This window comes from Salvelinus namaycush, chromosome 41 (genome assembly GCF_016432855.1).
Source record: "Salvelinus namaycush isolate Seneca chromosome 41, SaNama_1.0, whole genome shotgun sequence".
Classification (NCBI taxonomy): domain Eukaryota; kingdom Metazoa; phylum Chordata; class Actinopteri; order Salmoniformes; family Salmonidae; genus Salvelinus; species Salvelinus namaycush.
Window position 1 is genome coordinate 12,445,385 of NC_052347.1, and position 144,179 is coordinate 12,589,563.

The 144,179-nt window shown below is 42.6% G+C and overlaps 5 protein-coding genes and 1 long non-coding RNA gene across 10 annotated transcripts in view; 1 reads left to right on the top strand and 5 right to left on the bottom strand.

Moving 5' to 3' along the window:
• Positions 1–10,978: 10,978 nt before the first annotated feature.
• LOC120034054 (transmembrane protein 104-like) lies at positions 10,979–82,404 on the bottom strand. 2 transcript variants are annotated; one of them, XM_038980467.1, is made up of 10 exons: positions 82,272–82,404; positions 80,441–80,513; positions 73,088–73,209; positions 72,309–72,390; positions 71,013–71,100; positions 69,335–69,421; positions 63,650–63,749; positions 60,952–61,048; positions 28,776–28,869; positions 10,979–14,562 (listed from the first exon to the last, which is right to left on the bottom strand). In XM_038980467.1, exons 2-10 carry the CDS (start codon positions 80,483–80,485, stop codon positions 13,799–13,801), a joined length of 1,479 nt encoding a protein of 492 aa, XP_038836395.1. In that variant the 5' UTR covers positions 80,486–80,513; positions 82,272–82,404; the 3' UTR covers positions 10,979–13,798. The 2 variants fall into 2 exon arrangements, with proteins under 2 accessions (XP_038836395.1, XP_038836394.1); XM_038980466.1 differs by lacking the exon at positions 82,272–82,404 and adding an exon at positions 81,085–81,263.
• An 11,108-nt stretch (positions 82,405–93,512) lies between these two features.
• LOC120034468 (5-hydroxytryptamine receptor 3A-like) lies at positions 93,513–97,251 on the bottom strand. The gene is made up of 5 exons (XM_038981042.1): positions 96,904–97,251; positions 96,614–96,777; positions 96,201–96,411; positions 94,263–94,421; positions 93,513–94,118 (listed from the first exon to the last, which is right to left on the bottom strand). The coding sequence occupies exons 1-5, from the start codon at positions 96,914–96,916 to the stop codon at positions 93,838–93,840; spliced, it is 828 nt and encodes a 275-aa protein (XP_038836970.1). The 5' UTR covers positions 96,917–97,251; the 3' UTR covers positions 93,513–93,837.
• Positions 97,252–100,207: 2,956 nt separating this feature from the next.
• Positions 100,208–106,328, bottom strand: LOC120034578. Of its 2 annotated transcripts, none has more exons than XR_005474046.1 (5): positions 106,251–106,328; positions 105,918–106,031; positions 103,046–103,090; positions 102,829–102,938; positions 100,208–102,503 (listed from the first exon to the last, which is right to left on the bottom strand). It is a non-coding gene; the product is annotated as an uncharacterized LOC120034578 (long non-coding RNA). The 2 variants fall into 2 exon arrangements; XR_005474047.1 differs by having other exon boundaries at positions 105,918–106,034; positions 106,251–106,304.
• A 1,452-nt stretch (positions 106,329–107,780) lies between these two features.
• LOC120034512 (tRNA-splicing endonuclease subunit Sen54-like) lies at positions 107,781–114,170 on the bottom strand. 3 transcript variants are annotated; one of them, XR_005474043.1, is made up of 12 exons: positions 113,895–114,170; positions 113,373–113,531; positions 113,095–113,158; positions 112,847–112,930; positions 112,539–112,637; positions 112,402–112,454; positions 112,168–112,269; positions 111,413–112,038; positions 111,156–111,216; positions 109,900–110,013; positions 109,329–109,717; positions 107,781–107,820 (listed from the first exon to the last, which is right to left on the bottom strand). XR_005474043.1 is itself a non-coding variant. In XM_038981102.1 (11 exons), exons 1-11 carry the CDS (start codon positions 113,948–113,950, stop codon positions 109,567–109,569), a joined length of 1,569 nt encoding a protein of 522 aa, XP_038837030.1. In that variant the 5' UTR covers positions 113,951–114,170; the 3' UTR covers positions 108,238–109,566. The 3 variants fall into 3 exon arrangements, 2 of the variants coding, with proteins under 2 accessions (XP_038837030.1, XP_038837031.1); XM_038981102.1 differs by lacking the exon at positions 107,781–107,820 and having other exon boundaries at positions 108,238–109,717; XM_038981103.1 differs by lacking the exons at positions 107,781–107,820; positions 113,895–114,170 and having other exon boundaries at positions 108,238–109,717; positions 113,310–113,408.
• A 10,097-nt stretch (positions 114,171–124,267) lies between these two features.
• Positions 124,268–130,085, bottom strand: LOC120034375 (forkhead box protein J1-A-like). Its single transcript, XM_038980905.1, has 3 exons — positions 129,936–130,085; positions 128,491–129,136; positions 124,268–127,544 (listed from the first exon to the last, which is right to left on the bottom strand). Exons 2-3 carry the CDS (start codon positions 129,079–129,081, stop codon positions 126,681–126,683), a joined length of 1,455 nt encoding a protein of 484 aa, XP_038836833.1. The 5' UTR covers positions 129,082–129,136; positions 129,936–130,085; the 3' UTR covers positions 124,268–126,680.
• A 6,646-nt stretch (positions 130,086–136,731) lies between these two features.
• The window catches only part of LOC120034265 (UBA-like domain-containing protein 2), a 16,359-nt gene continuing 8,911 nt past the window's right edge, over positions 136,732–144,179 (top strand). The window contains exon 1 of the mRNA XM_038980774.1: positions 136,732–137,056. Coding sequence (XP_038836702.1) covers positions 136,937–137,056 — 120 coding nt within the window. The 5' untranslated portion in view covers positions 136,732–136,936. The remainder of the gene's footprint in view (positions 137,057–144,179) is intronic.

The following is a 144,179-nucleotide window of genomic DNA, read 5'->3' on the forward strand; positions in this document are numbered from 1 at the left end:
GGGGACAGGGAGGGGGACAGAGACAGGGACAGAGATAGTATGAGGACAAAGACACTGACAGGAGAGGTGACAGTGACCAAAGCTGCTGCCTGGCTGCCGCGTGTCTCTCTCAAGTTCCTCTGCGGCTGTTTCGGCATCATCACTCTACGGGGCTTAAGGTGCCATCAGCGGCAGACATTTTACATTCCGCCGGCGTATCCTAATGAGAGGCGTGGAGCTGACTGTCTGACACTGTCGGACCGCATCAATCCAAACTGTGTCTCTTAATCCTCTCCTGCCAGGCGCACGCTAGCCTGCCTCCTTCCTCCTGCCGACGGTCAGAGCCCTTGGGGAAGGGGGAGGGATTGTAGACGGGTGGGTACACACACTCACACTTACTCAATCACATCCACACACTCACATACTTACACAATCACACAAACACACAGAGTTTAAACTCTCACCGTTTTTGTCAGACGAGCTAGCTAGCCCAGGGGAAGTCCATGGACTGCTTCCTGTCTGAGAACCTTTGGACTGCTAGTCTCAGATCACTCATTCATGCCAATTACCCACCCAATACACACACAGATGTAGCATGCCTGTCATATTAGCACCCATGACCTTCTCCATTAGAGGTCGACCGATTATGATTTTCAACGCCGATACCGATTAATCGGCCGATTTAAAAAATATATATTTGTAATAATGACAATTACAACAATACTGAATGAACACTTATTTTAACTTAATATAATACATCAATAAAATCAATTTAGCCTCAAATAAATAATGAAACATGTTCAATTTGGTTTAAATAATGCAAAAACTAAGTGTTGGAGAAGAAAGCAAAAGTGCAATATATGCCAAAGCTAACGTTTAAGTTCCTTGCTCAGAACATATGAAAGTTGGTGGTTCCTTTTAAAATGAGTCTTCAATATTCCCAGGTAAGAAGTTTTAGGTTGTAGTTATTATAGGAATTATAGGACTATTTCTCTCTATACCATTTGTATTTCATTAACCTTTGACTATTGGATGTTCTTATAGGCACTTTACTATTGCCAGTGTAACAGTATAGCTTCCATCCCTCTCCTCGCTCCTACCTGGGCTCGAACCAGGAACACAACAACAACAGCCACCCTCGAAGCAGCATTACCCATGCAGAGCAAGGGGAATAACTACTCCAAGTCTCAGAGCGAGTGACGTTTGAAACGCTATTAGCGCGCACCCCGCTAACTAGCTAACCATTTCACATCGGTCACACCAGCCTAATCTCGGGAGTTGATAGGCTTGAAGCACAGCGAGGAGCTTCTGGCAAACGCAGGAAAGTGCTGTTTGAATGAATGCTTATGAGCCTGCTGCTGCCTTATGAGCCTGCTGCTCAGTCAGACTGCTCTATCAAATCATAGACTTAGTTATAACATAATAACACACAGAAATACAAGCCGTAGGTCATTAATATGGTCGAATCCGGAAACTATCATCTCGAAAACAAGACGTTTATTCTTTCAGTGAAATACGGAACCGTTCCGTATTTTATCTAACGGGTGGCATCCATAAGTCTAAATATTCCTGTTACACTGCACAACCTTCAATGTTATGTCATAATTACGTAAAATTCTGGCAAATTAGGCGGCCCAAACTGTTGCATATACACTGACTCTGCGTGCAATGAACGCAAGAGAAGTGACATAATTTCACCTGGTTAATATTGCCTTCTAACCTGGATTTCTTTTAGCTAAATATGCAGGTTTAAAAATATATACTTCTGTGTATTGATTTTAAGAAATGCATTGATGTTTATGGTTAGGTACAGTCGATCAACGATTGTGTTTTTTTTGCAAATGCGCTTTTGTTAAATCATCCCCCGTTTGGCGAAGTTGGCTGTCTTTGTTAGGAAGAAATAGTCTTAACAGTTCGCAACGAGTCATGTTAGCAGGCAATATTAACTAAATATGCAGGTTTAAAAATATATACTTGTGTATAGATTTTAAGAAAGGCATTGATGTTTATGGTTAGGTACACATTGGAGCAACGACAGTCCTTTTTCGCGAATACGCACCACATTGATTATATGCAACGCAGAACACACTAGATAAACTAGTAATATCATCAACCATGTGTAGTTAACTAGTGATTATGATTGATTGATTGTTTTTTATAAGATAAGTTTAATGCTAGCTAGCAACTTACCTTGGCTTCTTACTGCATTCGCGTAACAGGCAGGCTCCTCGTGGAGTGCAATGTAATCAGGTGGTTAGAGCGTTGGACTAGTTAACTGTAAGGTTGCAAGATTGAATCCCCGAGCTGACAAGGTAAAAATCTGTCATTCTGCCCCTAAACGAGGCAGTTAACCCACTGTTCCTAGGCCGTCATTGAAAATAAGAGTTTGTTCTTAACTGACTTGCCTAGTTAAATAAAGGATAAATAAAGGTGGAAAAAAAAAACGGCCAAATCGGTGTCCAAAAATACCGATTTCCGATTGTTATGAAAACTTGAAATCGGCCCTAATTAATCGGCCATTCCGATTAATCGGTCGACCTCTATTCTCCATATCTGGGGAATGTGATCACATAGACTCAGTGCTGTCCAGAAGTTGAGCGATGGCCCATTTAAATGTTCAGGCCCAGTGTGAAATATCCCTATACCTTCCCCCATACTGATTACCTACATGGGAAAGGTAGCTTATAAATAATGAGCGAGCAGGGTATTGAGAGAATGCATGATTAGCAACTGCCACTGTCATCCTCAAAGAGACTGTGTAGTACTGTGGTAATTAACACTATTAACCTTGCCACGGGTTTTCCTACAGGTGTGTCAGAGGCAGTGAATGTTTCAGTCCCTGTGCTGCACTGCTGTTGAGCCAAAACGTGTATAGGGACTGTAACTGACATGACATGTGAGAAACATAAGAAACCAGGCTCTGGACCTATGCTGCAATGTGTCCTAGTGTGTGTGTGGGGGGGGGGGGGGGGGGGGGACGACTGCTGCACTCTGCCCCATCTGCTATGCAGCACACATTGCGGCGGTGCGATGGTGGCGGCTCCCCAGGCCAGTGATGGATGACGAGGCAGGGCTCGAACAGCTCTGGGCACTGATAGAGAGAGAGAGAGAGCCTTATCGCCCAGATCAAATTCACACACCTCCACCCCCTCTTACCAGCACCCACCTCCTCCTCCTTCTCCCCTCCTATCATCTAAAATCTATTATCAGTTTTTTTGGAGAGGGAGAGGACCGCACTCCCTGTAAGGAGCCAGTCGATTGGTCAAATGTCTAAACCAAAACCACAGCAGTTTGTGGTCAGCAATGGCTTAAGAGTGAGGGAATAGGGGTTTAAGATAAACCTTTATTCTAAAGAAAATATTGATGCAATCAGACAGTAACTAAGACTCCCATATAAATCATCTTGACTAAGCATTACGTTGTCACATGGGCTCGCCAAGATAAACCGATTGAAAAACATTTTAAAATCATCAAAAACAGACATTGGGGTAAATCAGGGACATGAGAGAATTATATTGAAATAATATGGGTTTGCCAGCGTCTGCGGATTGATAACTAACTGTTTGCACAGTCCCAAGGACACTCCTGAAACAGCAGCCAGCCAGCGAGACAACCCCGTCCATGGTGTTTGCTCACTCACTGTGATCCTCAGTGAGAAACCCTTGTGAATCCTGGGTAAATACGGCAGATTGAGAGCCCGGTCCGGTCTGAGGCTGGGCCGCCATGCTGTCAACATGGAGCTATGCAAACACGCAACAAGACAGAGAGTAAGGCTCCGTGTAGCAGGCCTACAGTATGAGTGCATGTCTGCATCCTGACTGGGATCTTTCCTAGTGCTACCCCACCTAAACAGTGACCTCCAGGTGACTGATAGCTAACCAGACAGATCATCTTCTACTAGGACACCCCTGAGTGGACACTGTCAGTGTTGTACTGTAGGGGCGGAGAAAGGGTAAGAGGTGTGTATGGACTGGAGAAACCCATGTCATGTCACAGGCGATTTCATGCCATTGAGAGTGTGTTAACCAGACAGCTGTCAAGTCCTCCCCCAGTAGACAGCAGTGAGATAGGAGACAGCAGATAGGATTAACCTGTTCTAGCCACCTGTGTCCTGAATCCTGAACGGGTGTAATGGTACATAAAGATACCATTATGTGGTCTGTCTGTCACTTATACAGAACACGCTTTCTACTATCACCTTTCCCAAACATCAGATATTCCTCTACATGTATATGCAGTATTCCAGGCATGGATTTAACATCAATTTGAAACTCTCTACAGCCCAGCATGAGATAAGCTTTTGAGAAACCAGTGCAGACCGAATGAATATTGAGTATTGGGACAGTAGGCTGATAAAGTTGATTGATGATGAACAGCTGAAGGGTAAGGCAGATCACACAGACTCCTTAACATCCCTAAAACGTAAACAATATAGACTTAAGTCAATTGTATTTGTGTTCCACTGTGAGTCCTGTAATGGTCATAAATCAACCACTGAAATGTTTTCCAGACAGTGGCTCCTCCAGAATATTCAACCAGTGCTGGCTTCCTACCTATCGATGGAGAGAGAAAAAGGGAGAGCAATTTAAAAACAATTTAAGACAGGTAGCTGGAGAGGAGGGGTAATTTAGTTGGAACCTATTATCCCTACTATCGATGCCTGTCTATTCCCTTCCCGATGCTAACCAATAAGACGCTAAGAGCTTTTCACCACGCAGGGCTTGGCCATCGTCCCTAAAACACTTCTTCCAGTGTGACTTGAATCTCTCCCACAGACTTCCATTAAACCCACCGACTGCTAAGGTGGCTCAAATACATTATATATACTGCATGCCATGAAAAATATATTACTCTACTAATGAATATCCACTTTAGCAATAATAAGTGGATCTTCTAGCCTCCAGCACCCTCTTGATAGAATAAGCAGATCTTCTAGCCTCCAGCACCCTCTTGATAGAATAAGCGGATCTTCTAGCCTCCAGCACCGTCGTTAGAATAAGCAGATCTTCTAGCCTCCAGCACCCTCGTTAGAATAAGCAGATCTTCTAGCCTCCAGCACCCTCTTGATAGAATAAGCAGATCTTCTAGCCTCCAGCACCCTCGTTAGAATAAGCAGATCTTCTAGCCTCCAGCACCCTCGTTAGAATAAGCAGATCTTCTAGCCTCCAGCACCCTCGTTAGAATAAGCAGATCTTCTAGCCTCCAGCACCCTCGTTAGAATAAGCAGATCTTCTAGCCTCCAGCACCCTCGTTAGAATAAGCGGATATTCTAGCCTCCAGCACCCTCTTGGTAGAATAAGCGGATCTTCTAGCCTCCAGCACCTTCTTGGTAGAATAAGCAGATATTCTAGCCTCCAGCACCCTCGTTAGAACAAGGGGATCTTCTAGCCTCCAGCACCCTCATTAGAATAAGCGGATCTTCTAGCCTCCAGCACCCTCTTGTTAGAACAAGGGGATCTTCTAGCCTCCAGCACCCTCATTAGAATAAGCGGATCTTCTAGCCTCCAGCACCCTCTTGTTAGAATAAGGGGATCTTCTAGCCTCCAGCACCCTCATTAGAATAAGCGGATCTTCTAGCCTCCAGCACCCTCTTGTTAGAATAAGGGGATCTTCTAGCCTCCAGCACCCTCATTAGAATAAGCGGATCTTCTAGCCTCCAGCACCCTCTTGTTAGAATAAGGGGAACTTCTATCCAACTGCTACTACTGCTTTCTCTTTAATGACTTCCTCTGCTATGTCGGTTTGGGCACCTCTCCTAATACAACACCTAGAATAATCCTCTCTAGCCTGGCATTGCCAGGTTGATCACATCCTCTCTTCCCCCATGGTGTGGAGGAGAAAGAACGAAGGAGAGTTGAGGGAGGACAGAAGGTGTCCACTGATAAGGAGCAGGTGGTACCCTCCTCTGTGACTCAGGGCTGCAGCAGTTCCAGTAGCAGAGAGCCCTGCCTCATGCTTCCCTGTGCTACCTACCTGGCACCCAGAATCATGCACCTGCCTGCTGCTCTCTATCAACGCTGGTTAAGACAGCAGATACATGATCAATAAGCTCCTCTCCCACACCAATAACACCATGATCAAAGACTACAGCACAAAAGGAAGTTCAGTGATGAAGATTGTGTTGTGGGTGAAAACACGGTGGAATCAGTGCACAGCAAAGGGTACTGTATGGTCAGCACAGCGGAATAGACATGGTCAATCAGCATGGATCAGGGGATCAGTTTGAGCCAGCCAGTTGAACAATCACTAATGCAGACCACATAATGAGTAGTGGCAAATACAGACAACTCTTCTGTTGGCCTATTGCATGTGTCTGAGGATGAGTCATTATATTGTTAACTGAGCCAGCCAAGGTATTGGGAACGGTCTACTTTCTAACTAACCACATGTCACTGGCCCTGTGCTGGGGGAGTACTGATGAGGCCAACCAGGTCAGAGAAAAATCCTAATTTGATCCAATTAAAGCAGTGCAGTCAATTTCAGTAACACCCCATACCCTCTTCCTTCCCCTCTTCCCCTCTCCATCCAAACATGGTATAAATCATGAAGACATTAAATAAGCTGTGAATAAATTAAGCCAAGCAAAGTTTTAATTTCCAATTACAGCTCTACCCGCAAACACACACCCACACACAGGGCCTTCAGAAAGAATTCACACCCCGTGACTTTTCCACATTTTGTTGTGTTACAAAGTGGGATTAAAATGGATTTAATTGTATTTTTTTTCAATGATCTACACAAAATACTCTGTAATGTCAAAGTGGAAGAAAAATTCTTACATTTGTAAAAAATAAAATATATATATGAAAAATAAAAGACAAATATATCTTCATTAGATAAGAATTCAGCCCCCTGAGTCAATACATGCTACAATCAACTTTGGCAGCGATTACAGCGTTGAGTCTTTCTGGGTAAGTCTTTAAGAGTTTTCCACACCTGGATTGTGTTCTTTTCAAAATGTCAAATTAGTTGTTGATCATTGCTAGACAACCATTGCTAGACAAACATTCACTGTCTTCTTGGTAAGCAACTCCAGTGTAGATTTGGCCTTGTGTTTTAGGTTATTCTCCTGCTGAAAGGTGAATTAATCTCCCAGTGTCTGGTGGAAAGCAGACTGAACCAGGTTTTCCCTCTAGGATTTTACAAGCATACCCACATTATGCAGCCACCACTATGCTTGAAAATATGGAGAGTGGTACTCAGTAACATTTTGTATTGGATTTGCCCCAAACATAAAGCTTTATATTCAGGACAAAAACGTAATTGCTTTGCCACATTTTTTGCAGTATTACTTTTGTGCCTTGTTTTGGAATATTTGTATTCGGTACAGGCTTCCTTCTTTTCACTCTGTCAATTAGCTTAGTATTGCAGAGTAACTACAATGTTGTTGATCCATCCTCATTTTTCTCCTATCACAGCCATTAAACTGTTTTAAAGTCACCATTGGCCTTATGGTGAAATCTCTGAGCGTTTTTTGCGTTAAGAAGGACATCTGTATCTTTGTAGTGACTGGGTGTATTGAGACACCATCCAAAGTGTAATTAATAACTTCACTACGCTCAAAGGTATAATTAATGTCTGCTGTTTTAATGTGAGGCATTGGAAAAGCTCCACGGTCTTTGTGGTTGAATCCGTGTTTGAAATTCACCGCTCGACTGAGGGACCTTACAGACAATTGCGCGTGGGATACAGAGATGAGGTAGACATTCAAAAATCATATTAAACACTACTAAACACAATTTTTGCAACTAATGTGACTTGTTAAGCAATATTTCCTCCTGAACTTATTTAGGCTTGCCATAACAAAGGGGTTGAATACTGACTCAAAACATTTGAGCTTTCATTTATAAAAATTAACATAATTCAATTTTTACATTATGGGGTATTGTGTGTAGACCAGAGACAAAACATCTCAATTTAATCCATTTTAAATTCAGGTTGTAACACAACAATATGTGGAAGTCGTCAAGGGGTGTGAATACTTTCTGAAGGTATTGTACATAAAAGGCCAGAGGGTGAATTAAATGACTGTGTCGCAGCCCTGTCAAGATTGAAATTCAGCAGTAAGGTTTATTATGACCATAAAAAGAGGGATCTGTTGTCACTGACAAAAGACTATGGAGGATCTTCACGCAGGACAGGGAGTGGAAAACATGAAGTGATGCCAGGAGACCACACACACACCCTCCAATGACACTTTCTTCCCAAACTCCGCCACATGATGCCAGGAGACCACACACACACCCTTCAATGACACTTTCTTCCCAAACTCCGCCACATGATGCCAGGAGACCACACACACACCCTTCAATGACACTTTCTTCCCAAACTCCGCCACATGATGCCAGGAGACCACACACACCCTTCAATGACACTTTCTTCCCAAACTCCGCCACATGATGCCAGGAGACCACACACACACCCTTCAATGACACTTTCTTCCCAAACTCCGCCACATGATGCCAGGAGACCACACACACACCCTTCAATGACACTTTCTTCCCAAACTCCGCCACATGATGCCAGGAGACCACACACACCCTTCAATGACACTTTCTTCCCAAACTCCGCCACATGATGACAGGAGACCACACACACCCTTCAATGACACTTTCTTCCCAAACTCCGCCACATGATGCCAGGAGACCACACACACACCCTCCAATGACACTTTCTTCCCAAACTCCGCCACATGATGACAGGAGACCACACACACCCTCCAATGACACTTTCTTCCCAAACTCCGCCACATGATGACAGGAGATAGATGACAGCGATAAAAATGACACAAGTTACAGCAAATTAACATTTAACTAGTGATTCATGCATTCTAAACAGTCATCTGAATATGAAAAAGTAAACGGATAAAGTGCTTAATAGCATTGTGAGGGATAGTTTGACAGTTGCATTTTGTCAAAACCAGGCCTTTCAAATTGGAAATGTTTCAAACCCTCATCATCAAAGGGTTTCTAACGGAACATTATTGGTCTTTTGAAACAGGGAGTAAAATGTAAGTACAAGTGAATGTTAAATGAGAACAGAACTTCACCAAAGAGTTCATTTCAAACATCTGTTCTTTAATTAAGGTTCAAAAGGTCCAGACAAACAAAATGCTTTAATTTCCTTTTCGAAACAGAAACATAGGAATCATACAATTGAAAACATTTAGACTGAATTGATTGAATTCACATACAGACAAAATCATTGAAAACCATTATGAAAACCACTGAAAAAAGAACAATGGTTGAACTTGTGCAACACAGTGAATTAAAGGTACTACGTGTAACAACTCAACAACGAACCGTCTCTTGTCAAATTGACTGGGGCCAGCAAATCTCTTGTTGTCAAATTGACTGGGGCCAGCAAATCTCTTGTCAAATGGAATGGGGCCAGCAAATCTCATTGTCAAATTGACTGGCGCCAGGAAATCTCGTTGTCAAATTGACTGGAGCCAGCAAATCTCGTTGTCAAATTGACTGGTCTGTGGTCGAATTGACAAGAGATTTGCTAGCCTCAGTCAATTAGACAGTGCTGAGCAATTAACCAACATTTCAGTTCAGTATTTAAACAACTTATTGACCGACCTTGGTTCAATTATTTTAATTCCATTTAGTTTTTTCTGTGAGCTCAATGGGCATTTTCTTACAGCGATTTCTCAATTTCAGATCAAGCCCAAACTGTGCAATGTACAGTAGTAGGGAGTTGTAGTTTCCAACAGGCCAATATTCTACATAGTTTAGCGCAGAAAACATGGTAATTAACTACAATGACCATAATCCATTGCATGCCTACTTGTCCAGTCTGTGTGGGGCATACACAGAGAGGGAGAGAAGAGAAGAGACAGAAAAACACGTGATAGAGAGCAGTTGCGTGAGGTATCTCTACCTGAAAATACATGATCTAAGTGAAGCTGCTACTCTCTGTTACTATCTATGCATAGTCACTTTAATAACTCTACCTACATGTATATATTACCTCAATTACCTCGACTAGCTGGTGCCCCCGCACATTGACTCTGTACCGGTACCCCCTGTATATAGCCTCTCTATTGTTGTTTTACTGCTGCTCTTTAATTATTTGTTACTTTTATTTATACATTTTTTAGGTATTTTTCTTAAAACTGCATTGTTGGTTTAAAGGCTTGTAAGTAAGCATTTCACTGTAAGGTCTACACCGGTTGTATTTGGCACGTGACAAAATTTGTATTGGTATCAGCAATCATAAAATGTATTTAACTAGGCAAGTCAGTTAACAAATTATTATTTACAATGACAGCCTACCCCGGCCAAACCCTAATGACGCTGGGCCAATTGTGCACCGCCCTATGGGACTCCCAATCACAGCCGGTTGTGATACAGCCTGAAATCGAACTAGGGTCTGTAATGACGCCTCTAGCACTGAGATGCAGTGCCTTAGACCGCTGCGCCACTCGGGAGCCCTAAAAGTACCTTATTTACTTTGAAGGATCACTAACAATAGTGATTTTGTCAGACAGCAGCTCTATATAGATGAGATGACTTGGAATGAAATAAAGTCATCAAATAGAGCTAATGTAATATACACGACTGAAATATTTTATTAAAGTAATGTGAATAAATGATGGTTAAAAGATTATATGTAGTAAGGGGCAGTCTACCATCATGGGACTTTTATTCATTGTTTTATTCTGTGTTACAGCATTCAACCCACATAATGCATAGTGCATTTGTTTTAAACATTTGCAAAACCTAACCAACCTCAAAAAGCCTAAAAAACACTCAGAACTAATTTGACAAGAGCCAGTCCATCTTTTGTTGGCCAATAAGAAGGTTGCACCATTAGAATGCTACTTTTGTGTGGGCCCAATAAAAACATTTTGGAAAAAATATTGTGAAAAACTATCATTCCACTATTAAATGTTGATATATTAAGGAAATGTTCTGAAATTACAATGTTAATATTACATATCTCTTTAATAATCACAGAACTGTCTCAAAGTCACAAAGACGAGGCGAACCCACACTTTAGAAGACAGGGATATCCCAGTTTATTTTGAGGAGATATTGGTTGTCAGTTAGGATCTGCATGTAAGCCAATTAAATTATCTGACAGGCTGCTTAAAACAAAGACGTGGCAGGAAAAACAACAGTCAACAAATTAATTGAAACAATAACTCGGGGAAAAAGGCACATTTCACAACTCTAAATAAGAGTCAGACATACACATTTCAAATCTTTTCAAAGTGACACATACACTGACACACACAGACAAACACTCTCAGAAACAGTTCATGTTCACTTGAAATCTTACTTCCCCAACCCAGTTCAAAGCATATTTCACATTTGTATTGAAAAGAAGATTAGGAAAAATAAGAAGAGGAGTAACTATCCATAACAATCTGGAGGCTTAAAGGAACAACTGACCACTGGCTACAGAATTTTGGAAGGAGCTGCATGCAGAAATGTAATGTTTACAATAATTACCAGAAGGAACCCAATATTGAAGAGAAGCAGTGTTACAGAAATAGTCAGCACTCTTTTTCTGTCCTAACACACACAATACCAACAACATGCAGAGGTCTCTCATTCAATAGTCCTCAACAATACTGTACTGCCATCAATATGCTACAATGCATGACTATTAGTCTAATGCATTTTAAATAGTGTCAAGCTGTATATATTGATGGGTTAAGAATACCATTGAAGACTGTTGGATAAATACCATAGTCATCAACCCTTACAAACATCTTCATGATAAACCATTTGCAAAAGTCTACGTAAAACACACAAAAGGTAAAACCAAAGGCAATTATGTGCAAACTTGTGCAATGTTGCAGGTGCAAACCATGAATGGTAATAAGTATTTCCCTTTTTGACCAAGAGTGTGCTCATGACAGGCAGCTAACGATACCCTTTAGCTATTACTTTAGCACTTACTACTAAAGGAAAACCACTATTCTGAATGTGACCGCGTAATATGGAACCCTACACCACAAAACATGCTTTACATTCCCCAACAACAGTACTGTTTCACAAAAGTATGACTCCTGTAGTTGGGCTCCAAACTTGATGACTATAATGGGACATAATATATATTCTATAGAGCAGATATATATAGTTATATAGAACCAGAGGACATGACAAGGAGACAGAAGCGTATAATGTGGACATTAGCATGAGCAGAGCTCGGGGCGAAGAGGCTGTTCCCACATGTCTGGAAGTAACATCTAATTAGTCGATCAAACTGAGCTACCAGGAAACTGTAATAAAACCTCAAGTAAAGAGCTGACAACAAAATCAGCCAGCTGAGAACTTCTCGTTACGAGCGAGCACGAGACAGATGGTTAAAATCACATCAAACTTTATTTGCCATATGCGCAGAATACAACAAGTGTAGACTTTACCGTGAAATGCTTCCTTACAAGACCTTAACCAACAGTGCAGTTCATGGTATGAGCAAACCAGTGATTGCAAAAAGAGATATACTGGGACTACTGTAGAGGAGTCTTTGTGGGCACAGTAGGCACCGTACCAGTTGGCTCCTGGTGATGTAGCCAACATAAACCTTCCTGTGTCCATTGATAACTTTCTGGGGTCAAAGTTCAACAGAGAGCAGGTGGGTGCTGACATGGAGCTGATGAAGGGCTGATGATTTGGTGGTGAACAGTAAAACATGAGGGTGGTATGTGTACAGAGTTTGAACTCAAGATCGGTCTCCTGATGACCAGAGACGGAGCTCTTCCATCAGGCCCATCAGTCAGGGATCTGTCATGGACAAAGGTTCATTGTTCACAGGGACGACAAGGAGAACTGAGGCAGAGCCACCAGTGAGGAATGTAGAAATGCCAGCCATAATAAACTGATTATCGCAGATTAATTTAGCTTGCCTTTTTCACCATCCCAAATTCATTTTAAAGCCGCATTAAAGTCTCTCTGCATTGCCATTAGCAACAGGAGCGTTGAGTTAGTCGTCAGGTTCTATTTTTCCTCCACTGAGCTCTCTCCATAGTTTCAGCATATTCTGTCTTTAGCCACAACACTGTTTCTGAAGGTCCAGAGGAACACTGACACCTCCCTGCTCTATCCTTCCTTCAGTTATTTTGGATTTAAAATGAGGCATTTGGAAACAAGTTGACCAGCTCTTTGTATATGCTTAAAAACAGTGCTGTTGTGTAGTGCAATGCCTTGCTAATACAGTCTTTGATTGTTCAGCTTGTATCTTTCTACAGAGGGACACTGGAACAGAGTGAACAGGGTCCTCTTCCTTGCGTTCCTACATACGGTAGCAGCTTTCATACAATCACTAGATATTTGGTCCCTTTCAACAAATGGTATAGATTACTCTTAAAAGGGGTGATCTGCAGTTGATATAATTAATACATGTATGTGCCCATTGATTCTTGAAGAATATAACTCATCAGCTTAGTTCAACTCTCACAACTGATCAGTACCTATAATATAAGCTTGTTTTACTCCAATGTTGTAAACAAATTAAATGTAAATAAACACTATATAGCCTCAAAACATGGTTAAAATGATAATTGTGATATCATGGAAGGCTAGTCCTTGCATGCATAGCTCGGTCTATGAATTTGATAATGGTTACATTTCTCCAGTCCCATCCTCAAGCTTTTTACTGAAACAGGGGTGGGGAGGACACTTTATAATTGTTTCAACTGCTGATTACCACTGTAATTAAAAGGGTTCCCCATGCTACAAGAGCAGCATAAAAAGGCACACCGTCCGACCTGTACCAAGTTCTGGAAGGCCTCAGGTAGAGAGAATAAGAAATACAAGACACCCACACAGAGAAACCGGTCTTTCACAGTCAGTCAGTGTCCTCATTTCTTGGTGTCCTCCAGGATGATGTTGGCTGTGACAAACATGAGGCAGAAGGTAGCCCACACCACTACGAACCACACCCAGAAGGTGTGGCGGAACGGGGACTGGTGCTTGTTGACCTCGTCCGTGCCCAGCATAGGCACCAGGTGGCGCCGGCCATAGTACACCAGCAGGGCGGGGATGACGTACTGGATGCCCGTGCCAGCGTAGGCGCCCGTGATGCCCACCAGGGACTCCAGGTTGTGGGTGCAGAAGGCCACGATGATGGGCGGCACCAGGGTGATGAGGGGGAAGACGATGCGGTCAACCACCCAGGGGTAGGTGCCCCCGTCACGGTGGAAGAGGGTCTTCCAGTTGTTGCGCAGCGTGACTGCGATGATGGGGAAGTTGGTGCTGATGGTGAAGACGGGGAAGAGGCCCAGGAAGTAGCGCAAAGCGGGGATGTCCAGCACGTCACAGTTGTCAGTGAAGTTGAGGGTGTACATGTCGTGCAGCAGGGAGCTGTCGAAGCAGAAGATGGCTGTGAAGGAGAGCAGGCCGTAGAAGCCAAGGATGAGGACATAGTCACACACCACCAGGGTACCCACACGCCTCTTATCAGAGATGGGCGTCACCAGGGAGGGCAGGGAGTGCTGGCACATGAAGGAGTAGACACACACTCCAAACAGGTTTGGCACCCCAGAGATCTGGGCCATACGGGGGTGGCCTTCGCCCCGGCCTTTACCAATACGGATCAGAGCCAGGATAATCATCATGGTGAACGCTGAAAGACACACAGAAAAACAGCGGGTACTGGAGTTAAGTGATGTGACAACACCAAAACAAACAAGTAGTGTGTGTGTACGACATTTCAAAAGGTAACAACAGCTCCCACAGAGGGACTGTTATAGCCTCATGCAGTTTAAATCAAGGCTCCCTTGAGGCTATCTACTAGGAGAGTTGAAAGGGCAGCTTTTACGATAAAATAAAGCTCAAATTTCCTTTAATTTTACAATTTAGACCAAATCAAACCCATATTTTACTTAGTTGTATGCAAACTAAAACACAAAAATTCTCAGAGTAAAGCATCATATTTAATGTAAAAAGTGAATTAAATTGTAAGCTAAATATTGGCCAAATCTATGATACACCTACATCATCTCATGACAACTGTAATAGGATTAGCCGAGTAAAGAACTGACATGACGAGGCATTTAAGGATACAGATAATAAATATACATTTTTATGACATTCGACTTCGAGTCACCGGGTTCACATTATTGCATATTTCTGATGCCAAATTGTGATCCGGTGCATGCCAACTAGGCAAAGCTACACACTGCTTAATCCCTGAATGCTTTTGATGGGTCCAGATATTGCAACATCCCAGAGGTCAGATTAGGGCCAAACCTCTGGAATGATCCCTTTATGTAGCCCTCCCCTAATCCACCCCTACCTTTCATTATAGCACCACTGTTTTAAAAAATACCCTTTAAAGGGCAAGCCTTCTACCATTGCTAATCTGAAAGCGATTAATGTTGACAAGGCAAGATCGTTTAGGCCCTAATGGGCTGTGGGAAAAGTGCTGAGCTGGCCAGGACGGACACATAAGTCAGCTTCCTCCTCTGTCCTCCATGCTGCTAATGCCCGAGCATGGCCATCCAGGTAGAAACACAAGCCAGCATCAGTCAGCTGACTGCAGAAACAATATGCAGTCCATCTAGTTATGAACTAAACTCCCCCCATCAAAGGGCAGGAGGCTTTATGCCTCATGAGGATAATACTGAAACCACTTAGTAAGATATTGCCTTCCAGTTGCCTGATCCAGAAACTATCCCGCAGGCAAAGACTACAGCCTATAGGAATGCTATGCTATGGATTATATACAGTATGTGAAGGCTCTCTGACGCTCAGTTCATCCAACCCAAAGTCAGCAGAGGTTGGAGGCTGGGTGGTACAAAAGGCATCAGCGTCTCCACCTCATACTGTTTGTGCAAAGGCCATCCCCAAATTGATTGGTGCGACTGCCTCTCTGGCTGTTGAACTGGGCGTTACTAAATGAGAGCTTTAAGCATGGATGCCAGTCTTGTTAAAGGCTCAGAGTCCTGCCTGCCCCCCCTCACCCCATCTCCTCACCTTCCCAAACAGGCCATTAAACCGGGAATCAGTCACAGACGCACTCCATGGCCCACTCCTCAGCTTTCATCACACTCACACGGGGTGACGTTCAGAACACACATTGCTTCACTACTCACCCCACTACAACGCACCACTAGTATCCCACTTCAAAACACACCCACACAGCCCTGTGTAGCTATGCAGGTTAGAGTAGAGCCAAAGCTCTCTTGTACTTGCCGGCAATATCTCAGCATCCATCTGGGCCCAATTGCTAGGAGAGGCAACCCATCAGTGTCAGGGGGGAGGATGGATTGGCTCTTTAGATAGGGCCTGAGTGAGGGGCCAGCGGATTACCAATTCATCTGCAGCTACTGGGGCGGTGGGAGGGGGTATAGGGAGGAGACGGGGGAGAGGGGTGCGACCGGCAGCCTCATCCTCCTCCAAGGTCTCTCACTAGCATCAGGTGAGGTCGGGACAGGAGTGTAGTCCTCTGCTCCAATCCTCCACTGTTTTAGTTTTTTATACTCTTCAGGGCACAGGTGATTATTCCAGAGCTAGCAAGGGGGGGAAGGGGCTGGGAACGTGGAGTTTTAATCTGCCCCTATTAATCAGGTACTGTGTGCTTCTGCCGTGGCACTTTAATGTATGTCAGGGGGATGAAATGAGTCATTCCAATTACAAGGACAAAATGTTCCGAGGAGGGGATGGGGGAAAAATGACCAATGACAGAGGTAGTAGGATAGCTAACAAGTAGTGGGATTTGGCATGGGTCCTGAATTTCAGGGGTTCTACCCCTGCAACATCGAGAGCATCCTGACCGGTTGCATCACTGCCTGGTACGGCAATTTCTCGGCCTCCGACCGCAAGGCACTTCAGAGGGTAGTGCGTACGGCCCAGTACATCACTGGGGCAAAGTTGCCTTGCCATCTAGGACCTCTACACCAGGCGGTGTCAGAGGAAGGCCCTAAAAATGTTCAAAGACCCCAGCCACCTCAGTCATAGACTGTTCTCTCTACTACCGCATGGCAAGCGGCACCGGAGTGCCAAGCCCTGGACAAAAAGGCTTCTCAACAGTTTTTACCCCCAAGCCATAAGACTCCTGAACAGGTAACCAAATGGTTACCCGGACTATTTGCATGGTGTGCCCCCTCCAACCCCTCTTGTACTCTGCTGCTACTCTCTGTTTATCGTATATGCATAGTCACTTTAACTATACATTCATGTACATACTACCTCAATTGGCCCGACCAACCAGTGCTCCCGCACATTGGCTAACCGGGCTATCTGCATTATGTCCCACCACCCGCCAACCCCTCTTTTTACGCTACTGCTACTCTCTGTTCATCATATATGCATAGTCACTTTAACCATACCTACATGTACATACTACCTCAATAAGCCTGACTAACCGGTGTCTGTAAATAGCCTTGCTACTCTTATTTTCAAATGTCTTTTTACTGTTGTTTTATTTCTTTACTCATCTCTACACACACACAAAAACTTTTTTTTCGCACTATTGGTTAGAGCCTGTAAAAGTAACCATTTCACTGTAAGGTCTACACCTGTTGTATTCGGCACACGTGACAAATAAACTTTGATTTGATTATGCCTTTGGAGAGAACAGGCAGAAATAAGACAAGAGTTGTTAACAGGCAAATATTTTAATTTGAATGACTAATGTGATTACTTACTCATCTTAAAATAGGACAGGATCCTCTTAAAAACAAGAATTTCCCTTGTGAGGACTTAGTTTGGGGTGGACACTGAGATAAAGATGCCCAGCAGTGGCCAAAGCCCCAGACCTGTTGAGGATTAAAGCTCAGATAGTCAAGATTTAATGGATACTACATCCAGTGTCAACATTGGCTCCAGACAGGAGAAGCAGCCAGAGCAGAATCCTGTTTTAACATTGTCTATATAGAGAATGGGACAGTGGGCAGTGGACCAGCACTCAAGGACATCGGCAAATAAGAGCAAATAACACCTTCACAACAAGTATAATCCCCAAAGACATCACGTCAAAGCATATGGAAAAACTATGCAGATGAGGTCAACACTCAATGTGCTAACATGGGCCACATTGGGACACAGCTCTGAGAATACAGTATGTATTGTAGTGACTTTGTATTTGTATCTTCATTTGACTGGACATGAGAGACTGTCAGTGGGGATAGTTATCAGCTGTCCCTCTCACTTCAGGCATCGAACACAATGTGCTGTATGACAGTCTGCCTGCTGTACTCTCCCTCTCTCTCCCCGAGAAGTAATGTACATCCGCTGTGTGTGAAACAGCCATCAAAAGGAGCCGTCCCGCTGGTCATAACAGAGGACGGACAGCGGGAGACGCTTCTCCTCTATTCCCTGACATTAACGGTAACAGGCTATCAAGGAAGGAACATGGGCGGAGGGCGTTTAATTAAGAGTCTTATAGGACGGGACGCCACGCACACCTAGTGTACAGATGCTTAACCTTCACCAGAGCAACACGTCTTTTCTCTGCCAGCAAGGCTGAAATGTGAGTTTGAGGTGCAACAAGCACAGTGATTCATCACACTCCCCTCCTATCCCCTCGGTGAGGCCCATGGAAGCCTGGAGGAAAATGGCACTGGTATTTATGTTACAGTCTTCTTCATCTTGATATACCTGCCTCTGATGCCGCAGCCCAGTGTGCTCCTCTCGGCAGGGTTTGAACTGTAAAACCCATGGTGACACGGTCAGTGACTGGCTCCTTTATGAGGGAAGGGCCACGCTTTAAAAAGCTGATAGAGAACTTTGCTCTTTTCCCACCGTACGGCGGCACAGGCTAAGGTTGGGACAAGGAGGCTCGGCATCGCGCCTCAAATTGATAGTGAATGGCAAAAAGGCATAGCGGCTCCGCGGGTATCAACACAGGTTGATCAGACAGTGTGAAGGGCAGGGAGAGTTTGGGGGAAAGATCTTTTTTTAACCATGACTTTCAGGTCAGGATGCATCACATGGTATTAGAGTGGAATGATATTGGCAGCAATCTTTGACACGGCTCCATTTTGAGCAGGTATACTGGAGCGGCTGAATGGAACCCACCCAAATAACTGGTGCTACCTTCTGGGTTATAGATCGGGAAGCCATAGCCAGGTCACAACTTAAATAATTACTTTGGCAGCTGCTTGACAAACACACATCTGTGATAGAGAACAAGTGAGGTTCAAAGGTAAACAACGATCTGTAAAAAAGCAGTCGACCCTTCTACTGTAGTTCTGTCCCCTAAAGTTGGAGTGACAGAGAATTTCTCTCCTATGGCAGAGAAGTTGGAGTGACAGAGAATCTCTCTCCTATGGCAGAGAAGTTGGGAGTGACAGAGAATCTCTCTCCTATGGCAGAGAAGTTGGAGTGACAGAGAATTTCTCTATGGCTCTGATCCCAACTATCATGCTTTAGTGCTCATTAAAGACAAGGCCTCATTTGTCTTACTTAAGGCACTGAACTAACTCCTCTTATCTTTGAAAGAGATTGATAGTCGATCAGATGAACGAACTGGACACTAAGTAGAACAAAGTACTTCTTGATAATGTACTCATTCATCATTTCTTTGCAACTGGATCATGCTACACGAGATAGGGCAACCATGTGTGGGTTTTATAGTACTTGGTGCAGCCTTAGCTATGAATCTCACCGTTTTATCTGTCTAACGGCGAAGAATAAGAGGAAATCTTTGATCACTAGGAGGGCTTTAGAGGCACGGGGACAGTGTGTCTGGAGAGATAATCCAACACAGTTAGTCAGATTACAAGCCATTGGTAATAGCATAGAGCCAGTATTAAATAAGTCATTGCACCATAAATTCACAGCAAATTAAATATTTTTCAACCGCCGTAATGATAAAAAAATAAAAATACTAATGGTACATTTTACATTCCTTCTTGCGGCTATATTGCTCTCCTCTCTCTAAAAGGGCAGTGTCCTTGACTTCCTGATGGAGTCTACTCTGAAGCACTCATTTCATCCTCCTGGTAATCCTCAATCAACAATGGACACTCCTTCTTGCCTCTCCATCGATGGACACAGTTGAAAAACTAATTAATTCAGATGGGATGAGCCATTTTCTTTGCAGAGATATCTCTGATGATATGGTGATTACCTGGACTTTTACATTAACACTCTCTGCTCTACACGCCTGTCTGCGGGTTGCACTCGTCACACGGCATAGGGGAGGGACTGAGTGCATTGTGTAGGTGTCAAACAGTCACATATCACATTCACATAACTGCTACCGGTGATTTACAGCACTTCAATGGGGATGGCAATGACCTTGTGGGGAATGCTTCAACTTAAACGCCCCCCAGAGGAGGCACTGCTACCACTGGAGTTGTATCTCCAGTGGTAGCAAACAAAGCGTTTGAGGTTAAGCCAAGGTTGTCCAGCACTCTCAACCCCCCAAGGAGCTGTAGAATACAGTATCTGTGGAAGAGGGTCTCCTCTACAGCCGCTGCCCTGGGACGGGTTTCCTTGACTTCATTAAGGAGCACAAAATGACTTCAGGTGAGGAGCTTTGAAGCACACCACTGTTCTGATTTTGTGAGTAGTACACCCCCTGTACCAATGCTTTTGCGCTTGATGTGGGAAGAAGAGTCTATAATAACAGTTGACAGGTCAAGGGCTTTTCATGTGCTTTCATCTTTCTGACATTAAAAGACATATGGGATATTATTCTAGCAAAGGCTTTGACAGTAGATAGGAACATTACTCTCTACTGGTATACAAACTGGCCTCTTGCTACTTCCATTCCCTAATAGATTAAAATCCAAGTCCAACTCCAGCAGCCCTGCTTTGCAGCAATCATCCAATCATTAATTAAAAGGGCAATTCCACCACTTTTCAACCTCACATTCATTACCTCCAGCACCAAACCAGTGTTTACATAATTTGTGAAAACATTGCTTCTATGATCTGTGGTTAAAACAATAAGAAATGACATTCTCTCATCACAGGGTAGGATTAAATGTAAAAAACAAGTGTCTAGCCAGAGGGAGGGTCTTTTCTTGCTCCCCACATCACCACGAATCTCATAATGTTTAAAACATTTTTACGTTCTTTATTTCTATAAAACATTGAAATGCACAGTTTTCACATATGTAAACACTCGTATTGTGCTGGAGATAATGAAAATTAGTTTGAAAAGTGGTGGAGTTGCCCTTTAAACGAGGTGCTCCATGATGAGACCACTTGGTTGAGTCTTAGTAGTAATGAGCAGCTCTGGCAGTTTGCCCAATTTCTAGGTTTGCAGAATCTTTTACTTCAGATGTTGGTGATACCCTATAATGGCATAGTCTTAGTTATCAGAAGCAGGGGGACAGAAATGCCATGGCGTGTGTGATAGCTGGTGATAATGGCCTACTAGCCTGGCTACTTTGAGACAAGCCCTGCGATCAGGGTGTGCAGTACCGCAGCAGGGCTGCCATTTAGCACCCCATACAGCAGCTCCACAGGGTAGAGCAGAGTTCAACTCCATGACATTATCTACAGTGTTCAAGAAAACATCAATTAGTCCAATCACTCAGCCTTGCCGCTGCAAATTGCACATTAGGCCAAAGATAAGAAACAAAATGCACCTACCTTCTTTACCATAAGGCTGAGCTAAGCCACGCTCCAAACGCTGGGATCTCGAAAACACATCTGCTTGAGGTCAGTTTTTTTTTTTTCCCTTCAACTTCTCAAACGCAAACGTTTAAAACCAAAAACCTCTTCTGTGCTACTGCTGACATTTTTTTTAAATTGTATAACAAACTAATAGAAGTCAAATGTTTATGTAAATTCAGTGGGAGGTTGCACCAGGTTAGCTAAAACACACATCCAACAGTAATTAAACATTCAGTGAGTGCAGAATATAAATGTATTTTTTCTTCTGACCATTTCAAATAATTTATTGAGCATAGAAAGCTTGGTTCATGATGCAATGGACGTACAAGGCAGACAAGATATGAATAAAGCAAATGCTCATCTGCTTCTGTCTTCAATATCAAATCCTGTTCAGGTCTGACTTTTTTCAAATGAGACAAAGATAAAATGTTCAAAGCAAGTTGTGCATTTGACCTCTAGTATTCCTGCCGATCAATGACGAAACCCTGAGAAAGAGCGTACAACACCAGACTGCGGTAAAAAGTACATTCTATAAGCACTGTGTCTTACATTCTCATTCCTCCCTCACAGACAAGGAAATGGAGGCGACAATGACAACACAGTGAGGTGAGCGGGGGACGGAAGTCAACAGTCATGATTAAGGGCTTAGTTACCAGGGTATTGAGCTCCAACTGACCCCGGGCAACACCACTGCAGAAAACCTCCCGGGTGGCGCAGTGGTCTAGGGCACTGCATCGCAGTGCTAGCTGCGCCACCAGAGTCTCTGGGTTCGCGCCCAGGCTCTGTCGCAGCCGGCCGCAACCGGGAGGTCCGTGGGGCGACGCACAATTGGCATAGCGTCGTCCGGGTTAGGGAGGGTTTGGCCGGTAGGGATATCCTTGTCTCAGTATGTAAAAATGTAATAAAATGTATGCACTCTACTGTAAGTCGCTCTGGATAAGAGCGTCTGCTAAATGACTAAAATGTAAATGTAAAACATCCTACCAAGTTTTCCCCTATTCACCTCCTAGAAATTGTTCACTATCAAAACAAAGTTCTCATTACAAAATGAAACACCAAACACCAATGCTAAACAGGATCAAGGAGAGGTGCCCAAAAACAAATGGGGAAAAAAGCTGCCCACATGTATTTCTCTATATATCAAAACTCAACAGAGATGTGAGTAAAGCGGACCTAGGATCTGAGCTCTGTTGATGTTTTGTTTCTGAAAGAGAAGTGTCAAACTAAAATTTCTACACCTGCATTGCTTGCTGTTTGGGGTTTAATGGCTGGGTTTCTGTACAGCACTTTGTGACATCGGCTGATGTCAAAAGGGCTTTATAAATACATTTCATTGAAGACATATTTTCTATCTGAACAACTCCGTGGTCAGTGTTGACTAAAAGTAATGTCCGTTGTGACAAGAAAAGGAATGATGCATTCCAATCTGGAGTTTTCCTTTAATGCAATTTTCAGGACTTCTGAACTGTGCTGATGTTGGAAAGTTCATTAACGCCCAGCCATACTTCAACATTCCCCGTGAGATGCACTCTACATTAGCCTCTCTGGGCAAACTCTTAGGTTCCGCTCAATCAGCCACTAGTAGAGTTCCCTCCCTGACCTTAAAAAACAAATACTACCCTCTCTCTCTGCTTGAAATGGCAATAGGTAGCTGTAACGCTCCCTGGTTACTCCCTAAACCAAGACAGTGGGATGGACTGGATAGGGATCCACAGATCCCTGTGGGCTGGGGCCTGTGGTTTCAGCTATTCATTTCTCCAGAGAGAGTAACAGCCCTAGGTCATTTCACAGCCTCTTTTCCTATTGAGCCGGAGGTTACACAAAGCTGTCTGGGGTGGTGGTGTAGTTCACCATGTCTAGAAAAACAAATGTGATAGTGGGAGGACAGTGTTCTCAGAATGCATGATTTCTCCATTCCCAGCATACAGTAGGATCTATATGCCATGGCTGTAAGGGTAATAAATATCGCCTCAGAGGCTCTTCACCTATCCATCCATCCCTGTGGAGACAGAAGCGGGGTGATTAATACTCGTTTACCGAGCTGGGTGCCTTTCCGTCCATTCCTCTCCACTCAATATCAATTAAAGTGCCGGCTCTTAACCCTTCTCCCGGTCTGCTGTCGAGTGCAGATAATGATCCCCTCTTCCTCTTCACAGTGTGCTGCTAGAGAGGATGGGGACAAGGTAACAAGGCAGCAAGCTTTATCTATTCACATAACTCACCCAATGGAGATGGGTTTCAACAAACGAGCGTGAGCACCTACGGGAGTTCATAGAGACTGGGTGCAGTATGTGAGCGATATAGTCATTCAACTAAGAGCCTATGAGGTCATCAGGCAAAAGAACTGTGACATTAAAAGATGGGTCGGTGAACCGAGTATAGAGTAGGAGGAATAATAAACAGGAACACAAATGGGTCTGGAAACAGGGCTACACAAATAGTTTCTAATGGCTCCAGCGAAGTGGGACCATGGACGGAACAGCTACAAGCAGAGTGATGGGATCACTACCGGGACAGGAGATGGAGTTACAAGAGGGCTACGCATATGGACTACTATGTCCACTATGTAAGTCATGTCCTCAGTGGGGGAAGACAAAAAGTGTGTAGTGAGCTTGGTTGGACAGGGGGGCTCAGCTGAGTGACACTGACAAGGCCACAGGGCTTCAACACATTCCCCACACTGCTCTGCACCCCTCATCCACCACCATCATCACCCTGCACTCCCCCATAGGGCATCATGGGTGAGTGGAGAGGCAGGTAGGGGAGCCTGGCCACCTGGCCCCTTGTCTAGGGTGAGTAATGAGTATGAAAGAGAAGGGCCATGAGAAAAGAATAGAGATGGAAGTGGCTGAACGGGGGACATAACTACGCAGGTATCAATATCTGGTATCTTAGAAGACAAGAAAGGATCTGATAGTGGTGGAAAGTCATTAAATCCGGCAAATGCAGGCTAATGTAAAAGTGAAGAAAAAGGTGACTAACATGCACTGTCAGTTTTGTAAGACAGTTTGCTATAATGCAGTTATATTTGAAGGATAACTGCATACTGGTTGGCACTAGAAAAAAAGGAAAAACTCAGTAGTACTAATTGCTTATTAAAATATATGAGTTGTCAATAGGTGAGAATCCTGTGAAAAATGTGAATAATGTGGTTCGATGTTGTGATATGGTTTCAGAGTGACAAGAACATTAATATAATGGCTGTCTAAAAACGTATCATACTGTACTACATCAGTGTCATTATCGAAATCATTTGACTGAAAACAAAAAACCCTGGAGGACTTGTTACGAGTTTCAAACATATCTTAAGACAATCTCAGTCTCCTCATAAGCCGTCTCATAAAAAAAGAAATATTCTTACACTTGAGGGTTTTGTTTTGTTAGTGACACGTCATTAACATGAATGAGGATCTGTTGTTCATGCTTATAAGGGGGCTTTAAGGTGCAGAGAAGGAATCATAGAATGATTCGAAGATACCTGAAGGTGTAAAACCATGGGCCTAATCCAGAGACGTATTCACAGTGCATACTAATGACATTCTTAAAACAATCATGAATCCCATCATCGTGACAGAAATAAGAGGTTTACTATTAGTTTCATTATATCGTTGGTATTAAATTCCTCCCTTGAGACCAAAGCTTTGCTAAGTCACAACCTTCGCAAAGACATAAGCTATGCTACAGTACACGCGTATACCTCCCGGGTGGCGCAGTGGTCTAGGGCACTGCATCGCAGTGCTAGCTGCGCCACCAGAGTCTCTGGGTTCGCGCCCAGGCTGGGCTGGGTTCGCGCCCAGGCTCTGTCGCAGCCGGCCGCAACCGGGAGGTCCGTGGGGCGACGCACAATTGGCATAGCGTCGTCCGGGTTAGGGAGGGTTTGGCCGGTAGGGATATCCTTGTCTCAGTATGTAAAAATGTAATGAAATGTAAAAATGTAATAAAATGTATGCACTCTACTGTAAGTCGCTCTGGATAAGAGCGTCTGCTAAATGACTAAAATGTAAATGTAAATGTATGCATTCAGGTCCAACAACGTGTCCAATTCAGCAGCTTCAGTGGGTGAAAAGAGTGGAGCTAAATCAGAGTGAGGAGAGGAGTCAGAGGACACGTGATAAATGGATAACAGGTTAAATGAATCACTCCCGAGTCCCATTTTCTTGCTGCAGGGCAACGATAAAGTACAGTATCTTTAACAGGACAGACAATCAATGCCTTGAGAGCATAACACATCCTCTTTAACCACAAGGCCCTCGAAATGACCACATACATAATCAAAATCGCTTTTAAATGGGAAACGTTTGAGGAATTGGAAAACATAGGTTACCTCGGAAACATTGAACTGGTGCCAGAGGCTGTAACTTTGAGAGAAGGACAGCTAAAGATTGTATAAATGACCCAATAACAGTCATGAAGAAAAAGACCCAGAATACATTCTGGCTGACGATGCATTGGCTTGGTAATCAATTATTTGCCTTGAAGTGGTACCCTTTGTGCTGAACCCACTCGCTCTCTAAGTTTATGGCCAGAGCACCATGCCATAGAAAACTAATATATACACTGAACAAAAATGTATACGTAAAGTGCTGGTCCCATGTTTCAAGAGCAGAAATAAAAGATCCCAAAAATGTCCCATATGCACAAATAGCGTATTTCGGTAAAATGTTGTGTACAAATTTGTTTACATCCCTGGGGACAATAAAAGGACACTAAAATGTGCAGTTTTGTCACGGATGTTTTCTCACAATGCCACAGATGTCGCAAGTTGAGGGAGCATGAATTGGCATGCTGACTACAGTAAATCCTCCAGATCTGTTGCCAGAATAATTTTATGTTAATTTCTCTACCATAAGCCGTCAGTGTAGAGAATTTGACAGTACATCCAACTGGCCTGTAACCATGCTAGCCCAGGACGTCCACATCTGGCTTCTTCGTCTGAGACCGGATGAAACCCGATTTTAACTGTACCGGGCATTGTGAACAGAGTGCCCCATGGTGGCGGTGGGGTTATGGTAGGAGCAGGCATAAGCTACAGACAACAAACACAATCACATTTTGAATGCACTGAGATACCGTGACGAGATCCTGATGCCCATTGTCATGCCATTCATCTGCCGCCATCACCTCATGTTTCAGCATAATGCACAGCCCCATGTCGCAAGGATTTTTACACAATTCCTGGAAGCTGAAAATGTCCCAGTTCTCCATGGCCTGCATACTCACCAGACATGACTCCCATTGAACATGTTTGGGATGCTCTGGATACGACCTGTACGACAGCATGTTCCAGTTCCCGCCAATATCCAGCAACTTCACACAGCGGAAAAACATTCCACAGGCAAGAATCAACAAGAAATGTCGCGCTGCATGAGGCAAATGGTGGTCACACCAGATACTGACTGGTTTTCTGACAACTCCCCTACCTTTAAAAAAAGAAAAGAAAAGGTATCTGTGACCAACAAATGCACAGCTGTAGTCCGTGTCATGTGAAGTCCATAGATTAGGGCCTAATGAATTGATTCAATTGACTGATTTCCTTAAACTGTAACTAAGTGAAATCTTTGAAATTGTTGCATGATGTGTTTATATTTTTGTTCAGTGTATTTATGCGTTACCGAATGGAGTAACATTTTTCCATTTGCCGGATTCTTTTTTTTATTGCGCATCCAATTACTCTTGAGACCTTTGTCAGGGAGCTCTCTCTTTCAGGGTTGGATAGGCTGGTATAGCCAGACAAACAAGACCTAACGGTTTAGCAGAAAATCTAGTACAGACAGATGCTGTTTCTGTGTCAGAATGAGACTAGAGAAACTGTAGACAGGGTGGAGAGGTCAGACAGGCTATGCTGCCCCTGTCCTGATAACAGCACCACATAAATTGCCAGAAAACTCAACACGAATTTCAGAGCAAAATCAGTTGAATACGTCTTTAGACAGCCACTTGCCTTTCATGATTTAAAAAATAAATAAAAGCAGTACTTAAATTGATCAATTAGGTTAGGTCTCCAAAGTTAATTCCTCTGAGATTAGCTAAACATTAGAAACTTACCTAAACTAAAAAAAATAGAAAATTGTTGAAACTAGAGATTTAGGACTCAAGCATGCTGTCTAGCCTATTCATTTTTCTTCAGCCGTCTTTTCCTCCTAAACCTCGGCCCATAATGTTTTTCTTATAGGATTTAAAATGGTCTCCAACCCTGTGTTTGATGGCTGCATAAACCCCTCAGCTTTCAGTGCCCTATGCTTTGAAGGCAGGCCATCTATCCCCATGCTCCGTGGCACCGGTGCAGTAAGGAAACAAAGAGCTGCCACTGCGGCCATTTTGAATCATTAGCTGGTGCTGTAGAGAGGCCTGCAGAGGTGACACAGCCAATCAATCACAGGTAGAGCCAGGGGAGGGCGGGGATATAAAAGGGAGTGGGAGGGGTGTAGCCAGAATCCCAGGGTGCTTTGTAGATAGCCAGATAATGGACAGTGTGTGTTATTTATGTGCACGCAACTGTGTGTGTGTGTGTGTGTGTGTGTATGTGTGCATGCGCGCCTGTGTGTATTTGTGTGTGTCTGCCCTGTGTGTTGTTGTGGGTGCCAGCAGTATGCCCACACGGGGGTGGCGGCAGAGCCATGATTCAGTAGTGTTGTGATTTTAACAGCAGGTCCAGGACGGGCGGTTTATTTTCGTCCGTCGCCCTGTGAGTGACGGTCCAATCAGGCCTGGGACGGGCTGTCAGGCCTGTCAGGCTGAGGGATGAGAGGAGATGGGAATCAGGACACGGAACGGGACTGCCGTATGATCGACAGACCCAGGCACAGGAGCCACGGAGAGGAGAGGGGAGAGGAATGAAAGAGGGAGAGGAAGAGGAGGACTGCTCCCACCAAGGTTCAGACCGTCAGCCAGGTGGAATAAAGTGTTTTTTTCCCTAAACATTTGCAACAGTGACAAAGAGCAATCTGGGAGAAGGCGTGAGACCGTGACCCAGGGATAATGGAGTGTGATATTTAATGGAAGGAAAGACACACCCTCCATTATCCAGACAAACTTGGAAGAGATAAAGCACATTAAAGCACTTCCTAAATAAATACCCATGACAGATTTACCGTTACGATAAAGTTCCTGGGAATTTCACAGCTTGAATTGCTCTACCTACAAAATAAATTGAGATCCACATTTAATGTGATTATTTGAAGATGTGTGCCTCGAGTCTGTCCAGAGCAACCTTTATCAGCCTATGGTGTTTGTATTCCTTAAGGTAAGATAGGTTACTCTTACCGATCCAGCGCATGAGTGAGGTGAGGATCTGGAGGTATTTAGTCTTCTGAGCATCGAAGAAGACGAAAGGGCCCAACATCACAGTGAAGATGCTCTGTAGAGAGGGAGACATCATCTTAAAACACATTGGAAATCACTTTATACAACATATTTCACAAACCAGTGTGTGTTTGGGTTGTGTTTATACTTCCACAGCATGGGTAATAAATGACAAATGGTACAATTGGATTTTTCCAAGATGAAAATAGAGATAAAACTCTGTCTCATGAGAACATGAGGCTATTTATTCCCTCATCACCCAACATACACCAAGATGCCAAACCCCAAAATAAAACATTTAAGTTGAAATTCTTTGAAGCCATCATAGTACCGATTGCCTCATAACAAAGATGGGTCTTATCGAGAGTTGCAATCATCAGTGGCATCAGCCCCCTCTCTCTCTCCCCCATCTATCCCATTCTCTCTGACAATCCCATGTCTGATAGCGGTTGAGTGACGTGTGATCTCAAGGCCAGTCACTTCAGTGGCATGTCATCTGAAGAGGAGCCTGCAGGGTAGAACTCACACAGTCAGACACAATAATCTCTAACAGGGCCTGGGGGTGAGAGCTCAATCAGGAGACCAAAGTGGGGACAGAAAGACAGAAAGATACAGATGGAGAAATGTTCCACTCAGAAAACTGATCTGCTCCAGTCACTCTCCATCTCCAGGACCTCTGACCCCTCCCATGAACCTCCCTAACTCCACCCAGAGCTCTCCCCTTCCCTCTGTGCTGTATTTACAGGGTGGGCCCATGGGTTGTGAGGGCAGGACACAGAGGTCAGTGTTGGTGACATAAGTGTGAGACAGGACAGAGAATGTACACAGCCTCTACCTGCACAAGGAGGCCATCCACTGGGGACAGGGAAGGGTACAGTGCTGGCTGAATGCTAGAGTGAGACCAGAGTGAGACCAGCCGACAGGGAAGGGTGGGACCAGATTCATTTAAGACTTTATTATTTCCAGAATTATGGAGGAGAATTGTGAATCCCACGTGTCAGGAGATGAAAGTGCTAAATAGTACTTAATACGAGCTACGGGTGACTGCTACAAATCAGTGCAGAATTCCAGAAAATGTACTACATCTTGGAGCGACGGACATACATTTGCAATACTCATTCATGTGTAATGGAGGAGGCATTATGGAAAGTGTGGACTGTCCTAAAGAAGGTTGAGAGACAGTGAGAAATATTTCAGCGCTGAATGGTCAGTGGTGTCTGGGTCTGTCTCTGTACCTGTGGTATGAGACAGTCTAACGTGTCATACTTCATCCTCCAGCCAGACAACAGTCCATCACAGGCCTGATGATACCTCCCATCCATCTGCCACCAAGTGATGGACTGCTACCACTCCTGGCCTGAGAAGACATGGTATATGCCATCTCAGAGGTGGGGGATATGTGCTTGTCAAGAATAGGGCAGCAAGTGGCCTAGTGGTTAGAGCGTTGGACTAGTAACCGAAAGGTTGCAAGATCGAATCCCTGAGCTGACGAGGTAAAAACCTGCCGTTCTGCCCCTGGACAAGGCAGTTTACCCACTGTTCCTAGGCCGTCATTGAAAATAAGAATTTGTTCTCAACTGACTTGCCTAGTTAAATAAAGGTTAAATAAAATAAAAAAGGGCCCTCAAGGCTTTACATTGGAGAGAGAGCGAGAGAGAGAGTCTACTGGGCCGGACGAAGACCCATATAAACAGAGATTCTCCATGAACGTGAAGAGCATGTTAGAACGGGACCTTTTCACTGCCATAGCTGGAGGCAACATATGGTCTCTACAGAAGAAGAGATAGTTCTGTGGATGAGACTCTGGTGTTAAGGTAGTAGTGCGCATGTGGCTGGAGGGGAGAGCTGAGTAGGTCTGCTATGAAAGAAAAATGTTTTTAAAGCAAACAAAAAAGACAATAGGAGATGATGCAAACGTCTATCTCATGAAAGAGAAAAGAAACAAAGTTATCATTTTAAAACTTATCTTGTTTATAAAAAAATAAAATAAAAGAGTGGGGTGGCTGATGAATTTCACCCTTCTTGTGCAGTCAGCACCACACATGAATCAAGACCCCTCCTCTAACCAATTACAACCTCCCACCACAGCCAGACAATAAGGCCTCAGGACACTGGACTGCACTTTACCACAGCACAACAGCCAGAGGAAGCAACACAAAACAAATGAAATGGATAAAGAATACGAACAGCAAAAACAGCTCTGTGCTGTATCTTGATAAGGCTTTGTCGGTGAAGGCCAGCAGTGACTTACAGAACGTTGGAGAGAGCCTTTCATCTCTGACAGAGAGAGCAGAGATGGAAGAAACCATTTTGCCAACAAGGTTTTGTTATGGTAATGACAAATGGGATGGGGAATGGGATGGCATCACACTGGCAAGCAATGCCAAGGCCAGGACCGGAAGGGAAGGCTGGCAGAGGGGCCAGGGCTGGAGGCAAGAGAGGCATGGCTTGTGTACAGTATGGGGAGGAAAGGAACAGAGAGAGTGTGGGCGAGGGGAGAGGGCATCAGGTGCCATGTGCTGTAGGGTGACTCAGACCCAGTGTTGGCAGGGCCTTAGGAGCAGGAGGGCACGGTGGGGGGGGGGGGGGGGGGGCGCAGAGAGAGAGAGACGGAGGAACAGACAGAGCGACAAGAGGCACTGCTGCAGGGATAACACTTACCTAGTCACTCTCCATAGAACTACACACTCTGCACCATCTTACTATAGGATGGAAAAGGAGCCTAGAGACAGGGACAAGGAGGTGAAAAGGCCAAAAGAAAGCTCATTAAAATAAACGATGCAAATTCAGAGCCGTAGATGGACGTTTTTAGAGCTATAGGAAATGGAGAGGGGCATCTGGAGGTAGTCTGCATGTGGTCAGTGAGTCATGCCGCCATAGCTGACTGCACTGGCAGGTCAACACACAAATCTCCTCTCCTGTCCTCAACAATGAACTTCACTGAGTCAATAAACCAGGCTTTAGATTGACAGATGATACGTATACCGACTGCCAGCATAACACCATTTTGTGATGGTTGGTGGTGTAGCTAGTACACTCACACCTTTGAAAATTGTTGTGACAGGATATATTAACATGGCCTAGGGATAATATCAGTCTTCACTAATCAAAGGCTATTTCATTCATGGCTTCTGACTGAGACTTGAGGACAACATCACTAATAAAGCGGTTGGGACTGTGATTCAATTCAAGTCCATTTTGGGCCAGCTATTATCATCCTCAGAACCAATGACAGTGAAAACATGTCCTTTCAAATCCCTAGCCCTCAGCGCCATCTGTGTTCAGTGATCTTTCATTTGAAAGGCGGTTCTGCTATTAATAAGGTTTGGTGTAGACGGAGTCAGTGCCCACGAGCCAGCCAAGCACTCAGGTGGACTTATTTAGGACTGTCAAGGAGACACAGGAAGCAAAGCACTCTCTGCCAAGTACGCAAAGGGGAGAAACATAGACAATATAGGTAGAGTTCCATGTCTTAGGACGATTGACTGGCACTTGGTTTCGATGCATTTAATTCTACGTTCAAGATGCTCTACTGATTTGTTCATCTCACTTTTCCCAGCGCAGCTCTGAAATAGATTTTTGTCTATGCATGTTCTTTCCTGACCCAGAGTGCTTACGTTTCAAACTTATGCAATAAAAGTATCCATAATGAGAACAAACCCTGTCAAGGAGAAAACATTATTTTCCTTCCCTCTCTCTCTTCGCGGTGTGCTGATGATTTTGTTCCAGCAGAGTGACACCCTCAATCATGACTAGGAGTGTTTCATTTTTGACGACAATGACATTCTTAAACATCAGCCATTTCTTGCCTCAATATCAGACAACGGTGAGCAACACCAAACCTGCCACAATCACACACTTGAGTGAAATGCAATAAACAATAAGTCAGAGATGAAAACTGCAAAAGTGACCAGGCTGACGACAGATACAAACACTGATTTATTCTATTACCCCGGCTGAAAGGGTACACACGCTCTCCACAGACCATTAGAGCACTTCTGGAAGCAAGAGACAAGCAAACAGACCCCTAGGGACAATATCCTATCTGATAACGACAGGAGAACATGTAGTAGTTCTGTTTTTGCCATAATAATTAGTCAACATGCAGTTTGTTGCCAGGTGAACACACAAAATTGTGTTTTAACCACAATTCTGGCACTACACACAGACCCTTAATTTAGATTGTGACCAATGTTCCTGCACGCAGCTCCCCAGGACTGCCGCCTGCACAGAGACGCACAAAGTCGAACTTCACTCATCTTTACTAGTTTGTTTGCCCCAAACGTGTACATTTCTGGCCATCTTTAAAAAGCGAGTCAGGTAAAGAGCTGTTTATGTCTTGAAGGGGCAGTGTTGTATTTTAAGACAGGCTTGTACAAGCTAAGAAGCCAATAGTGAGGGTAGCATAAAGCTTAATATGATTATTAGTTATAATAATGTATGGGGATAATAATAAATTATATTTTGTAAAGTGGTTTCTTGCATTAAGCACAACAGAACAACATTTCCAGTTACCTCCTTGTCTGAAGGACAAGTAGCTAAACAGGTTAATGTCAGGTCCTGCATGTTTTCAAAAGCCTGGAATGTAGACTTACAATGAACACCGCATTGGCTGCTACTGTAGCCTGTATCATAGAACAGCTTTCAATAGCTATTTCCATGTTAAAATGTTATGGGATGCATTTCTCCATTGTTTTTGATGGTAGGCCACTCTTGTAGGGCCTGCATTATGATCAAATAGCCACAGTAGTCTACTTGGCCACTGTTAAAACTTAAAAAGCGGGTACAGCCAGTGTTCACAGTAAAAGCGCTGGAAGTTGCACAGAATTTCTACAAGGTTCAAGTTTGTGCTCAGCAGACCGAAAACTTGCTCAGTGCCCAAAAAAATGATGGAACATTGATGGTGACCCAGAAAAAGAGAACGCTCAAAGGACACCATCCGTTTCTCATCGTGTCCCAACGTCAGGACCAGAGGGCCTGGAGATCTCCTGCCGCCTCCTCTCTCATTCTCCATCTCTCTTTTCTATCTCTCCCTCTGTTCCTCTTCACACAGTAGGTACCTCCAGCAGGCCATCCCACTCCAGACACCCATGTGGCTACAGTAATGAGCTCCCCAGCCGAGCAGGCCACCTCCTGTGCATGGTGGGGAGGTGAGCTCATTCACTGGAGTGCTGGGAATGACTCACCCACCTGTCAGTTCAATCACCATGGGACTAGAGTCACCAAAGTGCTGGAGAAGAAGACTTTCCGGGTTTGGTGCTTTTGTTGAAAGTGCAACAGTATGGCTCCTAGCGCCCTCTCAGTTTGGTTATAGAAAGGAAGATGGTGTGTGATCATGAAATATACTAGTAGTGTTGTGGGAACTACAAATTCATTGATATCAATCAAACTTAAAAACCCAAATCATTGGGTTGTTTAATCTGCCGCTGTCCATAATCTCTCCAAAGATCATGGTGGAAAAAGTGGCTGACAATCAATGTCAACAAGTAATCACTATTTTATGTGAAAGATTTGTGTGTGAGGGAGTCATGTGTATGCAACAGCCTTTGATTAGCTTTGGCTTGCGTCATTTTTGAGTCAATCCGTTGGCCTGGTTAATCACTGCATATGTGAGTATTTCACGTGGGCACTTCAGCCATTACAGTTGGCCCACATAACACATCTCTGATCCATGCACCCATTTGAATAATTAATCACCATATTGGTTACCTCATTCTGGAGGGGTCAGCCAGATACTACCACCACACAGCTGTCTTGGTGCTCTAGGATAGGTTGGTTACTGGGATTGGATTCATATCATAGAGTACTGCATCACTTGACTGCTACAAAGCTGTTTGGAATCTTGCTTTTATAATGCTTAGTGTTCTGGCAATTGTGATATTGCTGGTGTTTGGGTGGAGGCGGAGGGGGTTAATGGATGAAAACCCGGAAGCCAGAGACCACTCATGGTGAATTCTCTGCGGTCGTGGTCATGAGAATGCCATGTGGTCATGCAGCCTGGAACACTGTAATCCACCCACCATCAAAACAGCAGAACAAGGATTACTATTCCCAATCCCCACAGTCCCAAGATCCCCAGCCATTTGTTTGAGATGTTAATCTTCATTCCGGACAGATTTCACAAACCTACATGGGTGGGCGGGAGGGAGATAGGATTCCATTATGGCTCATTTCTGACTAATGAGGATAAACGATAAAATACATTAAATAACCACTCAACTGAGGTCACCGGTTTCCTTTCAACTTCCTTCGAAAGAAAAGGGAAAACAAGAGAGGTTGGGTGGATGCGGTTCTACTGATTTATACAGGCACAGTGGAGCGAGGTACCATCTTTTACAATGTGTTTGTTGTGTTTCATTTATGGAAGACTGCTTGACAAGATATCGGCATCTCGCATGGAAAAATCAGCATGTGCACAAGCGGATAGGCTAACAAGATGGACGACTGCTACGAACCAAACATTCACATATTTGAATAAAAACGCCAGGTCCATTGATTTGCCTTCAACCAAATTCAACCCTACTCATTGTTAAATATTCAGACTCCTTTCATTCTCAGAACCATCACTAACTCTACTCTAAAACAAAGGCTTGTTCTGGTGGTGTTTCCTGTGATTCAGAGAGGGAAAGGGTTTGTCCGTTCGGAGTGACTGTATGACTAGAACCATTATTCAGAGGCCAGCGAGAGCAGGTCTGTGGTTGCGGCCCTGCAGTGACTGATGGGTGCGAGCTGGGAGACTGGGTCACCGTGTGATGAACACTGAAGCGACAGTGTCTCTCCCAGCTGGCCACTGGCACTCAGTGGAGGGACGTTATACAGCAACAGGAGGAGTGTGAAGGTATGGTGGCGAACACAGAAACTATGATCCACTACTGACAGCATGGGCCCACTGATATCAGAGATCTAAGTGGGCTCTGCCAAGGCTGTTCATCACTGGGCTGTTGCTTTCACTCATACTCATAAGTGACACTGATGATGAGCCTCAATAGGATGTATTGAGAATGTGAGAACAAAAAAAATAGGGTTATTCCAACTCTGAGCATGCGCTGACGAACTGGCAAGTGTCTTTTTCAACCTCTCCCTGTCAGAGTCTGTAATACCAACATGTTTCAAGCAGACCACCATAGTCCCTGTGCCCAAGAACACTAAGGTAACCTGCCTAAATGACTACTGACCCATAGCCCTCACATCTGTAGCCATGAAATGCTTTGAAAGGCTGGTCATGGCTCACATCAACACCATTATCCCAGAAACCCTAGACCCACTCCAATTTGCATACCGCACCAACAGATCCACAGATGATGCCATCTCTATTGCACTCCACACTGCCCTTTCCTACCTGGACAAAAGGAACACCTATGTGAGAATGCTATTCATTCACTACAGCTCAGCGTTCAACACCATAGTGTCCTCAAAGCTCATCACTAAGCTAAGGACCCTGGGACTAAACATCTCCCTATGCAACTGGATCCTGGACTTCCTGACGGGCCACCCCCAGGTGGTAAGGGTGGGTAACAACACATCCGCCACACTGATCCTCAACACGTGGCCCCCTCAGGGGTGCGTGTTCAGTCCCCTCCAGTGCTCCCTGTTCACTCATGACTGCAGGGCCAGGCACGACTCCAACAACATCATTAAGTTTGCTGATGACAACAGCGGTAGGCCTGATCACCAACAACAATGAGACGGCCTATAGGGAGGAGGTCAGAGACCTGACCGTGTGGTGCAAGGACAACAACCTCTCCCTCAACGTGATCCACAAGGCACTACAGAGGGTAGTGGGGGCCAAGCTTCCTGCCATCCAGGACCTCTATACCAGGCGGTGTCAGAGGAAGGCCCTAAGAATTGTCAAAGACTCCAGCCACCCTAGTCATAAACTGCTCTCTCTGCTACCGCACGCGGTACCGGAGCGCCAAGTCTAGGTCCAAGAGGTTCCTAAACAGCTTCCACCCCAAGCCATAAGACTCCTGAACATCTAATCAAATGGCTACCCAGACTATTTGCATTAAGATAAGATCAAAAGTGCATCTATCGATCGTCTGCGGTGCGGATGAGACAAAATCAGCAGTTCCTCACATTAGTGCTCAATGACATTAGCTGAGAGGAATGGAGAACAGAGGAATTCGATACAGCCAGACATGGGAAGGGCCTGAGCACAAAACAGGCCAAAAACATGGGTCAAAAGTGGACAATGGTTTGGCTGTTACAATGAGGGTTTTGGTGAATAGCCTATACATTGTATACAGTTGAAGTCGGAAGTTTACATACACTTAGGTTGGAGTCATTAAAACTCGTTTTTTAACCACTCCACAAATTTCTGGTTAACAAACTATAGTTTTGGCAAGTCGAATAGGACATCTACTTTGTGCATGACACAAGTCATTTTTCCAACAATTGTTTACAGACAGATTATTTCACTGTATCACAATTCCAGTGGGTCAGAAGTTAGCATACACTAAGCTGACTGTGCCTTTAAACAGCTTGGAAAATTCCAGAAAATTATGTCATGGCTTTAGAAGCTTCTGATAGGCTAATTGACATCATTTGAGTCAATTGGAGGTGTACCTGTGGATGTATATCAAGGCCTACCTTCAAACTCAGTGCCTCTTTGCTTGACATCATGGGAAAAATCTAAAGAAATCAGTCAAAACCTTTTGTAGACCTCCACAAGTCTAGTTCATCCTTGGGAGCAATTACCAAACGCCTGCAGGTACCACATTCATCTGTACAAACAATAGTATGCAAGTATAAACACCATGGCACCACGTAGCCGTCATACCGCTCAGGAAGGAGATGCGTTCTGTCTCCTAGAGATGAACATACGTTGGTGCGAAAAGTGAAAATGAATCCCAGAACAACAGCAAAGGACCTTGTGAAGATGCTGGAGGAAACAGGTACAAAAGTATCTATATCCACAGTAAAACGAGTCCTATATCAACATAACCTGAAAGGCTGCTCAGCAAGGAAGAAGCCACTGCTCCAAAACCGTCATAAAAAAGACAGATTACGGTTTGGGGACACATGGGGACAAAGATCGTACTTTTTGGAGAAATGTCCTCTTGTCTGATGAAACAAAAATATAACTGTTTGGCCAGAATGACCATCGTTATGTTTGGAGGAAAAAGGGGGAGCCTTGCAAGCCCAAGAACACCATCCCAATCGTGAAGCACGGGAGTGGCAGCATCATGTTGTGGGGGTGCTTTGCTGCAGGAGGGACTGGTGCACTTCACAAAATAGATGGCATCATGAGGAGGTAAAATTAGGTGGTTATATTGAAGCAACATCTCAAGACATCAGTCAGGAAGTTAAAGCTTGGTCGCAAATGAGTCTTCCAAATGGACAATGACCCCAAGCATACTTCCAAAGTTGTGGCAAAATGGCTTAAGGACAACAAAGTCAAGGTATTGGAGTGGCCATCACAAAGCCCCGACCTCAATCCTATAGAAAATTTGTGGGCAGAACTGAAAAAGCATGTGCGAGCAAGGAGGCCTACATACCTGACTCAGTTACACCAGCTCTGTCAGGAGGAATGCGCCAAAATTCACCCAACTTATTGTGGCAAGCTTGTGGGAGGCTACCTGAAATGTTTGATCCAAGTTAAACAATTTAAAGGCAATGCTACCAAATACTAATTGAGTGTATGTAAACTTCTGACCCACTGGGAATGTGATGAAATAAATAAAAGCTGAAATAAATCATTCTCTCTACTATTATTCTGACATTTCACATTCTTAAAATAAAGTGGTGATCCTAACTGACCTAAAACAGGGAATGTAGTTGGCTAAGGTGTAAGTGTGTAAACTTCCGACTTCAACAGGGGAATTTTTACCGGGATTAAATGTCAGGAATTGTGAAAAACTGAGTTGAAATGTAGTTGGCTAAGGTGTAAGTGTGTAAACTTCCGACTTCAACTGTACATACAATAGGCTATAAAAGCCCATGAGGTACAAACACAAACTGATGGTGATAACAAGTCAATTGATTCATTGAACATGGTGAGAGCAAGGGGAACAAGGAGAGAAATGAGAGGAGAAAGCAGAAGAGAGTGAGATTAAAAGGAGGGGCAACACATATGAGAAGGAAAGAAGAAGGAACTGCCTATGGGGCAGTAGCACCGTGTACTCTCAAACGTTCTGGCGCTTTGCGTCTGTCAGGATGAAAGAGAGACTACCTCCGGCATCATTAATCACCAAAATGCATTACTATCAAGCAGCCATAATTAAAAAACTAAATTAATTATCAATAAATTGATGCTTAAATAGAAAAGATTGCCTTGCTGAATTTCCTAAACAACCAACACCCAGCCCTTGCTCTAATGAAAAAAATGAAAGCAATTAAGGAACAAGGCTATATTTTTGCCTCAGTCAAATTATTGAGACAAATTGAATTAACTGATTTAGGGATACAAACATTAGGCCTCTCCATTATAATCTGTGTGCAGAGGAACACTACAGACTGTCACAAAAGTGTCTCAAGCTCATCCATGATCACATATTCAACAAGGGTAGTAGGGTAATAACACAGTGTAGGAGGATTGGGATGTTTCTACTGCATGGATCAAGGGGGCTCAATTCAGTGCTAAGAGGCATATATCATAAACACCATTCAGTATTTGCAGCAAGGAGGAATGTTTGAATTAAAATGTATCAAGTTTAAAAAATTCACACCATGAACATTATTTTTTCTTCTAATTAGAAAATGACAGTGCAAACCTGCATTCTTGACGAACAAAACGTAACTGAATATCTACAACATAAAAAAACAACAGAGTTTGATTCAGATAGGCCTAAAGTTTTAAAATCAGAAGAACGCTTCCCATTGGTGTCACCGTAAAACTGGACACAGACGATCTTCAAAACTGAAACGAAGGGCTCAGACACGTCTATAGCTTTTGCTGGCCGAGAGTGTTTAGCACCTCTGAACTTAATTTGCGAACTGAGTGCGCACCTATTTTTAGGAACGACCGCAATTAGTCGACTAGTCGATTGTTTGGTCGTTAAGCTGTTGGTCAACCGAGATTGACCAACAGCAATCAAAATATATATATATATATATATATATATATATATATATATATATATATATATATATATATATATATATATATATATATATATATATATATACACACACAGTGGGGAGAACAAGTATTTGATACACTGCCGATTTTGCAGGTTTTCCTACTTACAAAGCATGTAGAGGTCTGTCATTTTTATCATAGGTACACTTCAACTGTGAGAGACGGAATCTAAAAAAAATCCAGAAAATCACATTGTATGATTTTTAAGTAATTAATTTGCATTTTATTGCATGACATAAGTATTTGATCACCTACCAACCAGTAAGAATTCCGGCTCTCACAGACCTGTTAGTTTTTCTTTAAGAAAACCCTCCTGTTCTCCACTCATTACCTGTATTAACTGCACCTGTTTGAACTCGTTACCTGTATAAAAGACACCTGTCCACACACTCAATCAAACAGACTCCAACCTCTCCACAATGGCCAAGACCAGAGAGCTGTGTAAGGACATCAGGGATAAAATTGTAGACCTGCACAAGGCTGGGATGGGCTACAGGACAATAGGCAAGCAACTTGGTGAGAAGGCAACAACTGTTGGCGCAATTATTAGAAAATGGAAGAAGTTGAAGATGACGGTCAATCACCCTCGGTCTGGGGCTCCATGCAAGACCTCACCTCATGGGGCATCAATGATCATGAGGAAGGTGAGGGATCAGCCCAGAACTACATGGCAGGACCTGGTCAATGACCTGAAGAGAGCCGGGACCACAGTCTCAAAGAAAACCATTAGTAACACACTACGCCGTCATGGATTAAAATCCTGCAGCACATGCAAGGTCCCCCTGCTCAAGCCAGCGCATGTCCAGGCCCGTCTGAAGTTTGCCAATGACCATCTGGATGATCCAGAGGAGGAATGGGAGAAGGTCATGTGGTCTGATGAGACAAAAATAGAGCTTTTTGGTCTAAACTCCACTCCCTGTGTTTGGAGGAAGAAGAAGGATGAGTACAACCCCAAGAACACCATCCCAACCGTGAAGCATGGAGGTGGAAACATCATTCTTTGGGGATGCTTTTCTGCAAAGGGGACAGGACGACTGCACCGTATTGAGGGGAGGATGGATGGGGCCATGTATCGCGAGATCTTGGCCAACAACCTCCTTCCCTCAGTAAGAGCATTGAAGATGGGTCGTGGCTGGGTCTTCCAGCATGACAACGACCCGAAACACACAGCCAGGGCAACTAAGGAGTGGCTCCGTAAGAAGCATCTCAAGGTCCTGGAGTGGCCTAGCCAGTCTCCAGACCGGAACCCAATAGAAAATCTTTGGAGGGAGCTGAAAGTCCGTATTGCCCAGCGACAGCCCCAAAACCTGAAGGATCTGGAGAAGGTCTGTATGGAGGAGTGGGCCAAAATGCTGCAGTGTGTGCAAACCTGGTCAAGAACTACAGGAAACGTATGATCTCTGTAATTGCAAACAAAGGTTTCTGTACCAAATATTAAGTTCTGCTTTTCTAATGTATCAAATACTTATGTCATGCAATAAAATGCAAATGAGTTACTTAAAAATCATACAATGTGATTTTCTGGATTTTTGTTTTAGATTCCGTCTCTCACAGTTGAAGTGTACCTATGATAGAAATGACAGACCTCTACATGCTTTGTAAGTAGGAAAACCTGCAAAATCGGCAGTGTATCAAATACTTGTTCTCCCCATTGTATGTATGTATATATATATATATATATATATATATATGTGCGCCCATCTCAGTGAACTAATCGATTGTGGAGGCCTAGACTAAAAGCCACTGTATGCTTGATTCAAAATTTGGTTGGAGGCTCCATATGGAGTGTGTGAAGCAATTGCGGAACCTCCAGAGGCATACAGAGGCCAAATCAAACTCTGTACCTCTTCACCATGCGCCTCCCAAATTGTTTAACAATGCAGAGGGCTCTGTACAGCTCCGCATTGACATGATTGGTTGATGGTAGGTGGGGGCGGTACATCCTGTATAAAAACAAACTCACTTCCTTGACAACAGCTCTGCACTGCTCTGCGAAGGGCGAGAAGTATGAATGCCCTGACTTCAGCTGAGACCATATCACCATACATTGCTGATGCTGATGCTGATGCTGATACAATGCTGACGACTGATTGACCATGTGCCCAGATGCACAATGCACTTCCCTCTCCAGAATGCGCTCTCTCCTGACAATTTGTGCACATTAATTGATTCATTACTTTGTGTGAATTGTTTACGTTTGATTGCTAGTGTATGTCAATTCCCCATTACATATGGTGCATTCAGAAAGTATTCAGACCCCCTAGACTTTTTCCACTTTGTTACGTTACAGCCTAATTCTAAAGTGGTTAAAATAGTTTTTCCCCCCTCATCAATCTACACACAATACCCCATAATGAAAAAGCAAAAATCGTTTTTTAAATATTTTTGGCAAATGTATTAAAAATAAAAACCTGAAATATTACATTTACATAAGTATTTCAGACCCTTTACTCAGTACTTTGTTGAAGCACCTTTGGCAGCAATTACAGCCGAGGCTTCTTGGGTATGACGCTTAGCACACCTGCATTTGGGAAGTTTCTCCCATTCCTCTCTGCAGTTCCTCTCAAGCTCTGTCAGGTCGGATGGGGATCGTCGCTGCACAGCTATTTTCAGTCTCTCCAGAAATGTTAGATCGGGTTCAAGTCTGGGCTCTGGCTGGGCCACTCCAGGACATTCAGAGACTTGTCCCGAAGCCACTCCTGCATTGTCTTGGCTGTATGCTTTGGGTCATTGTCCTGTTGGAAGGTGAACCTTCTCCCCAGTGAGGTCCTTAGTGCTCTTGAGAAGGTTTTCATTAAAGGATCTCTCTGTACTTTGCTTCGTTCATCTTTCCCTTAATCCTGACTAGTCCCCCAGTCCCTGCCACTGAAAAACATCCCCACAGCATGATGCTGCCACCACCATGCTTCACCGTAGGGATGGTGCAAGGTTTCTTCCAGACGTGAAGCTTGGCATTCAGGCCAAAGAGTTCAATCTTGGTTTCATCAGACCAGAGAATCTTGTTTCTCATGGTCAGAGTCCTTTATGTGCCTTTTGGCAAACTCCAAGCGGGCTGTGCCTTTTACTGAGGAGTGGCTTCCGTCAGGCCACTATCATAAAGGCCTGATTGGTGAAGTGCTGCAGAGATGTATTGCCTTCTGGAAGGTTCTCCCATCTCCACAGAGGGACTCTGAAGCTCTGTCAGAGTGACCATCGGGTTCTTGGTCACCTCCCTGACCAAAGCCCTTCTCCCCTGACTGCTCAGTTTGGCCAGTCAGACAGATCTAGGAAGAGTCTCAGTGGTACCAAACTTCTTCCATTAATGATGGAGGACACTGTGTTCTTGGGGACCTTCAATGTTGCAGAAATGTTTTGGTACCCTTCCCCAGATCTGAGCCTCGACAGAATCCTGTCTCGGAGCTCTACGGCCAATTCCGTCAACCGCATAGCTTAGTTTTTGCTTTGCCACGCACTGTCAACTGTGGGACCTTGTATAGGCAGGTGTGTGCCTTTCCAAATCATGTCCAATCAATTTAATTTACTACAGAATAAGGCTGTGACGTAACAAAATGTGGAAAAAGAGAAGGGGTCTGAATAGTTTCTGAATGCACTGTATATCACCAGTAGTAGATTTAAGGTAAATTCCTATAATTTTTAAATCTACAATGTTTGTTACTTTGGGTACGGTCATTTAATTTAATGCATTCAATATTATTCCAGTCTTCCTGTTCTCATTGTCGAAGTGGACACATTGTTTGCAGAGAACCTATGCTACTCTTGGTTTGTTTAATTCCATTTACGAGTTCTGTCAATTTTGTTGGAAGCGCTCCTGTCAATGTTGAGTAAGGATGCGCACGCATAGAAGTAGGCTTATAGGCTACCTGGCCGGCGCACAAATGTAGGCATATAAATATGCCCATATGGGGATCTGATAGTATTTCTGATTGGCTTAACCACACCACCACTAATGAATGACCTGTGGAGCTTCTCAAAGTGATGTTGTTTTCTTCACCTCAAACAGCAAGCAAACAAAGTCTGTTTTTACATCCATTGATAATTACAATAATTCCTCAATGCATTTGAAAAATCTTTCCAGCTCTCTCCCTTTCGATAACCACTCAGCGTGAAAGGGAAAAATATCATGCCCTGATCCAGTGGAAAAGTCATAAAACAGGCTTCTTATCAGTGCTGGACTTAGGTTCCGGTACTCATTTTAGTTGGTACGGTTTATATTTAGGTGCAGGAGCTCCACAATCATTTTGAGCTAATATTCTATAAGAGGAACAGCTCTCAGCTCCAGTGAGCTCCAGCCCAAGTCAAGCACTGCTTCTTTGCCTACAGCTGTGTCTGTACAGAGCTCACTGGTGCAGGAAACTGAGGGCCCAGAATATTTTATACAATGTTGCAAGTTCACTAGCGCAAGCTTTGGGCCAGACCCAAGTTAATAGTTGATACCATGTTTAAAATTTGTTGCAGACAGGCCATGTGTAGCCAATGTGATTTAAAGGATATATATATCTCTTTTTAATCTGGATATTTCTACCTGCAGGCTGCAATGTTTTTGTGACTTTATATAGGTAATTTTTACATAGTTAGAAATGGCAATAGAAGTAACTTTTTTAGGTTTGTATCATTTTCATTTAGATAGAATTTTGAAAAACCACATGACAATGATTGAGATACGTTGAAGACGTTATTATAAATAGAATCGCATGAAAAAATGTAGGCAGGCCGACGTCTACAGCGTGTGGTCCCTAAAACACGATCTGCAGACGAACGCTAGATCCACATTCGGTGCGATGCGTGTGAGCCCCAACTCCTGCAGTCTTCAGAAGAACACATTCCTAGAACTGCATCGAACAACTTGTTTTGATCCCCCCCCCAAAAAAGCAATTCTGCTGTACAAACACAAAATACATAAATTACTTGAAGGGATGTTAGGCCTGGGCTCATTCATTATTTTCCCCTCTGTGAGTGTAGGAGAAACACACAGAGACAGAGGCTTTATTGGGTATAAAGGAGAGCTCATATCTTGTGGTAGCAGCAGCCTTGCCATCCCCCTGTGTGACGAACAGCCATAGACTCATCAATGTCAGATCACCTCTGCATCAACTGTGGATGCATCACCGGCCCTGCAGGCCCCGAGGTCACTATCAGGCAAGTGTAAACTGAACACTTCCAAAATAAACAGGGATATAAAACCACCAGAGATGAATACATAACACGGTCTCTCTCCGTGGACATGGCTTGTGTGTGAAAGTCCACCTATAGAGGAGGCTTCAGGAAGTCAGTGAGCCAGGCTGAGACTATGGACGGGTTGGAAACCTGTCAGATAGAATGGGACAGGATCTTTATACAGAGGTGTGTGGACCCAAGTAGCTTGACATACAGGGTTCCCACTGGACCTCCACGTGTTACAGCTGTCCCACAAACACTCAATGACGCACCCAGTACAAACGGACTCTACCCAGAAGTGAGCTTACCTCAATAACTGTCTAAAATATGACCTTACAATGCTAAATTAGAAAATTGCAACTTTGACAAGGCTACAAGGAACACATTTTGTCTTGATTCCATTAGCTTCACACTCACCAAGGTCAAGCTGATGTCCAGATGTATGAGCCTAATGGTTAGCTCATGGCTAGCATCACTGTGAGATGTGTGAACAGAATAAAAACTACCTCAACACTCATCTTTCTCCTACACAGCCCGCTCTCGGAGGAAGTGAGATATACTCAACACAGACACTTTTACTGTTAATTAAGTAGATGACCCAGGAGACAACCATCTAGTCTCTACGCAATTAAAGATGACTGTAATGAGAGAAAGGATGACAGCAGCCAGAGGATGGGATGGGACATGGAGGAGGGGGAGGTAAGTGTAGGTGATGGGGGGGTAAGTGTAGATGGGATATTTTGCCACCTGCCTGTGACTATTTAACACATCAGAATTGCTCAACACTACAGTAATGCAGTTGTGCCCAATTCCTCTTCAATCTGTCTCAGTAGGAGATGACAGAACACTAATGAAGGAAGTTGAAGCAGACGTCAGTAAAATCAAAGAAATTTGACCCGTGGTATTTCAAATGTACACACCGCTGTAGGGCTAGCCCACATGAAGACTAAAGCACGCATATAGATGCATCTTTATTTATTTCACTGCAGTACTAATAAATCACACTGGCTGGGCTTGGCATGGCCAACTAGTATTTGTCAGGCCAAGACTTTCACAATCCGCCAGCATTCCTAGGTCAGCATACGGTCTCGGGACAGTCTGACAGAGAATCCATGTGTAGGCCTAAACTTTTTCAAAGGCAATCGCTCAACTATTAAGAACCATTTACAGCATGATTAAGCAAGTGATTGCAGTGTTCCACTTGTGTGAGTCTATTTGAGACTAAATGGTGATGACCACAGAGGTCTCAAATGTATGCCCTCACATACTGCTGCTTTGTTTGAATAACGATGTCACATGAGGGTTTCCATTAGGAAATGGTTGTGCCGGACATTTGACCGGCAACATTTTAAATTTACCGGACCCATATGCATTGGGTGCGTAACCTGATTAGGGCATCTACACACCGTGCTCAGAGTGACCGAAATCGCATTCAGAAGAACATGCATGTCGAGGATGCAATGATATGTGGTCCTTCTTACAGACTTCTGATGTGCACTTTGAACATGTTAGAATAACTATAAGAAGGCCTTACCAAGAAAAACTTCCAAAGGGACTAACTTGAGGTAAAATTAAGTTATATGCTGGAAGTTTCTACCAAAAGATTCAGAGTACAGCAATGGGAGCTGACTTCGCTCCTAACTATGCAAATGTATTCATGGGACACTGGGAGGAGACCTTCATTTATGATGTCCAGAAAAACCCATATTTCCAGAATATCACCCTTTGGAAAAGATACATAGACGACATCCTACTGGTATGGAACGGTACTGAAGGTCTCCTTCTCAGAGTTCATTTCTTATAATTTATCTGACCCAAATCTCAAATTCACAACAGAGAGAAGAAGAGAAGAAAACAGACTTGGAGTCTACTATCTTCTGCAAGCCGCACAGTAGGAATACACTTTTACACACAGACAGTAACCACCCCGTACACCATAAGCGGAACCTATCGGTAGCTCAATTCCTAAGACTCCGAAGTAACTGTAGCAGACATAGATTCAACCTACGTTACAGGACTGTTTTGCTAGCACAGACTGGAATATGTTCCCGGGACTCATCCATTGGCATTAAGGAGTATACCACCTCAGTCATCGGCTTCATCAATAAGTGCATCGACGACGTCGTCCCTACAGTGACAGTGCATACATATCTCAACCAGAAGCCATGGATTACAGGCAACATCCGCATCAAGCTAAAGGCTAAAGCTGCCGCTTTCAAGGAGCGGAACACTAATCCGGACACTTATAAGATATCCCGCTATGCCCTCAGACAAACCATCAAACAAGCCAATAGGTCAACATTTACAAAGCCGCAGGTCCAGATGGATTACCAGGACGTATACTCAAAGCATGCGCGGACCAACTGGCAAGTGTCTTCACTGACATATTCAACCTCTCCCTGACTGAGTCTGTAATACCAACATGCTTCAAGCAGACCACCATAGTCCCTGTGCCCAAGGAAGAGAAGGTAACCTGCCTAAATGATTACCGACCCGTAGCACTTACGTCGGTAGCCATGAAGTGCTTTGAAAGGCTGGTCATGGCTCACATCAACAACATCCTCCCGGATACCCTAGACCCACTGCAACTGGATCCTGGACTTCCTGACGGGCCGCCCCCAGGTGGTAAGGGTAGGCAACAACACGTCTGCCACGCTGATCCTCAACACTGGGGCCCCTCAGGGGTATGTTCTTAGTCCCCTCCTGTACTACCTTTTCACCCACGACTGCGTGGCCAAACGACTCCAACACTATCATTAAGTTTGCTGACGACACAGCAGTGGTAGCCCTGATCACCGACAACGATGAGACAGCCTAGAGGGAAGAGGTCAGAGAACTGGCAGTGTGGTGCCAGGACAACAACATCTCCCTCAATGTGAGCAAGACAAAGGAGCTGATCGTGGACTACAGGAAAAGGCGGGCCGAACAGGCCCCTATTAACATCAACGGAACTGTAGTGGAGCGGGTCAAGAGTTAGATCGTTGGTGATGTGGACGCCAAGGAACTTATCATGGTCCAAACACACCAAGACAGTCGTGAAGAGGGCACAACAAAACCTTTTCCCCCTCAGGAGACTGAAAAGATTTGGCATGGGTCCCCAGATCCTCAAAAAGTTCTACAGCTGCACCATTGAGAGCATCCTGACCAGTTCAATCACTGCCTGGTATGGCAATCTGACCGTAAGGCGCTACAGAGGGTAGTGCGTACGGCCCAGTACATCACTGAGGCCAAGCTGCCTGCCATCCAGGGCCTATATAATAGGCGGTGTCCGAGGAAAGCCCATAAAAAAATTGTCAGAGACCCAGTCACCCAAATCATAGACTGTTTTCTCTGCTACCGCACAGCAAGCGGTACAGGAACACCAAGTCTAGGACCAAAAGGCTCCTTTACAGCTTCTACCCCCAAGCCATAAGACTGCTGAACAATTAATCGATACCGGTACTCATTGTATATAGCCTCGTTACTGTCACGTTATTGTGTAACTTTCTATTTATTTTTTATAAACTTTTTTAAAACTTTTGTTTATTTGGTAAATATTTTCTTAACTCTTAAACTGCACTATTGGTTAAGGGTTTGTAAGTAAGCATTTCACGGTAAGGTCTACACTTGTATTCAGCGCATATGACAAATAAAGTTTGATTTGATAGATATGAGTTAGTAACTTCAGTGATATCACCAAGCCATTACTGAAACAGAAAGAGACTGAAGCAATGAGGAGAGGAAATGATGAGGATGATCAACTCTATACTGTACAGATAAGACTGGATTACTCCCTTTATCCTAGCTTCAAAACCCCTCTGATGTTCAGAGTTTCAAGCCTTTGAAGTCTATCAGAGAATGTTGTGGCATACAACAATCACTGAGCAGACATAACATCAGCGTAAACAAATACTGAACTTGGGTGTGACCTGTAAAGGTCATTCTTAGTTCAACAGAGCAATCGAGGGGCTGATATAAAGCTCTGCCTTTACACTGGATCTCAAAATGCACTTCTCTCTGGAGAGATGAGAGGATACCAAGGATAAGACATGAGCTAAACTCTTAGCCAACATTTAAAACTATTCCCTAATTTATCATTCACAACTTCCCAGAAATATGGGTTTAGCTTAACCAGACCTCCCGAAAAACTGTTGTGGACACATTTGTGCCAGCTGCCTCTATTTGGGTAGCCAGAGTAAATTGGGAACAATAATCAGTTGTGAAAGTAAAGAATGATGAGCATAGCACTCATTTAACCACTATGACTTCATATGGGGACCTGGGGTGCAGTTGCCTTCCAGTTGGTTTGCCTAATTAACATCTCTGGCTCCTCAAAAGAAACCATTATACACCCAGGTAAAAAATAACGAGCAACACCGCAAAGGGAAGATTTATGACAGGCAAGGCACATAACTGGGAGGAAATTCGAAACGATAATTTGCCTGTGGTTTAATTGGACCTCGGCTATTTCACTCTCCCGATCGTTATAACTTTTAGTAGGGGATGTGGAGAAGGGGGTGCCATATCGCACAGAGAACAAGGTCTCATTCAATTATGACGATGGACCTTATGAAGAATAAATTAAATAATACATCAACTAAGGGGCCTTTTCATGAATATGCTCCATGTCACGGTGTAATTGAAAAAGACAAGCTCTATGAGGAAGCGGATTGTCCCTTTTTATTTCCTGGCTTTGGAGAAGGGTGCAAACGGTTGGGTCATTCTTTCAATAGGAGGCTGGGTCTGGTCAGCCTAACCAGCAGGCCCAGACAAATACACCAACACACAGCCATACAAACAATCAGCCCAAGGGCACAAGGTCTGAATGTAAAAGTCTCTTGAAACCTGTCCCTTTTTAAATGGGAGCCTGTGTTCCGTTTAAGCGGCAGATTAATTCCATGAGAATCACGTTTGTTAGCGTTCAGCCACCCACCGAGCAAGACCCTTACATCATTCTGCAATGTCCTTGTACCAGATAACCAGCTTTTCAAAACAGAAAACAATATTGTACTCAGCATGTAGATTTTCTCCTTAAACACGAGGCACGGACTTTAACGTGTTAGACAGGCCAAATACGTCTATTTTATCTTACTCCCCTGAGAAAAGGAAAGAATAAACAATTGACACAGACAATGCCATTAAAAGTAATAGAAAGCAATGGGCTACACTACTCCCTTGTTTTGTTTTCTCAAAACCAATGAGTGAAATAACTTCTCAAATGATGATCGTCTGCAGAGTCTATAAGCAAAAAGACGGAGGAAAAACTGAGTTAAATGGACAGGCTGAAGGCAATAATTAAACCATGTATTACCTTTGTTACAAATCACAGGCAAGCCACATTGCGTTCTGTAGTGACAGCTGCCAAAGAGATCCTTAAGCACATTTGATGGCGTTAGCAGTTTGTCTCGTGTGGCTAACTGCCACTCTTCATGGTAATGTGACAGCAGCACCAGCAGAACTCACACACAAAAAATGTTAACAACTGCTCAATCTGCTGGAGTGGAATAAATATGCTGTAGTAGCAAACACAGATGGGACAAACTCTTCCTAAACAGGGTAAGTATAGGTTCTAGTCTTTCAAAAGTCTGACTGGATGATCAGTTGGATCCTCAGCCTACATTATTGTTCTCTGACTCAGAGAGCCTGTATCCTCTCTCCTGCATGACCTCTAAGTCCCCCTTGCCAACAGTCCCTCCAGTCCTCTCCCAGTACGGCTGTGTTCCTCTGCAATGTCCTGATCTGCAGCTCTGATTGGGTTCTGCCTTGTGTTGGTGTGGAGTGGACTCCACTTGTGTGGTTCCCAACTCAAACACTTCCCCCTGCTGAGGTAATCTCTATTAAACCATCTGCACTGTCATCTCCCTGCAGCTCTGGGATGGCTGCACCACAACAGAGCTACACTACAGCACCCTCGCTCCCTCTCCTCCAAAGTGAAACACACAAACATCTGAAGAAAGCATCACTCGCTTTTCACCATACAGACAGAGGTATGAAAAGAAAGCATGGGGTAAAATACTGTATCTTTGTGTATTATTTGGGCTTATCTGCGTCTGTTCTCTCTGTGGGTCCCCGAGTGTGTGAGTGAGTCTGACTAGTTCAATGGAGTGGATCTAAACAGATGGTTGACACAAAGGTGGCCTCGTTTCATGGTGGGTGGCGCCCGCTGAGAGAATATTTCAATTCACAGGGCATCCACTCCCTTTGAGTGGTCTAATAGACACAGCCTTTAATACGCACATATGCATAAAGACAAACAGGGAAAGAACGCAGTGTCAGCAAAACCTCATTTTGAGCTGATATACAGTATTGATTTCCATCACTTTCTCAACCACAAAAAAAACATTCTCAATATAAAATCAGCCATTTAAATCACAGTTGGGTTATCCAACAGTATATTTATTTTTTATTTTATCTTTATTTAATTAGGCAAGTCAGTTAAGAACATTAAGAACAAATTCTTATTTTCAATGACGGCCTAGGAACAGTGGGTTAGCTGCCTTGTTCAGGGGCAGAACGACAGATTTGTACCATGTCAGCTCGGGGATTCGAACTTGCAACCTTTCAGTTACTAGTCCAATGCTCTAACCACTAGGCTACGCTGCCGCCCAACAGTATTTGTATGCATTATGGAACCAGTGGACAGCTATGGCCTTTTATATGCAGTAAAATCCCAATGGTGTTGCAAATTGCAATTGAAAATCAAAAGGTAAACCTCGCCAGGGTGCAACAACGGACAAAGAAATTTAATTGAGGTCTCAGGAAATCTCTCTGCTGGGGTTAAGCCAGTCCCCAGAAAGACCCCATTGTTGCACTTTCACGCCGAAACATAATCCTTACAATTAAAACTGTGGTCCAATGTAAAGGGCAGGTCAACGGCTAGGATTGGCCAAGCACACAATGACCTACAACCTTACGCTTGGATATGCATGACTGAGGAAAAGCCCAATCTACGTGAGTAGTTAGGATGTAAGATTTCTCTTATTGTCTAAAGATACTGTACATTAGTTTTAAGGGAGAGTGAAAACAGCCTGGGTACTGGACACGAGAATCAATCAGCAGCAGATCAAATCTCACCCAACTCATCTTCGTAGCCCTTTACACTCGTACCTTGTACAGGATGAAAATGGCAGATTTGGGAATGGATAAATGCCTAAATTGGAACGCAGTGGCTGAAGAGTAACATGCTATACATGACGTCAGAGCTCTGCGCTTCACGTCACTGTAAGGGTTTGACTGACCGCTGTTCTGAACTTTGTTTGACAAGTAGTTGCAGTTACAAACACACATTAAAATTAAGAGGACTATGTATTTTGGAAGATGACGTTTGTTATGTATTATGTCATACAAGTGAGTACAAATGTGCACTTCACATTTCTATATGATCAAACTCATGCATATGCAATATCAACGTTTATGATCACTATGTTTGATGTACAGTTACAAGATGACATGGCATCATAAACTGGGGTGTCTGAACAGAATGAGCCTATTTTTGTCTTTTGTGAAGAAAATTTGCCACGGCACATGCACCTGAATGCACTCATGACTCATTCCGATGCGCACCAAAATTATGACCAATTTCCCTGAATTGCATTGTGAAAGCCTAACTTTGTAAAATCTTACTTTAGAATTTCGTTTGTCATGTTGGCAATATAGCAAGCTTTCAAATGATGCCCACCTGACCCAGACTGTGATTTATAAATGGACAGTTTCTGGATTGCGAAAACAACAGTAATTGTGTGACGGCTGGGATGCAGGATACGACAGACAAGAGGGCAAAAAAAGCACCTTGTAGTTGAAGACTATTCTCTGAGTAATAAAAGTGCATTAAAATGACTTAGGATACGTGCACACTTTGGAGAGGTTTGTGGCCACGTGGATACACCAGTTAGTCCTCTCACTCAAACACTTGGAATTATTTGTCTTATGTTGCACCTACGCCACATTTTCCAGGAATATTCTTATGTTACTGAATATATCCAGAGTATTTTCAGATTTTATTATCAACAAATGCAACAGAAGGACAATAAATGTAAAATGCACAGAAAATCAACAGTGTAATGTTTGGATTCAGTCTTGTGTCAGGTGAACTGTTGTGTCCTCACCTTTGGTCTAATCATTTTCCAATAATATCCAAACTGTTTCCTTTCAATTGCTACCATGGTTATGCATATCATTTTCATATTTGTTCTGTCAAAAACATTTTAATTTAGCCCTATCCATATAGTCCAATTCCTACAAGTGTAAAAGGGTTAAGAGGTTTTGCAGATCGTGATGGAGAAAATGGCTGCCATGCTCCACAGCATGATACATAGCGTTTTGTGTGGACACCATTGATCTAACCAAAGGTCAGAGCGAACCAAACAGGTCACCCACCGTGCAGCTTGTATGCTGTTATTAGTCAGTGTTGCTATGACAAAAGCCTGTGTGTTTACAATCAATGTCGTCTGAGCTCCGTCTGAAAGGGACTAAAGAATGTGAAAGGAACTGACAAAGACCAGCCCAGCACAAGCTGTGTGAAAAGCTTGACGTCCATTGAAGGTTTACAGAATGATAAAGCCTTTGATCACCTGGAATACTTTTTTAATTTCAGTCACAAAGTCACTGAATGAACTGATATGACTAAGTTTCAAAAGAACTCGCAGAGCTGGCCATTGACGATAAGTCAACCTGACAAATAGTCCAGACACCTCAGGGTAAGGTGTGAGGCTAACCTCCAGAATTGTGAATTCCATTCCGTGCAATCCAGTGAAAATTGTTATTGAGTTTCACTCATGTCCTCTGCATGCATGTATGTATGAGGTGCAAAGTTCATACTATGTGTAGGCACTACCTCTCAATCTGAGAGAGAGTGGTTTGACAGGCTTAGTGACGGGGGGGAATCGATACAGTTACATATCGATTTGTAAAAAAAAATATATTTAATACATACATACATACATATATATACACATACAGTTTAAGTCAGAAGTTCACAGACACTCATGATGTAGTCATTAAAACTCATTTTTCAACCACTCCACAAATTTCTGGTTAACAAACTAAAGTTTTGGCAAGTCGGTTAGGACATCTACTTTTTGCATGACACAAGTCATTTTTCCAACAATTGTTTACAGACAGATTATTTCACTTATATTCACTGTATCACAATTCACAGTGGGTTTACATTAATGAAGTTGACTGTGCCTTTAAACAGCTTGGAAAATTACAGAAAATGATGTCATGGCTTTAGAAGCTTCTGATAGGCTAATTGACATAATTTGAGTCAATTGGAGGTGTACCTGTGGATGTATTTCAAGGCCTACCTTCAATCTCAGTGCCTCTTTGCTTGACATCATGGGAAAATCTAAGGAAATCAGACAGACCTCAGAAAAAAAATTGTTAGACCTCCACAAGTCTGGTTCATCCTTGGGAGCAATTTCCAAATGCCTGAAGGTATCACGTTCATCTGTACAAACAATAGTACCCAAGTATAAACACCATGGGACCACGGAGCCGTCATAACGCTCAGGAAGGAGACGCGTTCTGTCTCCTAGAGATGAACGTACTCTGGTGCGAAAAGTGCAAATCAATCCCAGAACAGCAAAGGACCTTGTGAAGATGCTGGAGGAAACAGGTACAAAAGTATCTATATCCACAGTAAAACGAGTCCTATATCGACATAACCTGAGAGGCCGCTCAGCATGGAAGAAGCCACTGCTCCAAAACCGCCATAAAAAAGCCAGACCAAAGTTTGCAACTGCACATGGGGACAAAGATCGTACTTTTTGGAGAAATGTCCTCTGGTCTGATGAAACAAAAACAGAACTGTTTGGCCATAATGACTATCGTTATGTTTGGAGGAAAAAGAGGGAGGCTTGCAAGCCCAAGAACACCATCCCAACCGTGAAGCACGGGGGTGGCAGCATCATGTTGTGGGGGTGCTTTGCTGCAGGAGGGACTTGTGCACTTCACAAAATAGATGGCATCATGAGGAGGTAAAATTAGGTGGATATATTGAAGCAACATCTCAAGACATCAGTCAGGAAGTTAAAGCTTAGTCGCAAATGGGTCTTCCAAATGGACAATGACCCCAAGCATACTTCCAAAGTTGTGGCAAAATGGCTTAAGGACAACAAAGTCAAGGTATTGGAGTGGCCATCACAAAGTCCTGACCTCAATCCTATAGAAGATTTGTGGGCAGAACTGAAAAAGCGTGTGCGAGCAAGGAGGCCTACAAACCTGACTCAGTTACACCAGCCCTGTCAGGAGAAATGGGCCAAAATTCACCCAACTTATTGTGGCAAGCCTGTGGAAGGCTACCCGAAACGTTTGACCGAAGTTAAACAAATTTAAAGGCAATGCTAACCAAATACTAATTGAGTGTATGCAAATGTCTGACCCACTGGGAATGTAATGAAAGAAAAAAAGCTGAAATAAATCATTCTCTCTACTATCATTCTGACATTTCACATTCTTAAAATGAAGTGGTGATACTAACTGACCTAAGACGGGGAATTTTTACTAGGATTAAATGTCAGGAATTATGAAAAACTGAGTTTAAATATATTTGGCTAAGGTGTATGTAAGGTCTAAGGTCTAAACTTCCGACTTCAACTGTGTGTGATATATATATATATACACACTTTTTTTGTTGCTTGGTAGCATTAGCTAGAGCAAGTCGGCTGTACCTGAGTCAAAACTCCGGTATTTTTCATCCTACAGTTTGTTCTCCATCTTTTTAAATAGTGAGCCAACATGTTTTCAGCATTTATTTCCATGACTGATCAAAACTCATTTTCTCATGCTCTCTTGTCTCTCTGCAGCATTATCGAATTGAATTACATATAGAATCACAATACATATCATATTGGCACCTAAGTATCGTGATAACATCGCGAGGTCCCTGGAAATTCCCAGCCTTAGACAGGCTGTGAAGACGGTAGCTTCTTCCCAATTGTTCAGATAAGCTGAAGAAATCTATTGACAGCGGTTATCAAAATAGTCCCTCCTATATAATAGATGATCCTTGATTTGGTCAGTGTTTTTCTCACCTCTCTCCCCTTCTCTGTGCTGATCCCCAGAGCCTTGTGGGTCTGCTAGTAGAGCAGAACTACTTTCTGAACTGGGACAGCTGTTCTGTCACATACTAAAAATAACCCACAATCTGTTGTCCAAGCACAACAAACATTGCTGCAACCACCGTGGGGCAACTGTCTGAGAAAAAAATGACAAATGAAATGAGAGATCTACAAGCATAATGTGAGGTACACTATATATACTACACTATATATACTATTATTATTTATTTTTTTACACCTTTTTATTTAATCTTTATTTAACTAGGCAAGTCAGTTAAGAACACATTCTTATTTTCAATGACGGCCTAGGAACGTTCTGCCTCGTTCAGGGGCAGAAAGACAGATTTTTAACCTTGTCAGCTCGGGGGACCCAATCTTGCAACCTTACAGTTAACTAGTCCAATGCTCTAACACTGATTACATTGCACTCCACGAGGAGCCTGCCTGTGCCGCGAATGCATTAAGCTAAGGTAAGTTGCTAGCTAGCATTAAACTTATCTTATAAAAAACAATCAATCAATGACTGTCATTGCTCCAATGTGTACTTAACCATAAACATCAATGCCTTTCTTAAAATCAATACACAAGTATATATTTTTAAACCTGTATATTTAGCTAAAAGAAATCCAGGTTAGCAGGCAATATTAACCAGGTGAAATTGTGTCATTTCTCTTGCGTTCAATGCACGCAGAGTCAGGGTATATGCAACAGTTTGGGCCGCCTGGCTCTTTGCGAACTAATTTGCCAGAATTTTATGTAATTATGACATAACATTAAAGGTTGTGCAATGTAACAGGAATATTTAGACTCATGGATGCCACCCGTTAGATAAAATACGGAACGGAATAAACGTTTTGTTTTCGAGGTGATAGTTTCCGGATTAGTCAAAGGTATATGGTTTAGAGATAAATAGTCGATGCGTTATAATTCCGGTAATAACTTGTGGCTGAACTTGAAAGGGGTTCCTTCGTTATTTTACCGTTCATGTCTTCCATAGAGAATGTCTTGATCTACTTCAAATAAGGTCTGTGTTTCGTGCAGGCTTAAACCGCCTCGACGTTTTGATACCCGTGTAAATCTCACTAGGATAAGGTAACGTTTGTCAACATATTTTCATAAATCCACTCTACATTTTTTTTTATCTTCGCTTATATTTAGCCAATATTGATCAGTTACCTTGTCCTATGGATATCTACACAGTTATAAAATTGGCAAGGTGGTGTAATCCTACACGAAACACAGACCTTATTTTAAGTGAATCTAAAAATATCCTATGGAATAAATGAAGGAACCGCTTTTCAGATTTTGCTAGAAAGTGTCATGGGAATTATGACTCGCACTTTGGTCGTCAATTCTTACCATGCCCATTATTAAAATAGAATTTCCTGAATATAGAAATGACAGTTTTTGTTTTCAACATTCATCACAGGTAACTTAAACTCTATTTTTATTCAAACAGTTGAGAGTATTTGTCTCCTAAGCAGACTCTTCAGTATCATTGTCACTTCAGAGCTGTGTGTGTGTGTGTGTATTTATGTATTATATTAAGTTAAAATAAGTGTTCATTGTTCATTCAGTATTGTTGCAATTGTCATTATTACAAAACTGTGTGTGTGTGTATGATATATATATCTATATATAAAACATTTTTTTATTTTTTTTTATTAATCGGCCGATTAAATCGGTATCGGCTTTTTTTGTCCTCCAATAATCGGTATCGGCGTTGAAAAATCATAATCGGTCGACCTCTAATATATACACACACAGACACACACACAAGTATGTGGACACCTCTTCAAATTAGTAGATTCGGCTATTTCAACCACACCTGCTGCTGACAGGTGTATAAAATCGAGCACACAGCCATGCAACATCCATGGACAAACATTGGCAGTAAAATGGCCCGTACTGAAGAGTTCAGGGACATTCAACGTGGCACCGTCATTGGATGCCACCTTTCCAACAAATCAGTACGTCAAAATTCTGCCCTGTTAGTGCTTCCCTGGTCAACTGTAAGTGCTATTATTGTGAAGTGGAAACGTCTAGGAGCAACAATGACTCAGCCGCAAAGTGGTAGGTTAGATTTTGAAATGAGATGTTCGACGAGCAGGTGTCCACAGTTTTGGTCATGTAAGGGAAAGGGGGATACCTAGTCAGTTGTACAACTGAATGCCTTCAACTGAAATGTGTCTTGTATCTTGTTCTGATAAAGGGACTGGGACATTCAAATCGACCAACGAGATCTAGAATAAGACTAGCTTGTGGCTCAGTTGATGACGATTAGAGCAGCCTGGCCGGGCAGATCACTGATATGTGGGTGGCATCTATAAAAACCTGGTCTGATGAGGAGGCCGGTGGTCCGAAACACACAACGCCCAGGGTTGTGAATTTCAGACCAACACAGTACAGGGCAGGTGAAAAAAAGCTCTTAAGCCTGTCTGTATGGACAACAGTCCATTCTTGAGGGTGCAGAGGGTAGAAGGCCCCCTGGAGGAACCACTCCATCAACCCTACTTCTGTCTGTCTGTGACATTAACCTGAGTTCTCTATATCATGCTCTCTCCTTCTCTTTCACTCTATCAGTCTCTTTCCTTCTCTCACAAACAGCCACCCACACAGGGATTACAGCTGTGCGCCGTTATGCTGTAATCGGGCTGCCCTTTAATCTTTCCTTGCTTCCTTTTCTAAACCCTAATAACACTGTGGCTGGACTAATGTGTCCGACATCAATCCCACTCCCCCTGTGGCAGCCAGTGGTGCCCTACCCAGTACGGCAGCCCAGGCAGACCAAATACGCACCCAACTGAGGAAGGTCAGGTAGCATTAGTGCTTAGCACAAAACCACAACATACACATTACACACACTATTGATTATTTAAGATTAATAAATATGGTACACAGAGCAGTTACCACAGTAAAATCCCTTAAGGAAACAGATAATACCATAGCATGGGATTAAAGCCCCATATCAATGACACCTATAGAACTGGGAGCTACACATGCCTGGTCAAGGTACAAATGGAGGATTAACTGACAATCTGTTGCCAGGAGAGACTACTCGATTTTGAGGTTGAGAAGATGGTGTGATGGTGAGGAGAGAAATGTGGTTGATGAGGACAGGAGAGAAGGGCCATTAAAGATAGAATGTAATGACGACTGAAACACAGAGAACCTCCTGAACATAGTTCAAAGACCAGCTTTGAGCAATTCCATTGGTATACAACAACTGAGCAGCAACTAATGATAACATATTGAACGCAGTGTGTTTGCTAATGCCTACACCCTCTTAGAGGCTCAAAACTAAGTCAAACTAATTGCATAACCAAAACAAAAAATGTAATTAGGAACTGTAATTATGGTTCTTTTTGTAATGCCTTTTTCAAACACTCAAAGAATGGGACGGCATAATATATGAATAGGCTCATTTGAATTCTTTAGCTAAACCAAAACAAAATAATTAAGCATTTCCCAATGCCGTATTGTCAGCCTTTCTGACAACTGTTCCAATGTTTTCCAAAGTCTGATTAAGCATATTATAATAGGAGTCAATACTAAAGCACCCTCTGACTCACTCAGTTCATAAAGAAACTGGCAGTAGGGTGATAAAGCAGGTCACTTAGTTTGGAGCTTGAAGCCTTCCAGTGAAATGATATGGACGTTGTAAAGAAAAAGGAAAATACTGGGCTGCATAATGACTCCAGATGGCAAAGACTCTAGATGTTGTGGACATTGTGCCTAGATAGACCCATCATTAGGACGAAGGGCACCTTGGTCTTTGGGGTGGGGCAGAGACGTGTCAGAGGGCATAAGCAGGCATAGCGTAGGTGGGAGAGGTATTTCCATTGGGCAGGACAGAGCGGTGTATGGAGAGCAATCAATTATTTAAAGTGATTATGGGGAGTGGTGGGCAGCGGCTAAGGGGCCAGAGCGTTTGACTCAGGCACATCAAAGACAAAGGGGGACTGAGGAGCAGGAAGACACTCCACTCCCTGTGTGCTAACAGAAGCTGATGAATGTTTTATCAAAGCCCAATTATTTATATAAAGCTGAGTCCACCACAGGAAGAAATCTAATAAGGTTTCATGGAGACGAAAATGGGAGAAAATACAACTAAGCTCCTAGAAGTCCAAATGCCTGTAAGCAGGAGACCAAAACTAATAACAGGAGACAACTTCTTCAAGAAACACCAGAAAACAGTTTCTGTCAGATACAGTCAATTATTTTAAACATATTACCAAGCAGACATCATCTCAACATCTACTATAATAAGAAGCAATCAGTTAGATAAATTAACACAGAGGTGGAAATGTCCCTTTCCCTAAAAGGAAACTTTGTGAAACTGCAAAGTAAACAAAAAAAATACAGGAGGAGATTATAAATCAGCATAATTTCAATTCGTTGACATGATGTAAGAGGCTTATCCCAGACGAGATAAAACCAACAATGCATTTATTGGAGAATTGTTTGAGTATGCTCGTTCTGTTGAAAATGAGTGAGGGTGGAGGGAGGAGTGAGAACAGTGGAGGGGGGAAATAATACAGGAGGAGATCAGCACATCTATCACTGTCGGCCAGCAAAGTTAAAGCAAAAGTGGAAATCGCAGGAGTTTCGCTCTCTTAAGACTTCAAGGGCACACACACTTGCTCAGGAGGGCTGCGGGAGGGGTGGCGTGAGAGGGAGACCGAACTGGAAGGGGCTCTCTGGGCTGAGGCTGACACTAACACAGACAGGGGTTGGCACATTGGGGCTGTCACGATTGCAGGATCTGACAGAGAGAGGTGTGGTACACCATGTATCCTCCAGGGGCCTTTGGGACAAGGGTAGAAGGACAGGGGTGAGAAACAGGGGTGCAGTATGTACTCACCAGAAACACCTTGTAGGCGTCTTTCCTGGTGACAGGCCCCCAGCACAAGTCGGTGTCGTCGTATTTCACACTGCCAGCACTGCATGAGTGGTTACCACTACAGAGAGAACAGACAGACTGGTGATCATTACAAATCCCTTCATGATCAGATCAAGTCAGTCCAAGAATAACATACGACAGGAAAGACTAGTTTACAATATAGCAAAGGAACATGAAGCAATGATAAAATATGAAATATGACAGGGCAGAATTACTAAAACTTTGCAGACTTGTCAGTTCCTACTACCTCGGAGCGGTTAGATTTATCAATGAGGTCAGTTCCTACTACCTCAGAGCGGTTAGATTATCAGCGAGGTCAGTTCCTACTACCTCGGAGCGGTTAGATTATCAGCGAGGTTAGTTCCTACTACCTCGGAGCGGTTAGATTATCAGTGAGGCCAGTTCCTACTACCTCGGAGCGGTTAGATTATCAGTAAGAAAAGTATCCAATTGATGATCCAGTCTTCCTGGTGGAAAATTACACATTGTCATTCTGAGGCAATCACAAAACCCTTTCAGTGCTGCCAACAAGGTGCGGCAGACTGAGCATCAATTATGGGACATAATCATTAGAATCTGCCTCTGCCACCGAGACGTCTGCTGCGGCAAGGTTTTACAAAGAGATACCGCTCTGCGATCTCAAATCGCCTGGCTCTCCTCAGTGGCAGAGCCAGTCGAGCGGGGAGCTCCGATCTGTGCCATAGGGTAATTCCTTTTTAAGTGTCTGTTCCGCCTCACATTTTAGCTAGAAAGTTACCACGGCGCTTTTCGACCCCACTGAGTCAGAGGGACAAATGTATATTTTTTATGCTATTATGGTGGTATGTTAATAGAACTTCCTCTGATGTGGTAAGTGGTTAAATTGTAATCTTGAATTGAAATGTATTCACTCCCCTTCACCTTTAAAAGCTAAGTATCTCTATAAATGTTTAAGGATCTCATCCTCACCACATTATGTTCATAAGAAGCCCCTATATGGCACTCCCAGAGCTCACTGAACCCTTAAAGAGTCACTGATAATCTAACGTCATTTGGGCAAAATGGGAGAGCGCTTTAGTGTTTGGGGCGGGGGTCTTTGGTTGAAATTGTACTTTTTGGAACACCATGAGAAAGTCAATCATCTTTCTGTCATAAAGCTACACCAAATTGAATTGTGATCCTGACGGTTAACTTCTTCGGGGTAGGGGGCAGCATTTTCACTTTTGGATAAATAGCATGCCCAAATTCAACTGCCTGCTACTCATCCCATAATATAAGATAATCATATTATTAGTAGATTTTGATAGAAAACACTCTGAAGTTTCTAAAACTGTTTGAATCATGTCTGTGAGTATAACATAACTTATGTAGCAGGCAAAACCCCGAGGACAAACCATTCAGAAATAAAAAATGTTGAGGTCACTGTCTTTTCAATGAGTTTTCATTGGGACACCAGATTTCTAAGGGACTTGTTTGCAGTTCCTACCGCTTCCACTGGATGTCACCAGTCTTTGGAAATTGGTTGAGGTTTTTCCTTTGTGTAATGAAGAAGTACGGCCATCTTAAATGAGAGTCACTTGAAGTAAATTGTTTGAGAGAGGCACATTACCAGAAATGTTGCGTCAGTTTGTTTTCTTTTTGTATTGAACACAGATCATCCCGTCTTCAATTTGATCGATTATTAACATTTAAAAATACCTAACATTACAAAAAAATACCTGTTACAAAAGTAGTTTGAAATGTTTTGATAAAGTTTACATGTAACTTTTGAGATATTTTGTAGTGACGTTGCGCAAGTTGGAAGCTGTGTTTTTCTGGATGAAACTCGCCAAATAAATTGACATTTTGGATATATATCGACGGAATTAATCGAACAAAAGGACCATTTGTGATGTTTATGGGACATATTGGAGTGCCAACAAAAGAAGTTCGTCAAAGGTAAGGCATGAATTATATTTTTATTTCTGCGTTTTGTGTCGTGCCTGCAGTGTTGAAATATGCTACTCTTTGTTTACTGTTGTGCTATCATCAGATAATAGCATCTTATGCTTTCCCCCGAAAAGCCTTTTTGAAATCTGACATGGCTGGATTCACAACGAGTGTAGCTTTAATTTGGTATCTTACATGTGTGATTTAATGAAAGTTAGATTTTTATATCATTTTATTTGAATATGGTGCTCTGTATTTTCCCTGGCTATTGGCCAGGTGGGACTATTGCGTCCCACCTACCCCAGAGAGGTTAAGGTGGTCTCACCAGTACAATAGTTTCTCTAGAGAAGAGCCTCCCTTAGATCTGCAGGCTGAGTCATACTGTCTGAGACTAGAACAATATGGAATATGTGATGTTCACCCAGCCCACCGGGCCAGTGGAGGGGACTTGTAATAAAAACCTGTCTGGGAGCCAGTCAACAAAAAGTAAATGCCAAGAGCACTGGTGGGAAGTCAGGAAGGCTAAAGGCCCCCTCATCAGAAAGTTTTACTGAGACAGAAGGTCAGGGAACAGCCAAAGTGCAGAGACAAAAACAGAACTGAGAGAAAGGGATAGGTTTTGTCCTGCCAAAAGTAAATGCTCCAAGTACTTGGGAAAGTCAGCTGCACCCACAGTAGTCATAAAGTTTCTTGAAATAACACCCCCAAATAAGAAACCCATGAATGTAATGAATCAGCTGGCTGGTCTTACCAGGCTACTTCCATTAGTGATATGGGTACAGCAGCAGCATAGATGGCCAGGTCTCCATACAGGTAGACTACCATGCAGATGTAGAACATGTTGACACCAACTGAAAGACAAAACCAAAGGGTTAAGACATGAGCAAATTATACTTGGATCTCTACATAAATGTCATACATTATACATGATATATTTCTAGTCTATATGACTGTGTTATCAGTTCATCATATCTCTGAGAGAATCTGCCTACACACATGCAGGAATAGCTTAGCGAACACATTCCTCATCTTTAACAGCCGTCAGATGCCTGATTATGAAATATGGTCAATGCAACTTGTGTCAAACTTCAACAGCTAAACGTGCAGTCTCCATCAGAGGCAATCTCCTCCGTCTCTACACCTCCATCAATCCCCTGCTTCTCCTCCGGGATGGCAGCCACAACTGCAGCAGCACATTTCTCCGCTCCTCCGGAAGAATATTAATCACACTAATTAAGAAAGTAATCACTTCATGATGAAAATTCTCCTCATTGCCTCCCCTACACCCACCTCACACTACTGGCCCATCCAAGCTGGCACAACGAGCGGAGATTGAGAGCTTTCAACAACGGGAGACCGATAGCCATGTTGTGCCAGGCATCCATCATACACTGGAGTTCTCATGTGGGAGGCTCCTGCGTCCTACTGGTCCTGGCAGCCAATTCATTACTGACAGGGAAATTAGAGTGTGGAGTCCATTAAAAATCAATAAAAAGTGAGGGGTTTATAGTTTTACAGGGCTAAATTGATTAATCTGATCTGAGAGTAAAGGAACGAATGGCAACCTTCTGCTGCCCATCACACAGCCGAGCTGAGGGAAACATGAAAAGGGATATGGAAGAGGACTAGCTGGTCCAACAGCCAGATAAGCCCATGTAGTTGTAAAACAGTTATCACCTGTTTTATGGCAGGGTTGGATGGACACTTACAGTAGACTGCATTATGATATGAAGCTATATTACAGTTGCTACAGTAAGTTGCTGCAGCCCTGTTTGAGTTAGATGGAGAGTCTAACAGCAGGTCAATTCTGTGGGAAAGGACGATGACAGCAAACATTTACCTAGCTAGCACCACCACTCATCTTACCTCCATTGAGGATAATGTGGTGCTGAAGTACTGTGGGAGAGGGAACCAAAGGGCACTTTGGTAGCCAGGTTGTGTTTATTCTCTTCCAGGACCATCTGATCACATCATTGTGCAGTGGTGCACTGAGGTCATAAAACACAGGCTGGGGAAAATAAACACTAACTCAAGAAGACGCCAGTGTGTGTGATTACACTATACTGTACATATCAGTATTGATCTGCACACTGATTACAGTATGAAAGTATCTCACAGGTTGGTGGGGTGGGGACTCGATTCTCTCTGCATCAATTCTACACATTCCATTTTCACCTCCTCTCCGACAACCCCACTTTCAGAGGTTAGCACTGTACAGTACTCTCTACCATTCCTGCATGTCTCCATCTGGCCCTATGGAAAGGAAGCCTGTTAGAGCTTTTGCCTCAGATAGGGGGAAATCAGGGCTGCCTGTGCTGCCCCTGTCAGTGAGCGATAGCTAGGTGAGGACCCAGCATGACCAAGAGGATGCTGCCCTGCCAGGCTCTGTCACTAATACCTCCCCATTACCCACGGCCAGAGGCTCACACGCTGCTGCTGCAAATGACTCTTCACCTAGGAGCTCCACTCAGTCCCCTAGCGGCACGGACACACGTCACTATCCATCACCCCACTGTTACAGACTGACAGAGGCCTTGATAGCCTCTCTAGCTGGGTCTGGAGGAGGAAGGAGTGGTTCCCAGAAGAAGAGGTACGTTAGGAAGTTGCTTCCTTCCAACATCCACAGCCATTTTGTTGAATGCCAACCACGCTGGAAGCCACAGCTGTACTGGTCTCCGCTCTGCTATCGTGGAGCGTCATCAGGCAGGAATGTGAATGCGAGAGCCTGACAACTGAAGGCGGTTTGTTGGATGCAACAGAAATGACTTTCCTTAGGTGTGATTTTGAAACCCCAATGGCCTTTTATTGAGTGAGATGTATTCTTTGTGCTAAAACTTGGGATATTGATCTGGATCTTGGGGTAATCAGAGTTGAGCAGTAATAGCAGCAGGCCCTCTGAAAAGGAAAGCGCATCCTTTATGTTCATATACAATAGAGACTTGAAAACTATTTTAGTTGAGGCTTATGTAATTGGGGTGGTGGGAGGGGGGGAAATGGCTGACATAAACATGTCCATTTATCTTCTTAATGGCAGCGCTGCTCCCCATTTTCCTTTTGTCAGTGCCCCTCATAGCGTACAAGTATCACATTTAAGAAAAGTCATTCGAGTATAGAAAATGTATGCATCGGTGTTAGGTTCTCATTAAAGCTGGGGTCTGTAATAAAGGAGACTGGATTAGTATTCCTCTCCATGGTCTCTATAAGTCATGGGTATAGGGTGGTGCATGTTATAGAGCCTGTACCTTCTCCCTCTGTTTGCACACCATCCATTTCCCCATACATCACTTCTACTGCCTTTTCTACCTAGAGGGACGGTGGGCTGAGATGGGAGCAGGAGCACACAGACCAGCCTCTGTTGTTCACCCCCCTTTGTGATATTAGCCAAAGTTGTCTTCTAATCAACTTGCAAATTGTGGATGAGGAAGGTTACAATAACACTACACGCACTCTCCTCGCTGCTCCGCTGATAAACCAGCCCCCATCAAAATTCCTGTCAGTACCGGCGGGGCCGATACCCATGGCCTTACTCCAAGCTTGCTCTGCTGCTATGACAATTTTAGCTCAGGAGGAAGTCGAATGCCCTTTCATAGTGATTATTTTTCAATTACATGAAGTGGGAAGGAGAAGAAAGAAAAAAAACATTGAAAAAAAGTATTCCCCCACACCGAATCTGCATCTGCGCATCAAGTGAAAAAGTGCCTTTCCTGCCAGTGGTGCCCAGTGCGGTCGAACAGTCCCATCAATAACCAGAACCGGCCCGAGGTAGTAAGGATTCAAGAGGCCAGCTGATTGGCTCTGTGAGCTGCCCTTCCCCACCGCAGGCCTCAGCCCTTCACTCACACAACCAAGTCCATTAACTCCAACAACACATTCAACAACACTCCACTATCCAATATCCCTCAACAAAACAACAAGAGATTTTGTTTTAATGCCTGACAGCTTTACCATACCAGTAAAACTCCCTGACCAGACATACCACTAATCTTATATTACCTCCCAGCACTAATTACACAAAGAAGAGTTCATATCAGCGGAGATCTGGGTAGAGAGATAAACGAGACTTCCATTATGCTGGAGTGCCATTGAGCTGAGACAAAGAGCTGCATCTCACTCCTCTCTCATACGCGCTGGGCCCAGTGCCCATCTAATTCATTTCTGATTAGAGTCACTGGGCAGCACTCCCACATCACACAGAGAGATAGAGGGGACTCTTATCTCTGCCACCGATCGATACTTCCTTGTGGCGCCTCACCCTCACCTGCAGCCGAGGACAACACCACACCAGACACACACAGGGAGAGGTCATCACCAAAGAGTGTTTTAACACTTTAATAGGGCTGAGAGAAAGTGGAAAGAAGAGACTGCAGCCGGTGTGTTCCACAAGGGAACAACATGCTGCTTCTCTAACAGCATGTTGCATGCCTGCCTGGCTTTGTGTGAGTCAGTGAATCATTTTGTGTGCGAGTGTGCCAAGTGCACCACCTAGTGGCCAGAGCCGGATCACAACACAGGAAGAGATCTGCACACAGATGACATTGTCAGAGTGGAGCAGAACGGTTTGACCTTTTTAACATCAGAGATGACAAAAGCGATGCTGTTGAAGTATTGGCGCTGCAGGTACGTATGCTGCAGACTGTTGAGTCACCTACCTGGTTAATACTACTTGAGAAACAGGCCAACCTGCCAGCAGAGGAGGAGAGGGTGGGGAGGGGGTAGTGAGCGGGCCCAGCACACCGAGGAGTCTCTACTCTGACGTAGGTGAGTAATGTAAATCAGCAAGGTTGTTCTGTTTCAAGGTGAACATGATTCTGCTTTCAATTAGCTCATCACTCAGACTGCTGAGGCTTTAACATGTTCACCGCCGCTGGTGCAGCCTGCAGGAGGCCCACACACACAGCTGGGGAGACTAAAACAGCAGCAGTGTGATGGCCAGGGAAATACAACCATTTAGTCATATACACTGAGGGTACCAAACATTAGGAACACCTGCTGTTTCCATGACATAGACTGACCAGGTGAAAGCTATGATCCCTTATTGATGTCACCTGTTAAATCCACTTCAATCAGTGTAGATGAAGGGGAGGAGACAGGTTAAAGAAGGATTTTTAAGCCTTGAGACAATTGAGACATGGATTGTGTATGTGTGCCATTCAGAGGGTGAATGGGCAAGACAAACTATTTAAGCGCCTTTGAATGGGGTATGGTAGTAGGCGCCAGGTGCAGCAGGTATGTATCAAGAACTGCAACGCTGCTGGGTTTTTCACGCTCAACAGTTTCCCATGTGTATCAAGAATGATCCACCACCCAAACGACATCCAGCCAACGGCAGGCCAGTGGTCGAAAACGGGTTATTGATGAAAGAGGACAAAGGAGGCTGACAAATTGTGCAGCGCAACAGACGGGCTACAGTTAGTCAACTGATAGTCCAGTACAACATTGGTGCCCAAAGGCTCATAAAAGAATGCACAACTAGTCGTACCTTGACACAAATGGGGTATGGCAGCCAACGACCTTCCAGAGTTCAACTTCTTTCAGCAAAAAACAAAAAACTGCAGTTGCAGTGGGCTAAGGAATAAAAACAATGGACACTGGAAAATTGGAAAAATATTGCCTGATCTGAATGAACCCCGGTTCTTGCTGATGGGAGGACAAGGTAATGGAGAAAACCACGAGTACATGCATCCATCATGCTGTGTGTCAACATTGCAGGCTGGTGGTGGTTGTGGTAGTATAATGGTGTGGGGTTTGTTTTCATGGCATACATTGGGCCCCTTGATAAAAATGGAGGAACATTTGAATGCAACAGGATATCTGAACATTATTGCCAATCATGTGCATCCCTTCATGGCAGCAGTGTATCCATCTGCAAATGTATTTTTTATTATCAGGATAATACCCAATGGCACAAGGTTAGGATTGTCCAGGAATGGTTCCACGAACATGACAGTGAATTCAGCTTACTGCAGTGGCCTACCCAGTCACCAGATGTCAATCCAATTGAGCATCTGTGGGATGAGATGGAACGATGCTACTAGTAGAGATCTACTACCAGCCAACTTGACACAACTGTGGGAAGTATTGGAGTCAACATGGGCCAGCATCCCTGTGGAACGCTTTCGACACCTTGTAGGCCAAAAGGGGGTGCAACTCACTATTAGGAAGGTGTTCCTAATGTTTTGTACACTCAGTGTAAAATTACACCCCATTAGAGAGCTAACAGCCTCACTTTTGGAATCTAACAATGATTCCCATTTAAAGGTTAAGAAACTGTCCCCAAATTATCCCACACAACTGTCAAGACTCCTCCATAGTTGTTAGACAAGAAGGACAGGTTTTACCATGCCCTGCACATAGCGGCATCAACAGCACTTCATTCAATAACGGAGTGTGGGTTCATCATATCCCCTCAAAGTACTGAATGAGGATAGGCTCTTACCTTTGTTGAAGAACATGGAGGCCATTTGACCCATCTCTACCCTCTCCACAATGTCAAAGTGATCAACGTGTCCTCCTCCTGTTCGCTCTGTGATAATGCATAGACATGAGAATGCAGTGGTGAGTCATTCCAATCGGAGTGATTCTGATGTCATTCCTTCTATATAACATTGACATTAACCAATGACATATGGAGGATACATACAATTTATGATTGATCTGATTATGTCAATCAACATATGCTTAAGAATTGAGACCTTCAAAAAGGATGGACGACAAAAAAGAGAATTCCGAATCCTCCACAAGACTCAATGTTTTCATATATACACTACATGGCCAGATGTATGTGGACACCCATCAAATTAGTGGATTTGGCTATTTCAGCCATGCTAACAGGTGTCTAAAATCGAGCACAAAGCCATGCAATCGCCATAGACAAACATTGGCACTAGAATGGCTCGTACTGGGCTCTTCTAAAATCGAGCTTTGTGCTCAATTTTAGACACCTGTTAGCATGGCTGAAATAGCCAAATCCACCAATTTGAAGGGTGTCCATTCTCAACGTGGCGCCGTCATAGGATGCCACCTTTCCAACATGTCAGTTTGTCAAATTTCTGCCCTTCTAGAGCTGCAAGTGCTGTTATTGTGAAGTGGAAACGTCTAGGAGCAACAACGCCTCAGCCGTGAAGTGGTAGGCCACACAAGCTCACAGAACGGGACCGGCGAGTGCTGAAGCTCATAGCGCGTAAAAATAGTCTGTCCTCGGTTGCAACACTCACTACCGAGTTCCAAACTGCCTCTGGAAGCAACGTTAGCACAAGAACTGTTCGTTGGGAGCTTCATGAAATGGGTTTCCATGGTCGAGCAGCCCCACACAAGCCTAAAATCACCATGCGCAATGCCAAGCGTCGGCTGGAGTGGTGTAAAGCTTGCCAACATTGGAGCAGTGGAAACGCGTTTTCTGGAGTGATGAATCACACTTCACCATCTGGCAGTCCGACAGACGAATCTGGGTTTGGCAGATGCCAGGAGAACGCTACCTGCCCGAATGCATAGTGCCAACTGTAAAGTTTGGTGGAGGAGAAATAATGGTCTGGGGCTGTTTTTCATGGTTCAGTAGTCTAGGCCCCTTAGTGAAGGGAAATATTGACGCTACAGCATACAATAAAATTCTAGACGATTCTGTGCTTCCAACTTTGTGGCAACAGTTTGGGGAAGGCCCTTCCTGTTTCAGCATGACAATGCCCCCAAATGCACAAAGCGAGGTCCATACAGAAATGGTTTGTCGAGATCGGTGTGGAAGAACTTGACTGGCCTGCACAGAGCCCTGAGCTCAACCCCATCAAACACCTTTGAGATGAATTGGAATGACTGAGTCAGGCCTAATCTCCCAACATCCGTGCCCGACCTCACTAATGCTCATGGCTGAATGGAAGCAAGTCCCTGTAACAATGTTTACAACATCTAGTGTAAAGCCTTCCCAAAAGAGTGGAGGGTATTATAGCAGCAAAGGGGGGACCAACTCCATATTAATGCCCATGATTTTGGAATGAGATGTTCGACAAGCAGTTGTCCACATACTTTTGGCCATGTAGTGTACCTTATTTTCAACACATTCTTAACACGACCTTAGCAGTGTGTCTAGTCTTCAGGAGGGATGAGGGGAACACTATACTCACGGACTGACAAAATGGGCCTTGTCTCTGGCTCTGATCGTCCCCGGACATCATCATCCGAATAATCAGAGGTGCAGTCGCAGTCTTGGACCTGAAGATGAGGGTGATGGAAAGAGGATAACCAGCCTGCCTCCACCCAACACTGACTTCACTCCTAATCTACAAGTCCTATTGCTCAGTGCCAACAACAGTCAGTTTACAACCTATTAACACTGTGTTTTATTTGCTGGACATGTGACGTGGAGGGCAGCAGCATCTGGAAATTGTCTGGAACAGCTGGGATATGCTGGGGAGGATGAGGGAGCTTTCCCCCTCATATACAATAGATATGAGCGCCAATCTGACGCCCTCCCATAACTCTTCATCAACCAAATTCACTACAGATTTATATTAATTAATGCTCAATTACAATTGACATTGAGGATGTCATTATCAGTTAAATTAACAAGAGCAGCTACAGCTGGTTGGGCAGGGTGTGGGAGAGACTAAGAAGTGGGTGGCTCACTGGAAGAGAATATGCCAGCAACAGAAACAAAGCATCTAACATCAAAGTGACAGATCTATCCTATTTCTCAGTCACATCCGAGAGATGCAGAGTCAGTCCCCCCCCAAATTCAAACGAATACACTTTTATGGGACTTTCTCAGAAAATGTCGGCCAGTATATCACTTTAAAGGAACAGCTTAATTTTTTTTATGTGCTTCATTCGAGCGGAAAGAAATAAAGAATGTTCAAGGGTAAACATTCCCACTCTGTGCCTCCCTTCTTCCCATTATGTTGGAGGAAGACTAAGTGAGCCATGAATCAAGGCCATGGGGTTTGGGGCTCTGTCAAAGCCAGACCCATTGTCCTTACGCTCATAACTCCTCCAGTGGAAACCTTGGGCATTAGGCAAAATGACTTGCTGCTTTTCTGTAAAAAACAAAATGAACTCCACCAGCTCCATCAATCTCTGCACGAGATGACTTTCCCTTAGTATTTAAAATGACTAAAGTAACAACGATTAAAAACTAAATTGCCCCCCCAGTGAGTCAGTAGAGGACACTACAAGGCTTGTTTAATCACACATTTGTGGGAGTGGCAAGCACTCCATTCCCCATATTATTCTTTAATGGTCTATTGAGCACCTTGAGGTTATTCTTCCCGTAAAGGTGTTGAGGTTGAAGGGGTAGTGAACTAGCGAATCTGGGCCTTCACTTGATGAGTAGGGATCACTGGAAAAGACAGTATGTATGAGTGTCGACTATCACTGTTCCTCCATTACTTCCACCTGTTGGTTATTTATATGTGCTAACTCACCTCTTCCTGCTCCCTCCTCTTCCAGCACAGCTGAGCGTTGGCTGCTGCCATGGCCTCGATCACAAACGTAGTGGTCATGTAACTGATGAAAATTAAACAAAGTGGGTTCAGAAAAATATATTCAGATGACAAAAACTAGCACTGAAGAGTCTACATATATTATATAATGAGCATAACAATTTTATACAAATGTAGAATTGTATGACCCATTGTCAACAACTGTCATTGAATATCATTGTGTTGTATTTGTTGTAGTCTGTGACCTTGTCTAACTGCACACTATCCTTGGTGATAAAATAGGATCTCTAGATCTCAACCATCTAAAAACAAAGCAATGTAAAAAGATGAAACTGTTAAAAGGCACAGTGTATGTTTAAATCCACATCACAAAGCTAAAGTACTGGCCTCTGATCTGCATCTCTGTGTATCCACTGTCTCCCCTTTTTCCTCATATACTACCCTAATGAAACACATCCTGCATCATCAACTTCCTCCTGCTGACTGACACGCTGCATCAACTCATCTACATCTCCTCCTGCTCTGGTTGTTCCCTGCTAGATTACTGACACGCCTCATCAGTGGAATCCCATTTGATAGGGAGGGCAATAACTCTCCACGTAGGTGGCTGGGAGGACCTTAGGTGTGGACGATAAGGATTAAATATGGTAAATTACTCTTGTGCTATGGTGTGCTTAAACTAAAGTGAGAGCTGGGGAAGTGGATGTAAGGCAACAGTTGTGGAAATGAATGGAAAGGCAGTGAGCCTACGAGGAACTCGCCTCATAAACGCCAGGAAGGAGATGAGCGCCAGGCTGACCGCCCAACCTGCTTGGGCAAAGGCCTTGGGCATCGTCAGTGCCCCCGTGCCCACGATCAGATTAAACATGTACACCAAGCCCACCTGCAAAGACACAGAACAAGAAGTAAGACCAAGGGAGTGCTCTATTAGAGGGTGTCGTTGTCTTGGGGGTCCACAAGAGGCCAGTACATCTGGACACTCCTGTTTACTGGACATTATCCTCCCTTCACTCAACGTAACACCACACTCTGGTCAAGGGAGTGAAGTTTGAACCCTGGAAATCATGCGACAGTTTAGCACGGGTGTAAAGAAAAACATGTTGACCTCACATTGACAAGTTGCAACGCACTGGTCAACTGAAGACATTATCTTGATCTTATTTCCAAACACAGTCCTCAGCTGTGGACTATTACAGTCCCATCTCGCAGTAGAGACGTAGAGCTGACACCGTGACATACAGATAGACCAGTGAACAGAAGGTCAGATCACTAAAAAGCCCTTATCCCTATCCATTCCTTCAGTCCGTTAATATTTCATCTAGAAAGGGCACTTTAACCACAAGACAACTAGCCTTAAAACAGCTGAAGCAGACACAGCCATGCTGATATCAGTCCCTGCAGGAACTTGTGACATACCTAGACAGGCCTCACAATAATGCATTGCTAAACAGAATTTATGGTTTGGGTCATCAAAGTTCATCAGTGGTAGCCTTTTTCAGTGCCTAAGCATTCCTTCTTCCTCTTTTCAGTGTCCTGACCAGATGAGTAACCACCGCACGTGCTCCCCACAACATTTCTGCTCTACATCACTTTTGTATAATTTAAAGATATATTAAGTTCTTGTTTTTCAAATCAACAAACAAAACACATTCCATATTCACAGATGTGGCAGACAAATTATAGAATAAAATAAAATATCAAACAAACAAATTTGCAGCAGCACTATCAGTAATCGTGTAGACATTTCCAGCTTTAGCGGAGACAATTAAAGAAAATTAGCTTTAGAGCAACTTACACTTCCTGTATATACACATTCCTTAAATCACCCCATTCACTCTGTCCAGTTTGAAATATCGTTGAGTTGTGGAGACCAGAGTCTATCAAACTTGGGCTGTCTCTTGCGGAGGTCGTAAGTGAGTTTTTCAAGAGGGAGAAAGTCAACAATCTGGTCAATCCTCATTTTAAAATGCAGGGGAGGAATTAGAAGCCCCCAGAAGGAGAATACATTTTATAGCAAAGTATGTGATAGTCTTAAACAAATTCTCTCTGTCTGGATGAAGAACAAAGTCCTGCTGAACATTAAGAAGATAGAGACACGAGGTCATATCAAACTGTACATGCATGTAGATGACCAGATCTCTCTACAACTCCAAAATACATGCATATAAGTTCTACTTTCAGATGTACATATTTTACAATAGGGAGAAATGTCTGTATTCATTCTATGGAGTCTCACTGGGGTGTAATACAATTTGAACAAAAATGTGTACTTATATATTTTCATTTTTATATTAGTAGAGGAGCAGCATATCCTGTTGCAAACCTCCGCTCATAACTCATCACTGATAATCAGACAAAGGTCCTTTTCCCAGAATAATTTAAGAGTAAGGAGGAACCCACACTCTAGTATAGGATTTTGCCTTTGATGGATTGTGCTGTAGCAAGAAGGGTCTCAACTTAATTGAGATGAGCTCTAAACCTCCCCTTGGAAGTGAATGAGGAAATGACGTGTCTAATTTGAAGATATCAACAACAAAAAATGTGCACATCGAATTCCCTGCAGAGCTCTTGAAAGGATTTCAGTGTAGTTGCATTCTGATGAAACAGGTCTGAATAGGTCCTGATCCTGAGAGTATGCCAAAGATGAAAGTTGGCATCACTCTGGGCTTTGGCGAGTCTGGGTTGTTTACTATAGGCAAGTGAGAGCACATCTGGGAGGAAATGCCAAGGTATTTCTTGCAGTCCTTCCATGCTAGTAGGGTGTTGTAAATCAAAGGTTTTGGGTATGTTCCCCACTTCACTAAAGTCAATAATGAATATAATTGAGCTTAGGGGAAATTAACCACAGGATTGGGCCTCTATCTGAATCCACATTGAGTCTTGTCTGTTTGTGATCCATGTTAACATGTTGCTGATTTGGGCAGACCAGTAGTACAATTGTACATAATGTTGCTGCTACCGTCTCGTATGACCAAAAAGAGCTTCTGGACATCAGAACAGTGATTAGTCACCTTGAATTGGACAAATCATTTTTCTTTAATGAGTCGGACGAGAGGGATTTACTCCAGACACCCGAACAGGCCCTCGTCCCCGTCATTTGAAGGAGAAAGAGACGGAAGAGGTATCGTGGAAGGAGATCGGGGTGCCTTGTGAGGATCCGCCGAAGAGTGGCTAATCTGCCTCCTATTGGCCAACGTACAATTGCTGGATAATTAATTGGACGAACTAAAAGCACATATCCTACCAACGGGACATTAAAAACTGTAATATCTTAATATATCTTAATTTCACCGATATCTTAATTTCACCGAGTCGTGGATGAACGACGACATGAATAACATTCAGTTGGTGGGTTATACGCTGTATCGGCAGGATAGAACAGAAGCCTCTGGTAAGACAAGGGGTGGCGGTCTATGTATATTTGTAAACATCAGCTGGTGCACGATATCTAAGGACGTCTCTAGGTTTTGATTGCCTGAGGTAGAGTATCTCATGATAAGCTGTAGACCACACTATCTGTATTTTTTGTAACTGTCTACATACCACCACAGACCGATGCTGGCACTAAGACAGCACTCAATGAGCTGTATACCGCCATAAGCAAACAGGAAAACGCAAACAGATACGCGTACAAAGCTCTCCCTTGCCCTTCATTTGGCAAATCTGATCATAATTCTATCCTCCTGATTCCTGCTTACAAGCAAAAATAAAAGCAGGAAGCACCCGTGACTCAGTCTATAAAAAAAAAGTGGTCAGATGAAGTAGATGCTAAGCTACAGGACTGTTTTGCTATCACAGACTGGAACATGTTCCGGGATTCTTCCGATGACATTGAGGAGTACACCACATCAGTCATTGGCTTCATCAATAAGTGCATCGATGACATCGTTCCCACAGTGACTGTACGTACATACCCCAATCAGAAGCCATGGATTACAGGCAACATCCGCACTGAGCTAAGGATAGAGCTTCTGCTTTCAAGGAGCGGGACTCTAACCTGGAAGCTTATAAGAAATCCCACTAAGCCCTCCGACGAACCATCAAACAGGCAAAGCATCAATACAGGACTAAGATCGAATCGTACTACACCGGCTCCGACGCTCATCAGATGTGGCAGCCTATAGGGAGGTGGTCAGAGACCTGACCATGTAACGTAAGGACAACAACCTCTCCCTCAACGTGATCAAGACACTGCCCCCCCCCCCCCCCCCCCCCTTTACACTGCTCCTACTCTGTTATTATCTATGCATAGTCACTTTAATAACTCTAGCTACATGTACATATCTCAATTACCTCGACTAACCGGTGCCCCCACATTGACTGTGTACCAGTACCCCCTGTATATAGCCTCGCTATTGTTATTTTACTGCTGCTCTTTGATTATTTGTTAGTTTTATTTCTTATTTTTTGGGGGGGGGGGGGGGGGGTATTTTTCTTAAAAGTGCATTGTTGGTTAAGGGCTTGTGAGTAAGCATTTCACTGTAAGATCTACTACACCTGTTGTATTCGGCACATGTGACAAATCCAATTTGATTTAAAGGCAGGGAAGGGCAAGACCACCCTTAGATTCAGGTTTTGATAGAGTGGAGAACTTGATTCTAGGTTTTTTTATTGCCCCATATACACTACCGTTCAAATGTTTTGGGTCACTTAGAAATGTCCTTGTTTTTTTTCTGCCTAGAAGGCCAGCATCCCAGAGACGCCTCTTCACTGTTGACGTTGAGACTGGTATTTTGTTGGTACCATTTAATGAAGCTGCCAGTTGAGGACTTGTGAGGTGTTCGTTTCTCAAACTAGACACACGAATGTACTTGCCCTCTTGCTCAGTTGTGCACCGGGGCCTTACCCTCCTCTTTATATTCTGGTTAGAGCCATTTTGAGCCTGTAATCAAACCCACAAATGCTGATGCTCCAGATACTCAACTAGTCTAAAGAAGACCAGTTTTATTGCTTTAAATCAGGACAACAGTTTTCAGCTGTGCTAACATAATTGTAAAAGGGTTTTCTAATAAAATTATAAACTTGGATTAGCTAACAACGTGCCATTGGAACACAGGAATGATGGTTGCTGATAAATGGGCCTCTGTACGCCTATGTAGATATTCCATTAAAAAATCTGCCATTTCCAGCTACAATAGTCATTTACAACATTAACAATATCTACACTGTATTTCTGATCAATTTGATATTATTTTAATGGACAAAAAAAGTGCTTTTCTTTCAAACTTTTGAACGATAGTGATGCGTTGGTTGGTTGTTTTGAAAAATGAAACTGGGAGATAGCATGGAAGCATCTGAAATAAATAGTTCAATCTAGGGAGTATGTTGATATGGATAACATTGATTCTTCTGATTAAGCTAATTGGGAGGGAGATCCAGGTTCGGAGGTCATTCTTGATTCGATCCAGGAGTGGTAGTTGAAAAGGCAATTCAGATCTGGTGTTACAAAGATTCCACGGTATTGAAAGCCTATGTCTTCCATTGGAACGGGCAGAGTGTCTTCATAGAGCTGGTAAGATTGAGAGGGCAAACAATGGATTTATTAAAATTGATCTTATATCCTGAAAACTTGCTGTACTGAGAAATTGTGTCTCAAATGGAAGGGAGGATTTTCTCAGGGTTGGATATGTAGCGTAAAACATCATCCGCTTAGAGAGAGGGGACAGTGAGCATCCTTGTCTTGTGCCACATCCCAAAGAGAATCTCTCAGAGTTTAGACCATTAGTAGACACCACGGCATTTGGATGAAAATATAGGGACTTAATCCATTTGATAAAGTTTGGGCCCATATTGAACTTTTCTAAGACTGAGAACAGAAAGCTTCACTCCATCCTGTCGAACATTTCTTTTTATTTTATTTAACATTTTCTTTAACTAGGCAAGTCAGTTAAGAACAAATTCTAATTTACAATGACTGCCTACCCCGGCCAAACCCTAACAACGCTGGACCAATTGTGCACCGCCCTATGGGACTCCCAATCACAGCCAGTTGTGAGACAGCCTGGAATCTAACCAGGGTCTGTAGTGATGCAGTGCCTTAGACCGCTGTGCCACTCGAGAGCCCACTGGATGCTTTCTCAGCATCCAGTGAAGCCAGCAGAACAGGGATCTTCTGTGCGTTTACTTGATCTATAATATCAAAAAGACGGCGAATGTTATCAGAAGAGTACCTGTCTCTAATAAATCCAGTTTGGTCCGCTTTTATTATTTTGGGAAGAAGAGTGTTTAGTCTCGTCGAGCAATATGGTAATTATTTTGTTGTGGCCAAAAATCTTTGTGGAACTCTGGGAAATCTGTTTGGGCCTGGGGAGTGAAAGGGGAGTTGAGATCTTCTTGGTTGATCTCTGATCTCTGATAGTTTTGGTAGCGAGATTCCCTCTAGGAAGGAATGGAGTTCTGCATCTGTATGTGCTCTTTCAGAAGCATATCATTTGCAGTAAAAATTAAGTTAAATGTATCTTATTTGGATCATATGTGACCTCGTCATCTTCTATTCGGATGGCCATGATTGTATGCTCCGACTGCTCTTTTTTAATTGGTATGCAATATCTCTCGAGTATAGTCCAAGTTTAGTTTTGCTTTGGCTGCTTTAAGTTGAATCCAGGAGGCGCTGTCTGGAGATTGTTTATGTACTTCCAGTTCCTTCTCAAGCTCTAACCTGTGTGCTTCCATTGCTTTTTTCTCCGAGGAATCATATACAATCAAATGACCTCTTAGGGTGGCTTTGGCAGCGTCTCGCATTTGGCCGGAGAAACAGGAGAGTCTTTGTCTTGTGTGTAGTTGTCTATCCATGTAGTGACCAATGTATGGAATGCTTCATTTGATAGCATGGAGGTGTTGAATTTCCAGCTCTTTGATCTCGGGATGATTTTACAGAGGTCAAAGCGGAGGCGGACAAAGGCGTGATCTGAAAGTGCTATAGGTCCGATTGTACAAGCGGCAGAATTCATGAACATTTTTTGGGACAAAAATGTAATCTATACGAGAGTAGGTGCAGATCACTATTCTAAATAATTTTGTTACATTTTGTGTGGACAGGTAACTTGAACTAATTTAGTCTAGATAAGTTTTCAGAATTTGCTATCCATTATACATTTGTCAACCTCTCTTCAGAATTTAGAGCACACTTAAAAGTTACACATCTCAAAATGTTGATTTTAAATCTTTTCGACATCAGAGCAACCTTGAAGGAATCTTATTTGAGTAAGAAAATTATGTTCATATGATAGGGAAGATATAAAAACCTGGCAGAGACCATATCCAACTGACAATCTCTTCGGGAAAAAACTATTGGAACAAAACCGTAAAAAAAATAACTGATGTTGGAACAAGATGGAGGGAAAGTTGGAGTATAACTAACGACATTACAGTTAACTAATATTTACACTTAATCCAGTATAAACTAATATATAGAATATATTATATACACAAGAGACTAAATTCACAAATTCTACAGCACAATGGCAGAGTCATGTCTTGAGTGATGAGAAGAGAATTGTCCAGCCCATTGGGTCTCTCACTACAGCCCCTATGTCATGCCTTGAAATATGCAGACAAAAGGATTAAAAGTAAATTTACATTGTAATACTTATGACAATCAACTTTCTAGCTCTGCCCACAACCTCCAGACTATATAATTCCCAGAAAGCATGGATTATTGAGTCATTTTTAGTTTTACACTTATCTTCATAAAACTTTCTCTGAAGACTTGGAAATCAAATCAATACCCCAATCACTAACACATATATATATTTTTTTTTAATCTAATTATTTATGTACATATTGAAATAGCATGGGCGACAGAGAAAAGCAAACAAATTGATACAATTTCAGGCCAAGTGGCAAACAATAATACAGGCACTATGGCAAACAATAATACAGGCACTAAGGATGGGGGTGTGAGCATGCGGGTCTGGGCAGATGAGATGTAGTCAATTTTTGTGTGTGTCTGGAAGTTGTTGTTCGTATGTATAAATTCGTATACGGAGTGAAATTTTTTGGGAGTGACATTTCACAAAAATATTGTAAAATAAAAAATAATGCACATCAAATACCTGACATGAAACAGTTATGAGAATTAGCATAATACTGCAGGGTCTAATACTGATACTCACATACGGGGAGTAGAGCTCCCCGGTCTCTGTGATGCCTCCTGCCATGATGGGCACCAACACTGGAGATCACAACCTGGGAGATACAGTAATGGCAAATCCTAAATCAAATTATTCACAAAACTGTGTCCTACCAATCACATAATGTTTCACTTTCATAGATACCGCTTTTATACAAATCTAGTTGACTGTAGCTTCCTGACAGCCGTCAGGAAAAAAATGCATTACACCTTGTGAGAAAGCAGATAGCTAGCTAGCTAGCACTGATAACTATTCCATGCCATCACACTAGTGATGCCTTGTCTTGAGTAGTTGGCTAAGGCATTATATCTGCTGCTATGTGGCATAAATGTATTGCACTCACTAGATAACGTTAACTACGCTAGCTAACGTTAGTTAGCTAACGATAGCTAGCTAAACAACCTGCCCTAACTGAGCTACAGCAGTAAGTAGCTAACACTGTCTAGAAGACACATTCTCCAGTCTAACGTTAACGTTACTGTAGCTAGTACGATCATGTGTACTGTAGCTATATTTAGTATGAGCGTTGAACTGGTTATCTAGCTACGTTTATCATCTCTAGACATTGTTTTCAAGCACTTGCAACAGTATTAACAAAGTCAAAGTAAGATGTAAACAACACGCACCTGCGTTCAGTGACTCTTTTTCAGGGTAACTAAACCAGAAAGCTAAATTTCAAGCCAACAAGACAGCGAATGGCAATAATAAATAACTCGTGCAGAAAAGAAACATGGTCCGCCAATAAACTTTATATGTCCATTCTTCTGTCTCATGCACATTCAATGACTGTGTGCACACCAGTGGTGTCATCATTAGCCAGTTTCAAAACGAGAGTTTCTATTGGACAAATCAAGGTAGGTCGCTCCCCCGTTTCGTTTGCTTCCGTTAAAGAAATGTTTTGCAACAGAATTAGCGTAATGAATATATCGTTAAAATGTATGAAAACAAAAATGTGCTTTTGGTCTTAATTTAAGGTTAGGCATATGGTTATCATTGTGGTCAAGGTTAAAATTATATGTTTTAAATAACAATTTTAGGGGTTTATGACTTTATATAGTATTTAGTAGGTCACGAGACGACAAAATTCGGATCGCCACAGAGTCATATCAAAGACTCTGGATATACTGACAAGATACAGGTCTCTCCGCCCTAACGATTGAGTCGGTGTCCATAAAGCGGCACGGTGGGCTGTCTAGCGGCCTATTTTCTTTGCATTGGTGGATACATGTGATTATTGTAATCATATTTTTAATATTCGATGACTGTAGTTGACGTCAAATGCCTGTATTAAATGCTACTGCCGCGTTCAAACAACTGGGAACTCGTAAATTTCTGACTTCCGTGCGTTCAAAAGAACTGGCAACCTGGGAAAAAAACGAACACCGACTGGGAAACGGTCATCCAACTTTGAATTCGAACTCGGGCCGCTTTCTAGAGCTCCGACCTGAAGATCACTGACATCATGATTTGACCTCGTATTTTCGTAGTTCCCAGTTGTGTTTGAATGCGGCATAAACTAGACTCGTCATGCTATGAATATGCATAGCTATTTCGAGACAACGCCTATATAAAGTGATTTTTCGCAAAGTTTCCGCGATGTCATGTCACTTATCAGTACACTAGTAACAACTTAAGCACTACGAAAGTTGATCTATTCGATCAAATAAACCTTAAGGATCCACTAGGCCATTCATTTTTAGGTTGGCCAAATTCGACACTCATTGGTGGACGAAAAAACGCCACCTGCTGGAGGGAGACAGATTTTCCGCGGAGTTGGGCCTCTAAGCTTCCTCTCTGGTCATATGATACATACCGGATGCTTCAGATCCCGGTCAAAGATGTCACGTTCTTATTATGGTGAAAACCAAAGACAGTACAGTATGAAGATAGGCTAAAATTGAAATTCCCGATCACACGTGTAGGCGATGTCATGGCGAAGTTGGTTAGCTAAGATCATGTGTAGAAATACGTCATCGGGTCTAACGGTCTCTTGCCGTACTGCGCATGTGCAAGCCGTCAAATCAAAGGCATGTAATATATATATTTTTTAACCTTTATTTAAACTAGGCAAGTCAGTTAAGAACAAATTCTTATTTACAATGACGGCCTAGGAACAGTGGGTCAACTAGCTTTTTCACGGGCAGAACGACAGATTTTTACCTTTTTTGATATAACCTTGTATATAAAGTTGTTTTTCACGAAAATGAAAACGTATCAGTTTGTCACTCTCATGAGGTTGGAGTAATAAGTTCAGCTACTTAAGACATTGGCTCGAATGTAGGTTTTGCCTTTAGATTTCGAGAAGAAAAAAAAATTACTTCTCTCATTGACTTCTCAAACCCCAAACCTTGGGCTCGTCTGTTTCGCAAGCGTTCCCGGAAGTCTCGCGATGTTGCGCTTCTGGGTTAGAAACTCTGTGGAAAGACTCTTTTCATGGCACTTCCATACCGAAGTGACTTACAGTACCTCAGTATTTTTTTTGAATTTACATACATTTTGAAGGATACAAATTCAAATGTGTTACAAAAATCTATACATCCTTCTTAAAAATGGTAACACAAAAAATCACAAACAGATAAACACAAAAACAGAAACAAATAGAGTGTTTTTACAGACAAATCAATTTGAAAAGCTTAAACGAGTATCAATGTATTTCATTACCTTATTCTTACAGAGCATAGTATTCAATGTGGCAAAGTAATTATTTAAATCTACCTTAAAATAGGATGTTTTGTATTTTAAAAAATGCATTTTATGGATGTAATATTTAGCAAGAATTATAATCAAATTCATCACATACTTCTAGTGGAGAATCTTGTACTATCAAAATCAAAAAGACAATCACTTCCAAGTCCAGCCGAAGATCCACCCAGAACATAGTCACATACACACATTGGAATACAAATGCCCAAGTGATTCTGTCCCAGATTGACAATCCTCATCAACATTTATAATATATTTACAAATACTTTCATTGGAGGGGAAATATATATGAGTTATTTTTGCCAATTTACAACACATTGCCAGTCCCACCAACATTTTGCTATTGGAACATCACTGTCGTAAAAAGCTTCAATAATGAATTAATTATTAACATTTTTATCAATAATTGAGAAACTGTTAATTACTATGGTTGAATTTACAAGTGATGGATCTGTATTGACCCTAGTTTGTTTCAAGTGTTAGATCACCATCTAGTATTGCTTTTCACACCATTTCATATTCCTTTGGTGAGACAGGGAGCTGATACATTCTCAAAAAGTGAGTGTACATATACAGATGTCCATCGAAGTTGAGCAGCTGGCCCACAAGTAAAATGTCCTTCCTTAACAAATGTTCCAAAAACAGTGACTTGTTTTTATATTTTATGACAAGACTATTCCATATAACATACTTATGAGGGGGGAAATTATGTTTGCATAGAAGGGACCAACAATTAAGCATTTGTTTGTGGAAATCAGCAAGTTTAACAGGACGTTTTTCAACCGCATAAGGACACTGCAAAAGGAAACTTAAACCACCAAATGTATTGAAAATAAGATTTGGTATTGTTAACCAAAAGCTGTTTGGGTCTTTAAAGTAACGCTTTATCCAATACATTTTTAAGACTTGGTTAAAAGTAGTGAAGTCCAACATGTTACGCCCTCACACACTGTTTGTAAGAACATATTTTTCCCTTTGTGAGGTTTATTTTTCCATCTAATTGGGAGCAAATAGATTTGGGACTATTAAGACAAGAGAACGCATAAGAGGCTCTAGACAAGCCTTAGTCAGCAAAACTCTTCCTCGAATGGACAAATCTCTGCCTAACCATGAGTTAAACTTCTTTTTTTATAGCTGAGACAACTGGGCAAAGATTAAGGTTCTTCTCTCCTTTTCTTTTGTAATTTGTATCCCTAAATAAGTTAGCGTCTTTGATTGGAATACTGCAAGCTTCAGTGATATCAGTACCTTTCAATGCTAAAATGTCACACTTTTTCAAATTCAGATTTAAACCTGAGATCTTTGAAAAAGTTATAATTACATCAATCAAGGGCTAGAGGAACTTCCAAATGGTTTAAAAGAAATAGTGGTATCATCTGCCAATTGGGATATCTTAATTTGTCTTTCATCTATCTATCTTAATACCTGTAAATGAATTATGGGATACTAGTAGATGTAAAAACTGAGCTGTCAAGAGGTAGAGGAATGGACTATTGGGCAACCTTGCCTCACTCTTTTGTTGACTTCAAATTTAGGTGATGTACCATTGGCAAGTTTTAGAGAGCTATTATTTCCATTGTATAGAGTTCTTATTGAGTTAATAAAGAAATCTCTAAATTTTGTGGAGGGTATAAAAAACACAGTATGGCTTACAGTATCAAAGGCTTTGTGGAAATCTAGAAAGAGACACTTTTTGTGCAGTATTAATTTACCATCTTTACAAATCACAATGTAAATGTGCATTACTGTATTGTACGGCTGGTTATCTAGGTTTGTAACTGAAGACTTTCCATCCCCATGAAGAAAAACAATGCACAATACAGTAATTGAGTACATTGAGACATCAAGTGGTTTGTGATTATGTGATGATGTGGCTCAGTTGGTAAAGCATGGCACTTACAATGCTAGGTTTGTGGGTTCGATACCCACGGGGCAAAAGTATGAAAGTATTTTTATATTCCACAAGTATTATCATATTAACTGTTTTGTACAGATAATTATCAGACTCAAATGCTGGTAAACACTTAAATACAGATAGTTCAAATGTTTTCACAAAAGTAGTGCACTGGGCTTTTACTAGTCCTGTATTAGTGGACCGATATAGACCTAGATCTTCAGCATGGGCATTTTTTATTGTTGTTGTATTAACAACTAAGACTCATACAAGAGGTCACTGGGTATTTTTAGTAATTGAAACTGCTGGTAAACAGTTCTTACTTTGTAATATTTATGGTTATAACTCAAGAAATACAAATTAAAAACTATTGGAAGACATAAAAGAGAATGCAAATTCACTCCAAGATAATTTTCCTACTGCAAAGCTGATATTTGGGGGAGACTTTAATATGGTTCTACACAATACCAAAGACAGATATCCTCCTAGAGGACATGATTCAGGTATAAGATTATATGTATTCTGTAATTGCATGGATATTATTGATATTTATTTATTTATTTTACTAGGCAAGTCAGTTAAGAACAAATTCTTATTTACAATGACGGCCTACCTCGGCCAAACCCTAACGATGCTGGGCAAATTGTGCACCCCCCTATGGGACTCCCAATCATGGCCGGTTGTGATACAGCCCGGAATCGAACCAGGGTCTGTAGTGACGCCTCTAGCACTGAGATGCAGCCAACAAGTGCTCAGCATATGTGGGAACTCCTTCAAGACTGTTGGAAAAGCATTCCAGGTGAAGCTGGTTGAGAGAATGCCAAGTGTGCAAAGCTGTCATCAAGGCAAAGTGTGGCTACTTTGAAGAATCTCAAATATAAAATATATTTTGATTTGTTTAACACTTTTTTGGTTACTACATGATTCCATGTGTTATTCCATAGTGCTGGTGTCTTCACTATTATTCTACAATGTAGAAAATAGTTTTTTTTAAATGGAATGAGTAGGTGTCCGAACTTTTGATCGGTACTGTATATAAATGTCCTTAATGTATCCTTTTTAGAGAAGACTAATGTTAATGACCCCACTACAACAACAAAAATACTTAAAAACATTTAATTTTGTCCTTGAAACATTTAATGTAAATACTGTAGAATTCCATTCATCCCTATGGAGGACTGCTCCTATTGGGGAGTGCCAATATGGCTGACAGGTGGCTTCAAAGCCTCTCAATGGCCAATACATAGCATCATCAATCTTTATGTAGATAAAGATTCATATAAGTTATTAGTTAAACCTGATGGCTTGTTTCTGGGCATGAGTTTAGCCAGCTAACATCACCATGACATCACCTACAAGTCTGATCAAGCATGGTAAGGGATTTCTATCTTCATACTGTACTGTCTTTGGCTATAGTAATGGCATATTTTTTGTATGCACTGGACGTGTCTCCCTGCTCAGACGTTGCATGCATCAACCAATGGTTACGTGAGATTGGGCACCAGATTGCTATAACATATTGGGTGTGTTCCTCTGCCCAAGCATTGCTGACTCCTTGCAGATCTTACAACACCTGGATAGGCATTTTACATATCAACTAACCACATCATATGTTATAGCAATCTGTCAGTCGATGACACGGTCGATGACGTGGCACGCAACCATTTCATACAACGTGTGAGCAGAGGAACGTGGTCGCGTTCCAACAACCAAGAACAAATTTAATGGAGAAAAGGCCCCAGAGACCGATCATACTTCTTCTTCTTTGGGATTTATTGGTGGACTACAACCAAGAAAAGCTGTATTACTGCCACCGACTGTGCAGGATGACAACAAAAATATCCCCAAAAAGCAAAATATGTTTTGGATGAAAATATTCATACTAACAAAGAAATATATACAAAATAACGCTGCTTCTTCTATTAAAATCACAAAGTCAAATCTGACCCTTATCCCTTACCCTTACCCTTATCCAGGCTCACGAGTCTGGGAGGGTGGTTCTTCTTCCATCGTCATTACCCCTTACTTCTTCCACTGTGAATACTTTCAGGCCTAGAACCTTTTCTGCCACAGCCACAATGATGTCCAATTTTTTTAGATTTCTTTAACACTTGAGCCTTACCATTTATAACAGTTGCAATGAATGTCACAAAATCCCCTTTTATCACACAGTGTGTTAATCAACAAATAAATACAACGCACCTCATTGTTCTAAAAATGCTCCATTCCAAAAATATTACTTTAAAACTTCCAATTAGCTAAAATGATCAAATAAAAAGAAACAAAAAGGTTGTAACAAGTTCCAGTTTAAAATAATAATTTGAGACAGAACAAACACTTGATTGACAAACGTTCATTAATGGCTGTGGTGCATCCATGACCATATGTTCAACACTAGCATCACATTCTTTCTCAATTCTCTTGATTGCCTCTGCATAGGACATCCAATGTAGTGCCCTGATGTTTGTCCTGCTCCTACTCCTAGCTAGTTATTTTTTATTATGATACAGTCTGTAGTATTTCTAAAGCTGACATCAAAATTGGCAGTCATGAGCTCACTTATTCATACTTTCTGTTGGGGATTACTTTGTTTTGAGAGATGGGAGAGCAATAAACCTAGCCTAGGTTGGCTATAGCTACAATCTACATGCTAGCTAGCTAGGTTAATCAAGGGAAGACAGGAAACAAGCAGTGGCGTACAGTTGAAGTCGGAAGTTTACATGCACCTTAGCCAAATACATTTAAACTCAGTTTTTCACAATTCCTGACATTTAATCCTGGTAAACATTCCCTGTTTCAGGTCAGATAGGATCACCAATATATTTTAAGAATGTGAAATGTCAGAATAATAGTAGAGAGAACGATTTATTTCAGCTTTTATTTCTTTCATCACATTCCCAGTGGGTCAGAAGTTTACATACACTCAATTAGTATTTGGTAGCATTGCCTTTAAATTGTTTAACTTGGGTAAAACGTGTCGGGTAGCCTTCCACAAGCTTGCCACAATAAGTTGGGTGAATTTTGGCCCATTCCTCCTGACAGAGCTGGTGTAACTGAGTCATGTTTGTAGGCCTCCTTGCTCCCACACGCTTTTTCAGTTCTGCCCACAAATTTTCTATAGGATTGAGGTCAGGGCTTTGTGATGGCCACTCCAATACCTTGAATTTGTTGTCCTTAAGCCATTTTGCCACAACTTTGGAAGTATGCTTGGGGTCATTGTCCATTTGGAAGAACCGTTTGCGACCAAGCTTTAACTTCCTGACATGTCTTGAGATATTGCTTCAATATATCCACATCATTTTACCTCCTCATTTTTACTCCAAACATAACGATGGTCATTATGGCCAAACGGTTCTATTTTTGTTTTTGGATCTTTGTCCCCATGTGCAGTTGCAAACCGTAGTCTGGCTTTTTTATGGTGGTTTTGGAGCAGTGGCTTCTTCCTTGCTGAGCGGCCTTTCAGGTTATGTCGATATAGGACTCTATTTACTGTGGATATAGATACTTTTTTTACCTGTTTCCTCCATTATCTTCACAGGGTCCTTTGCTGCTGTTCTGGGATTGATTTGCACTTTTCGCACCAAAGTACGTTCATCTCTAGGAGACAGAACGTGTATCCTTCCTGAGCGATATGATGGCTGCGTGGTCCCATGGTGTTTATACTTGCGTACTATTGTTCGTTTTTTTTATGAAGTCTTGGCTGATTTCTTTTGATTTTCCCATGATGTCAAGCAAAGAGGCACTGAGTTTGAAGGTAGGCCTTGAAATACATCCACAGGTACACCTCTAATTGACTCACATTATGTCAATTAGCCTATCAGAAGCTTCTAAAGCCATGACATAATTTTCTGGATTTTCCCAAGCTGTTTAAAGGCACTGTCATGACGCTGGCCTGGGGGTAGGTTTATGACAGTCATAAATACCTCTCCCCCCTTTTTTCCTCTCTCTGCCCTACTGATGTGACTATTGAAAATCCCTTGGTTAACATAGAGATTCTGGGAACATCAGAAGGTGGGGGGAAATGAACCATATTTTGGTAATCCAACCAGTTGAACATATGCGTTGGTACTTAATGAATATGATGTCAGTTCGGTTGTCATCTGAGACATTCTCATCAATGATAGGATGACATAAACTGTACAGTGGAAAGTCTACACATTATAGTTATCGGATTCACATAGAATTGTTGTGCAATTAAAATGTTTTAATATGAAATTATTTGTGAAAAGATTAAATGTAATTTTAGCTTCTAAAATGTGAGAATTGGCTTTTCATGAGTGAGTTAGGCCCGACTCAGTGGCCCGCCCACGTGAAGAGACATTGGTTATAAACTATGAAACACGCCCTCCTCTCCCTTCCTATATAAAGCCTTGATGACAATATAGCTTCCTGTTCCGGGGACATTAAGGCGACGGCCTTGACGTTAGAAGGACAGGTGACACCTACAGAGCAAAGCCAATCTCAGCTACCTAACGAAATTAGCATTGAATTCCCACGTGAAGAGGACGATCGACACGTCGAATATGATGAATTTCGACAATACCAGCCAGAATATAGCATGAGCATATAAGCATGGCAACGGGGTATGAACTTTGAACTCTGATTCACTCCAGCCGCCAAGCGTGGACTGGGAAAGGACAGACAGAGTATACCGTCTACCACACAACGACGTTACTAAAACGGGTACAGTTTACCACCAGAGACGCTCTTCAAAGGATGGAAGAACTCTTGGGCAACTCGGCCTTCCATCAACCACCAACCGATTGAAGCGCAGCTCAGAGTAAATATTCATTGCATTTTCCTTTTCCAAATGGGCGGTAATTTAGAATGCATAAGATCCTCTATTTACGATAGCATAGCTTCTCCCTTTGTTCCTCAATCTTCCCGCTCTTTCAATCAAACTCAAACCCCTTTCTTTGTGTAGCGAGCTGCCATGTCGGCTCCGTCCGCCAGGGACTTTTTCTTTATGACAATTTGTAATCAATGTATTATCTATTCGATATATGTAATTCTGTGTGATTAGTTAGGTATTTAGTAAATAAATAATTAAACCCATTTTTGTATTGCTGATTTAACTTGTTAGCTAGGGTTCGTGAAGATAACCAAGAATTTCCCACTTTCAGATGAGACTGAATAAGGTGCCGATTAAATATTGACTGCTAATTGACGTAAAAGATTACCAGGTCTTTAAGAGTTTATTCGGAAGACAACAGCTCTATAAACATTATTTTGTGTTGCCTCCACTTTCTAGTTAATTATCTACCTGATTAGCTTAATCAGGTATTATTAATTTACAGAGAAATTACTTTATAGAATAGCAGGTCATATCACTTAATCTGGCATAGTTAACAACACGACAGCACAGTCAATTTAGTGTATGTAAACTTCTGACCCACTGGAATTGTGATACAGTGAATTATCTGTCTGTAAACAATTGTTGGAAAAATTACTTGTGTCATGCACAAAGTAGATGTCCTAACCGACTTGCCAAAACTATAGTTTGTTATCCAGAAATTTGTGGAGTGGTTGAAAAACAAGTTTTAATGACTCCAACCTAAGTGTATGTAAACTTCTGACTTAAACTGTATATTCATGGATGCTAAGGGAAGCCAGGTTTCCCCAAAATAATTAGTCTTTCTGCGTTTCATAATTTTCCTTCAATTCTCAAGACACTCAATGTATCTCACCGGAGAAAGAATCTGAGTGAGTGAAACAACGCCCCTCTGTATGTGTAGGCCATCTATCTGATGCTGTCTGGTCAAAAAGAGTATGACATTGTTGCCGCCCGTAGCATTGACTGCAAGGGAAGCCAGCAAGCATTTGGCCTCCCTTGATAAAACAAAATATAAAATAATAGCCAATCAGCGTTGAGCTCAACAGTGAATGGTCCTGGTGCACCCAAAAGAAGTGTCAAGGGAAACCAGTTTGGATTGGGCTTCACTCCAATCACATCACATCGAGAGTAATACGTCATTGACAGAAACAACTTTAATTGTTACATCTTGTTGTGTTGCTGTTCTCCGGTGGCTAGCTAGCTAGCTAAAATTGACAGTTTCCTAAATTAGCCATGAATGGAGATAGGGATTTGGACTTGTGGTTTTACTTAATTCTCAATACTGGCCAATGATAGCTATTTTGATCCAACCATAAATTCATACATTGTGCCCCTGGTCTGAGACTATGGAAGTTCAATATGTAGCTCGATGTAAAAGGCTAACTAACGTTGCCAAGAAAGGAAGTTAGACTAGCGAGCAAGCATTTTAGCCAGGTAGCCTAGGACAACAAAAAATAAAAGCTGTTACTGTATGACAGAGTCATAGTCCATTTCGTCAACATGAAAGAGAGGAGGATGGCATTGGAATTTCTCTACAAGTAGGGTGAGTCAATATGTTTTTCTACTTGCACGAACACACACACACTGATAAATCCGAACCATGGACAGCCACATCATATTTAGCTTACGTTGATTGGACTAAATCGTTTTTGGTATCTTTTAGTTTTCTATGTATTAGACTAGGCATAGGTGATTTGATGATGTTGAAAGGTTGAAGTTGAAATGGTGCTGGAATAGTGGCAGCAGCCTCTGTTTTCTTAGCGACTTGCAGTAACTCTTCGTGGTTCTAAATCAATCATTTTTTAGTAGTCCGAAAATGTCAAACATTAACTTGCTTGACCATGCTGTAGGTCATGTAACTGTTTGTTTAATTCAATATGCTTTGTGGACTTCACCGGACAGAAGTTGCTCTCTGGTTTTGTGATGAAACAAAGGTTGAATTTATTCTGCCACTGTGTCTTCTTATTGTCTCTGCATTAGGCCTTTACAGTGCATTCAGAAAGTTTTCAGGACATTGACTTTTTCCGAATTTTGTTACATTACAGCCCTATTCTGAAATGGACAAAAAAAAACATCTATTTAATCTACACACAATACCCATAATGACAAAACAAAAACAGGTTTTTAGAAATGCTAGAAAATGTATTAACATCTTTTTAAAGAAAAATCACATTTACATAAGTATTCAGACCCTTTAATCTGTACTTTGTTGAAACACTTTTGGCAGTGATTACAGCCTTGAGGCTTCTTGGGTATGACGCTACAAGCCTGGCACACATGTATTTGTGGAGTTTCTCCCATTCTTCTATGCAGATCCTCTCAAGCTCTGTCAGGTTGGATGGGGAGCGTTGCTGCACAGCTATTTTCAGGTCTCTCCAGAGATGTTCAATCTAGTTCAAGTCCGGGCTCTGGCTGGGCACCTCAAGGACATTCAGAGACTTGTCCTGAAGCTAATCCTGCGATGTCTTGGCTGTGTGCTTAGGGTCGTTGTCCTGTTGGAAGGTGAACCTTCGCCCCAGTTTGAGGTCCTGAGTGCTCTGGAGACGGTTGTCATCAAGGATCTCTCTGTACTTTTCTCCGTTCATCTTTGCCTTGATCCTGACTAGTCTCCCAGTCCCTGCCGATTAAAAACATCCTCACAGCATAATGCTGCCACCACCATGCTTCACTGTAGGGATGGTGCCAGGTTTCCTCCAGACGTGACGCTTGGCATTCAGGCGAAAGAGTCCAATCTTGGTTTCATCAGACCAGAGAATCTTGTTTCTCATAGTCTGAGAGTCTTTAGGTGCCTTTTGGCAAACTCCAAGCGGGCTGACGTGTGCCTTTTACTGAGGAGTGGCTTCCGTCTGGCCACTCTACCACAAAGGCCTGATTGCTGCAGAGATGGTTGTCCTTCTGGAAGGTTCTCTCATCTCCATAGAGGAACTCTGGAGCTCTGTAAGAGTGGCCATTGGGTTCGTGGTCACCCCACTGACCAATGCCCTTCTCCCCAGATTGCTCAGTTTGGCCGGGCCCAACTCTAGGAAGCGTATTGCTGGTTCCAAACTTCTTCCATGTTAGAATGATGGAGGCCACTGTGTTCTTGGGGACCTTCAATGCTGCAGAAATGTTTTGGTACCCTTCCCCAGATCTGTACCTTGATTCAATCCTGTCTCGGAGCTCTACAGACAATTCCTTCGACCTCATGGCTTGGTTTTTGCTCTGACATGCACTGTCAACTGTGGGACCTTATATAGGCAGGTGTGTGCCTTTCCATATCATGTCCAATCAATTGAATTTACCACAGGTGGACTCCAATCAAGTTGTAGAAACATCTGAAGGATAAATGGAAACAGGATGCACCTGAGCTAAATTTCGAGTCTCAAAGCAAAGGGTCTGAATACTTATGTCAATAGGGTATTTTAGTTTTTAATTTGTAATAAATTTGCAAACATTTCTAAAAACCTGTTATCACTTTGTCATTATGGGGTATTGTGTGTAGATTGATGAGAATTTTATTTTTTTTAAAATACATTTTAGAATAAAGCTGTAAAAAATCAAGGGGTCTGAATACTTTCCGAATGCACTGTATATCACAGGTTATAGAGCAAACAACAATACATAGGTTGTAATGTGATTGTTTTTGGGGAGGCTTGCCCATAGATTTTTCCCACGCACCGCTACTGGAAACAACTTAATGAATATGTTGCAAATAGTAATTTATTTATTTCAGTTAGCTCAATCACAGACATGAACAATAGCCTTAACAACAGAAGCAGTAGTCAAGTGAACCTAAGTCAGGTTAGGTAATGAAGATTAGTCTACAGGTCTTGCAGGGAAACAGCTATTTATAAAGAATAATTTATTGGAATTTGCCAGTATTATTTACCATTTAAGTACCAATATTATGCATATAAGTAACCCAAAGAGCCTAAAAATCCTCATATATTGTAAATGCACTGTGTACAGTTAGTGAAGCCACATGAAACTTATGAATATCAGAAAACTAATGGTGGTAATGAGATAAAGGCAAAAGTAAGCCTGGTCAATGCGTCTGGCCACTTTCTCCCAGTACCCAGGCTTCTTCTGGCCACATCTCACATTAACAGAGAACCATTCCTGCCGTATGTTCTGCACCTCCTTTAGGATCAGCTGCAGCAGGTGAGGGTTGTTCAGCCAGTCTCCATCGAGGTCCTTCTTGTTAAAGGTGTCCACCTTCTCCAGGCTGCTCTCAGCATCTCTCTCAGGCTCTAAGAAGAAAATTGGAAGGTTTTCTTGCAGTTTCTGGAGTCGAATCAATTGTGTTGGGGGTGTTATGTTCTACTTCTATGGCCTCAGTAATGTCCTAGATCATAATCAATCTCTTATGAGAATGACAAAATAACAGATTTCACCTCTTTGGCATTCAGTCTCTTCCTGAGTCTCTTTGCAGGTCTTAGCAGAGGTCTGGACGTCCTGACCAACCCTGCTGTCCATATTAATCAGGAAGCTCATCAGCATGGTCCCAAGGAGGCTGAGGCCCGTAAGGGCAAAGATTACAATGCAGTAAAGAGCTGGAGAAAGGGAGATGTCAATGATATACAGTTGAAGTCAGAAGTTTAACATACACATAGGTCGGAGTAATTAAAACTCCTTTTTCAACCACTCCACAAATTTCTTGTTAACAAACTATAGTTTTGGCAAGTCGGTTAGGACATCTACTTTGTGCACGACACAAGTCATTTTTCCAACAATTGTTTACAGACAGATTATTTCACTTATAATTCACTGTATCACAATTCCAGTGGGTCAGAAGTTTACATACACTAAGTTGACTGTGCCTTTAAACAGCTTGGAAAAATCCAGAAAATGATGTCATGGCTTTAGAAGCTTCTGATAGGCTAATTGACATAATTTGAGTCAATTGGAGGTGTACCTGTGGAAGTATTTCAAGGCCTACCTTCAAACTCAGTGCCTCTTTGCTTGACATCATGGGAAAATCAAAAGAAATCAGCCAAGACTTCAGAAAATAAATTGTAGACCTCCACAAGTCTGGTTCATCCTTGGGAGCAATTTCCAAACGCCTGAAGGTACCACGTTCATCTGTACGAACAATAGTACGCAAGTATAAACACCATGGGACCACGCAGCCATCATACCGCTCAGGAAGGATACATGTTCTGTCTCCTAGAGATGAATGTACTTTGGTGCGAAAAGTGCAAATCAATCCCAGAACAACAGCAAAGGACCCTGTGAAGATAATGGAGGAATCAGGTAAAAAACTATCTATATCCACAGTAAATAGAGTCCTATATCGACATAACCCGAAAGGCCGCTCAGCAAGGAAGAAGCCACTGCTCCAAAACCAAACCGTGGGGACATAGATTGTACTTCTTGGAGAAATGTCCTCTGGTCTGATGAAACAAAAATAGAACCGTTTGGCCATAATGACCATCGTTATGTTTGGAGGAAAAAGGGGGAGCCTTGCAAGCCGAAGAACACCATCCCAACCGTGAAGCACGGGGGTGGCAGCATCATGTTGTGTGGGTGCTTTGCTGCAGGAGGGACTGGTGCACTTCACAAAATAGATGGCATCATGAAGGACAATTATGTGGATATATTGAAGCAATATCTCAAGTTAGAAGTCAGGAAGTTAAAGCTTGGTCGCAAACGGTTCTTCCAAATGGACAATGACCCCAAGCATACTTCCAAAGTTGTGGAAAAATGGCTTAAGGACAACAAAGTCAAGGTATTGGAGTGGCCATCACAAAGCCCTGACCTCAATCCTATAGAAAATTTGTGGGCAGAACTGAAAAAGCGTGTGGGAGCAAGGAGGCCTACAAACATGACTCAGTTACACCAGCTCTGTCAGGAGGAATGGGCCAAAATTCACCCAACTTATTGTGGCAAGCTTGTGGAAGGCTACCCGACACGTTTGACCCAAATTAAACAATTTAAAGGCAATGCTACCAAATACTAATTGAGTGTATGTAAACTTCTGACCCACTGGGAATGTGATGAAAGAAATAAAAGCTGAAATAAATTGTTCTCTACTATTATTCTGACATTTCACATTCTTAAAATAAATTGGTGATCCTATCTGATCTAAAACAGGGAATTTTTACCGGGATTAAATGTCAGGAATTGTGAAAAACTGAGTTTAAATGTATTTGGCTAAGGTGTATGTAAACTTCTGACCTTAACTGTAAAATGAAAACACTTAGGTGATTATGGGGAAATACTCAGAATGTAGATGAGAATAAGACTGTTCAAAAAACACAAGGCTAAATACAATGTGGAGGGGGGTTCTTGTATTTACCGTGCTGTAAACCAATAATGTGTTAACCTCTCACCTATCACTGGCAGGTTGTTTGCTGTGGAGGGCAGGATGTCATTGAGAATCAACAATAGGACAGAAATGGACAAGAGTATGGTCACTTTGAAGCCTAGCTTTTCCCCTTTGGCCTCACTGATGAAAAAGGAGGCCAAATCCAACACAAGAAAAAAGGCGATTGGTACCACAAGGTATATTATATATAATAGTGGCCTCCTTCGCAAGGTGATCTGTATGGAAGGGGAAAAGGATCATATTAATTAGAATGCACAATAGACAAAAAATACTTATCAAAAATACTCATTATAATTATGAAAGGGACAAGTGTGATCCCTTCAGTTTGTATTAGTCTCTTGTAAATTATGAAATAGTCCTAACATAACAACAGTCATTCTATTTTTAAATCATGCTGTCATTTGCCTCAGTTAATACCTTGTATATTAGGTAATGCCATCTTTCATCACCACCATAATTTGGTTCTTCCTCAGTCATAGCAATGCCCAGGAAGCCCCACTCATCCAGTGTAGTCATGCTCTCCCTAGTTATGTGGTTCACTGCAGTGGTGCTGGCGAATGCCCGCAATTTTATATCTGATGCTGAAGAGATAAAATATTTTGTTGATGTTACATGTTTGTATAGTACAGCCCTCTGAAAAGGAGATGAGAAAAAGGAGTTGATGAAAGAGGCTAAGGTACAAAGACACGTGTGGAGGGGGGTGTTACCTCTGTGTATCATGGACTAAAGGTGATGCTGCAGCTCTGGGTGTCAAGGGGGAACCTATAAAGATCCATCTTGCAGGAAGTGGTTAGCCGGCGCTGATCAATCACTTGAGCTAACCAATTATGATGCACCTGGACATATGGGCTCAATATGGTATTACTTGTATCAGAGATGCTGAAAGTGCAGACAAAGATACATCAGTATTTGGCCACTGTAAGAATTTACTTTCTTTACCAAGGAAGACAATGATATGTTACTTCTGAATAACATCAAAGCTTGTTTTTTAAAATTATTTTTATTTCACCTTTATTTAACCAGGTAAGCCAGTTGAGAACAAGTTCTAATTTACAACTGCGACCTGGCCAAGATAAACCAAAGCAGTGCGACACATGGAATAAACAAACTTACAGTCAATAACACAATAGAAAAGTATATATACAGTGTGTAAATGAGGTAAGATAAGGGAGGTAAGGCAATAAATAGGCCATAGTGGTGAAATAATTACAATTTAGCAATTAAACACTGGAGTGATAGATGTGCAGAAGATGAATGTGCAAGTGGAGATACTGGGGTGCAAAGGAGCAAAACAATAAATTACAGTATGGGGATGAGGTAGTTGGATGGGCTATTTACAGATGGGCTATGTACAGGTGCAGTGATCTGTGAGCTGCTCTGACAGCTGGTGCTTAAAGTTAGAGAGGGAGATATGAGTCTCCAGCTTCAGTGATTTTTGCAATTCGTTCCAGTCATTGGCAGGAGAGAGCTGGAAGGAAAGGCTGCCAAAGGAGAAATTGGCTTTGGGGGTGACCAGTGAAATATACCTGCTGGAGAGCGTGCTATGGGTGGGTGCTGCTATGGTGACCAGTGAGCTGAGATAAGGAGGGGCTTTACCTAGCAAAGACTTATAGATGACCTGGAGCCAGTGGGTTTGGCGACGAATATGAAGCCAGGGCCAGCCAACGAGAGCATACAGGTCGCAGTGGTGGGTAGTATATGGCGTTTTGGTGACAAAACAGATGGCACTGTGATAGACTGCATTCAATTTGCTGAGTAGAGTGTTGGAGGCTATTTTGTAAAGGACATCGCCGAAGTCAAGGATCGGTAGGATGGTCAGTTTTACGAGGGTATGTTTGGCAGCATGAGTGAAGCGCATGCTTTGTTGCGAAATAGGAAGCCGATTCTAGATTTAATTTTGGATTGGAGATGCTTAACGTGAGTCTGGAAGGAGAGTTTACAATCTAACCAGACACCTAGGTATTTGTAGTTGTCCACATATTCTAAGTCAGAACCATCCAGAGTAGTGATGCTGGACGGGCAGGCAGGTGCGGGCAGCGATCGGTTGAAGAGCATGCATTTAGTTTTACTTGCATTTAAGAGCAGTTGGAGGCCACGGAAGGAGAGTTGTATGACATTGAAGCTTGTCTGGAGATTAGTTAACACAGTGTCCAAAGAAGGGCCAGAAGTATACAGAATGGTGTCATCTGCGTAGAGGTAGATCAGAGAATCACCAGCAGCAAGAGCGACATAATTGATGTATACAGAGAAAAGAGTCGGCCCGAGAATTGAACCCTGTGGCACCCCCATAGAGACTGCCAGAGGTCCGGACAACAGGCCCTCCAATTTGACACACTGAAGTCTGTCTGAGAAGTAGTTGGTGAACCAGGCGAGGCAGTCATTTGAGAAACCAAGGCTTTTAAGTCTGCCAATAAGAATGTGGTGATTGACAGAGTCGAAAGCCTTGGCCAGGTCGATGAATACAGCTGCACAATATTGTCTCTTATCGATGGCAGTTATGATATCGTTTAGGACCTTGAGCGTGGCTGAGGTGCACCCATGACCAGCTTGGAAACCAGATTGCATAGTGGAGAAGGTACGGCGGGATTCAAAATGGTCGGTGATCTGTTTGTTAACTTGGCCTTCGAAGACCTTAGAAAGGCAGGGTAGGATAGATATAGGTCTGTAACAGTTTGGGTCTAGAGTGTCTCCCCCTTTGAAGAGGGGGATGACCGCGGCAGATTTCCAATCTTTGGGGATTTCAGACGATACGAAAGAGAGGTTGAACAGGCTAGTAATAGGGGTTGCAACAATTGCGGCGATTAATTTTAGAAAGAGAGAGTCCAGATTGTCTAGCCCGGCTGATTTGTAGGAGTCCAGATTTTGCACCTCTTTCAGAACATCGGCTATCTGGATTTGGGTGAAGGAGAAATGGGGGAGGCTAGGGCAAGTTGCTGTGCGGGGTGCAGGGCTGTTGACCGGAGTAGGGGTAGCCAGGTGGGAAGCATGGCCAGCCGTAGAAAAATGCTTATTGAAATTCTCAATTATCGTGGATTTATCGGTGGTGACAGTGTTTCCTAGCCTCAGTGCAGTGAGCAGCTGGGAGGAGGTGCTCTTATTCTCCATGGACTTTACAGTGTCCCAGAACTTTTGGGAGTTTGTGCTACAGGATGCAAATTTCTGTTTGAAAAAGCTAGCCTGCCTGTGTATATTGGTTCCTAATTTCCCTGAAAAGTTGCATATCGCGGGGGCTATTTGATGCTAATGCAGTACGCCGCAGGATGTTTTTGTGCTGGTCAAGGGTAGTCAGGTCTGGAGTGAACCAAGGGCTATATCTGTTCCTGGTTCTACATTTTTTGAACGGGGCATGCTTATTTAAGATGGTGAGGAAAGCACTTTTATAGAATAACCAGGCATCCTCTACTGACGGAATGAGGTCAATATCCTTCCAGGATACCCGGGCCAGGTCGATTAGAAAGGCCTGCTCGCTGAAGTATTTTGGGGAGCGTTTGACAGTGATGAGGGGTGGTCGTTTGACCGCAGACCCATTACGGACGCAGGCAATGAGGCAGTGATCGCTGAGATCCTGGTTGAAGACAGCAGAGGTGTATTTGGAGGGCAGGTTGGTTAGGATAATATCTAAGAGGGTGCCCGTGTTTACGGATTTGGGGTTGTAACTGGTAGGTTCATTGATAATTTGTGTGAGATTGAAGGCATCTATCTTAGATTGTAGGACGGCCGGGGTGTTAAGCATGTCCCAGTTTTGGTCACCTAACAGCACGAGCTCTGAAGATAGATGGGGGCAATCAATTCACATATGGTTTCCAGGGCACAACTGGGGGCAGAAGGTGGTCTATAGCAAGTGGCAACGGTGAGAGACTTGTTTCTGGAAAGGTGTATTTTTAAAAGTAGAAGCTCAAATTGTTTGGGCACAGACCTGGATAGTATGACAGTAGATTGCAACTGGGAGGTGGAACAAAATGGTTAGCTAAGGCATATTGAGCAGGGCTGGAGGCTCTACAGTGAAATAAGATAATAATCACTAACCAAAACAGCAATGGACAAGGCATATTGACATTAGGGAGAGGCATGCGTAGCCGAGTGATCATGGAGCTAGGCGGGCTGGAGACACTGCGATTCAGACATCTAGCCGGGGCTAGCAGAAGGGCCTTAGGGGGACGTTGTGACGGAAGAGTCAGTTGTAGCCCCCTCGGGCGGTTACGTCGGCAGACCAGTCGTGATGGATCGGCAGGGCTCCGTGTAGTAAAAGGGTTCAGGCCAATTGGCAAAATAGGTATTGTAACCCAAGAAAATTGGCTGATGGACCTCTTCAACTAACAGTCTGATATGCTCTAGACGGCTAGCAGACGGGCATTCAGAGGAAGTCGCGACGGAGGAGCTTGTTGAAAACCCCCTCGGGCGGATCACGTCGGTAGACCAGTCGTGAAGGATCGGCGGGACTCCGTATCCGCAGTAAAAGGGGTCCAGGCCAATTGGCAAAATAGGTATTGTAGCCCAAGGAGTGGCTGATGGACCTCTTCAGCTACTATGAAGGACCCAAAATTAAAAGATTTACAAAGTTACAACATTTATAAAACATCTAATGGGGCAGTTAGTAAAGGAAGTAAAGTTCAGAAGTATAGTTCAGTGGGACAGTGCGAAGGCAAAAAATGTTGTTCATCTTATCCCAGACTGAGATCCGGTTTCAAAGGACATCAAACAGACTTTTCATAAAAGCAGCTTTGTATTTTTCCCCTGAAACAGCGCATTAAACACACAGAGACATAGGGTTCTCATATTCAGCTCCAATGCCCATTGTTTGTTCCCTACAAAGGCAAGCTGAAAGATGATAACTTTTTATCAGTATATCATCATGGTTTCTATGGTTGACAATCAACTACAAATAATCCAATCAAAGTGTATTTGTCCCGTACACAGATTAGCGGTAGTGTAACGTCTACTCCCGCTCCGGCACTCGACGTTGCCAGTTTACTAACCATCGGTCCTGGCAACCCATTATTATGCACACCTGACAACAATTATTACGCACACCTGTGCCCCATCATTAGGCACACCTGGACTTTCTCACTACCCTGATTATTGATCCCCTGTAGTTTTTCTCACCAGGCAGTATTGTTTCTGTTTTCATGTCAGACGCTTCGCTTGTTTTGTATCGCGCCATGTTCGTTTATATAAAACTCACCAACTGTACCTGCGTCTCCATAACAGGACGTTAAAGTAGGTGCAGCAAAATGCTTGTGTTTCTAGCTCCAGCAATGCAGTAAATATCTAGCGGGACAAAACTAATACACAAAAAGAAACAAGAAATTAAGATATCAGATCGAGTAATATCAAAAAGGGCAATGTCAGAGTCCGGAATATAAAGACCTGGTGTGTAGACAGTATGAACAATATATGTAGGAAAAATGTATGTACAGCAGTAGTTAAATGGATGAGCTATGTTGATAATACAGTACTTATAAAGCGAGTTAATTTTATCTGAGAAATTAAGTTAACAAAATAATGTTGCAGGAATGTTAATCTTATCTGTTTCTAATCACAAACCATTTTTGACCAATACACATTATGAAACATAATTTAAGTGACCAGTGTTCAATGACTATGTACTTAGGGAAGCAGTCTCTAAGGTGCAGGGTAGAGTTCCCTGTGGTAGCCGGCTAGGTGCAGGGCAAGGTACTGGGCGGAGGCCGTCTAGTGATAACTGTTTAGCAGTCTGATGGCCTGGAGAAAGAAGCTGTTTTTTAGTCTCTCCGTCCCAGCTTTGATGCACCTGTACTGTCTCCGCCTGCTAGATGGTAGCGGATGAATAGGTCGTGGCTTGGGTGGCTTAGGTCCTTGATTATCCTCTTGACCTTCCTATGACACCAGGTGTTGTAGATGTCCTGGAGGCAGTGTGCCCTCAGTGAAGTGTTGGGCTGACCGCACCACCCTCTGGAGAGCCCTGCGGTTGTGGGTGGTGCAGTTGCCATACCAGGCAGTGATACAGCCCGACAGAATGCTCTCAATGGTGCATCTGTAGAAGTTCTTAAGGGTCTTAGGGGATAAGCCGAATTTCTCCAGCCTCATGAGGTTGAAGAGGCACTGTTGTGCCTTCTTCACCACAGTGTCGGTGTGGAGGGACCATTTCAGGTCCTCAGTGATATCCACGCTGAAGAACTTGAAGCTTTTGATCTGCTCTACTGCGGCCCCGTCCATGTGGATGGGGTCGATCTCTCTCGGCCATCTCCAAGATCAGCTCCTTCGTTTTGTTGAGGGAGAGGTAAATTTTCCTTGCACTGTTCCACCAGGGCTCTCACCTCCCTGTAGGCTGTCTCGTGGTTGTTGGATGACAGCAATGAAAGATACAGCAACGACAGATGTTTTATTGGCATGCTATGTTATGTAGTATATACTGTGTGGTATGACCACTTTTAGTGGAAACTCTATGATAAACGGTATTTAATTGTGATGAACTGTACATAAAGGGTAACGATGAAGTAGAGAAGGATCACTTTTGTTATCATGTTATAGTATAATTACAAAGCTATTCAAATGCATTTAATTTTAAGGAAACAGAAGGGGGGAAAAAATCTATAAATAGTGAAAATGTGTTGACTGCTGAAATATTGCTGAGACTTATGAATGGTACTCACTCTTCTTGGATACCTATATCTGGTATCCAGACCCGTTCTCTTGGAACAGTCATTTTTGAAATTCCACAAAATTCCGTTGGTTCCCAAGCTATGAAGTAATTCACCCAGGCCTGTACATAAGAGTTAAGAAAGTAAAGGTACATGAAAATCTATTATTATTACAACAAGTAAGGTAAATAAATCGGAGTGAATAAATATCAACAACATCTGTACTTACTGTTGAGATTAAGACATAGCTGGTGAAAGTTGAGGACTTCTCATTCTGCAGACAATCAGAAATGAATAAATTCAAATTGATGTACAGGTAACTGCCAAAATAAAGGAAACACCAACATAAAGTGTCTTATTAGGGCGTTGGGCCTCCACGAGCCAGAAGAGTTTAAATGCATATTGGAATAGATTCTATAAGTGTCTGGAATTCTATTGGAGGGATGCAACACCATTCTTCCACAATAAATATAATTTGGTGTTTTGTTGATGGTGGTGTAAAATGCTGTCTCAGGCGCCGCTTCAGAATCTCCCATAAGTGTTCAATGGGGTTGAGATCTGGTGACAGACGGCTTGGCATGGCATATGGTTTACATAATTTTCATGCTCATCAAACCATTCAATGACCACTAACGTCCATTGTTATCCTATGGGGGCATAGCCATGGTAGCCAAAATATTGGCCTGCCCAGTATTTTTATACATGACCCTAAGCGTGATGGGATATTAATTGCTTAATTAACTCAGGAACCACACCTGTGTGGAAGCACCTGCTTTCAAAATACTTTGTATTCCTCATTTACTCAAGTGTTTCCATTATTTTGGCAGTTACCTATAAGTGGTGGTAGTAGTACATACACTCTTAGAAAAAAGGGTTCTTCGGCTGTCTCCATAGCAGAACCCTTTTTGGTTCCAGGTAGAACCCTCTGTGGAAAGGGCTCTACATGGAACCCTCTGAGGAAATGGTTCTACCTGAAACCAAAAAGGGTTCTTCAAAGGGTTCTCCTATTGGGACAGCCAAAGAACCCTTTAGATTCTAGATAGCACTTTTTTCCCCTAAGAGTGTACCATGTATATGTACTAACAGAAATGCAATTGCACACTTCCTAACAAACTGCTGACATTATTGAAATAACCACATTAAGTTATAAACACTACAGTACCATATACTACATGCCTTTTTGTTTTTCATCCAAAACATTTTTTAGCTCTTGTTTTGAGGTTTGGGGCTTACAAATTATAATCCAATCATAATCTCTTGTACCCCTAGCCTACAATGTAATTTGTTGACTCAGGGCAACATTGCAGTATTAAAGGGTAGGAAAATACAAAGTTTTGCTATTTATTTGTAATATTTGTTCAAAGCAAGTATTGACTTAACTTCAGATTGGCCTACACACAACATCCCTTAATGTCAAAGTGGAATTAAGTTTTTCGATTTTTTTTACAAATGAAAAGCTGAAATGTCTTGAGTCATTAAGTAATTAACCCCTTTGTTATAGCAAGCCTAAATAAGTTCAGGAAGAAAAATGTGCTCAACCAGTCACATAATAAGTATGGACTCACTCTGTGTGCAATACTAGTGTTTAACATGATTTTAGAATGACTACCTCATCTCTGAACCCCACACATATAATTATCTGTCTAGCAGTAAATTTCAAACACAGATTCAACCACAAAGACCAGGGAGGTTTTCAAACGCCTCCCAAAGAAGGGCACCTATTGGTAGATGGGTAAAATAAAAATAAAAAGCAGAGATTGAATATCCCTTGAGCATGGTGAATAAAATAATTCAAGTTTGGATGGTGTATCAATACACCCAGTCACTACAAAGATACAGGCGTCCTTCCCAACTCAGTTGCCGGAGAGCAAGGAAACCGCTCAGGGATTTGCAACAAAGCACTAAAATAAAACTGCAAACCATGTGGCAAAGCAATTCACTTTTTGTCCTGAATACAAAGCGTTATGTTTGGGGCAAATCCAATACATTACTCAGTACCACTCTCCCTATTTTCAAGCATAGCAGTGGCTGCATCATGTTATTTGTATGCTTGTAGTCGTTAAAAACTGGGGAGTTTTTCAGGATGAAAAAATAAACGGAATGGAGCTAAGCACAAGCAAAATCCTGGAGGAAAATCTGGTTCAGTCGGCTCTCCACCAGACACTGGGAGATGAATTCACCTTTCAGCAGGACAATAACCTAAAACATAAGGCCAAATCTACACTGGAGTTGCTTACCAAGAAGACACTGAATGTTCCTAAGTGGCTGAGTTACAGTTTTGACTGAAATCTACTTGAAAATCTATGGCAACACCTGAAAATGGTTGTCTAGCAATGGTCAACAACTAATTTGACAGAGCTTGAAAGATTTTGAAAATAATGGGCTGCACAATCCAGGTGTGGAAAACTCTTAGTAATCGCTGCCAAAGGTGATTCTAAACATGTATTGATTCAGGCGGTTGAATATGTATCTAACCAAGATGTGTTTTCATTCTCATAAAGTTTTTACAAATGTTAGAATTGTTCTTCCACTGAGAGTATTTTGTGTATCGTTGACAAAAGAATGACAATTAAATCCATTTTAATCCCACTTTGTAACACAACAAAATGTAGAAAAAGTCAAGGGGTGTGAATACTTTCTGAAGGCTCTGTATAGATTACGTAGTCATAATACATAAATTACTGAAAAAAATTGAAATACTTCTCTCCTTATACACGCAGCATGTGTGTCTCCTGTAAGACAATTTGTATGGATGATCCTCCAAGTGTTGCATCAAACATAGGTCTTGTTCCAGGCCAACTATATTGCATCAACCAATGGTTGTATGCCATGTTATCAACTGCACAGTTGGGTATCAGATTGATATAATTATTTATATTGATTATTGATATATTATATTATCAATATTATTATACTTTATATTGTTGATATACTATAATATTGATATAAACATATCATATATTTTTTATACTGTTTACTCACTGTGTATGTATATGTATGTATGTATGTATGTATGTATATATATATTAGTTCCAGTTGCAGTTTCAGGGCAGAGCTCACCCAACAAAATGTTGGCAGAGGGTTTAAAGACAAACACTTACCATTGGTTCAGTGCACCACAGGCCGCAGACCTGTTGTACTTTCATTTTTCTGTGACAGACCCAAGTGTTCCTGAAGACGATGATAGGAACAGTCCTCCATAGTGGAGACGCCACCTGCTTATGAGAGTAGACCCTACCTTAGATTACAGAAGACATGGATCACAACTGATACAAATAGTGGCACAGTGGATGGGTTATCCATACGTGGTAGAATATGGGACTCATCAGCAAGTTCCATTTTCAATAATGTGCCAAAAAATGTATTATTTTCTTAGAAGCCAAAGACAAACAAGGAGAAAGAGGAGCTGAGAGAAATCAAAAATGAGAACTCACCCATTAGAGCAAGTGAAGAAGCCAGAGTGCTCATTGCTGTATGTTTAGGCTCACAGGTCCAGCAGAATGGTGTCCAAGTGGGACAGGGCTGTGTTTTATATGTGTTGGAGAACATTATGCGAGTGTGGCTCAATCACGTGGCTAGTTGACTTTACTCCGGGCCATTGTCAGCGGTACAGAGTGTTCAAGCCAAAACCTTCTGGGTCATTCCACAAATTCAGTGCCATTTGAGAAGTGTAACTTAGTCAAATTATTTTGTTGATTTCACCTCATTTTAGCAATCTGTCATAAAGAGCACATGTTCATCTTCATAAAACATGTTTCCTCATCTAAAGAAGTTAAATAAATGACTAGAGTAAGTGCCTATTAAGGGCTAAATAAAGTAACACGGTGGACCGTAACAGGGTTTAATATGTATTTTTAAATCAGCCATAAATCCCTGTGTGACGGGAATGGAAGCTTGTTGGGTGAAACAGGGAGTAGCAATTAAATGCAAGCTTCACAAAAATGAAATTGTAAAAAATTGTCTAGCCTGTCTATGGGTAACAGGGTTGACGTGTTATGTTCGACCCGCTCAGTTTTCCACCACAAAACACCAGAAAATGGCAACAACAACAAAAAAAGAGTAGAACCAGCTCACCTGCTTTTACACTATGATTTGACTATTAGATGTTCAATGTTTCTTTTGAAAAATATTTAAAAAGGAATAGTTTCACCATATTAAACATGAGAGTTCAGTTCACATAAGGTTCACATAAGGTTAACCTGTTAAGTGAAATAAATCATAATCTTCAGAAATGACTTTGTCAAAGCAACAAAATAACTAGGGCGTTACAATGATGGTGGAAACATGGAGATATTTTGGGATTAAAGTGGGTTAAAATCTTCCTAGAAGTAACACCGGGTTGATGCTGAATTGTGGCACCTTAGCAAGCCTTTCTTCATATTAATTGAATTCTCCATGTGGTCTATATTAAGGGCATTTCATTTAATAGAACATGCTGTTAAAATGCAATATTGGTGCACAATTTCTACTTAAAATATCAAAAGGATGCAAAAGGCACTTGGAACGGTCCTTCTATTATGGATTAAATCAATCAAGTTTATTTTATATAGCCCTTCGTACATCAGCTAATATCTCAAAGTGCTGTACAGAAACCCAGCCTAAAACCCCAAACAGCTAGCAATGCAGGTGTAGAAGCACGGTGGCTAGGAAAAACTCCCTAGAAAGGCCAAAACCTAGGAAGAAACCTAGAGAGGAACCAGGCTATGAGGGGTGGCCAGTCCTCTTCTGGCTGTGCCGGGTGGAGATTATAACAGAACTATGCCAAGATGTTCAAAAATGTTCATAAGTGACAAGCATGGTCAAATAATAATCATGAATAATTTTCAGTTGGCTTTTCATAGCCGATCATTAAGAGTTGAAAAACAACAGGTCTGGGACAGGTGGTGGTTCCATAACCGCAGGCAGAACAGTTGAAACTGGAATAGCAGCAAGGCCAGGCGGACTGGGGACAGCAAGGAGGCATCATGCCCGGTAGTCCTGACGTATGGTCCTAGGGCTCAGGTTCTCAGAGAGAGAGAAAGAAAGAGAGAACGAGAGAATTAGAGAGAGCATACTTAAATTCACACAGGACACTGGATAAGACAGGAGAAGTACTCCAGGTATAACCAACTGACCCTAGCCCCCCGACACAAACTACTGCAGCATAAATACTGGAGGCTGAGACAGGAGCGGTCAGGAGACACTGTGGCCCCATCCGAAGATACCCCCGGACAGGGCCAAACAGGAAGGATATAACCCCACCCACTTTGCCAAAGCACAGCCCCCGCACCACTAGAGGGATATCTTCAACCACCAACTTACAATCCTGAGACAAGGCCGAGTATAGCCCACAAAGATCTCCACCACAGCACAAACCAAGGGGGGGCGCCAACCCAGACAGGAAGATCACGTCAGTAACTCAACCCACTCAAGTGACGCACCCCTCCTAGGGACGGCATGAAAGAGCACCAGTAAGCCAGTGACTCAGCCCCTGTAATAGGGTTAGAGGCAGAGAATCCCAAATCTCCTCCTAACCTATTGACTTAGAGACAATGTGATCCTGAAGGGTAGAGATCCAGTGTATTTATTGTACTGCACATCACAGATGGACTGCTGGTCAGGGTTTGCTGGTAAACTACAGCTGAGAGGAGCAGGTTGTGGTCAGTAACCTCATCTTAATGTTTTAACACCACTGAGTTTGTGGACTGATATAAGAGAGACGAGTATGTGCTTTACATCTTCAGATTAGGCCACCCAAAGGAAATGGAAAGAACATGTTATTACACAGGCTTACTAGTCCCATAGATTTCAGACAGAATGTCATAAAAGTAGAATAAAGGTTGTTTTCTTTATGTAATGGGCAGAAGTGTATGGTAGGCACTACTTGGGTTTTGGGGGATTGGTTTTGTTAGGAAGGACAATGAGAACAATGCAACAATAACTCAACCACAAAGACATAATGTGAAGATAAACTCTACAGATACAGGCCACCATTTACAAGCAATTTGAAACAAAAACATGAGAACAAGAGTCAGGTAACTTAAACATGTGAGGTTACAACAACAAGAGAACAGGAGTCAGGTAACTTAAACATGTGAGGTTACAACAACAAGAGAACAGGAGTCAGGTAACTTAAACATGTGAGGTTACAACAACAAGAGAACAGGAGTCAGGTAACTTAAACATGTGAGGTTACAACAACAAGAGAACAGGAGTCAGGTAACTTAAACATGTGAGGTTACAACAACAAAAGGCCAGGCAGTAAAGCTGATTGGATCTAAAATATGGGCAGATAGACAAAAATAAAGGGCTGAGATATACGTATGATCTACACATACTGCATCTATACTAAGTGCATACATAGTGAAGCCACTCGTGATACAGTATATGAATACCAGAAAACCAATGGTGGTGATGAGATAAAGGCAGAAGAAAACCGAGCCAATTCGGTTCAAAATCTTCAGAGGCTTTACAAAACCATGCTTGGTATAAGACATGGTGACATTGTTTGGAGAGGAGACAATGTAAGTTACCTTCAATCAGATGCAGGCGATCATATCCCACTAAAAGAAGTCTGCAACACAGGAGGAAGGCATACTACAGCATCAAACAGTGTGAGGACTGCAGTTCATCAATTCACTAAGAGAATTCCGTTTCGTTCATTTCTTTGGCATTAGTTCCAGTTGCAGAGTTTCAGATCCACCACAGGCAGCCCTGGCATGGTGCAGTAGTTAAACCAGGGCTGTGTGACTGTTAACTGTGGTCAGGCCCTCAGAAGGACACGTCTGTGGGTATCTGGAAGTCCTTGAAGGAGTAGAAGGAGATGTCCCCGTGGTCCACCACTGCATAGGTGACCGGGACGTCCCCACTCTGGAAAGCCAGCAATTTCAGTGTCCACAAGTCAGGCACTGGACCATCGAAACTGGGAGAAGACAGCAGACATTATTCAGCGTGCAGTAGCATTTGATAATAGTGCATTTAGGATTACTTTTGATGGCAGGTGGTCTTGTGTCATCTCTTTTGAAAATGTTATTATTTTTTTATGTATTATTTTTACTGATTATAAAGTATGCAAACACCCCCTGCCAGTTTTGGGATGTTTACCTGCACACACACATGCGAGAATAGGGTTTTCCAGGAGCACTTTTCTTGAATTCAGCAACCGTGTCGGGTTGGTAAATGTTGAAACAGATTCTCCACTCCTCTGAACCTTTCAAACTGAGAAGACAAAGCCCAATGTCAAACACAAGGCAGGCAGCATAGAAATAGATGTAATATATTTCTATGGTAGGCACCTCTACGTCATATTGTATATATCATCCTAGGACATGTTAATCATATTTAACAAACCCACAGTATAGGGTTTCACTCGTCTTATTATTTATACATTTTCCCACTCCATATACAAAAACAACAACTTACAGATACACACAAACAATGACTACATCTCATCTGCCCAGACCCGCATGCTCACACCCCCATCCTTAGTGCCTGTATTATTGATTGCCATAGTGCCTGTATTATTGTTTGCCACTTGGCCTGAAATTGTATCAATTTGTTTTTCTCTGTTGCCCATACTATTTAAATATTGACATAATAAATCCTTTGATTTTTCCATTGTGTTAATGATGGCGGATCGATTGATTTCCCCGTTTTTAGTATACGTCTTTTTTCAAGATGAGAATTGTCCAACCCATTGGATATCTCACTACACCCCCATGTGCCATGTCTTGAAATATGAAGACAGATTAAAAGTACATTTATATTGTAATAATTCTGACAGTTAACTTTCTAGCTCTGCCCACAACTTTACAGCATTCCCAGAAAGCATGGATTATTGAGTCATTATTAGTTTTACACTTAAGACATGACTCTGCCATTGAGCTGTAGAATTTGTGAATTTTGTCTCCTGTATAATAAATCCTATACATTAGTTTATACTGGATTAAGTGTACATTTTCGTTAACTGTAATTTCACTCATCTTAATAGATGTTATGATGAATAACAGCAGGGTAGCCTAGTGGCTAGAGCGTTGGGCTAGTAACCGAAAGGTTGCAAGTTCAAATCCCCGAGCTGACAAGGTACAAATCTGTCGTTCTGCCCCTGAACAAGGCAGTTAACCCACTGTTCCTAGGCCGTCATTGAAAATAAGAGTTTGTTCTTAACTGACTTGCCTAGTTAAATAAAGGTTAAAAATGTAAGTCGCTCTGGATAAGAGCGTCTGCTAAATGACTTAAATGTAAATGTTAAATGTAATAAGCAGGGAGATACAATTACCACTAACCGGGATGGAACACTCAGCTAGCATTTCCTACTAAATCCACTTCAGGGTTCGAGATAAGATACTAAAGAGGAATACCTGGATGCTCCCTCCAGCAGCCGTGTGGATTTGATCACACTGATTTTATCCAGCAGCTCACCTGCATCCAAGAAGGAAAAAACGTCAAAACCATTTAGACATTTAACCATTCAAGATGCTGCTTATGAAAAATGTAATTCAACTTCGGTAAACCACATGGGATAATGAGTTCATGTAACAATGAATCACAGAGAGTAAACAGATATTGGAACTTATATGAACTTGTCATTGACAGCAATGAAGTACAGATTATTTACCAGTTGAAGTGACCTGTGCAGGGTCATGTAGGGGTGTGACCGGCCCCTCCCACAGGTGTGCTGGCCTATCTCTGCGGCTCCGTTGAATCCTTCTCTCCTGTAGCTCCTGGTACTCTGCCCAGTTCCTGCAACGTCGTACCTCTCTGTCCTGCTTGATGTCCCTCCGGTACCGGTCCCTGTCCTGCTCCCTCTCCCACTCACGCCGGGACATCCTCACCTCCCGCAGGTTGAGCCTCTGCAGCCAGGGGGCCACATCGCAGGCCCCCACTGACCCCACAGCCCCAGGCAGCAAGCAGGGGTCTGGGGAGGTCAGGCTGCTGGGGAGCCAGCGTCTGGAGCCCAGGTCTGGGAAGGGGATGGAGCTGAAGTCCCAGCGAGGGGAGCTCTGGGGCTGACCTGGCAGCTCAGAGTCAGGCTCTGGGGAGCCTTCCTTTGACCACCAGCTCCTGCCCTGGCCACCCTCGGTTGAAGTGGTGGGGTCAACGTGTGATGCTGTCTGGATTTCGTCAATGTCTGGGGCTGAAAGATCTGGAAGAGAGTCAGGATTCTTGTCCTCTTCCTCTCTGTTGCAGTCTTTCTCCTCCTCCATTCTCTTAGAAGTGGGGCCCTCCTGTGTTCCTGTGTGCCTGGAGCGCATTAGAAGAGGCAGAAAGGCAGGGTTTCACATTGAACAGTAATGCTTTGAGGCGTGTGGGTTGACTGAGTGATTAAACCATGTCTAAATATAAACTCGGTGTGTCTGTCTGCTCACTCACCTGGAGGTGGGGCTGTGGCTGTGTTTCCTCTTCGGAAGTCTTCCTGATCTGTCTCGGGACTGGGGCAGGTTCAACTGCCTCTCATACTGCGATGGCACAGAACTACAGGGAACAACACCAATCCTCAGATCATAAATACAGTCGCTTGCATGCAACTAAGGAAAAGGTTAAAGTTAAAGGAAAGGAATGGCCTTAGAATCTAGACTAGTTCATGCCCATGAGGGAGACAATTACCTGGGATCAAATCTGTTCACCACATAACCAAGTCGCTTCAAATGGCCAAAAACCTTTAGAGGAAATAAAATCATCACGTTAGGTCAAATCATAAGTTTAGACTAGCTGGAATTTTATTATATTGTCTTTTCTCATACCTGGTAATGCTGTATACTCATTGTCTTCGAGTATAGAAATCTCTCATAGCCCTCTTGGATGGACAGTGGCAGGTCTTGGTAGAACACTTGCAGGTTTCCCTATTCATTTTGAGGATCACAAGGGATAACAATTCTAAGATAAAAATGACAAACTCTGTCTTATTTGGATCCACATGTATCAAACTAATGGAAATGTCTTTATTAGGTGACAACAATCCGACCAGGGATAATTATAACCTGAATGGTGTGAGATGGTAACAATTCCCCGATTAACATGTTTATTGGCAACGCTGAGCCCATGCACTTACACACTCCATTAGATAGAGAGCCTCTTCTGGATGTAGACATTGCTTACCATGGGCAGAAAACCCCATAGTCTGCCAAAACTTCCCCTACAGCAGAACAGAGAAGTAATGTAATGTCAGTTTTCATGTGAAATCTTTAGACATTAGCCTATACTAAATGTTAATGAGAGGTGAGCTCGAATAGACATCAGCAGAGGCAGAGAGCTTGTCATGACAAAGTCCTTCGCTCTCTCTGATTGACCATTACTCACTGCTGGTGACTGCAGCTCCACTATCATGTCACTGGGAATCCACACTGCCTTCACCAGGTTCCCTCTGGGCACAAAAACATACAAGGAGTCAGTCACGCCACCAGCTGTAAAGCACAGTAACACCAATGAACTGACATGTTTGTTTAGCTGCAAATACATATAGACTAGGTATAATCATCTAACCACACCAACAGTCTAAAGTTGATGACACATACAGTATCTAATTATACTAGTAGCCGTCACTCTAGTCGTCCTTGGTTCCTCCATCTATTACTCACAACCTCTCCACTCGCTCCTCAGATACTAGATTCCAGTGCTCGTCCAAACTCTGCTGAAGCCTATCCCTTTGCTGATCCGCCCCAGTGGGAATGAAATCCTTCTGCCCGCGCACCGGGATCTTGTGGCTGCGCGTGCGGGCTTCGAACAGCTCAGATGGGCTGTCATTGAATCAGAAGCACAACAAGTTGCAAGGACTGACTCTGTTTACAATTGGTGTCAGCACTGGCTACATGTCTTTCGCACTATATATGGTAAGAAATCACCCCCCAAAAATGCATTAAGATATTTGACCGCGCTGATAAAGACAGGACGACCACATTCAGATTGCCTAGCTAGCGTTGTCCGTAACAGTTAGCGTCTATGAATGGGTTAGCTAACTAGCTGCTAACACGTTTATAACAGCTCGAATTTCACAACAAAACTGTACGAAATTAAGCTAACTTATTTGACAAAAACTATTATGTAAGAAATGATTCACCGAGTGCCTATTCATAGACACGGCGTTTAAACTGTGCACTTACTTTAGTAATTCATTGCCGAATTCTACTTTAGCTGATGTTTTGTTTTGGTCAGCCATGTTTGATAGGTAGACTGCTGTCAAATCATCCTGGGTCCTAGGGTTTCCACTAGACAGCCACAAAGTCAAAATTGTCTGTATCGTAAAAAAAATATTTAAACTAACATTATTTTTTTGGTCTTAATTTAAGGTTAGCGTTAGGCATGGGGTTAGGTTCAAAATCGGATTATAACAAGATAAATTGTAGAAATAGACGGGGGTTAGCCATAATTGTGGCTGTGTTAACTAGTGACGACCGGGTCCTAGTGCACGCATCTGTACTTTTTTGAGAGAAGTTCTCATAAAGTTCACAAGAGGGCAGCAAAGAACAACTTTTTTTTTTTTTAATTCAGGAATGCCACAATACACTTATATCACTGATGCTAATGAAGTCTGGGAAATAAGGCTTTTTATCTGCTGTGATGAGGCCACAGGGAAACAGTCTCCCAGACCTGCAGCTTAGTTGATAAACAAAGCATGAGGATAAAAAAACAACATTTGATATCACCTGGCTAAAAATGTCTTGCAATTCTCAAAATAGACAAGTGTTAAACACAATCTTATTGCGCCATAGTACCACTGGAATGTCATTCATATGTGATAACCTTGTTTTTATTAATATTGATAAATGTCTTCTCTGCATTTCTATCATATCATATTTTGATTTTCTCACTTTGTAATATAAATAGTTTACCAATGTTGTGAATGAAAGGGCTCTTGGAAGGGTGCGTGTATTATATGTGCAACCTCCTTACGACTTGCCCTTTGACAGGCCTGGCCACGAGTCATCACACCTGACCTGAGAGGTGAGAGAGGTGCATTTAGATGCATGGACAATGAGAGAATGCAATGCTGAGCAAACGTCCATACTACCAGGAAGTAAGAGACCATGCTCCCCTCCCACCCCTCACCCCACAAGCAGGCCCCCTCCCCTTCCCTGAAAGTCAACAATAAACCACGTTTCCAGTAAGCTGGATAGCTCCCCAAGTCTAGCCCATCTCCATGGTGACCACTACCAGACCTGACAATGCTGTGTCTTCTAGCCTAGCTAGACCACCCATGCGGAAAGACTTCTGATATAACAATATGTATCCGATTATTAAAGCTCCGTAATGCTGCTATCACATCTGTAGTCTGGAGTAAAATAAAAAATCCTCAACAATGAGCTGCATGTATAGATATTTGTGGACATACGCACAGTATTTCAAACATGTAATAAAAGGTTTCAGTCAACCGTGGCATAGCATGTTTTACACCTTGACGTATTCCCGTGCGAGACATGACGTCAACATTCCCGTCTCTGGTGTGAGTGACACAGTACCTTTGTGTGTGAGTCACCACATGTTATTCATGGGTCCTTAACTCCTGGGTCTGGGGTTGCGCTGTGGCCTTTCAGTTGGCCTGACTCTTTAATCTGCTGTTTAACACACTGAATTGGGCCTTTGCATTCTCAATCGGCCAGAGCAGGGTATTTCTGCTTTGTGTGGATTGTTGACTTGCAAAACACGCCCTAAGGACCCCAGTAACTGTAACACTGAGGGGCTGACTGCCAGAGGTCACACTAAAAGGTCATCCTTATTGCTTGCAAAGTTATAGCGATCAGTGTAGAGAAGTAGAAGTTTAGATTGAAGATTACAATTCTTTAGGATCAGAATCACTTCTATTCACCAAGTCCATTTAAACATACCTGGAATTTGACTTAGTGATGTGGTGCTGCCAGCAATAGACAAATGTAACGACAAAATACAGACAGGAATTTACACAAAGTCAACATCCAGTATTTACTATGGTATGGTACATTGGGCCTTTTTATTTACTTTAGTTACCAGTCAAATAAAATTATGGAGATGTAACGAGTAGAATGTAGGAAATAATCCAGCCCCCTGCAATGAAATACTAAACCAAATGTACCAACCCCACTACCGTCCACCAAAACATACGTTCACATTCAAACTAAAGAAAAGTTCAGGATGTCTGTTTATAGGCTACACATATCCAGCAATCAGGATTGTTTGCAAACAGATCTTGAGGGCAGTGGTAAAACTGACTGCCTAGCTCTAAACCATTAGCAAACAAAGGCACACCACAGAGAGGGTCTAACACCTCACATCCTCAGCATCACGCTCAGTCTCATCCAAGTGCTGTGGGTCCTCTGGCACTAATCTGTTAAATCTGTTGTCATTTGTCTTCAGTCTCAGTGCACTTGCATTGGCACCCTCTCAGTGTGACAAGGGGACGACCCATGGCCCTTCCTCCCTGCTCTAGTCCCAAGCCACTTTCACAAGTTATAACATGGTGACTATAGGGATGTAGAGACAAAACAGGTGGCAATTCTCCCTCACACCTCTCACAACAGTCTACAGGGTACCTTGCAACAAGAGAATAGTACCTTCGTCAAATCAAAGTGTATTTGTCACGTGCGCCGAATACAACAGGTGTAGACCTTACAGTGAAATGCTTACTTACAGGCTCTAACCAATAGTGCGAAAAAAAAAGGTATGTGTGTTTGTGTGGTGTGTGTGTGTGTGTGTGTGTGTGTGTGTGTGTGTGTGTGTGTGTGTGTGTGTGTGTGTAGGTAAGTAAAGAAATAAATAAAACAACAGTAAAAAGACATTTGAAAATAAGAGTAGCAAGGCTATATACAGACACCGGTTGGTCAGGCTTATTGAGGTAGTATGTACATGTAGGTATCGTTAAAGTGACTATGTGGCCTTGTAAATTAAGTTGTGTCAGGTGATAACATATGAAACATGAATTTAACTATTAGATGCTTTTAACCTGAGTAACAGAAAAGAGTACTAAAACTATGTAAGAGCAACATGCTGTGTAATATGTTGTATTCTGTAACATATAAAAGGTCACAGTGTTCTAGGACCTACTCCCCCAGTGGAACTCCATTGTTCTAGAATGTTCTGGATGAATCCCTGTGTGAGGAGTTTACAAGATGGGGGCACCCCTCCTACTCCTCCATCCATGTCTTGTCTTGTGTTCCACCTCTAGCTCTCGCTTGTTTGCATTCCTCTCAGTTAATAAGTGTTTGTCTGATCCCTGACAGGAGGCTAAAGATCACCCACGCAAACACCCTGGCCCCTCCCATGGCCAAGCTGTAAAGACAGCAGCAAGAGGTGGCTGGCCAGATCTGATCTACCGCAGCCAGTCAGGTGTAGCAACGGCATTCTGACACACACACACGACAACACACACAGTTTGAATGTTTGATCAACTCCTTTACACAGCTGACACATCAAGCTAACCACCATTTGTCAACTGACTAATGACCTTAAAGCCAGCAGTTAAAAGTAAACGTAGGCCTATGTTATGCTTCATTTTGTATCCTCTGACCTGTTTTGAACAGTACACACACATCCTATAATTCTGCACAAAAAAGAATGTGAAATCCTGACAAGCTCTGACCGGTAAGGTAATAAAGCATTCCCATCGTCACACACAAATCAACCTAGTCCCATTAACACCCCACACTGCAAATGAGTGATAGCAGAGATGAGGAGAGAGAGAGAGTGAGGGTGGGAGATAGAGAGGGCGAGGAAGACAGGGGTGAAAGTAAGGCGGTACAGTCCGGTACTGCGTCCCGGCAAAATACATGACCCTATCACAATAATTAAAACAAAATGTCAAGAAAACTGTAAGCTATTACACCATGATTTATCATTAGGCTACCACATGTCAGAGGCATGAAAAATGAGCGAATGGACTTCAAAACGGGTGGTATGGCCTATGCTCAAAAATGCGATGTGGTTTGACAAGAATATTGACATTTTGCCAAGGCAGAGATGAATGGCCGACACTGAAACACGCAAGGACAGCAGTGGATGCATAAATTCTGGCCTAATGACAATCGCCAAAATGTCATTACACTTTGTGGTGTTTTGTGGAACAGATGTCTCTTTCTATTCACAACTGTTTGGAGGCTGGAAATATGTTGCGAGTGGATGAATGTGCGCGGGTAGCCTAGTAAAGGAGCCCTTTGGTGTCATTTCGGTAAGAAATTACATCTACCTTCACCCCTAGACAGAGAGAGGAGAACGGAGAGAGAGGAAAACGGAGAGGTAGAAAGTGAGAGACAGATGGAAGGGGGAGAGAGAGAGAGACAGATGAAAAGGGAGAGGGAGACCCACACTGGGGGCTGTAATGTGTTGTGGGAAATGACCAGGGAGGTCTCTGTTTCACTCCATCCCACGTCTCCTCCGATCAAATCATTTAGTGGATGCACCCGATGCAAACCGCCGTGCTCTTTGCTGGGGGTGAGAGGCAACACCAATGAATGGAGGGACAGAGCCGTGGAGGGGTGCTGAGAGAAAGCTCTGGCTGAGCCAAGCAGTGAGGGGGTCCTACGCTTCGACCAGGCCTGGGGGGCTTTTATGGCTTTTGTCGCCACGGCAGCTCACCTATTGAGGGGAGCCCCTAAGATATGTAAAACAGCAACGTTTCAAAGCCTCATCTCCACTGTGAAAAACAAAGAAATAAAGAAATCAAATTAAAGTCTGGAAAGGAGTGAGTAAGAGTAGAATAAGAGAAAAAGAAAGTATACTCTGTAGTAAAAAGCAAAGGGGGGCAGTAGCCAAGCTGTTTGCTGGAATCCGATGAGTGTTGAGAAATAAATAAATAAAGGAATCAATAAAAAAGGGAGTGAGGTGGAAAGAGCTTACTATGCTCTTGTTTGCCCAGAGTGTTATTTTCTTTTCTCATTGAGTCAGGCCAAGTCCTGCAAGCGGCTTGGTGCCTCTCCCACCCAGCATTGAGAGGCAGGTCTGGGCTTGCCCGGCCAAGGTCGGCCACGGCTGCCAGGAACGCATACGGCTCAGCCTGCCCCCAGCTGCCATGGTCCTTGTTTATGTTTGTTTTTTGTTCCTCTCAGTAAATGTCCCTCCCCTCCACCCCCAAGGGAGGGACAGTCTGAGGAGCTCTCTCTAGGGTACGGCATGATCAGGTGTCAGTTGACCTGGTCACTTCCTCCAGAGGTATGTGGACAAGGTGTGCATCGCTGCTGTTGTATTGTCTGTCTCCACAATGGCTTCGCCGTCTCCCTGCGTCACCTGCTCAGGGCCGACAGGGTGCTTTAGTTTATCACTGCCGCAAGGCTTGCTGGGAAATCCATAGAGTGCCCACACTCCAGCTTCCACTGCTACAACCAATTCATTAATTCCTCCAACATTACACTGTATATTTTTTGCCACATCGTGTCATATGATCAGATGCATTTCTTCCTTGCTAAGGGGGAACAACGATGATGTGAGACGTTGAACACAGAGGTGTAAACTGAGACTGATTCTGCTTTAAGCGGCTTCAGAGGGACTAGATCTCTGGGACTATTGTTTTCTCTCTGGAGTGACTCACCTTGCTGGCTGTTACCTGGACAGCGTAACATACATGCTAATTAGGAAACACAGGAACCATGGCACATAACACTTATGTCTGAGTAGGGAACACTTCTTGACAGGTGCACATTTATAAAATGATTAGTACAGCTAACCCTAATGCAGAACTTCAATTTCATTTGTTTATTAACATTATTCATTTATACACTTTATAGTAGCCATACAGTATCTAGGAAAACCAAAGTTCCAAATGCTGGGTCTAATATAGTGTATAAGAGGTCATACAAGAAGTTTTATAGTTATTCCAATGTTGAAAATGTGGTGTGTAATGAGGAGCAACTAGGTGCTGCACTTGACACATTTATTAAATTGCTTATTCCAGTTACTAATAAGCATGCACCCGGGTACTAATAAGCATGACTGTAAAAACTGTTAAATCCCTGTGGATTGATGAGGAATTGAAACATTTTATGGTTGAGAGGGTTGAGGCAAAAGGAATGGCAAATAAGTCTGGCTGCACAGCCGATTGGCAAACGTACTGTAAATTGAGAAATCATGTGACCTAAACTGAACCAAAGAAGAAGAAACTGTACTATGAAACAAAGATAAATTATATAAAGAATGATAGTAAAAAGCTTTGGAGCACCTTAAATGACATTTTGGGAATAAAGGCTAACTCTGCTCCATCATTCATTAAATCAGATGGCTCATTCATCACAAAACCCACTGATATTGCAAACTACCTTAATTATTTTTCATTGGAAAGATTAGCAAACTTAGGCATGACATGGCAACAACAAATTCTGAACCTACACATCCATGCATTACTGACCAAATTATGAAAGACAGGTGTAATTTTGAATTCCGTAAAGTGAGTGTGGAAGAGGTGAAAAAAATATTGTTGTCTATCAACAATGACAAGCCACCTGGGTCTGACAACTTGGATGGAAAATGACTGAGGATGATAGCGGACGATATTGCCACAACTATTTGCCATCTCTTCTAAGCCTACAGGAATGTGTGTGCCCTTAGGCCTGGAGGGAAGCAAAAATCACCAGCCAACCAATCAGCCTGTTACCAACCCTTAGTAAACTTTTTGGGGAAATGGTGTTTGACCAGATACAATGCTATTTCACAGTAAACAAATTAACAACAAATTTTCAGCACACTTATTGAGAAGGGCATTCAACATGTACGGAACTTACACAAATTACTTAGCTAATGTACCATGTTTTGTGCTGCTACCATGTTGTTGTCATGTTGTGTTGCTACTATGCGGTGTTGTCATGTGTTGCTGCCTTGCTATGTTGTTGTCTTAGGTCTCTCTAGTAAAAAAAAGTTGTGGGAGCTGTTTTGTTAGGCTTCAGTGCAGCTTTAGACATTATCAATCATAATCTTCTGCTGGAAAAACGTATGTGTTATGGCTTTACATCCCCTACCATATTGTGGATCGAGAGTTACCTGTCTAACAGAACACAGAGGGTGTTCTTTAATGAAAGCCTTTCCAACATATCTAGGTAGAGTCAGGCATTCCCCAGGGCAGCTGTCTAGGCCCCTTTCTTTTTTCAATCTTTACTAATGACCTGCCACTGGCTCTGTGTAAAGCCTGTGTGTCTATGTATGCTGATGACTCAACACTATACACGTAGGCTACCACAGCAAGTGAAATCACTGCAACACTTAACAAAGAGCTGCAGTCAGTTTGAGAATGGGTGTCAAGAAAATGTTTCAAAAATGTTAAGCATTGTATTTGGGACAAATCATTCACTAAACCCTAAATCTCAAACCAAATATTGTAATGAATAATGTGGAAACTGTCGTGGTCAAAACATATTGATGTAACAGTAGCTAAGATGGGGAGAGGTCTGTCCCAGTACTACATAGAGCCATGACTACATGGAACTCTATTCCACATCAAGTAACTCATGCAAGCAGTAAAATCAGATTGAAAAAACTGATAAAGATACACCTTATGGAACAGCGGGGACTGAAGAGACACAGGCACAGACACACGCATACACACCCACATGATAACATACGCACTGTACACACACGTACACATGGATTTTGTGTTGTAGATATGTGGTAGTAGAGTAGTGGCCTGAGGGCACACACTTAATATGTTGTGAAATCTGTTGTGAAATGTAATGTAATGTTTTGAAAATTATATATAACTGCCTTCATTTTGCTGGACCCCAGGAAGATAAGCTGCTGCCATGGAAACAGCTAATGAGGATCCATAATAAATACAAATACACTTTGAGCCACCTATTGTTTCCCCCATATTCATTTTAGTACATCCGACTGGTTCCCCCTTCCTAACAGCAAAACGTGGCACCCTTAAACTGACTGGCTGGTTTTCTATCTCTCTAATAGTAACCTCTATGAAAGATAACTCCCTTAGGAACATCCTCTCTCAGCAATAGGGGAAAAAGTTCAAGTTTACTCCGAAACCCCAGAAATGTCCTTGTCACTGCAATCATTTGCTGTCTCATTCTGTCTTCTTCAACACCTACAAAATATCTTCCCCAGCCTTGTGTTATGAATGCTGGGCCCTCCCACTGTTTCCCTGGGTATTGTTTCCCTGTGGTTACACACTGTGTGTATTGCTCACTAAGCCGCTGATGGATGTCAGATTACCCCTCTGCCTGTGTCTCACTGACAAAGAGACATCGACCCACACTGCTGCAGCAGAGGAAAACACAAACACACACTGTCACACCAAATATACACTCACCACCACACATCCCTCTCACAATGGTCCACAGCGTTCGCCTGACCTCAACATATCAAACACATATGGCATCAGCCTAATATTGACTTTGATTCTATTTGACCTTTGACATATTCCTCTTTTACCAGTATTTTGTATCATTTCACAGCAGTGAACCTGTACTGAAACATGTGTTTCTAGAGGTTGTTTCAGAGCATAGTAAAATCAACACAAAAGCACACCATAAAACTTAAGGGGTTTTCTGATGTGTTTCATGGTGTGTGGTAACCTTGTTGATTTTTCGGGCACCATAGTGAAAATGTGATAAGGCACATTTTTACTTCCGCCTCCACACACCCACTGAACAGAGATGAAAAACAAGCAACATACGGTACAAAACAAAGTGGTCTGTAGTGATCCACTTATCTTGTCAGGGCTGTGTATGGCACAGTGCATCTATTTTACCCATATGATTGGCCATTCAGAGCACTATCTAGGACATTCACTTGACTGAACAACATAAGAGGCTTATTCCAATACATAGTATACCCTGGCAGGGTATAAAAGGGGGAAAACGAACAAGACAGTGCAGTGTTTTAAGGCAGACCCTGTGAATCCACCTCCTCCCCACCCAGAAGGGGGGTGTGAGTAGAGGTTCACTTTAGTAAGGTAAGTGCACTTTTACAAAGACTTACACCGCCACTATAATAAATCTGAGCGGGCTGTCCACCTCCCTCTCTTTCCACGCCATCCGTCCACAACCCTAATCAACCCCTCCCTGGGCCTTGCAGGGACCAGTAACATACACTCTTCCATTCTCCCTCCAGTCTACATAACAATGGCACCAGCAGTTACCCCGGAGACCAGCCTTTCATTGGCCGTGTGATAAAAAAGATGTATTCCCCCTCTCTTCTTAACACTTTTCCCTTTTTCCCTCTTTTCTGGAGCCGATGGATAAGCTGAACTCACGAGTAGAGCTGCCCAAGCCATCAGCGGCTCGCTCCCTCCTTTGCAGTACACAGCCTGGTTGAATACCAATGGAGTTGTGGGGGCAACGGGGAGAAATACATTGTGAAGGCAACGCCCTGGTGCCCTCGTTCTAGTGGCTGATATGTTCTTCAGTTTGTGGCCTCCTGGGTCAGGTCCTCTTGTTAAACTAGCTGGATGTTTCTTTTTTATTTCAAAAAAATATATTCTCCTTTCCTACTTGTTTTTCACTAAATTTTTTTGCTTATCACATAAAACAAATGGAAGCTTTGCACATGTATCTCTTTACATCTCTAAGATACGTCTGACTTTGCTGTCCCTTGACAGAATAATGTATTACTGGGTATTCACATTTTCCTGTTGTTGCCTTTTTGCACTTTCAGTTTGGAGCGTTCCTGGGTTGGGACAAGCGAGCAAGTGGCGGGGAGGGTTAGCGTTTCACCAGGGAGCTCTCCTTACCTGCAGCCATCAGCAGGGTTGGGGAAGAATGGCTGCATCATGTTACCAACAGCCTCTCATCTAACCAGCCTGCCACATTATAATTATGAACCCTACACTCCACCTGGACAGACAACTGTACCATGTAATAACTGCTGTCCAGGGGGCCTCTGTGGAGCTGGGCTGGGGGAGAAGGCTCAGACTGTCAGCTCTCCTTTCCCAAGCAGAGAGCACCACAGATGGAGATGGAGAACCGTACCCTTCCCGTGGAGGGTTGGGTGTCCAGTCCACCATACAGAGGTATAGGATTTCTCACCTGTGTGCTCCAACTTTTTCCTGATTACCTCATGAGGCATTCGTGTGGTAAAGATAGTCCCAGTCTTTGACACCATGACACGCTAGCTATACACCGGGCTTCATTTGAAAACGCCACAGGGAAATATTCATATAGTTCCCTGAACGTGTTACTTAGCTAATCCTCGGAAGTAGAGAGAGACGGTGTGGTCCAGAACAGACAGGATAGTCATATATGGAGGCGTGGGACACTTGTTCCTGTTAGACCCCACACTGACCCAGTGAGAGGAGCACAGAGCAGAGCCCTGGGGGGGGACAAGTGTCTGACTGAGCATAGACAAAAGCCAGAGAAAGACCCCAATCCAATGCCTGAGCACAGTCACCCCCGAAAAGTGATGAGCAGGAAAAGGCAAACGTTAATCACAACGACACACACACACAGAAGACACACTAATTGGGGTGGAATCAGGAATGTACAGAGAAAATAGAGACAAAGAGAAAAAGACGGAAAGACAGATAGAAATCTTCAAAAGCACCGCACCCAGATGTACAAAAACTAATGTAAACTCATTCAAGTTTGAAAGTTTTTTTTATTGTCAAGGAAAAACAGAAAAATAAACAGAGTATGAATGCACACATGAATGCATATCTCTATATAAAAAAAATCTTGAGGTATGATGCCAATAGGGTCAACTTGGATGACAAGTGTTTTGGAAGAGCTAATACATAACTGACAAAATATCGTAGTAGTTAATTCACTTTTAAAGGAGGAGTTTCCTTCCATCAGAATGTATCCATACCGTACCACACAATAAACCATGAACTGGGTCTGACTAAGTAAACTGCATTACTACCCTTCAATGTAATGTAAAATAGACCAAGTATCACTCACTGTACATTGATTGCACTTTCACACTTCATGGTGGATTTACAACACTAATAAACCAGGAGTAGTTATTCTACAAGATAACGACTATTAGCACATTTTAATATACATGTTAAAGGTCGACTTTGGGCAAAAACACAAAAATAGCGGCTTTAAACTGTATAACTGATCAATGCACCTTCATACTAGGTCATTTAATGCTTAAAAACACAACCACAATTTATGAATAAGATATTTGGCTACCGAAGGGCCATTTCTTACCGACCTCTACAGCTTCTTTCCAAACACAAATCCTGTGAAATTACGTCAACACACTGGAAGAGTCACTGGCTAGCTAAAGTGGCTATCTTAGCTAACAAACTGTCTACGTCGGTCGCGGCATGCCTTACCAGAATGACACTTCGACGAACCACCAAAGGTGCACCCGGTTTCTGATCGAAAATGTACCGTTTTTTGTGCCATAAGTCGACCTTTAAGACTCACTCATGTCTTGAAACCGTGTGATTTGGTTTAGTAAGACCAGAGGAAAGACAAAGCAATTTCCTGGTAAAGGTAGACTTGAAACAAAACAAGAGAGTATCTCATAACTCAACATTTGTTCATGTAATTCCTGCTTGTTTATGTCATAATTTTTGCATTGTGTCCTTCTGTTGACCAATAGGCCTCCATCAGCTTTCCTTGGTAAAAACCCAGCATCTAACACTGCCGGTCTTCTGGTCCCAAGTGTTGTTCTTTGCACATCTAACCTGAAGGTCGGGTATTCATTGACAAGCCACTGAAACCTTTGCAAAGGAGAAGCTTGCCTTGAGCTATTCTGCATTGGAATTAACTTGTCTTTACGACATCCAGAGCTGTCCTCTACTGCTCTCTGTTACTGGTTAACTCACTGAAATTTGTTGAATTAATGATTATTAAATATAAATGTACACTCTCTGCTGATAATATGACAGTCCTAAGCTTGCTAAAAACAACCTGTTTTAAATTGTTCTGCATACATTTAGTTAAAGTGAAAAGCTCATTATTCAAAGAATGCATTCAGAAAGTAGTCATTATAGAAAACCCCACACATAAAACTATTTTAAGTCTAAAAACTCTTCTAATTAGTAGTAATTTGGCAAATATCTCTTCATTGATCATCATAGTATTCCTTTCACTTCAGTTACAGATATTGTATATTGATATTAAATAGATACTAGTTTCAGAATTTCATCCAAATGCATCCACAGATCGTTAAAAGTCAGATCATTCAGCATTTCAGTAGAAAATTCAGTACAGGACCGAAATTCCTGAAGTCTGATGCATACATTCCATAACCTTCTCTGGGATTTTAGTATGCATCAGCATTGTGATCATTTTAATTCCGAAACAATAATAAGAGATCTTCACAACAAATAATAGTATTCCCTGTGAGGTGGATTCATCTAAACCTTTATGAAATATTCAGCATGCTAAACCACCTATTCTTAAGCAGCTAAAACGTTGCATCACTGTCAGGTACAACACCTCATCTCATCATTAGCTATTGGCCTTGCATCTCGAAACTGTCCATAACTTTCAAAGAGTACAGTCACTGTAATGTCTTACTTTGTAATTTCATCTAATGCAAAATAAATGTACATTTCTAAAATGTCGATTCCAATGTTCTGTTGCTCGCCTTGTGCCTGGATGACAATTCCTCTATCCATGTCAACCTGCAATCCATTCAATACCACATATATATTCAGAATGTAAACAAAGACATATTGGTGGTTTTCCTGTCCTCAGACAGGAATATTTTGTTTCTCTTTGTGAGCGAAGTCTTATTGATAATGTCTATTATCCAATGTCATGGTCCCAACAGTAGGTTTGATATAGATTTTGTCCAGTAATTATTTAGAATACTGCAGTTCATTGTGGCATTTTTGCTCTGTAGGCATTAATGATGTCATCCATTATTGTACCAATTTCAAAAAACATAATCTAGAAATCTTAAAAACGTGTATGTGTAAAAGGTCCATTTAGTTCATGTGGTGCCTCTCTTTTTAAACAATAATCTAGTAGTGTCATCATCACAGTATAGTCAAAGAGTCTTGGAGGCCAAAGAATTGGAGAACGTCTTTAAAGAAGATATTCTATCTTACTGCTGAGGTCCCCTCCGAGGGAGTCTCCCAGGTCAAAGAGCTGCTCCAGGTTGACTGTGGAGCTGCACAGGAAGTTGGTAGATCCCTGCTCCTCTTCCTCTGGCCAGGGGCTCTGCAGGAATGCTGTGGCCAGGAACGTCTCCTCAAAGTCTGCTCCGCTGCTCCTCTGGGTCTCCGCCAGCACGTGGCTGCTGTCTGCTGTCCCCACGGGGGCCTCCAGGGGGCAGATGTGGGTCCCCCGCACCATCAGGTCCTCCTCCTGGGGGATGGGGCTCAGTGGACCCCCTCCGTCCAGACTCAGCTCCCCGCTCAGTGCAGAATCCAGGAGGGCGTCCCAGTCAAAGTTCCCCTTCAGGGAGCCCAGTTCCCTATACTCCTCCACAGACAGCAAAGGAGAGCTGGAGCGCCGGGGGACTTTGACCATGGCAGTCCTGGAGCCCAGTGGGTGTTTCCTCTTGTGTCCAGGGCCTCCCTTTCTCATGGGCCATGCCCCCAGCATGGTGCCTTCGGCCAGACAGGGGTCCCAGTTCTGGTCGGCTCCAGTGGCCTCTTCAAACTCTCTGAGGAGCTGCTGAGCCTCTGGATTGACACATAGCCCACTCTGGCTGCCTGTGGGGTTGCAAAGGCCCCTGGGCAGGGGCTGGGGGTTGGCCCTAAGCCTGTTCTGCAGGGCAGGATTGATCTGGACAGGGGGCATCCGCCTCTTCTTGTAGGCCCCGTTGAGGAGGCGCTCTGCGTACTGGGGATCGATCTTCCAGAAGCCCCCCTTCCCTGGCTCGTCCTTCTGCCGCGGAACCTTGATGAAACACTTGTTCAGAGACAGGTTGTGCCGGATGGAGTTCTGAAATAGCGCATGAGGGGGACAGGATTGACATGGCAGTACACATTCAGTCCTGCTCCATCAAATATATTAGCTTGTGTACCCTTGCATTCAGTCTTACCAGGAGCTCAACACTGCCCCCCCCCCCCCCCCCACCCGCCTCCCCCAGCTAGTCTAAATAGACGAGTGACCTGCTGACCTTTGTTAAATATTATCTGCCCCATGCACTGGCTTACAATAACAGAATGCTCAGGAAATTAGTATAACTTCTGGAACCGGGGAGTACGGCTAACGACTTAATTAATCATTTATCCAGAAAATGCAACTTTTTCCAGAGAATTTCTTCCCTTTGATGGGGAATCTGCACTTTTGATGCCATACTGCCCCTTCCCATACTCCCCCATTGCCTCTCGTTGCTCAAGCAGAAAACCTGGGTGCTATTTCTGAAAAATAATGTAATGGGTTTAAAAACACACACACACACACTAAAATGTGTGTTGTGGGGGGATGAAGTCTTCTGAAGCAAGATGCCCACTGCCAAGTAAGGGGAAGTCCAAGGCAGTATTTGCTGCAGTCTTTGCTGCCATCGGGAGTATTTGCTGCCATCTTTGTACCATGAGAGCCCTTAATTCCCATAAACCATAGCTGCTAATGCTTGTTCAGAGTGTGGCAGACGGCCCAAGCTCTCAATATACAGACTTTGGAAAGAACTGTGCTATTACTCGTTTCTGTTAAAGAAAAACTCTGTGCCCAGCTGCATCTTGGCTCCACTCCAAAATACACAGAGCCCTCTGTGGCAGATGCTGAAGAGGACTCTCTCTCTGTCTCTATCTGGCTGCTCGAGACATAGTCAAGTTACGAACGTGACTGAGAGCCTCTCACAGGACCTAGTCTAAAGCATCCTATTAGAGCCATTTTCACATTTTCAAGTGTGTGTGTGTGTGTGTGTGACTTTAGCAACATTTACCTGCCAGGTGGGGTCAGCATGGCGGAAGTAGCAGAAGTTGTCAGTGATCCACTTGTAGATGCAGGAGAGGGTGATCTTGGTCTTCTTGCTGGCCTGCATGGCCATACAGATAAGTGTGGCATAGGAGTAAGGTGGTTTGATATGAGGGTTTGTCTTGTAGTCCACCTCATCGGGGCAGTGACCATGGGCCACCAGACTAGGGAGGGCTGACAGGGACTGCATCCTACAATAGGCTGCTGCTGTGGGCTTGCCTGGGGTGAGGGGCATCCCTATGGATGCAGGGTCACCAGCCAGAGGGGAAGCGGGAGCCTCGGAGCCCAGCTGCTGATGGCCGAAGAAGTGAGGCTGGTGGTGAGTGGAGAGAGGAGCCTGTTGAGGCCCATTGGCATTGAGAATAGAGAACTCCTGCAGCCACTGCAGGCTGGTCAGGCTGTCATCCAGGTTGTCAGAGCCCCCAGTGCTGCTGGAGCCTGCTGAGGCTGAGCTGTCGTCCAGGTCCAGCTCCTCAGAATGAGCAGCGGCAGTCACCACTTCCTCCTCCAGCCCCACCGAGCCCTCGGGCCAGGGGTCTGCACAGCTTAGAGACAGCATGGTCCTCCCTCCGCTCCGATGGCTAAAGCTCCCCCCTATAACACCAGACAACAGCCTGACAAGGAGAAAATATACACCCGACATGAACAAAGCTGAAAAGGACAATGATAGCCCTATTTGAAAACAGAGCCCTTTGAGCCATGTCAGGGTGTAAATTGAAATAGTTTCTCTCTGTGGTAATGGCACGTTCTATTCAGTGACTTGTAGGGAAACAAATTGTAGGAACAATAGCTGCATGTAGTTGAGATCTTTCAAATGTTGATATTTGATTAGAAACTGCTTAACAAAAGGAGTGCATGGGTTTGTAATCCCAGAATAAAGACTGTTATTAATGAAATTATGTGCGAAAGACCTGCTATGTTTATTCTTACTCGTTCCGATGTTGACTGTCTGGATGTCATAGAACTTTGTGAAAAGTGATAGGAGTGCAGTCTAGCCTACCTATCTACACATAATAGCTTATAGCCATAAAACGGGACTCTCCACAAAAAGGCTGAGACAAAGTCACTGTTATAAACTCATATATGTCGAGTGAATTCATGATAAACGACTCAAAACGTGATCAAATAGAGTAGGCTATTGACTCTAGACAAATTAATGAATTGTGCCAAATCAGATAACATTTGAGATGATTTAATTTAAGTGTTTCAATTATTTGAAAAAATATGAAGATGCTTATAGCTAGCTAGTAATTTAACTTTACAACAAAACCTTACAATAGTTACAATTAACGACTTTGTATTTTTATGGCAAGATATCAATAATAATTTGCTACAATTTAATGATAACCTACTTCATTGTAATATGTTTTAATTTTTTTAATAAAAAATAATGTAAAAACATGACAAACGTACCTTGATCTGATATAATGCTGAGAAAATACCTTACAATCCAAATGGCCAATTGATAAATTATTAATCTCACTTTAGCCTTGAGGATTTGCACCTGTTGAAAATGTATGAAAAAATACCTCGAGATGTCTTTGGCGCTCTGATGCGCGCTTGTTCAATTCAACGTCTCAAAAGCAGGTCTTTATAACGGTGGCAGCGGTTAAGGATCTCTCCGGAGGCAGTTTAATACCTGGTGCAGGAGGTTTGTCCGGCAACCATAGAAACGGTACACCCCTTGTAAACAGCTTCCCGTTCTTCTATTGGCTTGGTTGTTGCTATAGTGCTTCATTTTTAATCAGTCTCACTCAGGTTTGTTCGTCACGCAAGTAAATCCAGTCTAGTGTCCCAAAAGGGAGTTGGAAGGACTGATAGGATTTTAGTATTTTATTTATTTTTTACAAATCAGCGTGATCTTTATCCCATCAGATGAGTTTAAATGGAAAATGGAAATGTACTAAATGTGTTGAATGGAACGGTTTTGACATGCAGCATAAATAGACATTATCTAAATGTTCAAGCAGATTGAGTTGGTATAATAATACAATATATATTTATATTCATTTGAGTAGGGTATTTAACCCAATACCTTGCAGACAATGCGGCTTTGCGACAACTTTTGGAAGTGAACTCTGGAAATAAAAAAATCTGGGTTTTTTTGTCCCCAAAAATTGTACATGAATTGTTCATCCTAAACTTTGCAGAGAACGGCAATAAGGAGCAGAGAGTAAACTCTGAGTGTCATTGGCATTGAAGATAAGACATTTTGGAGTGTTTACCCCAGTTCTGAGTGACAGTTGTCAAAAAAAATTATAAACAAAAAAGCAGACATCCAGCTCTGGAGTGGGGACAGAACTCAAGAGATGAGGAAGCCTTTTTATTGCTTTACAGTTGCTTTTGTCAAGAGTCTCAGGAAACCACTCAGCCACACTAATAGAGCGTCCAAGGGGCCAAACCTTTTTGTTTCTCTTTTTTTCCTTTTCTGTCTTATTAACAAAAGTACATTCCTTCACAGACGCACGCCCTCCTAGATGTCCAAAGGGTACATCCAAGTTCCAAGACCCTATTGCTGTGGCTCTGATTCATTCAATCATAACCAGTTACGATTGTATAATCCTCCATCGTCATAACTTGTTGTCGTCATATGATAAAAATGACTACAAAAATGAATCAATCACAGATTACAACTTTTACCATACATGTAGCCTACACCAAGGGCAAAACTCTCGTGCACCTAGCACTCTACCAAGTTTGGCGAGGGCAGACAAGGAAAAAACAACAGACCAATCAGCGAGATCACTCCAGTCTGACAAAGAGAGTGAGAGAGTGAGAGCGAGAGAGAGAAAGAGTGATGGAGGATAGGATCAGGGCCAGTTCCCTGAGTACTTTCCGCTTAGTACCAGTCGGCCCTTTTTGCCACTCAACCGCGAAATCCACAGCCCATTGTTGGGCCCTGTAGGGCTGGTGTTCTGACCGGACCTGATTGTTCATGTCAGACTCTGAACCAGCCCCCGGCCTTCCTCCTCTGCCCACCTTGAGGAGAAGTCAGAGGTCAGAAAAGCGAGCAGCCAATCACAGTAATGCTGACAGGGAGATGAGTTGAGGGCTGTCTGGGAAATAGGGAAAGGACAGAGATTAGACACCAATGACCTTGGCAGAGTCACAGCTGGACAAAGCTGGGGAATACCCAACAAACCTCAGCACAACTACAGTCTTTATTGCTATCATCAATCATCAACTCAAACAAGATAAACTGTAACAAAAAGTGAATTATTGGGAAACTAAACCTGATGCATATGAGTTTAGTAAACAGCCACCTAAGGACATAGACACACAAAATAAATATGCATAGGCCAGAGAATTTTTGAATTCATACAGGTTTTAGACATTTTCATTACACAAACATGATCAACATCTGAGATATTGAATGTTTAATCCCCCTGTATAAGAATGACTTGCATAACATCACAAAATAAACTTCTCTCCTCGTTCTTTACTCAGGCAATCGTTAGGGTTTGTGACAATGCGTTTCCATTGACAGGAGATGGCGCTAGATCATAGAAAATGACAGTGTAGCTCTGTTCTCCAAGGAGAACAACAGCCCAATGGAGATTTTTGAACAAATATAAAATATCACAATTATTAAATAGTTTGATGTACTTTCTTTAAATCCTCAAAATATTTATTTGTGTAGTAATTTGTGCTCTGAAAAAAAGTATTCTAAACAAAATAAAAAATATACATATACATCAAATACAGTGCCCTCGGAAAGTATTCAGAACCCTTGACTTTTCCCCAATTTTTTTTTGTTACAGCCGTTTTCTAAAATGGATTTTTAAAAAAAATAAGCATCAGCAATCTACACACAATACCCCATAATGACAAAATGAAAACAGGTTTTTAGAAATGTTTGCAAATGTATTAAATCTAAAAAAATAAACAGAAATACCTTATTTACATAAGTATTCAGACCTTTTGCTATGAGAATCGAAATTGAGCTCAGGTGCATTCTGATTCCATTGATCATCCTTGAGATGTTTCTACAACTTGATTAGAGTCCACCTTTGGTAAATTCAATTGATTGGACATGATTTGGAATGACACACGCCTGTCTATACAAGGTCCCACAGTTGACAGTGCATGTCAGAGCAAAAACCAAGACATGAGGTCGAAGGAATTGTCCGTAGAGCTCCGAGACAGGATTGTGTCGAGGTACATATCTGGGGAAGGGTACCAAAAAATGTCTGCAGCATTGAAGGTCCCCAAGAACACATTGGCCTCCATCATTCTTAAATGGAAGAAGTTTGGAACCACCAAGACTCTTCCTAGAGCTGGCCACCCGGCCAGACTGAACAATCGGGGGAGAAGGGCCTTGGTCAGGGAGGTGAACAAGAACCCAAAGCTCACTCTGACAGCACTCTATTGTTCCTTTGTGCAGATGGGAGAACCTTCTAGAAGGACAAGCATCTTTGCAGCACTCCACCAATCAGGCCTTTATGGTAGAGTGGCCAGACGGAATCCACTCCTCAGTAAAAGACACATGTCAGCCCGCTTGGAGTTTGCCAAAAGGCACCTAAAGACTCTCAGACAATGAGAAACAAGATTATCTGGTCTGATGAAACCAAGATTGAACTCTTTGGCCTGAATGTCAAGCGCCATGTCTGGAGGAAACCTGGCACCATTCCTACGATGAAGCATGGGGGTGTCAGCATCATGCTGTGGGGTTGTTTTTCAGCGACAGGGACTGGGAGACTAGTCAGGATCGAGGCAAAGATGAACGGAGCAAAGTACAGAGAGATCCTTGATGAAAACCTACTCCAGAGCGCTCAGGACCACAGACTGGGGTGAAGGTTCACCTTCCAACAGGACAACGACCCTAAGCACACAGCCAAGACAACGCAGGAGGGGCTTCAGGACAAATCTCTGAATGTCCTTGAGTGGCCCAGCCAAAGCCCGGACTTGAACCCAATCGAACATCTCTGGAGAGACCTGAAAATAGCTGTGCACCAATGCTCCCCATCCAACCTGACAGAGCTTGACAGGATCTTCAGAGAAGAATGGGAGAAACTCCCCAAATACAGATGTGCCAAGCTTGTAGTGTTTTACCCAAGAAGACTCAATGCTGTAATCGTTGCCAAAGGTGCTTCAACAAAGTACTGAGTAACGGGTAGAATACTTATGTAAATGTGATATTTCAGTTTTAAATTTTTTTAATAAATTGGCAAACATTTCTGAAAACCTGTTTTTTCTTTATCGTTTTGGGGTATTGTGTGTAGATTGATGAGGGAATAAAACTATTTAATCAATTTTAGAATAAGGCCATAACATAACACAATGTGGAAAAAGTCAAGGGGACTGAATACTTTCCGAAGTCAATCTACTATAGTAGATTGACATAATCTACCAGACAAAAGTTTGGACACAACTACTCATTCAAGGGTTTTTCTTTATTTTTACTATTTTCTACATTGTAGAATAATAGTGAAGACATCAAAACTATGAAATAACACATATGGAATCATGTAGTAACCAAAAAAGTGTTAAACAAATCAAAATATATTTTATATTTGAGATTCTTCAAAGTAGCCACGCTTTGCCTTGATGACAGCTTTGCACACTCTTGGCATTTTCAACCAGCTTCATGAGGTAGTCACCTGGAATGCATTTAAATTAACTAGTGTGCCAAATACAGGCTGCATCACATCTGGCCATGATTGGGAGTCCCATAAGGCGGCGCACAATTGGCCCAGCGTTGTCCGGGGTAGGCCGTCATTGTAAATAAGAATTTGTTCTTAACTGACTTGACTAGTTAAATAAAGGTTACACATAATGTCAAGAGTGTGCAAAGCTGTCATCAAGGCAAACAGTGGCTACTTTGAAGAATATAAAATATATGTTTGGGTTACTACATGAATCCATATGTGTTATTTCATAATTTTGATGTCTTCCCTATTATTCTACAATGTAGAAAATAGTAAAAAATAAAGAAAAACCCTTGAATGAGTAGGTGTGTCCAAACTTTTGACTGGTACTGTATATATATTAATCAAAACCCCTGCCTGTTATACACAGAGTTTATTCAGTGTTTCCAGTGGGGCCCAAAGCTATAGTGAAGGGGCTTTTCCAGGAAACCTTGGCTGTGTGCTACTTACACACTGAACCAGCATTCATAGCTCTGACAGAGACCCAAAAGGAAGATGGTGACTGACTCGTGAGTCACAGACTCAGGTTGGTGGGGGGGAACCAAGATGGAGGTCAACACGTGAGCAAGAAAACAAGCAAGACATCCTGAGTATCTCTGAAAACAAAGTCCACTCTGTCAAGATCATGTTAATAATTGACCAATGAAAGTATGGCTCCACTACCTTTACTCTTGTGTTTTGGGAGAGCCTAGGGTCCTGGTATCTGAAAGCAGATGGTGATCTGCATGAGACAATAACAAGTTAGGTTATGTCTCCCTGCAGTGTGAGTAATACAGTTATACAGCATATATATCACCCATTAAAGCAAGGGCATTTGTCCAGATAAGCTTTAAGGGGACAAAATAACACAGCATAAGGTCAGATAAGGTGGCCATTCAGTAGTAGCCTACTTTTCAGTATTTTGAACTGACTGACCTCTCACATGAGCTTCAGATCATTTGGTCTGACCATTTAAAGCAAAGCGTCAAGTATTGAGCTATTTTGTGTGGATAAATGTTATATGCTGCCCATTTTGAGAGGAAATGTGTTGTTTTTTGTTCAAATTATTATCCCAAAAAAGACAAAACATGGGTAACCTTGAAGGCTTGATGGTCACAGTGTATGACATTGTTTCATTGAAAATTAAACAACAGAGTGACTTTCATTTTCTGGTTGTGTAACGTCAAAATGGCAGAATTGTCCTTATGTCCTTATCTTCTGTATGTTTGTTTCAAGTTTTAACAAAAAAAGTCCCATGACCTTCTAGTGTAATGATTTATTTGCTGAAGCAAATTGCCTATTAAAATAACCCCCTCTCAGTGTGGTGCAGAATGAACAGTCATTTGTTGAAAGTCATCACGATAAACACAACAGATGCTCATAACTGACCAACAAAAATCTCATAAATTCTTTCCTTGAATAGTTCATTAGACCATTCTGGAACATGAGGTCACTATTCCCAGAGCTATCTTTCCATGTGAAAGAACATGTTTCCAAAGCCTCATTCCAAATGTTATTATTTGGAATGAAAACATCTCCAATAATTAGTCAAGTGAATTTACTCATCAGTCTCAAAATAAATGGGCCAAAATGCATGTAATTTGTGAGCCTATTTAAAATACACAGACAACTGATTAAAGTAAATGATGGAGTACTATGTTGCTATGCAGAAAAAAAGTCAGAAAGAATAGAGGAAAGGTGGGATTTGAGATCCTCTGGGAACCTTTGGGGACCCCTATTTACAACCGATTTCAGATTATAGATTTTGAACACAATAAATTAACATATTGTCATACTTGACTGTTTGAAGAGTTGTGTGTGTAGTCTCCAATCCATTATTAATATACACCATCAAATTCACATTACCCAGGTAACACCCACCTACAATACATAATAGATAGTCTTCTCTGTCACGCTTTCACCTTTAATATACTGTATACCTACACCTCAGCTGAATTATTCAGTCTTGCAGGGAGGGAGCTTGACGTCCCACTGCCTAGTGGATAGTACTCAGAGATAATCACAGAGAATAACACACGGAACGTGTTTGATCACCAATGCAGCCAGAAATGAATACACTTTTCTTCTGTATATGCTGTCTCATAACATAGTATCAGCTATTCAGAGACTCGCCGACACCACAGCACATTTATTATTATCGATGTATTTTCTGTTTGGGAAAAAAAGTACGAACTGTAGGCTTTGCTCACCGTCCATTAGCTGTTATATTATCGACTACTGTTATTCTGATCAAATGTACAGAATTTGAAACGTGCATATATTGTAACCAGTACAATATGTCTCTGACTGTTTGGTCTGGAACAAAGACAACCATCATAACGTTGCTGTAAATATTTACAATAGAAATACCAAACCTGGACCTTTTCAATGCGTTATCTCTAAATTGACCAATTATTGAACGACCCTCATATACCTTCTTATAGAAATAAGCCAATAGGTGTGATTTACTCATCCTCTGGTATCCAACCCATGAATATATGTACCCTGCAATTACCTTACTCCAACGATTTGCTGGCTCGCGTGATAGCCAATGGTGTACCAGCCCGTACAATCTTGCTGACTTGTTTATCCAATCAGCTGTTGTGCTTGGCTTTGTTGTTGGTGATGACATGGACATATTTGTTGTTACTGGAAGGCGAGGGTAGAGCGTGGTAAGGAGGGTCAGGTTTGAGCGATTGATTTCGAAATTTTGAAGAAGAAAAAAACGAGGCTTTGTTTTCCCAGGTTTCAACGATAAAATAACTGAGGTGGGGGTGAAAAGCGGTTATGTCGGTGAATATGGACGAACTCAGGCATCAAGTGATGATAAACCAGTTTGTTTTGACTGCTGGTTGTGCTGCTGATCAAGCGAAGCAGCTTCTTCAAGCGGCTCACTGGCAATTCGAGGTATGCGATGTGTGTGTTTATATGTTGGTTTCATAGCGATGCAGCTAACTAGCCACTTTAGCTAGCTAACAAAGGCAAATAATGAGAAGTTCTCCGAAATTAGAGAATGGCGATTTTTTTTTACAACAATCTAAGTAAACCCAGTCATACGGCCATGCTTTTACGATGGATAATCCGGAAGACCTGGTCTAACATTAGGAAATGCGGTGTTTGCAATCGAATTTCTGCTTTGACTGTTCACACCAGTTAACGTTAACTAGATGGGAAATTGATGCTGCTAACGTTATTGTTTTGATATCTGTATTGGTTACGTTGGTTATTTTATGTTAGGTTTTTCATTTTGACCCTATTCAATATAAATCTGCATAAATCTGCATTATCTAACTAGCCATGGTTGCAGTTGATAGTAGTGTGATCTGATTTCTTTCAATGCCATATGAACATAATCTCGAACGTCTAATTTAGCTAGATACAGTAATAGTGCAACCGGCTTTTGGTAACTAACTAACTAGCTATCCAGAGAGCGAATTAGCTAGATAATGTAACGTTAAAGCGCGTTCCATCAATTATGTCTGAATAGGAGTGTCCAGAAAGAAAATACCTGGTTGAGGTTTTTGAATCCATAAGGTTAACTTTGTTTACATTCTTGACTTGACACCACCAAACACGCAGAGACTCTTCCTGTCCAGACCCCATTGTTGTAGTAAGTAAAAGGTGTCTCAAACGTTGCCTTTGTTTTTTGAATATTGCTGCTGCTCTGAAAATGTGTAGGCTATTTAGTGTAATAGCATGTATGTTACATAGCTAGCACACAAAGCAATTCATACCTCAGTCCCAACTGGTATGACTTATGACCAGTCAATACACACTTCCAATTTTGAAACAAGCTTCTACTAGTTATTACTTTCCATATTTGGCTGCATACGAGTAGTGCACCAATAAACACACTCACAAACACACATTTAAAGAACATTGTGTTTATGATTGCTTGTTGTACAAGGTTAGTGAAAGGGTACACAGCGGACCTCCTGGATTGACCGTACTCTTGTCCAGAAGTATTCATAGGGGATATCTATCTTTAGGCAGATTATGGTGCCTTATCCTTCCAGTTGTTTATATCCAATACTCCTAGTCCTGGCTCAGAGATGCACACTGTATGAACAGGCGTTTCTTCTCAGCTGACACACAGCGTGACCCTTTTCAATCATGGTTTCAGCCAGAGCAGCAAGGTGCAATTGTAATTTGAATGAGCGTAATAGTAACATACCTTTTTAGTGAATAAATAATTCACTACATGATATGAAAGAAAAATCCAGTTCATGTTGAAGCACACCCTAGAGTAATGTATAATGAAAAGTATGCAAAGCCTTGTAGGCTATATCCGCTCCTGTTTGAAGAGCTCAGCTGGCCACTGGTTTGAAATATTCAACAGGGCCCTAGGTATGGACAACAGAGAGATGCTGAGAAGATCTGAGGCTTCAGGCCTCTGCTTCCAGATGGTTTCCCAAACACACCTCCGCTCTGTCTAATGGCCACGCTTTTGTTAGTGCTTACGCGTGAGCAGAAGTGGCTGGGCCAGGTAGTTTGAAGGGGCTGAGGAGGCTGCTCAGCTCCTCCCAAGCTTCTGAGAGCAGAGTCAGCCTGTAGCTTGATTGGAGCAGATGCATTGCAGAGACAACTTAGCCTCCTCTGGGCAACTTGTCCGGCTCAAGGTCAAAGGGCTAGTTGCTTATGGCTGGGCTGAGCTCCCCCAGGTGCTGTTGGCTAAGGAGTGGAGGGTCAAAACATTAGGAACACCTGCTCTTTCCATGACAGACTGACCAGGTGAAAGCTATGATCCCTTATTAATGTTACTTGTTAAATCCACTTCAATCAGTGTAGATGAAGTGTAGGAGACAGGTTAAAGAAGGATTTTTAAGCCTTGAGACAATTGAGACATTGTGCATGTGTGCCATTCAGAGGGTGAATGGCACACATATACAGTACCAGTCAAAAGTTTGGACACACCTACTCATTCAAGGGTTTTTCTTAATTTTTACTATTTTCTACATTGTAGAATAATAGGGAAGACATCAAAATTATGAATTAACACATATGGAATCATGTAGCAAGACAAAATATTTAAGTGCCTTTGAATGGGGTATGGTAGTAGGTGCCAGGCGCACCGGTTTGAATGTGTCACGAACTGCTATGCTGCTGGGTTTTTCATCCTCAACAGTTTCCTGTGTGTATCAGGAATGGTCCACCACCCAAAGGACATCCAACCAACTCAATGTTAGGAAGGTGTTCCTAATGTTTTGTGCTCTCTGTGTATATATTGTGCGTATATTTAGAGTCTCTCTATATAAAATATTTATGTATAATACAATCTCAAAATGTTAGCCTTTATTAGTTAATTGAATGTCTTTGTGTTGTCATGTCTGCTCATGGCTCCTGGCTGCAGGGCAGGCTGTGTCGTCGTGTCTGCTCATGGCTCCTGGCTGCAGAGCAGGCTGTGTCGACGTGTCTGCTCATGGCTCCTGGCTGCAGGGCAGGCTGTGTCGTCGTGTCTGCTCATGGCTCCTGGCTGCAGAGCAGGCTGTGTCGTCGTGTCTGCTCCTGGCTCCTGGCTGCAGAGCAGGCTGTGTCGACGTGTCTGCTCATGGCTCCTGGCTGCAGGGCAGGCTGTGTCGTCGTGTCTGCTCATGGCTCCTGGCTGCAGAGCAGGCTGTGTCGTCGTGTCTGCTCATGGCTCCTGGCTGCAGAGCAGGCTGTGTCGTCGTGTCTGCTCCTGGCTCCTGGCTGCAGAGCAGGCTGTGTCGTCGTGTCCATGGGCATGTTCCGTACTCTGTCACTCCCTCAGGGCACAGCCCCCACTCAGCCTCATTATCCCTGTTACTACACCATTATTAATGCACTTCTTTCTTCTGCACTCTTCCGTATCACCCTAAGTATTCTTTTTGTGTTCACCTATATTTATTTATCCTATTTCTATTTCAGGCTGCTTTTTAAAATATGTTATTGTTTGCTGTGCCCTCATTTAGACGCCTGTTCAATTCTTCTGCTTTTATATAGGCCTAGTGCTGGGCTTCATTGCAGTGTTCTGTCAGTCAGGTTACATAAAAAACACTGTCATGACTCTTCTCTGCTCCATTGCTAGGTTCTCTGCTCCATTGCTAGGTTCTCTGCTCCATTGCTAGGTTCTCTGCTCCATTGCTAGGTTCTCTGCTCCATTGCTAGGTTCTCTGCTCCATTGCTAGGTTCTCTGTTCCGTTGCTAGGTTCTCTGCTCTGTTGCTAGGTTCTCTGCTCTGTTGCTAGGTTCTCTGTTCCGTTGCTAGGTTCTCTGCTCCATTGCTAGGTTCTCTGTTCCGTTGCTAGGTTCTCTGCTCCATTGCTAGGTTGTCTGCTCCGTTGCTAGGTTCTCTGCTCCGTTGCTAGGTTCTCTGCTCCATTGCTAGGTTCTGTTCCATTGCTAGGTTCTCTGTTCCGTTGCTAGGTTCTCTGCTCCGTTGCTAGGTTCTCTGCTCCGTTGCTAGGTTCTCTGCTCCGTTGCTAGGTTCTCTGTTCCGTTGCTAGGTTCTCTGCCCCGTAAGGTAATGGATGCTCTCACTTAAAGCCCATGAGTAGTACTGAAACCTTTATGCCGATGCTCTTAGATATGGTGTTGCACTGTGTGTTTGTAACCTACATTATTTGTGTGTGAAACGGAACCGTTGTTGATGGTCTTGGATGTACACAGAAACACACTTAACATTAAAAAACATAAATAGACAAAGAACAGTGTGATCCCAGCAGCCTGGTAGACAATGGCAGTGCAGCACATTCATGTTATGTGTGTCACGTTGAGCAGCAGACATTCCTGCACTACTGCTGCTGTTGTCAAACAACCACAGAGCATGGTTTGTGGGGGAGGGGGCCGTCTTCAGTCGTGAGGGGAAACCACACATCCATTGAAGTGTTCGCAAAGAGAGATTCTAGTGAAGGGAAATGGAGGCTAGGCAAGGCACTAAGGACTAAGGTTTAGCTAGACATGCTGTCATTTTAGTAGTAGGCTGCATGCAATTATTTTAATCCAGTCACTAAGACACGTTCATATTTGAGGCGATTTGTATACAAAGGAATGACACAGCATTTGTCAATTTTCCACCTCTTAAAAAGAACATGAATCATGGGCCAGTCAGACTACATGAATCATAAAACTGGTATCTTGCAATAAAATCTGATAAACTTCTAAGGATATGTTTTGGTATCAGTGTATTTTTATTTCCGGACCATGGTGTCCTTACCAGGCTGGTCTTTGTATTCACAACAGAGTGAAACAATAGAAGTTGCCTATGGACTTCCTTGTTTGTGTTCAAGGGCAGCAACTGAAAGTAGGACTACTTGTTTACATTGTGTTTCCTCATAGCCCGTCAGAGGAAGGCCGTCACAAACAAGGTTTTGTTGTGCCTATGTGAATTGTCCCTGAGAATATAGCACATACCCTATTCACGGTAGTTTATATCGCCTAAACTGTTTACATATCACTGAGTTGTAACACTATTTTTAAGTAAAGGAACAGTACTAGGCTACTAGCCATCTTCTTTTCCATGCTAATTATCATTTTAAACAAGTGTGTACATTCTCACTGAGCCATTAGCCTGTCTGCCACTGCCTCTCTCTCCGCGTGGTTTACAAACCCTGTTTTAGACAACGGAGGATAATAGTTTAAACCCCAGAGTCATGTGATCTACTCGTACCAACTGACCCATAGGCCGATGCTAGCAGAGGGGGATGGGGTTCAGGCTCTCCAGAGTGAGCGGATAGGAAGGTGAAATCTGTTACTACTGTTTTGTGGTCCGCAAACTAAGGATGGGCATGAGTACTTGAACGGACGTCAAAACTCAATCTTTAACCAGAGATTATAATTTTTTTATACTGTAAAACTATTTGGCCCAGTTTTTTTTATTGAAGACAATGTTCATTTGCTTTGACTCTAATGTTCAATTTGTACATGTGCATTTGCGTAACACAAAAAAGAAACCAAGCCAAGCATCACACAGTTCTGCTCCCTAAATTCCCTTTACCCTCCTTGTCTCACTCACTCGGTTGTGTTCTGACCGCTCCCTCTACACACGCGTGTTGAGTGCACACACAAGCTCCCGTTAGGCCTACAGAAATAAATGCCTATAAAAACGGATCTAACTGATGGGATACACAAGCTACATTCCTTGCCAAATGACGTCAGTTTATCACAAATTCAAAATGGACTGGTTGACTGAAGTCGGGAAATATGTGTTCCAACAATGTCCTGCAATTTTGGAATAATTGCGTAATTTACCGCTTTAATATGATACTTTGCGGTTGTCACTAGTTACCGCAAAGTCAAAATTGGCTATACGGAACAATTCATGAAAACAAAAAATGTGCTTTTTGGTCTTCAGGTTAGGCATAAGGTTAGCAGTGTGGTTCAGGTAAGGGTTAAGGGTCAGGTTTAAAATCTGATGTTAAGAAGAGACATTGTAGAAACAAGCAGGGTTTATTTGTATTTAACCTTGTATTTAATCTTTATTTAACTAGGCAAGTCAGTTAATAACAATTCGGCCTCTCCCATTTAACCAGAGGTAGGACCAGTTGATCTTCTGCTAGAGGTTGTGTAGTAAATCACTGAGTGGGCCTCTACTCCCCATAGAAACCTGAAGAGGTAGCCTACTGATGGCTCACACCCATCTATGTTAGTCAAAACATTTGCAAACCAGATTAAATTCAGTGTTGACAGCACAACTGAGATCTCAATCTCGTCCCCAGCCAGGTTACGGAGTTCAACGTTTTTGCACTTTGTTTCTGCTGAGCCTTTATTTACAATGGAGTTCAGAAGATGTTTCCATAATTGTCACTGAAAACCAGTTTACATTATCAGTCAAAAGAAAGTTGACTAGGCAAGTCAGTTAAGAACAAATTCTTATTTACAATGGCGGCCTAACCCGGACGACGTTGGGCCAATTGTGCACTGCCCTATGGGACTCCAAATCACGGCCGGTTGTGATACAGCCTGGAATCGAACCAGGGTCTGTAGTGACGCCTCTAGCACTGAGATGCAGTGCCTTAAACCGCTGCGCCACTCGGGAGCTTGACCTTGTGGCTGTGGTACTAGTGACGACCCCACTTTGCGAACTGCTAGTGCCATTTTAGAATTGGGTAGCCTTGGCTATATATAACCCCCGTAAACATAGACTGGTTCTACTCTGAAATATGCTATAACATTAGTTTGATAAAGACCGAGCGTATTTTCATCAGAATCATTAAGCCTAGGCCTACTCACCAAACAGATGTCATGGTCATCATTCATCCCCGTGTTCAAAGTGGAATTGTTATTCCATTTAGAAAATTCCAAAGAACAGGCAGAATAAACTAGACAACTGTGTATATCCGGAAAAAATAAATACTTATTTTGGTTTGTAACTCTTTTCAAATGATCAGATGTGCATCACTTCGCACTATTCGGTTCTATTTGATTCTGTTATGTTACATTTTTACATTTGAGTCATTTAGCAGATGCTCTTATCCAGAGCAATTAGGGTTAAGTGTCTTGCTCAAGGGCACATCGACAGATTTTTTTTTTCTCACCAAGTCAGCTCGGGATTCGAACCAGCCACCTTTCGGTTACTGGCCCAACGCTCTTAACTGCTACTATAAAATAGATGTCTTGACTGTGATAAGGGCTCGGGAAATAATTATTGCTAAATTAACAAAACAAGGCTATGCCATTGCACAGCCATAGGCTTCTACAAGAAAGTGCCACACTGCTTTGGTTACTATCTTTTTGAAGATTGAGTTCAAATATATAATATAACCAGTTGATATTACAGTTTCGGTAAATGTATCTTAAATGGCACTTGTTTTTTAATTGATTGAATATACACTGAGTGTACAAAACATTATGAACACCTGCTCTGACCAGATGAATCCAGGTGAACGCTATGATCCCTAATTGATATCACCTGTTAAATTCACTTCAATCAGTGTAGATGAAGGGGAGGAGACATGTTAAAGAAGTTTTTTTTTAAGCCCGGAGACAATTGAGACGGTTTGTGTCAAGAACTGCAACGCTGGTGGGTTTTTACATGTTCAACAGTTTTCTGTGTATCAAGAATGGTCTACCA

What these genes read in the sequence shown, in the direction of transcription:
- LOC120034054 (XM_038980467.1), bottom strand. Translation starts at nt 80,485, where the DNA reads ATGGCAGGAGGCATCACAGAGACCGGGGAGCTCTACTCCCCGTAT. An exon ending in GGGAGCTCTACTCCCCGTAT is followed by an intron (nt 73,210 to 80,440) that starts GTGAGTATCAGT and finishes GTGTCTTTGCAG; the next exon opens with GTGGGCTTGGTGTACATGTT. An exon ending in AAGGCCCATTTTGTCAGTCC is followed by an intron (nt 69,422 to 71,012) that starts GTGAGTATAGTG and finishes GCATTATCACAG; the next exon opens with AGCGAACAGGAGGAGGACAC.
- LOC120034468 (XM_038981042.1), bottom strand. An exon ending in GGCATTACCTAATATACAAG is followed by an intron (nt 96,412 to 96,613) that starts GTATTAACTGAG and finishes CCTTCCATACAG; the next exon opens with ATCACCTTGCGAAGGAGGCC. An exon ending in AAACAACCTGCCAGTGATAG is followed by an intron (nt 94,422 to 96,200) that starts GTGAGAGGTTAA and finishes CCCTTTCTCCAG; the next exon opens with CTCTTTACTGCATTGTAATC.
- LOC120034512 (XM_038981102.1), bottom strand. Translation starts at nt 113,950, where the DNA reads ATGGCTGACCAAAACAAAACATCAGCTAAAGTAGAATTCGGCAATGAA. An exon ending in CTCTCTATCTAATGGAGTGT is followed by an intron (nt 112,638 to 112,846) that starts GTAAGTGCATGG and finishes CAAAATGAATAG; the next exon opens with GGAAACCTGCAAGTGTTCTA. An exon ending in TGAGTATACAGCATTACCAG is followed by an intron (nt 112,455 to 112,538) that starts GTATGAGAAAAG and finishes TTTCCTCTAAAG; the next exon opens with GTTTTTGGCCATTTGAAGCG.
- LOC120034375 (XM_038980905.1), bottom strand. Translation starts at nt 129,081, where the DNA reads ATGCTGTCTCTAAGCTGTGCAGACCCCTGGCCCGAGGGCTCGGTGGGG. An exon ending in ATGCTGACCCCACCTGGCAG is followed by an intron (nt 127,545 to 128,490) that starts GTAAATGTTGCT and finishes GCGCTATTTCAG; the next exon opens with AACTCCATCCGGCACAACCT.